The 144,179-nt window shown below is 40.1% G+C and overlaps 2 protein-coding genes across 5 annotated transcripts in view; both read right to left on the bottom strand.

The window, feature by feature from the left end:
* The window catches only part of SULT1C2 (sulfotransferase family 1C member 2), a 20,916-nt gene extending 13,400 nt beyond the window's left edge, over nucleotides 1-7,516 (bottom strand). Inside the window, exons 1-3 of one of the 2 annotated variants that reach the window (XM_073023339.1) lie at nucleotides 7,342-7,516; nucleotides 2,531-2,703; nucleotides 1,995-2,120 (exon numbers count right to left, since the gene is read on the bottom strand). In XM_073023339.1, coding sequence (XP_072879440.1) covers nucleotides 1,995-2,120; nucleotides 2,531-2,681 — 277 coding nt within the window. In that variant the 5' untranslated portion in view covers nucleotides 2,682-2,703; nucleotides 7,342-7,516. Of the gene's footprint in view, nucleotides 1-1,994; nucleotides 2,121-2,530; nucleotides 2,705-7,341 lie in introns of those variants that run through there. The other variant, XM_073023338.1, reaches the window with a different exon arrangement.
* Nucleotides 7,517-29,887: 22,371 nt separating this feature from the next.
* SULT1C3 (sulfotransferase family 1C member 3) lies at nucleotides 29,888-121,733 on the bottom strand. 3 transcript variants are annotated; one of them, XM_073023337.1, is made up of 8 exons: nucleotides 121,618-121,733; nucleotides 99,961-100,139; nucleotides 95,000-95,128; nucleotides 92,621-92,718; nucleotides 90,533-90,659; nucleotides 87,420-87,514; nucleotides 30,281-30,461; nucleotides 29,888-30,047 (listed from the first exon to the last, which is right to left on the bottom strand). In XM_073023337.1, the coding sequence occupies exons 2-8, from the start codon at nucleotides 100,130-100,132 to the stop codon at nucleotides 29,935-29,937; spliced, it is 915 nt and encodes a 304-aa protein (XP_072879438.1). In that variant the 5' UTR covers nucleotides 100,133-100,139; nucleotides 121,618-121,733; the 3' UTR covers nucleotides 29,888-29,934. The 3 variants fall into 3 exon arrangements, with proteins under 3 accessions (XP_072879438.1, XP_072879437.1, XP_008006499.2); XM_008008308.3 differs by lacking the exons at nucleotides 29,888-30,047; nucleotides 30,281-30,461 and adding exons at nucleotides 85,306-85,633; nucleotides 87,104-87,284; XM_073023336.1 differs by lacking the exons at nucleotides 87,420-87,514; nucleotides 90,533-90,659; nucleotides 92,621-92,718; ... (1 more) ...; nucleotides 99,961-100,139; nucleotides 121,618-121,733 and adding exons at nucleotides 31,636-31,730; nucleotides 32,676-32,802; nucleotides 36,513-36,610; nucleotides 44,883-45,011; nucleotides 47,407-47,578.
* Between the last annotated feature and the right edge of the window lie 22,446 nt (nucleotides 121,734-144,179).

Here is a 144,179-nt window from a genome sequence, read left to right as displayed (position 1 = left end):
GTTCATAAAGAGGCCAGGGTTCCTCTGTAGAACATGCCACGCTGGCTGTTTGATTACCGTTCTTTCTCCAAATTCTATAGTCCCATCCTGGTTTTTATGCTGATTTAGTGATTGAACACTCTGCTCTCTACTGCTAAGAATACTTCATTAGAAATCTTGCTTAGGCCTCTCCTCTTTCTTTAATCTCTCACATTATCAGAGGTAAGACACTGGGCAGCAGCAGGGGCAGGAGGTAGAACAAAGATCAAAAGCTGTTCTTGGGCTGGGTCTGGTGGCTCATGTTTGTGATCCCAGTGGCTTGGAAGGCCAAGGCAGGAGGATTACTTGAAGCCAGGTGTTTGAGACCAATCTAGGAAACATAACGAAACCCTATCTCTACAAACAATTAAAAATTTTGCCAGGTGTGGCAGTGCTCACCTGTAGTCCCAGCTACTCAAGAGTCTGAGGTGGGAAGATTGCCTAAGCCCAGGAGTTCCAGGTTGCAGTGACCTATGATGGCACCACTGCACTCCGGTCTGGGTGACAGAGCTAGCCTCCATCTTTAAATAAACAAAAAATGCTGGTCTTAGATAATTAGGGAACACATGGGGTCATGCGGGCCTAGAGAGATGGTTAGTAAAGATACCTAACACGTAGATAGTATCCTCTGAGTGTCAGGCAATGCTTCAGGCTTTTTACCTGTATTGGATTTGTTAATGCTCACAACAACTCTTTGAGATAGGCCTTGATTCTATCCACACTTTGCAGCTAAGGAAACTGTGACACAGAGAGGTTATGTAAACATTGTGAGGTGAGTGATGGAGTCAGGATTTAAACCCTGGTCGTCCTTAACTATTATACCATCCTGCTGCTCAAGGAGCAGAAGACCAGACACACACAAAACAGCAGGCCCTGATGGCACATGGAGTGAGACCATGGTTAAGCAGGCAGAGTCTGGCCTGTTTATGGGGTCAGAGCCCCACAGGTAGTTCAGAGCAGGGCGCTGGGTTACAAAGCCGGTGGTTACCTACCTAGTGACCATTCTCTCCTCTTTGAGAGCCAGAGGAGCCACAGGGGTGGATGGTGGGATCATAGGGGAGAGCAAAATCCTTTAAGGCTATTCTGACTTGGAGACGCCTCCTTGTACAGGTTACAAGTGTCTTGTATGCATCAGATCAGGGACTTTCTATCTCAGGACATTTTTAGGGATTTATCGGACCTCTGTCTACAGTTGCTCCAAGTCTAGACTTCATGCTAGAGCTGCATCGACTGTATTTTCATAGCTTCAGCTACTGTGCTTCTGGTTTTCTATCACATGGATCTCTGCAATGCTGCAACTTGGGGAAGTAGGCCTTCCTCCTATCCTTGTTTTGCAAAATAGTTCCAGCAGCTCTAGTTACCTGAAATATAGCCTTCTGGTTATATTTTTTAGCTTCCTTTATTTTTTGATGTGAAGAGAAACACTTCCAGGTTGAGCATTACCTGAAAAGTCTTCTCTATTGAATAGAAATAATTGGTTCCAAATGCAATTGTGTGTGTGTGTGTGTGTGTGTGTGTGTGTGTGTGTGAATTATTGATTCTTGGATACTCTCTTGGCTGCACTGGGTTTTATCAGGTTGGGGTACAGAGAGAAGAGGGAATAAATGGCTTACAGTTTCTCACATCTTCAGTATGTCCTACAGTTGCACATGATCAGAAGGAGGGCTTAAGAAGAAAACAAGGCAGAATCTGCCCCTAGCACACACCCTTTTCACTTGGTGATTCACTTTTGGCAAAAAATCTTAAATAATATGTAGACAGAGGATGAGAGGAAGATAAAAGGAAGAAACATATGACAGTGAAAATGAGAGAGAAAGAGAAAGAGAAGAGTAAGGAGAGAGGGAGGGAGAGAGAGAAGAGGAAGGATGGGGGGGAGAGAGAGAGAGAGGAGAGAAGACAAAAGTGAGAAAAGACAGGGGAAAACAGAAGAGAGAGTGAAAGAAAGTGGGAAGAAAGAAAGAGGGAGGTGCTCTCACCAGAAGGTTGGGGTGGCCGAGCCCACTCAATGAAAGGATGGCGGTGTTGGATGATGGTTCGCTGGCACTTCTCCACGTCCCCATTCTGTTCAATCATATCCACAATTTCCTGAATCCATGTTGTCCCTGAGGCTCAGAAAGGAAGGGTGAGAAGGAGAAACCTGTTAGACAATCTTCCCTGAAGAGTCCTGAGTAAACAAAGGGGATGTAGAGCTTGGTGTTCGCATCAGCCTCCCCTCGGGTCAGGATCCTGTTAGCCATGAGTGATGGAAGTCCATGAGGGATGGACTTTGATCTCTGTAGGGAGTGCAGCAGCACAGGCAAGGCTCCCCCAACCCAGGACCAGTGCATGGCAGAGCACAGCAGCTTTCCTGGAAAACCCCAGGGATATCAGGCATCCTGCATGAGTCCTGAGCTCTGAACCCCACTGTGGAACAATAAGAAGGAGCAGGTTCCTATCAAGGGGAATTCTAACTTAAGTGACAAGCCGGTGCTGGCTCAGCAGGTCTTTGCTGTCCCTCCTGCCCTGCAGTCACCTGCTTTAGGGTAGGTGCAGATGAGGAGATCATCTGGTTTGGCCTCGAAGCTCTGGATTTGGCTCCAGTTGTCCACAGTTGCAGACTGCAGGAGGGTCCCCTCCACCTCTTTCAGTTTTATCTGTTTCCCCAACTCTGAGGTCAGGGCCATAGTGTCTCAGCGTTGGGGGTCCCTATGGGAAAAGAATAGAGGAGATTTTTAAAGAAGTTGTGGTAAAATACACTTAATACAAAATTGATCATTTTAACTGTCTTTAGGCGTACAGTTCAGAGGCATTAAGTACATTCGCATTGTTGTGCAATCATTATAACCATCCTTTTCCGGAATTTTTTTCATCTTCCCAGACAGAAAGTCTGTATCCGTTAAACAATAACTTCCCATTCCCCCTCCCTCAGCTCCTGGCAACCACCATTTTACTCTATTGCTCTATGGACTCTATATACCTTATTTAGGTGGAATCACATAATATGTCCTTTTGTGAATGTCTTATTAATTAAGCTTAATCTTATGCTTAATTGAAAACTTGATCTAAAGCTTAATCTCTTCAAGTCTCATCTGTGTTGTAGCATGTGATAGGATTTCCTTCCTTAGTTCACTGTAGGTATATACCATTTTTATTTTTTGAGACAGAGTCTCACTCTGTTGCCCAGGCTGGAGTACAATGGCATGATCTTGGCTCACTGCAACGTCTGCCTCCAGCGTTCAAGCGATTCTCATGCCTCAGCCTCCTGAGTGGCTGGGATTACAGGTGCCCACCACCATGCCTGGCTAATTTTTGTAATTTTAGTAGAGACAGAGTTTTACCATGTTGGCCAGGCTGGTCTTGAACTCCTGGCTTCAGGTGATCCACCCACCTTGACTTCCCAAAGTGTTGAGATTACAGACGTGAGCCACCATGCCCAGCCTATATTTTGTTGATCCATTCATTCTGTTGATGGAAACTTTTGGCTGTCGTGAATTAGGTCTCTGTGAACATCGATGTACAAATATCTCTTTGAATTATTGCTTTCAATTCTTTTTGGTATATACTCAGAAGCAAGATTGCTAGATCATCTGGTAATTCTATGTTTAATATTTTGAGAAAATGTTACAGCATCTTCCACAGCAGCTGCACCATTTTAAATTTTTACAAGCAGTGCATAAGTGTTCCAGTTTTTCCAAATTGTCATTAACACTTGTTGTTTCCTGTGTTGTTTGTTTGCTTTTTTGTTTTTGATAATAGCCATCCTAATGGGTGTGGGGTGATAAATAGCTCATTGGGGTTTTGATTCACATTTCCCTAATGATTAATGATGTTGAGCATCTTTTCATGTGCTTATTGGCCATTTGTAGGAGAAATATCTCCTTTACCCAGTTTTGCATTGTGTGTGTGTGTGTGTGTGTGTGTGTGTGTGTGTGTTTTGTCATTGTTATATTGAGGGAAGAGTTTTAAATGCACCAAAAGGAGAAAGCAGAAGAAGTACGCCACTATTACTCAAGGATAACGGGCTACTGGCTACTGGGGTTCCAGAAGACATTTATTACTACTACTACTAATGAATTAGTAGTTAAAAGCTAACATTTATCAAACACTTCAATTTACCATCGCTGGGCTGAGTGCCTTGTATACATTAATTTATTTTAACTTTTGCTGAATATGAGTGATAGAACTTCAGAACTGAAAGGGTCCTTACAGAAAATGTAACAGTACATGCTTGCTAGAGGTTGAATAAAATAATCTAGCCCAGCTGCTTCATGGAATAGATGAGAAAACCAAGTGCCCAGATGAGCGAGGCCAGTTTTCATGGTGGCTTCTGCTTCCAGATTGAGCTGAGCCCTTTAAGATGAAGACAATTTTCGGAAAATGAAAGGCAAATTATTTCTGAAAAATTTCAAATATGAGAAGCAGTTGTATTTATAATACATCAAAGAAGGTGGAGTTTGGACAGTACTCTTGAGATTACGGTGTGATCAAATTCAGAAGAGGAGGGATAAGAATAAACATTTCTTGCAGGCCTTCTATATTAGGTCCTTCATGGACTTTTCTTTTTCTCTCTTAATTCATATGACAATTTTATTAGGAAGGAATAATTATCACCCTCATAAATGTGGGGAAGCTGAGTGTTACATGATCAATAACTTGCCCAGGATCACAGCCTCTTGTTTTTTTATTGTGAATTTAAAGGTATACATTGCAGAAAATTTGGAAAAAGTCCAAATGTACAAGGAAAACATCTATCACACAGAGTTGTATTTCTGTCTTTTTCAAATGTATATTGTTGTAGGCAGAATAACGGCCCTACAGATGTCCACGTCCTAATTCCTAATATATTACATTGTGTGGCAAAGGACTTTGCATGTGGAATTCAGGTTAAGAAGCTTAAGGCAGGCCGGGCGTGGTGGCTCACGCCTGTAGTCCCAGCTACTTGGGAGGCTGAGGCAGCAGAATGGCCTCCACCCGGGAGGTGGAGGTTGCACTCCAGCCTGGGTGACAAAGCGAGATACTGTCTTTAAAAAAAAAAAAAAAAAAAGAAGAACCTTAAGGCCATGAGCACGTCCTGTATTATCCAGGTGGGCCTAATGTGACCACAAGGGCACTTAAAAGTGGGCAAGGGTGCAGAGGAGCCAGTCAGAGAGTCATGTGGCAAAAGAAGTGACTGGAGAGTTTGGAAGCATGAGAAGGACTCAACTTGCCATTGATGGCTTAGAGACAAAGGGGAACACAAGACAAAGCATGGCCTCCAGAGGCTGAGAATGAACCTCAATCAACAGGCAAATGGGACCTCTGTCCTACAGCCACATGAATCTGAATTCTGCCAACAACCAGAATGAGCTTGGAAGGGATTCTTCTTCAGAGCCTCCAGAAGGGAACACAGCCCTGCCAACACCTTGATTTTACGCAGAGACACCTGTTTGGATAAACTTGTGTTGTTTTAAGCTGCTAAATTTTTGATAATTTGTTATGGCAGTCATAGTTATAGAAAACTATTTATACATAGTTACGAACAAAAAGTATATATATATATATAAATGTAAAATTACAAAATTTTATACTTTTTGGATACTGCTGTGGTTTGGATGTGGTTAGTCCCCACCAAAACTCTCTGTTGAGGTTTAACTGCCAGTATAGCAGTGCTGGGAGATGGGGTCTTGTGAGAGGTGTTTGGGCCATAAGGGTGGATTCCACATGAGCAGATTAATGCCATCTCCCAGAAGTGGGTGAGTTTGGTCCCTTTGCACATGCTCACTTGCCTTTCTATTTCTTCACCACGTCTTGATGCAGCATGGCTCTCACCGGAAGCTGAGCAGATGCCAGTACCATGCTCTTGGACTTTTCAGCCATCAGAATCATGATTCAAAATAAACCTCTTATATTTATAAATTACCCAGCCTCAGGTATTTGGTTATAGCAACACAAAATGGTCTAAGATGGATGTTATCATGGTTTGCATTGTGTCTCTCTAAGTTCGTATGTTGAAGTCTTAATCCATAGTATGTTAGCATGTGGCTGTATTTGGAGATAATGTCTTTGAGGAGGTGATTAAGTTAAAATGAGGCCACTAGGATGAGACCCATTCCAATTTGGTATCCTTGTAATGAGAGGAGATTAGGACACACAAGGCAACACCAGGGATGTGTGCACATAGAGGAAAGACCATGTAAGGACACAGTGAGAAGGTTCTCCATAAGGTGGGGGTGAGGGGAATGGTGAGTCCAATTCTGGGGTTGAGTCTGACGTATTTGTGGGTCTTCCTAATGTACACCTGTAGGCAGGTGTACATGTGAGCTTAGGGCTCTGGCCTGGAAATAATGTCTTGAGAATCATTCATGCAACACATTGACCAACACATCTGTGGTAGGTGTTGTGCTCTGGGCAGGTAGCTGATGACCGAGGGCATGGGCATGGCTGTGAGTGTGTGCAGAAGGGCACCTGCTGCTGAGGACCAGGGCAGTTAAGGGCTTGGCTGTCCAGTGTGCTATGGATCCCACTGTATTGCTCTTGTTGGAGGCCTGCACGGGGAGTGATAGAACCCGGCTAAAGCTAGGAGAAGGAGATGCGGCAAGAGATTGGGGCAGCTGGGTAGTGCAGTGGGAGCAGAGGGATCTGCCAGTTCCCACAGGAGAAGTCCCAAGTCCTTCTCACCCTCCCCAAGTCCCTCATTGCTGGGCCACATCAGCACATGGTTCCTGTCCTTGAAGAGTCAGTCATTTAGACACACACATTTTCCCTTGAGCAGCCAGCAGGAACCTTTTCATCCTATCAGGCCAGATCACTATGGCCTCCTTTGTGGAAGCATCCCTGACTCTGTAAACAGAAGTAATCGCTCCTTTCCATGGGATCTTACAGTATTTTGTGTGCAAAATTTTATAGCTCTTACTCCATGTCCTATAGTTACTTGCTTATAAGTCTGGACCCCTGGAGCACAGGATCTGGTTCAGTCCCCTTGCAGGCCCAGCATGTGTCTTAGTCAATGGCTGGCATAAGAGGAGGACTCTCATGGAAGAAGAAATAGTCTTGGCCAGAGAAGTTGAGCTGGCCGTGGAGGAGGATGGGCAGAGAGTGTATCTGGGAAAAGATCAGGGTGGAAGACAGAGATAGTATTATAGGGGAGAGAGCCTTTGGAGGTGATTGTCTGGGGTCCTGAATCTAGGTCTGAATGTTTAGGCTGGAAGCTGTTGGTTACAAAACTCTTTTATATTATTTTATCAGATTCTTAGGATCTTTCCTGGTTTGAGTAAATGCATCTATAAAGTCACACCTATGTGGCTAAAGGTTAAAAAGAATCAATTAAGAGTTAGGTATAGAATTTCTTTTAAGCCGTATTCTTACCTTCAAGTTCCAGCTGAAAGTCAGCAGCTCAAAGGCCCACTCAAGGGTCAGTGGGCATGGAAGGGACTTTCACAGGAAGCAGACGGCAATTGCAGAGGCTCAAATTACTACTGTGTCAGAGTTACAGGGGCGCTCAGCAGGTAGCCAGCACTTTGGGAGGCCTCCGCTTCACTGTGGAAAGTTGAAGCTTTTACTGGAAGAATCCGGATTGAACAGAAACAAACCCTGTGACCTGGCCCTGGGAGGGAGAACTTCTTGCTGTACCATGATCACTCATGTGACCCTGACTACTGTGCAAATATCACTCCCTCTAGTGCACATGAACTGAGGGCACACTCTGCCCCTCCCCTTGGTCTCCACCTAGAGTTTTTCACATCTCTCCTGGCCCTCAGCTACTCTGACCCCTCCCTCCTCCCACTGGTCTAGAAGCTTAAACAGGTGGAGGCTGGGGGGAAATGGAAAGCTGGCTCTAGGACCAGCTGCATCAGGCTTCAGATAGGCTCCTGCTTATTTGGTGAACTCCCTTTTCCTCCCGCCTTAGCCTGAGATTTACTTTCTGCATCTGTGAAGTGTGGGTAATACTGCCTGTCTTCAATCCATGCTTTAAGATTGAAAGCAACAATGTTAATGAACACACTTTGCATAGCACATAGTAAGGGCTTAAAACTGCTGGTTCTTCTTTCCTTTCTTCCCAAACTGTATTCATCCACACTGAAATGCAGAGAGGATAGAACAAAAGTCTAGAGCTTAGGTGTGTACTTATTTATACCTTGCTATATTGTACAAAAGGTGTACTTTTGAAGAGGCAGATTATATTCCATGGTGTCTTTGGTTACCTAGGAAATTAAATGGATCAGGTGTTAATGATCTCTGAGCTGCTACTCTTCTGCCAGCCCCAACCTTGTATCTACCCCAGTGCTTTCCTTTCTGGAATTGAAGCATAATTCTGCACCCCATCTGCCCTTCTTGCCAAAGCTTTCCTTGTCTTCCTTGACCCTGTACCTCATAATGCTTTTTGCGGACACTTCTTCTTCCTCCTTGTTTCCAATTTATTATTTTTTTAATAAATTGAACTTTATTTTTCTAGTTCTGCTGTCTTCCCGGTTCCACTTATCCCAATGCTGTCAATTTTCAGCCCCATAGGGCTGATTCACAGTCCTTAGTGCGACCTCACCTTTTCTCTGCAGTTAAAGTCCCTAAGTCTGCTAAGGTGTCTGCCAGTATCGGTGCCACGCTGCGCTGCGTGCTGCATCTCCCTGCCTTTGCCATCTGCATGGGCCACAGTCTTTACAATTTGCAGTTAGTAACCACTGCTAGTATCTGCTTCCTCCACATTTGTGGCAGATGAACTGGGATGTTGCACAATCTTCCAGCGGTCTCCTTATTTCTCGTCTCTTCCCTACTAGTCTCTCATACTTTCAGCATATAAATTAAGCTCAGCTCAGATCAGGCTATCCTTTGGTTGTTTATGGCTCAGATTCTGGATACTTCCACTTGGAATTCAAGACCTTCTAAATTCATTAATTATTATTTTTTATAAGACAGGGTCTCACTCTTTTGCCCAGGCTTCAGTGAAGAGGCATGATCATAGCTCACTGCAGCCTAGACCTCCTGAGCTCCAGTGATCCTCCCACCTCAAGCCTCCTGAATGCCTGGCTCAAGGCCTTCTTTAATACACCACCATCCTCACCATGGACCCCACACACCAGGTGAACTGAATTACTTACTGTCCCCTACATGCATCCTATAAATTCCTGCCTCCCTGCTTCACTCTTGCTGTTCTCCCTGCCAAAGGGCTGTTACTCTTAGCCTGGCACACTGCTGTGCACCTGTAGTCTCAGTTACTTGAGTCCAGCCTGGGCAACATAGTGAGATCCCATCTCTAAAAAAGTGTTCTTACTCTGATTCCACAGAGTCAAATTCTTTAGCTTCGAACCCATCTTTTCCTTGAAGCCTTTCCTTAGGTTATATAGCTGGAAGCAATCTCTGCTGTGAACTACCATATGCTTTTTTAAAAATAAGTTTTATTGAGATCAAATTCACATACCGTGCACTTCACCCAAGTGTACAGTTCAATGTTTTTAGTTGTGCAACCATCATCACAATCAATTTTGGAATATTTTCATCACCCCAAAATGAAACCCCATATTTATTAATAGTCATGCCTCATTCTTCCTACCCCCATGTCCAGCTTTAAGAAACCAAAATCTACTTTGTGTCTATAGACTTGTCTATTGTGGACATTTTATATAAATTGGATCATACAGTGTGTGGTCAATAGGATTAATTTGCCCTTCTCTTACAGCAAATTTTCTCTTTTTACTTTAATGAGGAAATCAACTACCCTCCCAGTGTGTCAACTGGGGCCTATCTGTAAGACCACCTGTACCATTTTTTAATGAACATATTTTAACCAGAATGGGCTATAGTATGAGCTCAATGAATAGTTTGTCACTATGTACTCATTCAACTAGATTAATGTACTTATTGAATGAATAAACAAATGAATGAAACAAAAACTTTGGTTTTCACCAGGACTGGGACTTGGATGAGGGAACTAAGGTGCAAAATGTAAGGAGACACTCACTCCAGGGCTGGGCAAGACAATGAGTGCCTCCTTCAATGCTGTGCCCTTACCTCCCCCTAGTCCCTGCCCTGGTTTATACATAATCCATCCACATGGATTTTCACTGAATTGTGATTCATGTACCTCTGGAACTTTCTGAGCTGTTTCTGAGAACCAGGTAAAGTGTGCCCTCTTTGGAATTAGGGAAATGTCTACAAGGCATCCTCTGTCCACTAGAAACACCAAAGCCACCATTGCCTCCTGGAAGAGTTTTGTGAGAGATCTGATCACGATTTACAACTGGGAAAAGTAGGGAAGCTGCTTTGTGCCACTGGCACAAAGTGGAAGGTGCCTGTTTTCCAGCAGGCTGGCTTTGAGGAGCAGTGGGAGCAAAGGTCTCCCCGCTGGACATTCCCATCCCTTCTGGGTGCACTACCTTCTACAGCTGCAACTGCTTGGGGCAAGCTTTGTAACACTTGCCTCAGTCACACAGATCCTTTGACCAAGTCTGCAAGAGAGCAGACGCGTTGCTTCCTGCAGGTCCTGTAGTACTAGGTGGGCAAACTCTGACTCCTTTGTAACTTCATGGATCTCGCTTATTATCCAGGAAACTGGCTCAGCATTCTCCTGGCCTGTGCTCCCTTGTTGTTTAAAATGTTTTCCTTCTGTTTTTGACCATCTAGGATTCACATAATTACATGTCTCTCAAGCCATTTTTCTCACTTTGCAATGCTCATTGGCTTTAATTCTCCCTTTCCCTTTTCTTGTCGAATTCTTGTCCGGTCACCCAGGGAAAGATGGAACAAATCTCTTTCTCCCTCACTTTCTACTATCTCCTTCCCTTCATATTCTGCTACTCATCCTTCCATTTGCTGACCTTGGCCCCACTCCAGCCATGGCTGATGGCTGTTGGCATGGGGATGTGGCTCATTTGTATTAAGGAAGAGAGAAATCCTGAGATGTGATTGACGCAAAGTTAGAAATAATGAAGAATCACACTGCATGAGTTCCCTAGGGCTTCTGTACAAATTGGGTGGCTTAAGGTACAGAAACTTCTTGTTTCACAGCTCTGATAAAAGTAAAAGTCCAAGATCAAGGTGCAGTATGGGCTCCTTCTGGAGCTGTGGGGGAGCTCTGTTTCATGCCTCTTTCCCAGCTTCTGGTGGTTTGCAGACGCCACCCCAATCTCTCTCTTCATCCTCACATGTTGTGTGTGTCTGTGTCCAAATTTCCCCCTTTTATAAGGATATCGGTCATATTGGATTAGGGTTCACCCTAATGATCTCCTCTGCAAATACCACATTTCCAAATAAAGTCACATTCACAAGCACTGGGAGTTAAGACTTCAGTATTTTTGAGGGGGACTCAATGCAACCCATACCACACTAATATCAGTGTGTGGAGCTTTGAACAAATAGAAGTTTCTTTCCAAATTCCCTAGTACTTTTCAAATTCAGTTACCATTTTCTCCACGTAAATTGGCAGTTTGTTTTAAGGCACAGACATTCAAGTAAATGCAATAATCTGTTTTATTTGATAGCTAGTTTTGTAGTAGTGTTATCTTTTTACTTATGTTTCATTTGGAGTGCCTGGTGTTTCAGCTACCTTGTGAGTTCATTGTAGATATTACTCTAATCCTGAGAACCTAGTACTCATTTCAGCATTGTTTCTTGGTTTCAAAAGAAAAGTTTTCTTTTGAAACTTTTCAAGTTTCAAAAGACTGAAAGTATCCTTTGAGCACAGTGAATTTTTAAGTGGGGGCTTCCTGTGCAAGTTTCTGGGCCTATCATGTGTGATAATTGAACCCTTCAAAAACATAGAAAAGCAGACCCATGACAGTCCCAACACACTTTTAGGCTTTCTCAGATTAATAAATAATGTTTTATACATATGTTAGGACACTGAATAACTGATCGTTTAGTGAGCGAAACAGCATATTACAAAATGATGTGTTCGGTGTGAGTCTGTCTTTGTAAAAAATGTTTTGTCCATCAACAACTGTATGGAAAAAGACACACCAAAGCCTCTACCCCTGTGTTAGCCATACTCATCTCTTGGGATGGGATGTGTGACTGGGGGTGGGAATGGGGGAAGGATGTGGGAACTGCTTGTTGAATGTGATTGCATTCATCCATTTTCATACTGCTAAGAAGAAATAACTGAGACTGTGTAATTTATAAAGAAAAAAATTTAATGGACTCACAGTTCCACATTGCTGGGGAGGCCTCACAATCATGGCAGAAGGTAAAGGAGGAGCAAAGGCACATCTTACATGGCAGCAGTCAAGAGAGCCTGTGAAGGGGAAAATGCCCTTTATAAAATCACCAGATCTCATGACACTTATTCACTATCACAAGAACAGCATGGGGAAAACCTGCCCCCATGATTCAACCACCTCCCACCAGGCAAGCTACAAGGTGGAAGAAGATAGTTGTAACATAGAAGTTCTTAAAAAATTTGTATCCAGATTATATAAAGAACTCCTATAAATCTATGAGAAAAAGACTGACAGCCAAATAGAAAACTGGGCAAGAGACCTGAACAGGTACTTCACAAATGATAATCTGATCAATAAATACATGAAGATGCTAACATCAGTAATTACCAGATAAATACATCAAATCAAGTAATTAAATCAGCTATTTTATTTGTGTATTTATTAATTTTTTAGACACAGTTTCACTCTGTTACCCAGGCTGGAGTACAGTGGTGCAATCTCGGCTCACTGCAACCTCCACCTCCTGGGTTCAAGTGATTCTCCTTCCTCAGCCTCCCGAGTAGCTGGGATTACAGGTGCGCACCACCACACCTGGCTAAGTTTTTGTATTAGAAGTGGAGATGGGGTTTCACCATGTTGGCCAGGCTGGTCTCGGACCCCTGGCCTCAAGTGATCCACTTGCCTTAGCCTCCCAAAGTGCTGGGATTACAGGCATGAGCCACTGCACCCAGCTCATGCTATTTTAAATAAATTCAATGGAAAATTATATCACAATTATTTCACTACTACCCAACCACCAGAATGTCTAAAATCAAAAGGTCAGGATATGTAACATTTTAGTGATGATGAGAAGCTAGGATCCAATTACAGTTGCTTTTTCTTTCTGTCTTTCTATGTTTTCCACATTTTCTACTCAATTTAGGTTCTTCTCCAATCAGAATATAATGATATTTTTCTTTAGAGCAGATTCCTCTTTTCTTAATGCTTTCCAGCTCAGCAACTAAAACCAAAAGATGGGCAGAACTGAAGGATATATCCAAATAAATCTGGTGGATTTTAGACTGGTTCTTTAGAGGGCATGGGGCAATTAACAGAACCAGGTTGTAGAGGGTAATTGAAGGGGCAGAATTTTTGACTTCTGAAAAGAACTTCAGCAGGCACAGACTCTGGGTTGCAACCTCTCAGCAGGTAGAGTGTAGATGACTGTGACATTGGGTAGCTCACTGTCCCACTGAACTGTAATAGTCTTATGGGGCCAATGACAGGGTCTTGGTGACTGAGCCTATTTCTTCTGCATCAGTTCTTCCAGGACTTCCTAATCTAATATACTTCTCTCCAGAAATTGTTATAATTCTTGACCATCCAAGTACACAGCGGGCTTATAAAGTCCAGTATTTTATCTGTAGGTCTATGTACCAGATATAGATATCAGCCAATCCAAGTGGGTTATTTTGACACTATAATTATTGTTCTTCAAGGTATCCATGTTTCAGTAAACAAACTTCCGCATTTTACTGTTTAGAAGCTTTTCTTTAAGTCAAAATATCTCTGTATGATATTAATGATGATATAATATGTCTTACTATATAACTGGCACAATTCTGGGAATTTCACATTTTTATTACGTCACGTAGACCTCTAGTAACCCTGTGGGATGGCTGCTATTATTATTTCCCTGTCATGATGACACTGAGGGGTAAATACCTTGCTCCAGATTATAGCTGCAGAGCGTGGATTTGGACCCCAGCAGGCTGCTTCTCTAATTGAGGCTTTTGAATACCACATCACTCTCCATTTTAAGGCTACCTGCTATAGCTTTGTTTCCTGGTGAATGTAGAGTAGTAGGATTGGCACCAACATGAGATGTATTCCTTGCTGAGTCATTTCGCTCAAGGCTAGGCCTCCAGGCTGCATTTCTGGAGGCAAAGGGCCTCAGCTACTTTCTCACGGCAGAGCTTAACCCTGAATCCCCTCCTCAAATACCTGAGGGTGCTCTGGCCACATGTTTAAAACAGTTATAACTCACTCTCTCCTCTGTGGAAGTTTTCTTATCTTTGGGGTCTCATATGTTAAGTGCAAAGGGTAATTTGATGGTTGAAGGTGTGGAGCAGTATCACTTTTTGAAGACATTTTTCTTACTAGCCAAGGTCAAGGTCATCTGAAATTTATTCTTGTCTTTTAAAGGGCTGAGAATTCCACACACTTATCAAATTAATAGCATATTTTATATTTAATGTTTTAATCCATTTCTTTTAAAGGACTAAAAGAAAAGCTCATAAGTGGGAGTTGAACAATGAGAACACATGGACACAGGGAGGGGAACATCACACACCAGGACCTGTTGGGGGGTGGGGGGCTAGGGAAGAGATAACATTAGGAGAAATACCTAATGTACATGACTCATTGATGGGTGCAGCAAACCACCATGGCACGTGTATACCTGTGTAACAAACCTGCACATTCTGCACATGTACCCTAGAACTTAAAAGTATATAAAAAAAATACTATTAGTAAGAGATAAAATGGTACAGTTTGTAGCACCTTTGGTAATCTGATTGAATGCATTAAAATGCATATATTTTTTTTTCCAACAAAACAAAAAATAAAAGTTACAAATACATTCTCTCTCCGTCTGTCTCTCTGATTACTTACACTCGGCATTTAAGGACAAGTAGTGTATCATCAGGTGAGGAAGTTAGGGTTCAGGTCCTAGTTTTGCTGAAAGGGCCATTAGTCAGGTCCTGCTTGTGGGCTATCTAAGAACCCTGACTCAGGGTTAACTGGCAGCATGAAGGCCCAATTGCCATTGGCCCCACCATTGAGGTGTGTGGCCACATCCTGGCAGAGCTGCAGCTCCTATGTTGCTACAGCTTTCTTCTCCAATAACTCATTTTCTGGGATCACCTTATCAGGATGTTGATTAATGAATTTACCTTTGATAGCATTGGCCACACCTAGGTACAAAATCAGAGTTGGATTTTTGTCCTCTGGGGATAAGCACACCAAGGGTGAATTCATTCTCCAGAGTGGGAGGAAATCACTGAGTGAACAGCTTCTGTGAAAATCAGGTCACAGAGAGAGGGCCATGTGCCTCTCCTCAGTTCCTGTGAGATTTAAGGGGTCTGCCCTTAAATCTCCATCTCATGGGGCTGGCTACTAGTTTAAATGTTGATGCTGTCATCATGATACTGTTACAGAAAGCCAGAAACTTGGAGGGAGCCTAGGAATTCTATAAAATCACGCAGAAGGACACAAAGAACTCTCCCCTCAGAAATAAAAGAGACGGCATACAGAGATACTGAGATTTCCATAGTAGACTAGCGAGGATCACCATTCATTCATTCATTCATTCATTCACCATTCATTGATCACCAGGCACTGCGTTAGGAAATGAGAAAACAAAGACATAAGAGCTTTATGAGAGCTTTATATGATTTATGGAATTTAGCACTTGTGGATTTTACTACTTCCCTCTTTATTTCCTTATAGTGATGAGACACAAAAATCTCCAAATGAAAGAGTCTGCAACCCCAGTCTTAGGGGCAGGGGGAAGTAGAATGCTGGGCCATGCTTCCCTTCGTGGAGTCCCCGGCAGACAGAAAGGCAGGAGGTTCCAGCAGGAGCTGATGGCTCTGGGGAAGAGAAAGAGACTGACGAAGTTTTGTGGGCCTGTGAGAAGAAAGAATATGGTACTGGAGCAAGTGTGCTCTCCTTGTTCTCCATCAAACCACCCTCCAAGTAGCCAGCAGAGATACCTTCCTAAACATCCCAGAGGCTTCACCCTGTGCGTGGCAGGGGTCAGCAAGCTTTCTTTGTAAGAGGCCAAGTGGTGACTGCTTTAGGCTTTGCCAATCACATGGTGTCGGTTGCAGCTACTCAAGTCGACCGCTGATTCGTGACAGCAGCCACAGACAACATTACACAGATGGTTGGGGCTGTGTTCCAATAAAACTTTATTTACAAAAACAGGCAGTGAGCTTTGGCTTGCCCACTCTGCTGTATAGAATAAAGAGGAAACTCTTGAACTTGATATAAAAGTCACTTTCAGTAAACTTTTTCCTACCTGCACCTCTGACTTCTTTGTGATCATTCTCCTCATGTGAGTTGCCAGTGTCATCCTGAAGGTCCCATATTGCTGATCTTTTTTTCTTTTTGTAAAAACTTTATTTAGATATAATTCACACACTATACAATTCACTCACTCACCTAAAATGTACAATTCAGTGTGTTTTTTTTTGTTTTGTTTTTTTTTTAAGCATATTCAGAGTTGTGCCACAATCAATTTTAGAACATTTTCATCACCCTCCCAAAATGCTGCACTCTTTAGATGCCATCTTCCAGCCTCCTGTTCCCAGCCCTCACAATCTCAATTCTACTTTATATCCCTGTAGATTTCCCTAGTCTGGACATCTCACATAAATGGAATCACACAATATGTGGCCTTTTATGACAGGCTTCTTTCATAATATTCTCAATCTTACATTTTAATTTCGTTATCTTTTCAAGGTTCACCCATGTTGTAGCCTGTCTCGCACTTCATTCTGTTTTATGGCTGAATAGTATCCTGTTCTAGGAATGTGCTACATTTTGTGTATCCTTCCATCAGTTGATGGACATTTGGATTGTTTCCTCCTTTTAGCTTTGGGAGTAATGCCACTATAGACATCCATGTATAATTTTTTGTGTGGACAGATCTTTTCATTTCTTTTGAGTGTATACCTAGAAGTGGAATTGCTGGGTCCAATGGTGACTCTGTTGAACTTTTTGGGGAACTGCCAGACTATTTTCCCAAGTAGTTGCATCATTTTACATTCCTACCCCCAGTGTATGAGGGATAAAATTTCTCTACATCCTCCACCAACTGTTATCATCTTCCTTTTATGTCATAGCCATCCCAAAGAGGAGGAGATGGCATCTCATGGTGGGTTTAATTTGTCTTCCTTAATGACTCATTAAGCTAAGTATCTTTTGGCCATTTTTGTATCTTCTTTGGAAAAAATGTCTATTCAAGTCCTTTGCCCATTACAAAAATCATTTTTAACAGTTATATAGTTATATGTATGTTTAAACCAGAGCATTTAATGTGGAAAATTTTTAACTCTTATGGGCTAGCAACATCACAGTATATAAGGAGGAAGGGGATACTACAAAACATTCAACTAAGAGCTAAGTATTTAAAACAAAATTATATTAAAAAATTCAAGATTCCTTTATGAGAGTTCAACACTACAAGTTAAATTTACTTTCGAATGATTCTGTCATCAAGGCAGTTTATTCTTTTAAAATATCATGAAATGGACAAATACTCATTAACAGATATAGCTGCCCTCAAGATTTCAATCTCGGTGGCTTTCTTCAAATTAAAATTCACGAAGTACACAATTAAAATGTGTCAAAAAACTGAATCTGCTGCTCTAACAGATGTCCATGCTTAACACTTAGTAGTTTATCTGACCAAATTGAATTTTATTAGGGAAAGAAAATGAACCACTGTAAAGCATTTAGTTTGAAATAGATGCTAATATTTTTCTTAGAAATAAAAATTTATGGAGGAAAACTTATTTATCATAAGGAAAATAAAGCCCTAGAATGAGCAAACATTTTCAAAGAACAAGCACCACAAAGGACACTTACATTGAAATTTTTTTGTTTGTTTGTTTGAGATGTAGTCTCGCTCTGTCGCCGAGGCTGAAGTGCAGTGGCCAGATCTCAGCTCACTGCAAGCTCCGCCTCCCGGGTTTACGCCATTCTCCTGCCTCAGCCTACCGAGTAGCTGGGACTACAGGAGCCCGCCACCTCGCCCAGCTAGTTTTTTGTATTTTTTAGTAGAGACGGGGTTTCACCGTGTTAGCCAGGATGGTCTCGATCTCCTGACCTCGTGATCCACCCGTCTCAGCCTCCCAAAGTGCTGGGATTACAGGCTTGAGCCACCGTGCCCGGCCACATTGAATTTTTAATATTTATCAATGCATATTTCTTTCTCCAACCAGTCTACTTCATCAAATTTGGAAACATTTTCTGAATCACTAGATTCCACAGCAGTATGGCAAGACAGGATGGTGGCAACATCATTTTCAATGTCTTCATGTTGAGCTTTCTTTTCACCCTGCTCTTCTACTTTGTGTAACTGAACACCTTTCCTTACTGCTTCCAGAAGTATACTCTTGGCAACCCAGACTATAGGTATGGCTGGGAGATGACACTTTGGCTCATGAAGTAACTTGTGTTGGAGGAGATGGGGTCATTCATGGAGCTTGGGGACTTGGGACAGCAGTAGGGGAAGTTGGATGTAGCCAGAGGGAGGATGAGCGGGACTGCAACTGTGACAGATGATGATGGCTGAATACCAAGTGGAGCCAGAGAAAGTAGGGTGGGGGTGGAGGTAGCCTTGGATGTCTTGTGGGATGGATGAACTGGGAGAGCACTAGCTCCTAACAGAGAGGACTGTGTAGAGGAGCAGCTGGAGGAGGAGCTGGGTGAAGAGGGCTGGGGAAAATGTGGAAAGGAGCTGAAGGAGTTGGCACTGCTGGAGTTCCCAAGGCAGTGGTTGGAGGTGGAGGCAGAGGTGGGAGAGGTCTTGGTGGAGAGCAGTTGAAGTCACTGAAGCTCCTAATGAAGACATTGACAGGGGAGATGGAAGAGTTGGTGGAGGAGATGTGGGGTGGAGCTCCCAGAGACATGTGTATTGCCTATAGCTGGTGACTGAGCATGATTTTCTATCAAACCTGCAGCAGCACTTACACAGGTGGGCATGGGTTTTGCCCCTCCTGTTCCTTGAATTAGTGGAGGTGGAGGTAGTTCATGTGGCCTGACTGAGACCTTTTACTCAGCTCTTATCTGAGTCTCAGTTGTCAGACTAAATGACAAGGCAGAAAGTGAAAAGATCCATCCACACAATCTACCTGCTTCGGGGACTTTGCTACAAAGACATTGGCATCATCTTCAGCTAGCTCCAGACTTGGGCCAGCTTCTGCCATCTTCTCTCTGGCTCATGAGGATGATCTAGATTTTTCTAGCTTCTGCTTCCTCCTTTCCTTCCTCTGATCTTCTATATGTTGCAATATGTGTTCTTTCATAAATCAAATAAATATGAAGGATTGATATAAGTTTGCCCATTTAAAAATTGGACGGTTTGTCCATTTTTATTTTGAGTTGTAAGAGTTCTTTATATAGTTTAGGCTGAAATTCCTTGTCAGATACAGGATTAACGAATATTTTCTTCTATTCTACAGGTTTTTTTTTTCTTTAAACTTTCTTGATAGTATCTTTTGAAGTCCAAAATCTGTAATTTTGATGAAGCTCCATTTACTTACTTTTAAATTTTGTTTGTGCTTTCTTTGAGGATGGGCCTCAGTACACCACCAACATTTATAATCTTTCTTCCAGCCTTCCTCAAAAGGACTTATGACCTTTGACCAGGGTGACATGCATTGAGGAAAAGAAAATAATCAGACCCTTGGGACACTACTAAACACATGGGCCCTGAACTGACACGAAGTTCCAGAGATCCAGAATTCCACTGTGGCCCACCACAGTCAGAGTAGGGGCTTATGGTGGTCAGATGACCAATGGAATTCAGCTCAGGTTCTTCTCACAGTGGGTCCAGTGTGTTCCTGAACCCATCCTGTGGGTATTTCCCCAGTTCTGAAATGTACAATTCAGCAGCTGGCAGAATTATCACATTATTCCCTTGACTTGTAGAGTGAGGGCTATTAAGGTGGAAAAAGCCAAGTGGCAGCCACTAGATCTGCCTTTACCTAGGAAAATGGTAAATCAAAAGCAAATCCACGTTTCTGGAGGGGCTGCAGAGATTAGTGCCACCATCAAGGATTTGAAAGATGCAGGGATGGTGACTCCCATCACATCCCCATGGAACTCTCCTGTTTGGCCCATGCAGAAGACAGATGGATCTTAAAGAATGATAGTAGATTATCATAAGTTTAACCAGATGATGACTCTAATTACAGCTGCTACATCAGATGTGGTTTCATTGCTTGAGCAAATTAACACATCCCTGAGAACTGACATGTAGCTATTCATCTGGTAAATTCATTTTTCTCCGTGCCTGTCCATAATGCTCACACGAAGCAGTTTGCTTTTACCTGCAAGGCCAGCACCACGCCTCACTATTGTTCCTTGGGGTTCTATCAATTCTCCAGCTCTGTGTTACAATTTAGTTCACAGAGATGTGATCACCTTTCTCTTCCATGAGATATTACACTGTTCTGTTTATTGATGACATTATGCTGATTGGACCTAGTGAGCGAGAAGTAGCAACCACTCTGGGCTTATTGGTTCAGCATTTGAGTGTCAGAGGGTAAGAAATAAATTTGACTAAAATTCAGGGACCTTCTGCCTCCATGAAATTTATAAGGGTCCAGTGGTATGGGGCATGTTGAAATATCGCTTCTCATGTGAAGGGTAAGTTCTTGCATCTTTTCCCTTCCACTACCAAAAATGAGGCACAATGCTCAGTAGGCCTCTTGGGATTTTGGAGGCATCATCTTCTTCTTTGTGTGTCTTACATCGGCCCATTTGCTGAGCAGTCTGAAAATTCATTATAAGAAGGACCCAGAAGAGCAGAAGTCTCTGCAATAGGTCCAGACTGCTGCACAAGCTGTTCTGCCATTGGTGCCAAATGACCAAGCAGATCCAATGGTGCTTCAGGTGTCAGTGGCAGACAGGGATGCTGTGTGGAATCTTTGGCAGGTGAATCACAGCACAGGTCTTTATGATTTTGGAGTGAGCCAATGCTGTCTTCCACAGATAACTACTTTCCTTTTGACAGACAGCTCTTGGACTGCTATTGGTTCGAGGTAGAGACTGAATGCTTAACCATGGACCCCCCAAGTTACCACGTGGCCTGAGATGCCCATCATGAACCATTATCTAATCCACAAAGTCATAAACTTGGGCGTGCAGAGCAGCAACTCACCATGAAATAGAAGTGATGTATATATGATTGGGCCTGAGCAGGCCCTAAAGGCACAAGTAAGTTACATAAAGAAGTGTCCCAAATGTCCATGGCCCCCATGCTCCACAATAGAAACAAGCAAGGGTATGTCTGGAATCCAGGAGATAACTTTGAGTGTCTGTATACCATGCCTTGTGATTAAGTTCAGTGGAAAACTACAGCTGAATTCGCGCAGAAATACTTATGGTCCAGACCCTTCAGGATGAAGGCTTGGGTAACCTTTCCAGGTAATGGTGCATGACTAGCTGAGGTGTTTGTTGAAAGCATGGGAATATGGAATGGGTAGTGGAAGAAGGTAGTTATAAATATCAGCTATGACCACATGACCATTTACAGAAATGAGGGCTGTAATTGTCATGAGTATTTTTTGTTATGAATGTGTATATATAAATGTATATTAAGCAAAGTCTTTGTTTTCTTCCTTCTCTCATCCCCATCAAGTAACAGAAGATGTATTGATTTTAAATTATAATGCTTAAGTATTATTACTTTTATGTCATAGTATTTAAGTTACTGGACATCAAGGGGAAAGATACCCAATAAAATACTGCTTTCATAAACAGCAACTGGAAATCAGAAATTACAAGGAACAAATGGCTAAGGAGGAGAAGAAGCAGCAGGAGGAGGGTCATTTTAAACATTTCCAACACGGAGGTACTGTGGACGGATATTACTTGTGGAGATGGGAAGATCTACTGGGCAGTTGAAAACATAATCATCCTGCAGAATATTTGGAACTAGAGAATTAGATGTGGGAGGAAATCACATAGAGGTGCCATTTGGAGCTTTTGAAGGGAGAAGATGATCTATTCACATTTGAATTTCAAGTTCATAGGCTCTAGGTTGGAAGGATCCTTAGAGTGTTTTCTTATTTCCATCTCCCACTCAGCTGGAAGCTTATAATGTTCCATCTCTCTCTCTCTCTCTTTTTGAGATGGAGTCTCACTCTGTCGCCCAGGCTGGAGCGCAATGGTGCTATTTCGGCTCACCGCAACCTCTGCCTCCCAGGTTCAAGCGATTCTCTTGCCTCAGCCTCCCAAGTAGCTGGGATTACTGTCCACCACCAAGGACAGCTAGTTTTTTGTATTTTTCTTTGAGTAGAGACAGGGTTTCACTATGTTGGCCATTGCTGGTCTTGAACTCCTAGCCTCAAGTGATCTGCTGGCCTCAGCCTCCCAAAGTGCTAGGATTACAGGCATGAGCCACTGCACCCAGCCTGAACCCCCATCTCTTAATCAGAAAAATATTTAAAGTGAAATACCCTTGGATGGGTTGACAGAGGTTTAAGTGTGCTTGAGAAGCCTGAGTCAGGTCCCTGTGCCTGAGAAATGAAAGACTTCCAGTTCTATAGATTGTCGACTAACATTTATGACAACATTCCAGAAACGAGGCTGAAATTCAAGGCTTTTAATCACAGACCTTCACAGGCACACTATGTAAAGCCTGGTGTTCAGATTGCTTTATTATTTCCAAGTAGTTTTTCAGCTTTAGATTGACTTTGGCATAATCGCACACCGGGTTGAATGTCCAAAGCCTTCTTGCCAAGGCAAACCCTTGGAAGACAGGAGCATCCTGCTGGGGCTGATTGCCAGGCAGACATCTCTGTGAAATCCCATGGCGTGCGGGCATCAAGGTGTACTCACATAGCTAAATACACTGAAAACCAGTTCTTCCTCTGTCTGTATATATCTATCTCTATCTCTATCTCTATCTCTATCTCTATCTCTATCGCTATCTCTATTCTCTATCTCTATCTCTATCATCTATCTATCATCGATATATCACAATCAGAGATTTCATTATAATATTCAACGTCACTGGAAAAGTATAGCAGTTTTATATTTTCAGCTTTCTTTCAGAAATTAAGTAAAGATCCATTTAATATACTCAAAAAACAAACCATTATTTTGTCCCTTTAGTTTAAGTGGAGCAAGTCTGTCTATGAGTTTTGTCATCATCATAGCCCAGCAGTCAGGCATTTTCCCAGGGATCCTTTCTGGTTGTTTACTTTCCCCGTTCCTCCTGTTCCTTTTGCATCCCCTGTGCCTTCAGTGTTGTGTTTGAGTCATGAGACATGCCTCGGGCCCTCCCCAGAGTGTCTTTTCCAGCTTCCTGGTCTCAGGTTCCATCTTTGTTTCTGTGACTTTCGACTCCGACTCCAGGTCTCTCAATTACAGGAGGGCCTGCTGCCCTGAGTGGGAAACACCCTGTCCTAGCACCTCCCTGGCTTGGACCTGTACCCCCTGCCCCGTGGAAAGGGGCTAGGATGTTGCATCTCACATTCTGGGTGTTTCCTACCTAAGTAGCCACACTCTGTATCAGGGCAGCAGGGTGTGGTGGGATAAGAAGGGGGACTTCCCCTTAAGGCTGAAGACCCCCAGCTTGGCTGGCAAAGACCAGGGCAGAGCTCACAGATCAATGCTGACCTGGCAGATCAGTCAATCCCACATGTGCCACCACTGTAGTTCATCGCCATCCTCAACCCCCATGTGTACCCTGTATTCAGCGACTACTCAGCTCCAGCTTCAGAAGGAAGCTTTTCAACCATACAGAGCTCAAGGTTCTCGGTGGTACTCACACAGTGCTGGATTTCTCATGTGGGATTCAGAAGTGGGTTCATCCTCACTGATGCTCCCTCGTAATGAAGCTGAGTTCCTAGTGCTCCGCCCAGATGCCCTCGGATCCCCACCACTAGTCCTCGCCTCACCCCCTACTCTTTCTTCTATGAGCCTACCTTGGGGACTGAGTGGCTTTGCCCAGAAGCTTAGAGAGCACAGGCTCAGAGAACACAGGTCTGGGAGCTGACATTGCTCTGGGGCATCTCAAAGGGAGTGACTGTGAGATGTCCCAGGAAAGCCCAGTTCCCTTACTCAAGTAAGGACAATCCTTACATTGCACCCCTGAGGATCATGCTGCACCTAGGACTGTGCTAAGTCCGTACCCTTGCTTGGCTACTTCCTCTCCAGCCTGCCTCACAACACCCTGATAATTCTCTCCTAGGAAGACTTTTTAAATAAATCACTTGCACAGAAACCCTCATACCAGGATCTGCTTCTGGCAACCCAAACCCAAATACAGGATGGCATAGGTTGCTTGCACACCACACTGTGGGATTTCATAATGATGTCTGCCTGGCACACCAGCCCCTAGCAGGATGCTCCTAAGGTTTTACCTGTGCAAACAGCCTTAGGACATTCAGCCTGGCGTGCAGTTATGCCAAACTGCTGTGACTGATTGCAGTTTCCTGCTTGATTACAACCAGGGTGTGACCTGACATTCCCTCAAATTCCAGCTCCCTGGGACCTCAAGGGGCATGACTGGAGATATTTAGTGCTAGTTTCTTAGGCTCATGTCCACATGAGCTGCTGGGGAGGGCATCTGAACTTTTATTTGGCTGTTGCAGCTGATTCTACACTGAGTCTTGTGTTGGAAGCCAGCCTGGTCTGTCTCTCCCTGTACCTGTATTGTTCCCTAATTTCCATAGTTGGTACTGGTGGTGGTCGGGGATGTTCTCCATCAGTTTGGAGCTTAGGGGGGCAGCCAGTGGCCTTCTGGTTAGGGACATGCTGGACTCTAGAGTTTTAAACCTAGAGGTGGACCAAACCCTAGTCAGTTAGTCCACCTTTTTCTGCTAAACTTTGCACCTAGGGCTGAACTCTGTGAGTGGGCATCACTAATGACTGCTCCTGGAGGCCTGATGACCCACAAGCCCACAGCAATCCAGCTGCACACTGGGGATGACCTAACATGTGGAGAGCTGTCCATCAGCCATGCATAGCCCTTCTTGATCCTCACCTTCCAGCTGGAGGCCATGTTCAGGTCACCATCTGAAAACTGCACCTGCACTTACTTTACGGTCCTTGCCATCATGGCCCACAAAACCACTGGTCCCATCTATACCCACCTGGTTATTCCTGGGACCACAACATGTACACCACTTCCAAGGAGGTGCTTCCAGATGGGAAGGTGGGTGGAGGAAAAACTCCTGCCTCGGGAGGATGAGAGCTGTGGTGGCCTGGGACCTCTCTTGGCTTGGAGAACTGGGCGTACTTCCCCTACAAGTTTCAAAGGGAGGCAGGCCCTTTACCATGCACAGGCTCCCACTGTTGGGAGTGCTCCTCAGAACTTTGGGGAGAAGACTGGGAGGGTCTGATGACGTCTGGATTTCTGGGACTCCCATGCGATCCTCACCCAGGACACCTATATTCACAAATACGGATCTTCAGGAGCCTTCTCATTCATCCACATAAGACCCAGTGCAAGCCAACCCACAAACTCAGCTTGAGCTGACTGAGGCCAGCTGCCTTTGTCAGCTGGGGTAGCTCGGACACATCTTCTGTTTGTCTGAACTCAAACCACGCTCTGCTCTGACTGGGCCTTCCTCACTTAACCCCAGTTAAGGTGCAGACGAGTCAATTCAGGGATGGTCAACCAAGGCAGAGATTTACAGAAAGTGCTAAAATCCCTGAGTTCTGCTTGGTAGAGTTTGGAGGAAGTTGGTGTGACACATTCTATGGGGTTTCTAAGAACCAGCTGTCAATGTAAGACAATTCCAGGACCTGGCCATGTGAGTGTGTCCCCGAGAGGATGTGGTGGCCCTGGGCACATGCAGAGAGGCTGCGTGGGGAGGGAGATTTCCCAGAGGACTGCCAAGAATCTCATGAAAGGCAAGGGCTCTCTTTCTTGCTTGGCTTATGGTGAAGATGGAACATGAATGGTTGATTGTTCTCATGAAGAGGCTTCAGAATGAGGAAAGTGGAAGCCACAGCGTGCTTGAGAGTCACTGAAATGCAGGGACTGATCATGGGCCAGGGCCGGCTGGGTGGAGGGCGAGAAGGAAGAGAACTGGCACCACTGAGGAGGGGCGACCACTTCACCTCTACTCTCCCAGTGTGCCCCCTGGGTGGAAGGTGGTGCCCAGAGACTGACAAGAGTGATGACCCTGAAGAACAACTCTGCTGGAAACAGTCCACATTGCCAACAAAGACGCAGCACTCCAGGGTGGCCTGCAGACAGCTGAGGACCCCTGATTGTCTTAGACCCATTGGAGGGTCCCTGATTCCTGCTGCCCTCAGCCCAATGCTTAGCCCTTGATGAAAAGGGGTCTCTGGGGAGCACTGCCTCTTCCTCCTGAGGAGAGATTCTGAAGCACCCAGTGAGAGGCAAGACATTACCATGTGCCGAGAGAGCCCAGATGTACATACTGGAGAAAGCACTGCTGACGGGGTAGGCTGTGAGGAAAGAGAGGACTCCAGGGCCTGGATGTTTGTGCCAGCCATGCATGGTGGTCTGGCGGCATGCTCTGTTCCAGCCACGGCTGGGCCTAGGGTGTTTGTTAATATTTATTCATTTGTAAAACCAAATTTGGCTTTACTCAATTTTTGTTCCCTTCTCTCCTCCTCCGCCCTCTCTCCATGGAGCAGGTGTGCAACAGTGGTGCCTGCATGACTGTGGTGCCTACAGCAGGGCCGGGGTGATGGTCATCCAGGGCCTCTGTCTACAGAACAGGCCTGCTGGGGGGTTCTCCTAAACTAGGGGTCAGAAAATAGTTTCTGTAAAGGATCAGATAGGAAATATTTTAGGCTTTGTGGGTCACATATTCTTCTTTGTCATTTCTGTTGTTTTTATAACAACTGTTTAAAAGTATAAAAACAGTTTATTCATAGCTCCCAGCCATACTAAATGGCGGGAATTTTTGGCCCACAGGACACCTCTGTGGCCTAGATCAACCTCTGTGAGCCTAGACGAACAATTCACGAATGTAGAGAGAGAAAAGGCACTGATAACAGAGAACGGCTGGGAGGGTCTTCCACTGATGAAAAACCTCTTTGGAGAAGACTGATCATTAGACTCCTCAAGTATGAACTCTAATTCTACCAAGCTGGAAAAAAATAGAATAGGAGCTGTTAAGAGGTAAACTCTGACCGGTTAACATTTTGAAGAGTTTATCTGAGCAGGCAATGATTTATGAATCTGGCACTCCAAGCCAGAATGATTCAGGCCTCCTTTGAAGGATCATGTGGGGGGACTTTTATAGAGTAAATGGGAAGCAGGGTAGGGGAAATGTTTAATTGGTCAAAGTGGAGCAATAATTGAAAAGTCCCTAGTCCGAGGCTGACTGGTGGTTTCTGACAGGTTGAGTCCTCAGTGTCACTGAGTTGGATCTTGCTTTGCTTCCGTAAGAACCTGGGACACTTGAGGCACTCAGGTCCCATGGCCTCCCAGGTGATCATTTTAACAACACCTAGAAAGGGTTAAGGATTTTCATTCCAGTCCCTAACCCTCCTCTCTGTCATTTGTTTCCTGGAATTCCCCATACTTGAGTTTATATGGACTAAAATTTGCCTCAGATGTTTTGAAGTTCCCTTAACAACAAAACCCACACTAGATTATTAAGGGTAAAATGAGGAAAAGGGCAGTGGAACATAGCCTTTGGGATTGCATAGGGAGCTCGGTCCACTCCACTGAGAGCAGGCCCTGTGGGAGATGTGGTGAGATTGGGCAGGATGCAGGGGGTGTCTGCCTGGTACCTACAAGCCAAAGAAATCCCAGAAGCCTCATGACGGGGGTGGAGGGCAGAACTGGGCTTTACTCAGCTTTGGGGAAGGACAGTTTCTGCTGGGGGCTCCCTCCTGCTCACAGACATCTCCAAGACGCTCTGATGCAGAGACCCTCTCTGGGAAGAGCTGCCTTTCTAAGTGGATTCCCATCAGGCTTTGTTGTTTTTCTAAGTAGGTCATTAGAAAAGTTTTGGAATTTCTTATGTAATCAGAAAGAATCCATAGAACACCCAAGCTGTTCCAAGTGCTAAGAGGAAGTGAGTGAGCGCAAGGTGAAGTCTGCAGAGAAGACTTTCGCAATCTGCGTGACTCCTGCAGTGTGTGGGGAGTTAGCCAGGGGCTGAGGGATCCCGATTTAAGCGTATCTGCATGACTTGTTTGTGGGGGCCATCCCTCTCTCCCTGGTTCTTAGTCTTCTCATCTGAAAAGTGAGATTGTTGAATGATGTGAACTTTCTGACTCTTGCAATTCTCATTCTAAAATTTTATGAATCTAACTTCCCATTGCTGCTTTTCAATTTCTTCTACGTGAAGGGTTCCAAAGTAAATTGAACATTTACAATTTGATCTTCTATGACTGTGGTATATTTAGGAGTCTCTCTCTCTCTCTCTCTCTAAGTATGTAATAAGTGATCAGAACACAAGATTATCTAGGATACATAGAGGGTCATCTTCATCGTGTTTATTTTATGCAGCTGGACCAAAGATATTTTAAGATTGAATGAAATCATTAATTCTTCTTCATAGTACTTTTAGCATTGTTTAAAAGGACATAGCAGAGTTTTGTAAAAGAGGAGTCTAGAAGTATTTTCTGTGGCTGAAATTTATAGAGAATATAAGAATGGGATATATTTTTACAATTAAAGTTAAAAAATTAGTTTATAAAGGAAGAAAAACAAGTTTTGTCTAGTCGTAAACTCTAGACCTATTGCCTATATTCTGATCAATACTGCCCATGTGTCCAGTTTCTATCATAGTCACAAAGGGAGTCATTATGTGATTTTGTGCTTGCTATCTAAATTGTTAGGCAGCTCTTAGAATGTGAACCCAAGACATTTGGTGTGGTTGTTCCTGATAAAAATTTATTTGCTATTGAATCACGCTGGTTCAGTTCACCATATCTTTCCTCAGTGCAGGCTGGAACTCTGCATAAATACTATACTGGGATATTTGTCATGTGGTTAATGATTTGCATGCTTACCCTAGAGAGGGAATGATGAAAAAATGCAAAGGGGTGTACTTTGTTACTGGGTGGAGTAGATAATTTTTTGTGTTTTATGGTTTAATGATAAGGAAATCACCTATCCCACAAAATGTACCTTCCTGACATTAAAAAAATAATAATACATGGATCTTTGTATAGCTCATATAAATGATGGCAGATACTTTCTTGGTACAGGTTTTAATAAAAAGAAGGAAAAGAACATAATCATTAGTACAGCTGAAGAACTTGGCAATGCTGACAGTTTCACTAAGAGCCCTTTTTAAAAAAAGTATAAAAAACGATTTTCCACAGGGATGTCAAATTTAAGGTTTTCTTAATGTGCATGAGTTATTGAATATTTTATTTTATTTTTCTCTTGAGCTCACTGAAGACTTCCTCTCTCTCTCAGAAGTCCATCTGAAAGACAAAATCTTTCTCTGCTTTCCAGCCTTGTGTTGACCACGGAAGTAGGCTGTTTCTTGTTCCTCTTGTGTTCCTCATCGCTCTCCTGTGGCCTTTGTCTTTTTTTGGGGGACCATTTCAGCTTGAAGCCATCTAAGTCAAACCCAGCTCACAGCATTCCATCCTTCATGCCACGCTCTGCACCTCCTAATCTAATATCTTCAAGAGTAAGACTATCCTCTGCCTCTCATTCCTGACCTTTAAAAATAAAAACCAGTTCCCCCTCACATTCTCCCTAGTGCCCACTTCTCATCCTTATTGTTCTCTTGCTCACTTTCTCTTACGTAGAAATTCTACTCTTATTTATCCTTTTATTTATTTCACTATTGTAAACTAGTGATGGAACTAAGTTGCCTTTATTTTGCCTTAGGACAGGTGAATACATTAGGTGTTTGGTGTCTAAATGAGAGATCATGTATCTTAATTAAAAACTCTACCCAGGATTTGGTTACATTTTGACGAAGTATTATCACAGTGGCATAGGATCTACAGCTAGTGTGTGACAGCTCCAGACTGGAGGAAGGGTGCCTTTGTTTTAAGTGTCCTTGATCATGAGGCTCAAATGGCAAAAATCTGGTAAGAAAGTCCAGGGCAGACTCCTTGACTGCTCTCAGATCTCTGTGCGGAAGGTTAGGGTGCTTCCTGCCATCTTGTTCTGGTAGTCCTTGTCAAATTCTTCATTTTGGGCGACAGTAAAATAGTTCTTCCAGTCTCCAGGCATCCCTGAAACAAGGCAAAATCTCAATGATTGCTGCAGGAGTACAGGGAGAGGTAAGCATGCACCCTTAGGACCCCACCAAGAATGGGGAGAAACAGGCAACTTGCCTCTCAAAGGTTGTACAGTGGTGCTGCTGGGAAGAATAAATAATGGAGCATGAAACATTACTGGAAAATCTAAGCAGACCATGGGGACCACAGAGTTCCATTTGACATCTTAGACTACAAAGCTTATCTACCTTTCCTCATAAAAGGGGAGATGGAGTGATCCATAATGCTGGTGGGCCAAGTGGTATAGTTGGCCATTGGGTTTTGCTTCATTACATCAAAGGAGGTGTGATAGACGATTTTATTCAGAATTTCCTCTGATATGTCTTTCTCCAGGAACTTCAGTATCTTCTCAATTTCCCGCTTTGGGTCCTGTATGTGGAACAGTCACACCAAACAAATCATGTTGGGTCTCCCTTGGGGATGATGTTCTATTTGGACAGGATTTGGAGAGAAATGAGTTAAAGAATCAATTCAAGCACATTTTAAAAATATTTCTCAAGTGACTCCTACTGCCAGGCACTGTACTGTCCCAGATACTGTAGCAACACAAGGATGAGGGCTGTCCCTGCCCTCAAGAGGCTTACCTTGAAGGAACGGAATTAAACACAAACACAAACAACTGCACGACTGGCTGAGAAAGTACATGCTGCCTGTGTACAGACAGAGTGCCAGGAGATTTGGTGGGAAGAAGCAACAATATCTCCTGGGGGAGAACAGGAAGGCTGTGCGAAGGAGGAACAATGTTGGTGGTGAAGCATAGTATGACTAACTCTAGTATTTGGACTACAACAGATGGCAAAAAGAACCTGTGAACTTAACAGAAGGTCACTAAGAGGAGGAATAAAAGGAATCTCAAGTCGACCCAGAAATATGAATCCTTATTTCTTGAATCTTTTTGATCAAAGATATACAGAAAGAGAGAAAACTATAGTTTTTGATTAAGTTTCTGAGGACATTTTAGACGCTAGTTTTGTAATTCTAGGATGCTGATGCACTGGGGTCATGAGAGTGAATTTGTGTAGCCACTCATACACAATGGTTTGAAATTCAGAAATCAGTCCTCTGTTCCAATACGTGGGACTAATCCTACCAGTGTTTATATGGATTAAACTTTGCTTTATGATGTGGGGTTGAGGTGTGCAAGAGGGAGAAGGAAGCTAAATTTCTTGAACACAACTATGTACACTTTACAAATATGATAGTGTAAATCTTTACAATGATCTCATGAGATAGACATTATACCATTTTGCAGATAAAGATATCTGGCTTATAAGTGTCAGGATCCAACAGATTGATTCAACTATAAAGCATGTGCTATTTCCTGAGGCAGAAGAATATTTTGAAAACTGTGAATTAAAGCAAAGCAAATTTAGAATGCCAAAAAAAGTAGTTAGAGCTTTTGAGGATAAAATTGAGTTGCAAACAGTGTCATGGACTTGCACTGAAGGCTCTTCTGCAGGAAAGCCCATGCACTAGGGTTCTAAACAGGGATTGATGTATCCTGGGATGTGGGAGGATCTGATGGAGATGGCACTGCCCTCACCTCCTTCATGTCCTCGTAGAAGAGGTAGAGAATGCGGTGCTGGTCTTTTACATCCCACCATCCCTTTACGTGGTCATACCAGGAACCCCAAAGCACTGAGGGGAAGGAGAGAGATGAGATGTCAATGCCAGCATGAAACTTATAAAACAGACATGAATATTTCAAATAAATGAGGACATTTAATAAATACAACCAGAAGACAAAGACCTTGGGCAGAATTCTTATTTGCAGAAGAGAGGGATTTTTTTTTTTAAAGTAGGGCGATGATAAAAAGTATTCTGGATCCCTTGGTTTATATTTCCAACCCTGAACTAATTACTCCATGAAAGATTGTCTTGTGGCCAGGGATTCAACACCTTTATTTTCCTTGCATCATCACATAGTGCATTGGTCAATATTACACAATAAATATTGTTTCTGAACAGGCTGATTTTAAAAAGAAGACTTTTACTGTGAAAAATTTATAAGTACTGGGTATTTGGGCACCTTCACTCTCTTTGATGGTAAATAGAGAGGCTCACTGTGTATTTTCTGTTGTCTCTGCCAACTCCACTTTCCATCGTCTTGTGCTCTGCTTGGTGCCCTGCAAAGCAACCTGCATGGACTTTGTCAATGACCTCCTTTGTCCTCAGGATTACAGATGGACTGTGTCAGCAAGAGGTGTAGGAAGGCGTTTAGAGGCAGAAGGAGAGGAGGACATTGTGTTTATTTCCCTGATGCCCTTCCTGTTGGCTCACTGCTTCCCCCACCAAAGGCTTTAGCTCCTGTCAAGGGGTCCTCTTTTGTCTCTGGAGAGATATGGCTCCCTGCTGGTACTCTCCTCAGAATACTGCACTAGCCATTGTCAGTTTCCTTAAACTCTGCTATAGCCTTGTAAATAGTCTCTTTGTTAGCGTCTTCCCAGATGACCCAGTTTGAGTGCCATCTACTTCCTCACAAGACCTTGATGGATACAGCCATTCAGTGAAAATTATCTTTCTTTCTGCTGTCAGCAGGTGAATGAATAAGGAAATATGAACTCACAGTTTTCTTCCACTCACCTTTTCCAGCTTTGAATGTCTCAACATATTCCTCCCATGTACCAGGGTCAGGCAACATTTTATTCATTCTTGAGAAATGATAGTAGGAGACCAGACAGTCCTTGGCATTTCTAGCCACATAGATAATCTGGAATCAGCCAGCAAGAGGAATGAGACGCAGAGAGAAAACTAGACAGAGAAATATCATTATTCAGTGCAGAGGACCATAATCTTAGAAAGCCTCTTTGTAGAATCTTGGACTATCCTATTTGAATAATTGCATGTTCATGCATTTTCTATGATCAAAGGTGACTATCCCTTCCAGTTTGTCTAGGTGCAGTTCCAATTTATAGCTGTGGTCTTAGCATGATCATTAAGAGCACCCCTTTTCTCTGATAGAAGTGTCCTGTTTGCATGGTGCATACTACATTCACCCTAACTGTGATATTTCTGGAGGTTAAGGAGGCTACCCATGTTGTCTTCATCCTTTCAGGGTTCTATAACAAAATACCACATGCTGGGTGGCTCATAAACAACAAAAACTTATTTCTCACAGTTCTATAGGCTGGAGAATCCAAGATAAAGGTGCTGGCAGATTTGGTATATGGTGATAATCTGCTGCCTTGAGACAGCCATGTGTTATAAACATGAATCCCATTCATGAGGGCTCTCCACTCATGGCCTAATCTCCTTTCAAAGGTCCCACCTCCTAATACTATCACTGTTGGAGTTAAAATTTCACATATGAATTTTGAAGGGACAAATGTAGACGATAGCATGTGGTATATTTTTCAGTGTGTGAAGGTTCCCCTTGGCTTTCACTAAGCAAGGAATCTAAAGTAGGTTCTAGGCTGGGAGGAGCTAAAGCAGCTAGCCATTTGGTTTAATTTCCATGATATGAATCCCAGCCTTAGTGATAAATTATCACTCCTACATTCATTTGCTGATTAGATTGAAGGACGCTTGAGGCAGTGCTAAGTCCATCTTTGGAACTGTGTGTGATGGTCTTCTCATAGGGCGGGCATGGTCTGGTGAGAAGGAGCTGACTTCTTGACTTCTTGTCCTGGTGACCCCTTCCTCCCCTCGTTACTCTGGCTCCCATCCCATCCTACCCTGCTGTATGCAATCTTAGCAGGGCTTGGGAGGAACCATTCTCAGTGGTTCCTCAATAACTTTTGTCCTGTGTCTCACTATGGAACTTCTGTGTCCAACACAACCAATCATCCAGCCCTATTTTACTCTAAATGAATTGCCCTAGGTTCTTGCTTTCCATCTTTGCTCACTCAGATGAACACAGTCCTGGCATGACTCTGTTTTTCTGCCCCCTTTCTTGCTGCTGGCTTTCTATCCAGCATTTATGAAAGCATTTGTGGTGTCAAGTAGGATGCAAGTACAAAGTCTTATCATTATGTACATATATTTTGTGTAATATTCCTTAATGCTTATGTTGCTTATTGCCTTCTAGGCCTAAATGGAAATGGGAAGTCCTAGGATAAACAGGGAACATATTCAAATGTACATTAGGTGTGGGATCCAATGTCAAATAAAATTTCTGAGAACCTCTTGATTCATCTGTATTAATTTCCAATTGCTGCTGTAACAAATTACCACAAATGACTTAAAACAATGTAGATTTATTCTCTCACTGTTCTGAAGGTCAGATTTCACTGGGCTAAAGTCAAGGTGTCAGCAAGGCTGGTTCCTTTAATGGCTCTGGGGAGAATTTATTTTCTTGTTTTTAGCATCTAGAGGCTACCTGTACTCCTTGGCTCTTGACCCCTTCCTTGAATCACTCCAAATTCTTGCTTCAGTTGTCACAGCTCCTATTTTCTCCTCTGATATGCTTGTCTCCATCTTTTAAATACCCTTGTGCTGATATTTAAGACCAAGACAATCCAAGATAATCTCCCCATCTCAAGATCCTTAACTTAGTCACTTCTGTATAGTCCATTTTGCAATATATGGTAATACTCCCAGGTCTGGTGATTAGGATGTAGCTATCTTGGAGTGACTATTATTCAGCCTACCATACCATCATAAAATGAAAAACTTGGACTAAGCTCCCTACAGTCTTTTACTACTCAAATAATTCACACCAAGTTTAAGTGGATAAATGGAAGTGCTGCCACTAAGATGTTTACATTATTTAGAAGACCCGATTTTACAAAAAGAAGATGTTAGTATGATGACTAACCAAGTGTTAGTGTGTCTTCTGACAATGAGTCTACAAGATCTGGAAATAACATTGGTTCTTGAGGAATAAAATTAACATACAATAAGTGAAGGTATTTATCTGTGGGAATAAACCAAGAAGCTTTCACAAATCCAGGTGATCTGGGTATGATCTCAGGGAAGCAAATCAGCAAATTGGGGGAGCAAAGCAAGCAGATACTTGGAAAACTATTCAATTGTATTGTACCTTATTTGGAGATAGGAGATGGACAAAATAAAGAGCTAGTGAGTCATGGAAGCTCAGAAAAAATAGGAAGTCAAAAGCAATCACTCGCATCATGTATCTGAGCACTACACCAAGGAGAAAGAGTCTTGGTTAGACTTGACCGTTATTGTTTCCTTGGTAAATTTAGTCTAGAAGGTTGAAAGACTGCAGCTGTCATAGCTGAAAAACACTTTTTAACATCAACTCACTTTCTCAGCAATCTTCAGACAACTGTGTTTACAAAGCAGCTTGCCCACAAGGAGATGATGTGCTGGTCTAGCTGAGATGATGTGCTGGTCTAGCTGATATAGCACTCAGCACTCTGCTGAGTGGCTATACTTTTCATTGCAAATGTATAAGTTAATATTTTGTTTATATTACACATTTCATTAACTTAAGACTAACTTATAAAGCAGAAATCAAAAGGAAACCCCGCTACACTCAATGTACACTACACTTATAGGATCTGAATTAGAAAGTGTCAAAATAAAAATATATTTTTTGAAAATGAAGGAAATAAAGGTCTAACAGTACCTAGGATCTTGCTTCATGAGATATGCTTTCTGAGAGTCTGTTGATCTCTCAGTTAGCATTAAGGGTGGGCCAGACCAAAATAAGACAAAATCATATTTCTCATCCTGAAAAGAAGAGGAGCAGATTTTGGATACCAACGTGTACATAATCTCATCAGGGCAGCCAAATGGTGGCCATGAACATGGGCTGTTCAGATCTCTGGATATGGAAAGTAAGTGATGGATGACCTCAGCTGCTATATTCTGAATCCACTACCATGTTCTTTATAAGACCGCATTTCTAAATGGCTGCTCTTGGCTAATGAGTAAGCACAGCAGGCATGCTAACGCAGGCCCAGTCTATGAGATATGGGACTCTCTGATCGTTGACTTTGGCTGGAGGACTCCCCATTAGCTTGGATGAATCATGACTCATGACTGTAGTCTGAGTCTTCAACTCTCCTTCCTTGCCTCTCCTTCATAGGGGTCAGACTTGCATCATGGTCTTATTGCTCTCCATACTTGTTTGTCTTACTCCTCTTTTCACAGGTTTTCCTCCAAATAGTTCTCTTTCAGGTCTGACTCTGCCAGCTCCTTAGAGGACACAATCTAAGAGATCACTCTTCCTCAGGAAATACCTGCTTTGCTTCATTGATCACCTTATTTGAATGTGGCTTAGATGGCAGATGGTCAGAATAATTTTGTCTGAAAATTTCCCAATGTATACCCAAAAATAATATTTTGAAGGAAGATGAATCCAGAATGGAGTGTGTGGGAATGTGGGTAATGCCACCATCTGCCCTATGGCTCCACTGGCTATCTTTCTTTTAGTATCTTTGACTGTTTCTACTTAGAGACATTATTCAGCCATGCCAATCAAACTCAGTTTGAAGAGTTGGCTCTTCTTACTTTTGAATTTTCTTTCCAGAAGGAAGGTGGTAGCATCTGAACAGGCAGATGAGTCTTCAGAGTTCTAGGAGAAGGCATCTTGTTAGCCAGATCCAGACCTGGGAAATAAGGCCACACCATTCAGCCAGAAATTTCTCATCAGCTGCATAGATTTGATATTACTACTGTGCCAATTATTTGAAATCAGATTGACCCAATAGTCAGTTCTCTGTCCATAATAATAATTTTTATGCCTATGATTCCTTTTTGATGACAACTTTACTGCTCATTCTGGTAGAGAAAAGCACTGATGAAATATTGAAAACTATGGAGGCACATTACTTCCCTTGCTTGTTGGGCATTGGTGTGTACTTGTGTGGGCAGATAAGGATGTTTGAGGTTGGTGAGAACAGCTCTATAATAGCCCCAGTAGCTCTAAAGCATGCTGGATTTTCTTTCAACTTTTACTTTCAAGGACAAGAACCACAACAGCCATCAGACATGTGCAAGCATTGTGCTGGGAAGCATTTTTAGTTGAAAAACTGCCTTATAGTGATCAAGTCATTTTTCCAAGTTAGTAAATGTGAAAGCCAGGATTAGAAATCAGTGAGACTATGAGTGTAGAGAGTCAAAGAAGAGAAGCTTTGTGAAAAACAGTAGAGAGGCAAGAAAGACTTACATAAAGTACAGACAAAATCATTCCTGGGAAATAGAAAATCCAATGCTAACTGTTAAAATGCTGAATATCGGCTGGATGTAGCCATGTGCAGCACCAACCTCAGGGGAGAGGCTTGCAAGTAAAGCATAAGTGTCAGTAATGGAGAAGGTAGCTTCTGATGGAGAATGAGATATGTAAGGAAAGGGAGGTTCTCCTTGGTGGCACAGCAGTAAAGGGAGAGAAGGAAGCAAGAGGGTGAAAATTAAGGTAAAAATTTTGCATAAAAGAGAGAAAGAAAAAGCATGCCAATTTCTTCTCCTCCCCACTAACCAGTACTAAATACTTATAAACAAAACTGCACAGGAGAAGGTAGAACTGACAGAAGAGGATGTTTTCAAGCTAGAAACTATGTTCATGAAGTATATAAAAATAGAAAAAACCCCCACAGATTTCATTGACACAAAACTGTTACAAAGATCAAGGAGTCAAATAAAAAAAATAAATCAAATCCCCACAAAATCAACTACAAAGCTGAAAATGAAAATGCAACATTTTAAACTAAATTAAATATCTTGAAACAAACATTTGAGAATACGAAAATAAAATCTGAAATCAGAAGTATAAAAAGTAAGGAAGAATGTGGACAAAAAAGGAAAGTGAAAAAGATTTGACTGAACTCAACAAAGAAGTAGAAGAAAAAGGCAAAATAACATTAAAAATTAAATTATCAAGTGGATAATGGGGAATAGATTTAAGTGAAAATATAAATGCTGTTGACGAAAAGCACTAAAACAAGACAATGACACAAGAAAAAGAAAGAAGTAAAAAGTAAGTTTCAGAGAGCAAGTGGCTGGCATTGAAGACAGGTAAAGAAGGTCTAACACTAGTAGAAGTTGGAGTCCCTGAGAATAAAATGGAAACAGTGGAATAAAACTAGTATTTAAACCTGTAATCTGAAACAGTTTTCTGGAGAAAAAGACTGGAATTTATATGTTAACCATGGGATATTGAGAAAGTTGATTCATAATGATCAACTCTGACTGAAATATATGGTAAAATTATTATATTTTGTGATTAAAAAAATTCATGCCTCATGCAAAAGAAGAGATAATCTTTAAGGTCAATAGAACCGAATTGACATCAGACTCCTGAAAACATCATCAAAAGCAAGGAAACTGTTGATCAGCATTTTAAAGAAATTAAGGACAGAAAATGTGAACAAAAGATGTTATCCCCAGGCAGGCTGTGCTTCAAGTATCAAGGATAGACAAAAAAAAGGTTTAAATGTGCAAGGACTAGGGAATACAGTACACATGTGCCTTTCCTGATGAATTAGCTAGAATAGGTTCCATTCAATCAATAAATGATTTGGAAATCTTTGCAAAAAGGATCGATGGTGAATATTTCACATTATATAATATTACAACTAAATTAATGAGGGTAGATCGAGAGTAGAAGAATAATGTGTAAACCTTATAGATTCCCACAAAGTAGTAATAATACAACTTAATATTTGAAATACTATTTGCTGTTGTATAATTAATAGGAAGAGTCACAGGATTCCTTTGAAACCAGCAGATCAGATAGTAAAATGTTAAGTAAGAGAAAGGAGGATTTGAGGTTTTGTAAAGGGTAATAATACACAAGTAACCACTATGATGAAAATACAAACTTTTCTAAATACCAAATACACCATCAAAACAAACAATCCCCCACTTTTTTTTAAACAAAAAGGAAAATAAAAAGGATACATTAAATAGGGAAAGAAACACGGTAAATATTACTTATTACTACAGTAATTTGAACAAATGATGATATGACATAATTGTGACCAAACATTTCAGTCATACAAATAAATGTGAGTGGCTTAAATAACCTATTAATATTTTTCAAATTGGCTTGTAAAGGAAAACCTAACTATATGCATTATACAAGTGAATACCTGGAAACACAATAATTAATATAAGGTAAAAATAAAAGAATGGATAAAGATACAAAACACAATGAAAACTATACGAAAGCAAGGATTGTGGAGAGCAAGATGATGAATAGAAGGCTCCACTGATCATGCCACCTCTCTGCCCCCTCTGCCATGCAAGGAATGCCACCTTAATAACTGTCTACACCAAAGAAACTCCTTCATAAGAACCACAAATCAGATGAGCACTCACAGTACTTGGTTTTAACTTTGTATCCCTGAAAGAGGAACTGAAGAGCTTAAAAAAAAACATGACTCTTGAATTGCCAACAACACCCCTCCTTCTCCCCCATGAAGTGGCAGCGTGGTGCTGAGAGCGTTTCTGTGCACTGGGGTAGGGAGAGCTCAGCAATTGTGAGGCATTGAACTCAGTGCTGTCTTTTTACAGCAGGAAGCAAAACTGGACCAAACTCAGCAGGCGCCTGCCCACGGAGGGAGCATTTAAACCAGCCCTAATAAGAGGGGAATCACTGATTGCAGTGGTTGGAATTTGAGTTCCTGCAAGCTTTGAGGTCCAAAGTGCTTTGGGGTTATAAATAAACTCAAAAGGCAGTCTAGGCGACAAGGACTGCCACTCCTAGGAGTCCTAGTACTGAACTGGGCTCAGAGACAATGGACTGGTCAGGGTACAAGACCTACTGAGACACCAGCGGGTGTGGCTAAGGGAGTCCTGGCATCATCCCTCCCCTATTTCCAGGCCGCACAACTCATAGGCCCAAAAGAGATCTGTTACTTCCATCTGAGGAGAGAAGTGGGAAGAGTGGGGTGGAGTTTGTCTTGCATCTTGGATACCAGCTCAGTCACAGCAGGATAAGGCACAGGTCAGAGTTTTGAGGCTTCCCTTCCAGGACCTAGTTCCCAGACATTTCTAGACACATTTTGGGCCAGAAGGGAATCCGCTGTCTTAAAGGGAAGGGTCTTTAAGAATGAGTCCTGGCCAGGCATGGTGGCTCACGCCTGTAATCCTAGCACTTTGGGAGACCGAGGCAAGCGGATCACAAGGTCAGGAGTTTGAGACCAGCCTGGCCATTATAGTGAAACACCATCTCTACTAAAAATACAAAAATTAACTGGGCGTGGTGGCATGCACATGTAATCTCAGCTACTTGGGAGGCTGAGGCAGGAGAATCGCTTGAACCTGGGAGGCAGAGGTTGCAGTGAAACAAGATTGCACCTTTGCACTCCAGACTGGTTGACAGAGTGAGAGTCTGTCTCAAAAAAAAAAAAAAAAAAAAAAAAAAGAGTCCTGGCAGCATTCATCACCTGCTAACTGAAAAGTCCTTGGGTCCTGAATAACCAACAGCAACATTCAGGTACTATGTTGAGGGCCTTGAGTGAGACCTTGAGATATGCTGGCTTCAGGTACCAGGTTGACCACAGTGGGGCACAGCACCAAGTATACTGTTGGAGACTCTGATTCCAGAACTTGGCTCTTGGATGACATTTCTGAACCTTCCCTGGGGCAGAGGGGAGACCACTTCCCTGATGGGTGTGTCCCAGGCCAGGCAACATTCAGCACAAGCTGAAGAGCCCTTGGGCCTTAAGGGAACATCAGTGGTAGTCTGGCAGCATTCCCTATGGGCCTGTGGTGGCGGTGGCCCTGGGATGAGGCTCCTCTGCCTTTGGAAAGCGGAAGGAAGAGTGGGCAGGACTACATCTTGTGGTTTGAATGCCGGTTTAGTCACAGTACAGTAGAATACCAGGTTGACTTCTAAGGTTTTTGACTGTAGTCTCTGGCTCCCAGATGGCACCTCTGGAGCAGGTGGGAACTCATGATGAAAATCCTCAAGAAACAGGCTATAGAAGAAACATACCTCAACATAATAAAAGCCATATATGACAGACCCACAGCTAGTATCATACTGAATGGGGAAAAACTGAAAGCCTTTGCTCTAAAATCTAGAACATGACAAGGATGCCACTGTCACCACGGTTATTCAATACAGTACTAGAAGTCTCAGCTAGAACAATCAGAGAAGAGAAGGAAATAAAAGACATCCAAATTGGAAAGGAAGAAGTTAAATTATCCTTGTTTGCAGATGATACAATTTTATATTTGGAAAATCCTAAAGACTCCACAGTAAAACTATTAGAGCTGATGAAAAAATTTGGTAACACAGCAGGATACAAAATCAACATACAAAAATAAGTAGTATTTCTATATGACAACAGTAAATGATCTGAAAAAGAAATTTTAAAAGTACTCCTGATTATAATAACTACAAATAAAATTAAATACCTAGGAATTAACTTTATCAAATAACTGAAAGATCTTTATAATAAAAACTATAAAACACCGATGAAAGAAGTTGAAGAGGACACCAAAAAATGCAAAGATATTCTGTGTCCCTGAACTGGAAGAATCAATATTGTTAAAATGATCATACTACCCAAAGCAATCTATATATATAATGTAATCTCTATCAAAATACTGATGACATTTGTTTTTTAAAAATACAACCGACAAAGTGAAGAGACAATCCACAGAATGGAAGAAGATACTTGCAAACTACCCATTTGACAAGGGATTAATAACCAGAATATATAAGGAGCTTAAACAACTGTTTGGGGAAAAAAATCCAATAATCCAATCAAAAAATGGGTAAAAGATTTGAATAGACATTTCTGAAAAGAAGACAAACAAATGGCAAACAGGCATATGAAAAGGTGCACAACATCGTTGATAATCAGAGAAATCCAAATAGAAACTACAGTGAAATATCATTTCATCCTAGTAAAAATGGCTTATATCCAAAAGGCAATAAACAATGCTGGTGAGGATGCAGAGAAAAGGGAACTTTTCCACACTGTTGTTGGCAATGTAAATTAGTACAACCACTATAAGGAACACTTTGGAGATTCCTCAAAAAGCTAAATATAGAGCTGCCATAGGATCCAGCAATCACACTGCTGGTTATATACCCAAAAGAAAGGAAATCAGTATATCAAAGAATTATTTGCAATCTCATGTTTGTTGTAGCACTGTTCACAATAGCCAAGATTTGGAAGCAAGCTAAGTCTCCATCAGATGAATGGATAGACACACTTTGGGCCAGAAGGGAATTTGCTGTATTAAAGGGAATATTATTCAGCCATAAAAAAAAGATCCTGTCATTTGCAACAACATGGATGGAACTGGAGATCATTGTATTAGGCGAAATAAGCCAGGCACAAAAAGACAAACATTGCATACTCTCACTAAAAATCTAAACAATTGAACTCATGGAGATGGTTACCAGAAGTTGGGAATGGTAGTGTGGGTGTGTGTGAGGGATGTGGGGATGGTTAACGGGTACAAAAATTAGTTAGAAAGAATTAATAAGACCTACTATTTGTTAGCACAACAGAGTGAGTGACTATAGTCAATGATAATTTAATTGTAAATTTTAAAATAACTAAAAGAGTATAGTTGGATTGTTTGTAACATGAAGCATAAATGCCTGTGGGGATGGATAGCCCATTCTCCAGGATGTAATTATTATGCACTGTATGCCTGTATTAAGACATCTTATGTATCCTGTAAATATATACATTTACTATGAACCTACAAATGTTAAAAATTAAAAAAAGAAAGCAAGGATTGTGATGCTGTAAGATAAATTAGAATTCAACCCCAAATATGTATGACACAAAGAAGAAACTTCATAATGTGAAAGATTCCATTATACTAATAAAATATAGTAATCATGGATATCTATGTACCACATAATCAAGTAACCACTTACACAAAACAGAAACCACAGCAGATGCAAACAGAACACATTAATAATAGGATATTTTAACTTTCAGTGCAAAATAAGTTAACTGGAAAAAAAGAGAAGAATACAAAGAATTTAAACAACATAATATATTAAATCTTTTGGGTAATAGAGAATATACTTTCTTCTCAAGCAAACATAGAAAATTCACAAAATAATTATATATTAAGGCACAAGTAAAACATCAGTAGATTTCATAGCATTGACATTTTACAAACAATAGCCTCTTATCCCAATGCAAGAAAACTAGAAATCAAACACAAAGACGAAAACCAAAGAAGCACTTTCATCTGGAAATTAAAAACTTCTAAACACCTCTGGTATAAAATTACAAAAATTCTGAAAAATGTAGTGAAATTAAATGTAACAAAACACTACTTACTAAAAACAAGTACATTTAACACGATGATCAGACAAAAATTGATAACCCTAAACAAAGAATAAGTTTAAATATATTAATTGAATTCCCAAGTCAAAAAATATTTGACTAAATGCAACCGTGGTTTATTCTTAAAAACTCTGAGAAAACAAGGAATAAAAAGAAACTTCTTCAGTCTGATAAATGGTATCTAAAAAAATCTGCATCTAACATTATATTTAATGATGAAAGAATGAATCCTTTTCCACTAAGATTAGAGCCCAAGGCAAGAATTTTGCTCTAATTATTTCTATTGAACACTGCACTGGAGACTCCAGATGATAGTGAAATAAGGCAAGAAAAAGAAATAATAGAAATCAAGACTAGAAAGCAAGAAGTAAAATTGTCTTCATTCAAAGAAGGCATCATTGTCTGTGTAGAAAATCCACTATCCAATTGAAAAGTACAAAAAATCTGGAACTAATAAGTCAAATTGCAAGATACAAGGGCAAACAAAAAATCAATATATTTTAACATATCAGCAACATATAAATTAAAATATACAATATTAAAATATATTTTAACAAAATAATAAAACAAAAATACTTATGATTAAATTTGACTAAAGATGTGACAGATATAATGAAAGCTGTAAATCACTACTAAGTGATATTTAAAACATTCTAAATAATTGGAGACATAAAGCACTTTCATAGGCCAGAAAAGCCAATTTTGTTAGGGTAATAATTCTTTCCAAACAGATGTATAGATTTAATGCAATGCCAACCAAAACATGAAGGGGTTTTTGGTTCTTTGTTGGTTTTAGTAGCAACTGACAACTTGATTATAGAACTTATATGAAAATGCAAAGATCCTAGAATAGCTAAAGAAAAAAAAAAGAGAGAGAGAGAAAGAAATGGGAGGTCTTATTTCTACTTAACTTCAAAACTTATTATAAGACTACAGGAATTATTATGAAACAGTGTAATATTGGCATAAAGACTGATACATCAAGGAGAGAAGCAGAATAGAAAATCCAGAAATATATCCATACATAAACAGTTAATTAATTTTGGCAAAACGGTCAAGACAATTCAATGGGAGGAAAGATTAAAAAATATTTTTCAATAAATGTTGCTGAAATAATTGTTCCAATCAATAATAGGGTTTCAATACATATTAGGTATTATTATTTTACAAATGAAGAAAAATTAAACTTTGAAATGCTTAACGACTTGCTCAAGGTACCCAGACAAAAAATCCATACCAGCATTTGAAGCTTGACTGTGTGATTTTAATGTCTATGCCTTCTCACCAAAGGCTTGTCTCCTACTGTGAAAACTACTATTTATTACAATTGGCTTTATAAAAACATGTCCTTTATTCCCAACTTGATTACAGACTCTTCAAGGGTGCCTTCTATATCTTGCATTTCTTAGTATATTTGGTGTAAAGTGTAATCATTTATGGTAGTACTTTTCTCCCCAGGTATTTTGACATGAACCCCCTTTGAACTCCTTAACAGTTCCTTATGGACATAGTTTCTAAAAGGCTAACTGCAGAAATGATTTTCCTCTTGGGTGAAAACTGATCCAGGACAGTGGTTCCAACCCCGTAGGTCTCACTCAGGCAAACTTACCTGAGTTGAGGGGTGGGGGCAGTGTCCACTCGATGAAAGGATGGCGGTCAAAGGTGTTGGCCCTCTGGCACTTCTGCACATCCCCATCATTTTGGATCATGTCCACAATCTCCTGTGTCCAGGTTGTGCCTAGAAGCATTGGTTATTCTCATCTTCACCCACTCGAGGCACAATTTAATTCTATTTTCATGGTTACTCATGTATTTAGTTAATCTCCCAATTGTTGAGTGTTGAGCAGGATCAGTTCACCTGCCCTCTCTTCCACATGACCCCCAAGGTGAGTGGGGCTTCCGCATACCACCCAGAGTGGGTGGGGCCTCTCCTCTGAGCACCAGCCCCCGTCTGCACTCTTTGATTATCATGGTCTGCTTACATATTGCTTCCTTGCCACTAAGAGCTCTTTGGAGGTAAGGACCCATTCTTTTTTTTTCCTTTGTTCCTAGTACATACCATGGGGCTTTGCACTTAATGAATATAGCTTCATGGTTGAATATTGAAGCAAATGAAAGTAGGGAGATACAAAGATGAATTAGCCATTGTATCTGCTCTAACAAACTTACAATATTTTGGGAGGAGATAAGATGTGACAGAGACTGCTTCTTGCCATAGCTACTATGCATTCTTCCCTTCCCTTTCAAATTAATAGATTCTCAATTTTTAGCTTGGCATATAGCTGTTGGGCTTAAAGGTTATATTTTCCACTACTTCTTGCAGATAAATATGGCCATGCCAGTAAATTCTGGGAACGTGTCGTAAAAGGAAAGGGCATGACCTTATTCATTCCTTTCTACCTCCTTGCTGGTATTTGGAATGTGCCTGTGGTGATTGGAGCCCCAGCAGTCATACTGGACCATAAACTCAAAAGCCACACCTCAGGATGGTGGAGCAGAAAGCTAGAAGGAACCAGGGTGGCTCATGACCAAGGCAGCCGCTGTTTCAGCCCCAGGCTACCAGCCTCCTGACTGCTTTTCTCTTTGTGTTATTTTGGGTTTTCTAACACTTGTAGTCAAATAGAATCTTAACTGATACAGAAGAGGCCTGTAAATGGACGTGTGGGTAGGCAGAAAGGTGGACTGAAGCAGAGAGAGCTAATTGTCCACCAAATATCCATTTTCTTCTTACTACTTTTGATGGCTCTGTGGCTCGCAGCCAAACCTGATGCTAACTGAAGCATGGGACACATGCAGATAAGCAAAAGAGAAACTGTTCCAGGAAGGGCTGTAAAGATGTGTAAAGTGCTCTAGGAGTTCACAGGAGGGCGGACTCACTGCAAAAGGCATCAGTAGGGCTCACTGGAGGAAGGGGATGGTAGCTCTGAAATGAAGGACTGAAGTGGGAATAGAATGTCCATGTTAACAAAGGAGGCACAGCATCCTAGGCAAGGAGCCTCAGGAGCTAAGACAAAGGCGTGCATATTCCACACTGGGAAGGAAGGAGGGCTCGCAGGAAGTTGAGAGGTGCTGGGAGAGATGGGGGAGTAAGACTGGGGAAGCACTGAGGCCTTGGGATGGAGGGCCTTGGGGCCAACTGCATAATTTCCCATGCAAACGGAAACAAAATTTCTGCCCTTAGGTAATACAGGTTTACCTTCACATCTGGACAGAGAAGTGTCCAATGCAAATCAAACAGAAAGGAGATTCTAGAGAAACTGAAACTTACTAATAGCAAGCCCCTACCTAAGTTTATTAAGAAAGCCCTGGCCAGCCAATGCTGAGTTAATAAGAAGGCAGTGAGGTTAAGGAGGGGAGTTTGGAGCCAGAGGACAGAAACACATTTCCATGAACTGTGGTGAAGGGACCCTTTTCTGAAATCTTTCTGGTTATGGATATCTAGCGTTCTTCATGTTGAGTCAAGTGGCCACTGACTTTCCCAAACTCATTAAAGTCCTTTACCTCACTTGGTCACACTGCCTGAAATTATATATTCATATAACATAGGGGATTATGAGTCATCATCACAGTCTTGCTGGTGGTGATGTTCCCATTCCTCCACCCTGCACAAGCCTAGGACACTCTTTGTCATTTCCGACTCTTGCTTTTCCCACAAAATCCTCTTCCTTTCATAAGATTCTGGTAAATGCCACCTTCCCTTTCTCACATCTTCCCCATCATGCTCACATACATTTTGGCCCCAACGCTATCAGTGCTTTTTATAGTGGGGTGAAAGCGTTCAGTTCCACATGTCTCCACTGGGAGGAGCTTCTTAAGGGCAAGAACTGTGGTTAATTCCAGGAGGGCTTAGCAGATGGGAGCAGGGACTGGCTGGCTGACAAGTTTACTGTAAGAACCCCTGTGCTCTGTAATTCTTTCAGTCCTTTGGGGATTTGGATTCTGGCAGTCTCTTCTACAGGGACCAAATAAAAGGAAGATCTTGGACTGTATAGGATTGGAGATCATGAGCAAGTCTGGTTTTCATTTTTTCCAGGGCCAGCACTGGTGACAACCTGCATTTTTAAGTTGGGAAACTCACCCCAGGTGTCAGTGCTCTGCTAAATCTGACTTTCCTGCCATTTCCTCACACCCACCTGCCTTTGCATAGGTTGCAATGAGGAGATCATCAGGTTTTGCTTGGAAATTCCAGATTTTGTCCCAATTATCACTAATCATTTTGGCCATGAGGATTCCATTCACTTCTCTAGTTTCTGGGTGTAGAAATTTTTCCTCCAGCTGAAGCTCTTTCATCTTCTCCAAGGACATCTTACTGGGAGGACTTGACAGCTGCTTAAAACAAAGATGTGCTATGTCATTTCTAATACTTAGAACAGTCAGTCCTTTTTTAAAAAAAGATTATTGTCTGAGACAGTCAGAAGAGACATCTGGTGGGAATTTATTACTGTGTTTCATGTTAATTTAAGTGAGAGAAGTAAAAACCATGGGAGCCTGAGCATTGCAAATAGCTTTGTTTCCGGGTAAAGAAAGATGGTAAAGAAATACGTGCACCTCTGCTGGGGATGGATGCTAGGGAGGACCACAAACCTGGGAGATTTTTCAGCCAAGAGCTGGTTTGTGTTAGCTCATCAGAGACGCCTGAGGCCTGAACCACAAGCAGGGGCCCTGGCATGGAGCCCAGGGACAGAGGCGCCACTCAGTTCACAGACTTTTGTCAAGTTTGAGCAAGGAAAGGAAGGCTCTCATGCAGTCAGTGCTTAGACTGGCTGGATGCAAACCAGTACTGAAGCAGGCGGGGGGTGGGCCCTCTAGATTGCATCTGACCCAGTCTGCTATAGAGCTGGGAGAAGGCACAGAACAGGCTTCATTAACTCATGTTGGGTCTCTATAAGACAGTGATCTTCAGAAGGTTTCAGTCTGGCGGTCTGGGTTACATAGAAATTTCGCTGCATGTTTACAACTGTAGATCTCACAGCCTGCCCACATCTCTGCGGAAGAGCAATATGGCAGCTATGGAGGAACTTCATTTTGCTGGGGGAGGAACTCTAACTAGCTTGGGATGTCATCATTGTTCCCAGAGTAGTTCACTTTAGTTCACCATAGTGAATCTTAGTATATACTTATTAATGTTTCATATAAAAATAATTTCCTTCTACCCAGAAGGTGCAAGTACAATTGATGCTTCAGGCCAGGTGCAGTGGCTCACGCCTGTAATCCCAGCACTTTGGGAGGCCGAGGTGGGTGGATCACGAGGTCAGGAGTTCGAGACCAGCCTGGCCAATATGGTGAAACCCCGTCTGTACTAAATATACAAAAATTAGCCAATCTTGGTGATACGCACCTGTAGTCCCAGCTACTTGGGAGGCTGAAACAGGAGAAGTGCTTGAACACGGGAGGCGGAGGTTGCAGTGAGCCAAGATTGCACCACTATACTCCAGTCTGGATGACAGAGTGAGACTCTGTCTCGAAAAAAAAAAAATTGACGTTTCAGAAATATGTAATGTGCTTCCAGCACACATATTTTCTGTGGCATTCATGATCTCATTTAAGAACAAAACTGATGGGTTTCCAGTACCTAGTAGGATAGCTTTAATAGGGCCATGGAGATGTAGGTCTTAACTTAAAGGAGCAATTGCAAAGGTGGAAAGTTTCTGCAGGCCAATGGAGTCAATCATGGCAGGTGTTAACACTGTACCCAGTAGTGCTACTGCTTCCTCCTAAATGGAAGACGTGTTCTAATGAGTTCTTTTAGAAGTTGTTTTAAGTTTGGGTAGAATTTTGAGATATTAAAAAGATGGCATGATTTTCCAAGTGTGCAGAAGTGTGATTTATGAACTGTTCCAAAGGAAGCCTCAAAGAAGAGAGAATCTGGTCCTTGATGGGCATTCCTTTTCATCTCCCGTCACTCCCTTGCCCCTATGACCTGTTTCCTTGTCATTGAACTGACTTCAATCTCCTGAACAACTGTAGACCTTTCATGACCCTGTTTTGTGTCTTTATGCCCATGCTCCTAGGTAATCAATCTTCAACTCGTTCTTTAAAACACTCTAAAATGTAACATTCTTTAAAACACTCTAAAATGTAACTCGACTAAACTTTGACCGTATGTCTTTTAATGCATGGTTATCATTTGGAAAAATCTCTATTTCCAGTTTAGACACTATGTTTTTGAAGATAAAGGATTAAGTCATTCATTTAGTTAAAAAAAAGTCAAATAGATGTTATCTGTTCCAGGGAGGTAGCCCAGAATATATAAAGAGCTTATCCTATGAATTGGAAAGTATACACCTATTACTTGTTCATCACTTTTGTACCAAACCATATTTCCTTGTGGTATTTTATGAATGGAACTAGGCAGAGCCCGTGTGACCAGAAATAGGACCTCTAGCACCCCTTCTTCAGCAGATCCCTGTAGCTCCTGTGACCTAGGCCGGATGCCACCAGTGCTATGTTGAGGGAATGTGGAGCTGCAGCTGAATCCTGTTGCTGGGGACTATCAAGACATCCGTGTGTGTTCAGAGGGACACACTTCACCTGCAGAGGCCTCTGAACAGGAAGGAGCCCTTTCACTAACTTCCTGTGCAATCACACAGCACTGGGAAGAATGAAGCAATAGGCACGATAATGTCTCCCAAAGATGTCTATGTCCTGATGCCTGGAAACTGTGAATATGTCACCTTTCATGGCAAAAGGGACTTTGCACATGTGGTTGAGTGAAAAAATCTTGAGATGGGCAGACTATCGTGGATTATCTGGGTGAGCCCAATGTGATCAGAAGTGTTCTTATAAGAAGAAGGCAGGAGGTTGTGTAATAGTGAAACAGCAAAAGAATTAATGTAACTAACTATTGTTGTTGAAGGGGCCTTTAACTCATTTTGTATGTAGGCTAAGATAATTTTGGAGTACTGAGATAATATATAAAAAACAATCACGACGTTTTAAAAACTAACTCTGGGACTTTGGGAGGCCGAGGCGGGCGGATCACAAGGTCAGGAGATCGAGACCATGGTGAAACCCCGTCTCTACTAAAAATACAAAAAATTAGCCGGGCGCAGTGGCGGGCGCCTGTAGTCCCAGCTACTCGGGAGGCTGAGGCAGGAGAATGGCGTGAACCCGGGAGGCGGAGCTTGCAGTGAGCTGAGATTGCGCCACTGCACTCCAGCCTGGGCGACAGAGCGAGACTCCGTCTCAAAAAAAAAAAAAAAAAAAAAAAAAAAAAAAAAGCTATGTTAACAACTATGTTTTTTGAAACATTTGTAAAACATTGTGACCTGGCCAAAGACCAAAACGTTCTTAACCTCCTCAGACCCTTGCTGGCTCTCAGATTGTCAGTCACTTCTTTATTGCCACCCTCTCTTCTTTCCCCTGCCCTTAACATAAAAAGAGCCTAAAATTTGTGGTGGCTTGAGATGGTACTTTAGGATGCTAGTATGCCATCTTCTTGGTTTGTTTGCTCTCTTAAAAAATCTGCTTTTCCTTCCACCAGCTCTTGTCTGTCATGTTTCTCTTTCGAGTGGCGGGCAGCTGAATCTAGGTTTGGTTAAAACTATGGAGTCCAGCATGGGACTGTGTGCCTCAGATGGTCTATCCTTCCTGGTTTCCAATGGATGGAGCAACTGGCTGTAGCAGCACAGCCGGGCTGCTACCTGGCAGAGCTACATTACCAGGCAGAGCAACAACCACTCGTTGAGTGCCATCTGCTTGTGGCTAGCTGATCTCATGACTAGGATTCCAGGGATGTCCCAGCAACTGTTGAGAATACTTTTGTCTTGGGGATCCTCCCTTCTCTCCTGGTTGTAACATCAGCTACCTACAATGCTTCACAGGTTCAAGGAGAAGCAGTGTCTGGGGGAGTCAGTGGACTCCAGGACTGGGTAAGTTGCTCCAGTTTGTGTAACCAGGAACTCCCTTCCCCTTCATTTGGGCTTTTCCTCTGAAGAAGCCACTTTGTTTTTGTCTTTGATTGGCATACCCTGTTGGATAGGGAAATAGTTGCTGGACTGTTACCCAATTTGAGAACTGGTTTGTTTTCATTTGTCTGCCAGTTATCTTCATGCACTCTTGCTTAAATGTTTAAAAACATGAGAAAGTTCAAAGGCAAACCAGGTTGTCTGAGACTCCAGCTGGTTACATATTATGGCCCATTTTAATACACATTTTGAACTGATGGACAAATTACAGCAAGAAAACTTCAGAGCTCAAATGGTTAACCTACAACTATAGAGTTAAACAGAGTCTTCTAAAATTCTCTATTTCTTTCTTTATTGTTTTTCCTTCCTGCTTTGAATCTACTGCTATTAAACTCCTGGTGTTGAGATAAAACTCCCTTTTTCTAGTACCACCAATTCAAGGTTGTTTGGAGATTTTGTTTTTCTTATACAGTTCAACCAGTTCTGTAGACAATAAACACTCATTTAAAACAAAAGGTAGATAATAAACACTCATTTTAAACAAAAATAGAAGGGTAAAAACTTTTTTTTTTCAAATCAAATTGCCATAAAAACTACTTTAGCCAAAATTTTTGTTCACAGTCTTCACTGAATTGCCTATTGACAGATCCCAATTTTATCAAAAATAATTTGCATCTAGCTATCTTTTGTAGGCCAGTGATTTTTGTGATGCTGTCTCATGGCAAGAGTTCCAAGGTAAAAGCTGGTAAATCTTTGGGTGTACATACATGTTTAAATATGTTTAAACATCAGCTCCTGTAAGTCTTCCCTCTCGTTCTAACTTGTGGCCTGATGCTAAAATGTTTTATCTTAAAGGTCTAAAACACCAATATTTTCCTCCAGGAGAACATGATTCTGTACTCTTGGCTTTTCTTAATATGTCTACATTTTTCAATATAATCAAATAACTTCTTAGGCAATTTCTAAGAGTAATGTATCGCCCTCCTATATTCACAACCTTAAACACATTATTCCTGAGTCTGATTAAACTCAAGTACTTTTTATCATCAGGTTTGACTTCCCAGTTATCTAAATCAACTTCCCATAAGATAGAACAGTCACACTTCAAAAGGTTTTTCTTTGTCTCTTTGATAACTGGCTTGAAAAGCAAAATTTTGTGTTTTATCAAGATAATTTTTATATTATCTTTATTAGGTTTTTGACTACTTAAAAACCTGAGATTTAAAATAATTAAGGTTTTCACATTTGTTTAACCTTCTCTATGCGTTTGTGGTCTTTTAATTATCACTCTGTTAAATAAATGACTGTCATTTTATAATAACCTGTAATTCTGTTTCAACCAAATGGTTTGAGCCTTTTAACATCTTTAATAAATGTCCTCAAAATCAAAATTCTAAACTAAGTCTCTGACCTAGACTTATTACTGGGGACTTTCAAAGCTATAAAAATTAGTCACTGCAAGCTTGTAAAATCTTTTTACAACTTCCAGTCAGATCATAGACTCTGGTATCATCACCTCCAGCCACTTAGATGTGTCCTTATTAGGTGCTATTAACTAATCCTTCTGCTGTTAAGTTACGGGGTTTTGACTCCTGAGTTTACATATTTCATCAAAAAAGTCACCAACTGGCTGGGCATGATGGCTCACACATGTAATCCCAGCATTTTGGGAGGCCGAGGCAGGAGGATAACTTAAGGTCAGGAGTTTGAGACCAGCCATGGCCAACATGGTAAAATCCTGTCTCTACTAAAAATACAAAAATTAGCTGGGCATGGTGGCATGCGCCTGTAATTCCAGCTAGTCGGGAGGCTTATGCAGGAGAATTGCTTGAACCCAGGAGGCAGAGATTACAGTGAGCTGAGATCTTGCCACTGCGCTCCAACTTGGGTGGCAGAGCGAGACTTCATCTCAAAAAAAAAAAAAAAAAAAAAAAAAAAAAGTCACCAATTGCTGCCAAATCTTAAATGTTGACACCGGTATCTGATACCAACTCAAGTTAACCAAAGCCTTGTCTTTGGAACTCCAGCGGAACTCCAGGGGAATAAAAACCTTTAAAACCTAGTTCCCCAGCCATGATGGGATGGGAAGTCAGACACACCTTGCTATGCCCCCTTCCTTTTATGGTTTAGACACAACAACTTACCAATATTAATATTAAATACAAATCATAAGACTGACAAAACAGACTCCTTCTAACAATAAAATTCCAAATTATAAACAAGACCTCAGGCCATGCCAGGCAAGAGTTAAGTCACACAATCCTACACTTACAAAGTAAACTATGTTCCACCTGCCACAGGTTTTCTTTTTCTCTAACAGCCAAACACTGGCCTCAAAATAAACAGTATTAAAGCAATTTAACTAAAGCTTTACCAGATACTGACTAACTGACCCCCAGCCCCTGTTATAACAGCCGTAACTATGGATTTAATGAGACAATAGACTGATTTCAGTAACTTTCTCCTAATAAAAAGACCATGGACCATAGACTAGTTCTGGTTGGTTCGTAAAAATCATACATTTGCATGACTTTGGATCCTAAAATAACGTTTTACATATAGGACCTAATTGTAATATATTTAAATATTAGGTCTCCACCCTAATGTAAGTGTAAGTATTATGTTATCTACGTGTTTTTCAAAACACCTTCATAAATATTCATAACTCCTCCTATAATTCGTTAAATGTATATGGCTTAGCCAACCTGTCATCATAGCTCCGTAACAGCCCCATGTACAATTGACAGTGGGAAACACATTTATTAACTTCCTTTTTTTTTTTTTTTAAATTTATTTATTATTATTATACTTTAAGTTGTAGGGTACATGTGCATAACGTGCAGGTTTGTTACATATGTATACTTGTGCCATGTTGGTGTGCTGCACCCATCAACTCGTCATTTACATCAGGTATAACTCCAAATGCAATCCCTCCCCCCTCCCCCCTCCCCATGATAGGCCCTGGTATGTGATGTTCCCCTTCCCGAGTCCAAGTGATCTCATTGTTCAGTTCCCACCTATGAGCGAGAACATGCGGTGTTTGGTTTTCTGTTCTTGTGATAGTTTGCTAAGAATGATGGTTTCCAGCTGCATCCATGTCCCTACAAAGGACACAAACTCATCCTTTTTTATGGCTGCATAGTATTCCATGGTGTATATGTGCCACATTTTCTTAATCCAGTCTGTCACTGATGGACATTTGGGTTGATTCCAAGTCTTTGCTATTGTGAATAGTGCTGCAATAAACATACGTCTGCATGTGTCTTTATAGCAGCATAATTTATAATCCTTTGGGTATATACCCAGTAATGGGATGGCTGGGTCATATGGTACATCTAGTTCTAGATCCTTGAGGAATCGCCATACTGTTTTCCATAATGGTTGAACTAGTTTACAATCCCACCAACAGTGTAAAAGTGTTCCTATTTCTCCACATCCTCTCCAGCACCTGTTGTTTCCTGACTTTTTAATGATCGCCATTCTAACTGGTGTGAGATGGTATCTCATTGTGGTTTTGATTTGCCAGTGATGATTTGCATTTCTCTGATGGCCAGTGATGATGGAGTTTTGCTTTTATTGCTCAGGCTGGAGTGCAGTGGCACAATCTTAGTCCACTGCAACCTTTGCCTCCCGGGTTCAAGCGATTCTCCTGCCTCAGCCTCCGGAGTACCTGGGACTACAGGTGTGCACCACAACGCCCAGCTAATTTTTTGTATTTTTAGTAGAGACGGGGTTTCACCGCATTGGCCAGGCTGGTCTTGAACTCCTGACCTCCGGTGATCCGCCCTCCTTGGCTTCCCAAAGTGCTGAGATTACAGGTGTGAGCCACCGTGGTCAGCCAACTTTCTTTCTTTCTTTTTTTTTTTTTTTTTGAGATGGAGTCTCGCTCTGTCGTCCAGGTCCAGGTTAGAGGGCAATGGCCTGATCTCGGCTCACTGCCAGCTCCACCTCCTGGGTTCATGCCATTCTCCTGCCTCAGCTTCCCGAGTAGCTGGGACTACTGGCGCCCGCCACCACGCCCGGCTAATTTTTTGTATTTTTAGTAGAGACAGGGTTTCACCGTGTTAGCCAGGATGGTCTCGATCTCTTGACCTCGTGATCCGCCCGCCTTGGTCTCCCAAAGTGCTGGGATTACAGGCGTGAGCCACTGCACCCGGCCCCAACTTTTTTATAAATATGGGAGACATATAGTCTATAATTAATACCTGTTTATTCCCTAATTCAGAAAAGATTATGATAATTACAAAGATGTCAGGAGAAACTATGACTCACACCTTCCTACAGCCTTTAGATTGTCATCTTAATAACCACAATTGACAAAAAAACTTTAAAAATTGCCAAAATGTTTTTAAAAAACTACTTTGACTTGAGGTAAGACATTGCTGATTCCCTGTTATATATTAAAATGAGTCCCCAAAGTAGAATCAAATTGAGCCCTTTTAAAATATTATATATGAACCATTCTAGGTTTCTGCCCTGATTAAAAAAAATCAATTGATACTTTAAAAAATTAAACAATTGGCCAGGCACGGTGGCTCACACCTGTAATCCCAGCACTTTGGGAGGCCAAGGTGGGTGGATCACGAGGTCAGGAGATCGAGGCCATCCTGGCTAACACGGTGAAACCCCATCTCTACTAAAAACACAAAAATATTAGCTGGGCGTGGTGGCGGGTGCCTGCAGTCCCAGCTACTCAGGAGGCTGAGGCAGGAGAATGGCGTGAACCCAGGAGGCAGAGATTGCAGTGAGCCAAGATCGCTTCACTGCACTGCAGCCTGAGCAATAATGGAGCAAGACTCCGTCAAAAAAATAAAATAAAATAAAATAAAATAAAATAAAATAAAATAAAATAAAATAAATAAACAATTACCAGATTGCATAACATGTGGTACACTTGTCCTGTCACCTTTCTTACATCCATACACTCTAGTCCTGGAAATTTCTGGACCCAGGGCTTTCCGGCAAGTGACTGTGGACTGCAGTAAAGACTGCATGAGAAACATCTTGGTAAAAGTTAAGATTGTAGAGATAATATCCCTGAAGCACCTGTAAGACTTCCCAGTATAGAATGGATGGTCCCTGTGGACAAGAGCGTGAGAAGGAGCTGGTGGGACAAGACCCAGACCAGACTTGCAATACAGTCAGACCTTGTGTGCAGAGGACGTGGTGACACTCCTCCTCGTGGTTTGGGGCTAGAAATAGGTAGTCCTTGTTACATAAAGTGGATTCAGCTGTTCTCAAGTGCTTGGTGGATTTGATTGATCATTGCAGTAATATTCTCTTTAGATGTGCATCTTGAGCCAGCTGGCCTCCTACCTACTTTAGATTCTGGTGGCCAGGGCAGCCAAAAGTAGACCAGTTGCTTTCCTCCTCCTTAAATAATTTGGTCCAAACAAGGCTGAAGTGTCTGACAATGGAGAGGAAAATTACTTCACTTCCCATCTAACTTCCGTTGAGAAAAGGAAATTCAGGAAGGGCATTAATCATATGTTAACATGAATATTGGAAATCTGTGGTAATGGCTGCCATCCAGCAGAGACACCATGGAAGGTTATACTGGATTTGACTCGCATGTCTGTTTCCACACATCTCCCCCCGTCCCCACTGCACAAACGAATGAAATTATTAAGGGTTTATGTTTTATATTTTCAATTATTAATTATGAAATAAGGCACATATACCAAAAGAACAGTGAGAAATCTAACAGACACTTGTGTATATACCAGTAAAGTTCAGAAGCTGTTAACATTTTGCCTTATTTGGTTAAATAGACACAACACTACAGATAGCTAAAACCCTTTTGCCAATTGCTAGCCCTTTTTCTTTCCCTAGAGTAAAAATTGTAATCATATAATAAATTGTAATCACAATTTAATACAAATTGATTGTGTCATCCTCATATTTTTATAATTTTAATTTTATTTATAATAAACAATTTCTATGAGTTAAAATTTGGACATGAAAATATTGTACACATCTTTTTGATTTTTTCACTTATATTTTTAAAGATTTATTAATTTAATTAATATCTGGTTAATATATTCGACCGTTTTGCTAAAATTACTTAATCTGAATCTAAACAGAAGAAACAATCATTTAAATCCAGAATGTGGAACATTCTACAAGGCAATTGGCCTGAATTCCTCAAAAAGGTTAATACCATGAAAAACCAAAAAAGGCTGGAGACTATTCTAGATGAAAAGAGACTAAAGAGAAATACTTTGATCGGATCCTTTTTTATTTTAAAGCTATATGAGATACTGTTGAGACAGTTGGGGGAGTGTGACTATTGACGATGTTTAGTGGGATTATGTTTACATGAGAGAGTCCTTCATGGATTTAGTTCATTTATCCTAATCACTGTGTTGTGATTCGTTATATGATAAACTCAGTTCCTTTCCTCATTCCTTGGCTGATGTTTGTTGCTTGCATTGTTAAAATTCTCAACAGATTTGCCGTATTGTCTGATAGGTTATTTAGTGGAGAAAGACATAGAACAGCCAAAATAATTATAAAATTGATCAATTTCTTCTTGTAATCTTCTCAATTTTTGCTCACTATAACTTTGAGTCTGTTAATGCATGCATACCAGTTCAGAAAAGTTTCCCCTGCTGGGTGAATTTTCCCTTTTAACATTATGAAATGCTATCTTTATTTCTAATATCGCTTTTGTGGTTAAAGTTTAATTGGTCTGATACCAAGAGAATGTCCTCATTCTTAGGAGGTAGTGGCTGAACTATGTTGTGGTAAAGTGTCACAGTGACCTTAACTTACATTTAAATAGCTCAGTGAAATACAGTACACCTATGTGTGTGTACATGCACATATGTATATACAGAACACACACATGCACATATGCATATTCAATGCATATACATGTGACTATGCATATACAGGTCCTATGCAGGCATTTGTGCATTTACAGGGCCTGTACACATGCCTATGCATGTACAATACATATACACCCACATATGCTTACATTTGGGGGAGGGTACATGCAGCAAAATTGAGTTGAAAATGCAGCAAAATTAAGTTGGCAATTCTAGAAGAGGATTCGAATGTATTTTTTGCACACTTTTTCAACTTTTCTATAGGTTTAAAATTCTCTTAAGAGAAAAATGTCTCATTCATTTGTGAGACTGCTTATGTAATGCGATGTGGGTGGCCAATGCACCTGACATCCAGCTTCTGATTTCATAATCACAGTGAGAATTGTTCTCCTTCCTCCTATACCTATGCCAAGCAGGGGAACTGTCTTCTGTACTTCTTCTCAGGGTGTGCTTTCTCTGGATTTGGTCTTGTCTCAGAACCCCCTCCTGTGGTCTTGGAATTTGTGTGCTGGCCCCCAGCCCCTCTGGCTGCTGGAAAGAGAGCCCTCCCGTACCTCAGAGGAGCTTTCATTTCTCTTTCATTTATCTGGATTTCCCTTACAGTTTTGCCAGTTCAGCAACACAGTTAAGAAGATATACTTTAGACCATATTTTATCCAGCTTTCGAGAAAGACGTTCTGCAGCTATAGGGTTGCAGAGGATATTTCCTCTTCCGTACTAATGATTCCCTTTTCTGTTATGTCTAATCTATAGTTTGAAATATTAATGGCTATGTATTCATACTCTGTTACCTGAAGTTGTGGGAGGTTTTAATATGCTGCTAAGGCTTTCTGCTCATTCCTTCTGAGTGGGGTTTCCATTTTGGATGATGAGTGTACTTTCTGGAAGGATGTTCATCACAAACCTCTGCAGCCTGGTTGAGGGCTTCTCTCTCCAGAGAAGTTCTGAACCTGCCCCTGCCAGGTGGTCCAGAATATTACTAACTTGTGATTTATTTTTATGTTCATTTATGTCTTGGCGGTGGGCAAGTGAGTTGCATACTTTGCTCTGTTGCACAGGCCCACACTTGCAAATCCCAAGGGAAGCTTCCCATTCACCCACAGCCCAGGATGGCCCTGTCGAGCTTCTCCACTGTCTCCCTGATTATGAACAGTCCCCTCCAGAGCCCTTTGAAAAATCCAAGCTAGGATTAGGGCTGTGCAATTCTACCTCCCTTCCTCAGACTCTCCTCTCCTGACCTTCCAGGAGTGAAAATGCAGCAATGGGCACTCACCATTCCCTGCAGCCCTGATTGCCATGCTGAAACTGCCTTTGCAAAGTTAAAAACTGAAGAAATTATGACAGCGAAAGACATCAGAACTGACTCCATGTTGCTTCTAACCTTTAAGCTGTCCTTGTTTATTCCTGGGCATAGGCCGAACTAACTTTGGGAAGGAATTTAGTGGTTTGACTGAAAAAAATTGCTAACAGCCGTCTCCTGCAAAGATTGCCTTCTTGCCTGGGGACCAGTCTGCTTTTGCAGGACCAACAAATTAGCTACAAGATTAGAAATTAGTTTAGCAGTCATGCAGCCTCTGGCTCCAAGAGTCTGAACCTCCCCAAATTGTTCCAGGGGATATCATCACTATCGTAAAACCTAAGATCAGCGCTCGAGATATTTTGCAGACCCTGCACTTGATGGATCAGCTGACACCACCCAGACCCTGGTAATCTGGCTCAGCTGGTTCTGTCATTCCACCCAGGAACAAAAGACAGCAAGAGAAACTGACTTTGACTCCCTATGATTCCATCTCCAGTCTGACCAATCAGCACTCTCCACTTCCCAAGCCCCTACCCTACCAATTTATCTTTAAAAACTCTGATCCCCGAATGCTGGGGAGACTAATTTGAGTATAAAAAATCTCCAGTCTCCCACACAGCCAGCTCTGCATGAATTACTCTTTCTCCATTGCAATTCCCATGTCTTGATAAATCAGTTCTCTCTAGGCAGCGGGCAAGGTGAACCCACTGGGCGGTTACTATCCTGGGCCTTGGGCTGTAGTCCCTTCTTTCAGGGCACCATGGAATGTCCTTTACTCCCTCCATGCTCAGCTCCACATTTAAAAAGAAAAGGAGAGGTTGTATTTATCTAGAAATCCTTGTGTTCATATTGGGAGGGTTTTCAAGAAACCTGATGTGTTTTGTTACCAGTACTGGCAGTTTTTTAATCTATTATTTTTGGCTTAAGTAAAAAAGGTACTTATTCTGTAAACTGGCAGAAAGAATCTCCCTGGATACATGTTTTAAACTTTTTAAAGTTCTTACACCTAGACTGGAAATAAAAACATTTACCTAAAGAGCAAATATTTTCTTCATTAAAAAGCTAAGCTAAACAGATTAAGTTTAGTGAAAACAATTTCAATGACATAGGAAAACAGTGATACTTAAGCAGACTTTGCTCTAAAAACCTACAAATAAATGAGGTTCAGCTTTCTGATGGCAGGAACCACATCTAGTCACCTTCATGCCTCCATGCCTGGTGATAAGTGATAGAGTGGGTGCTGTATTTCTGTTGTTGTTGAGTGACTTTGAACTTGCTTATCCACCTGTGAGATAGGAAGACATGCTTTTCTTCTTGAGTTAGAGCTTGCTTTCTTCCTAGTGCTAACCAATGGCACACGGTCATTACTGTTACATACAGACTCAGCCCCAGCCTGTGCAAAATGAATTGGCTCATGGCCAGCTCTCCCATGCTTGGGGAAGGAGAGGGTTTCATGCTGGGCTCCCAAGGGAGATCCAGGCCCTCTGCACCCAGCCTCTACCACAGCCAAGCCTGTTGGGGAAGTGTGAGATGGGACTTGCCCAGAAAACCAGCCTGTGAGTGTTCCCCGCAGATACCTGGTCCAGTCGCCTGCCCTAGTGGATGGGATTGTACCCTGTCAGGCTAGGGATGTATCTTCTATCCCAAGCTACACATTTTATGTGTCCTCATGCACTTTTGCTGGGCTCCAAAACAAGGTGAAGGGTCCAGAAGCCAACACTGCTGCAGAGGCCCTTGTAGAGTGGTCTCAAGGAGATCACTGGGGGCCTGGCCCCTCCATGCTCATTACCAGTGTCCACCTGAGAAGGCGGCTAAGTTCCGAGGTTCTTATTCAGGTGGAGCCTCAATGGTGCAGAGGGGTCAGAGAAGAGGTCAGAGTAGAGTCCACTGCCTGGCTGGTGCCAGGCACACAGGTGCTGTCTCCACTGCTCAAGTTCATGTCTAAGGGTCTCTAGCACATGGGGAGCCTTCAGTAAAACATCCACCTGTTACTGGGGTGAAGGGCAAAGCTTTCATGGAACCTCTGGGTCTGGTTAATCTGAGGTCCAGGTACTTGCAGAAGATCCTCCTTCTTCCTCTCCTATGTTCTTGGAATGTCATGACTATCTGGGCTGCAGCTCCAGGGTGACTGGAACTCACCTCTTGTGCATTGTCCTCCTGCCGCCTGGGTATAGGGCTTTTTGAGGCCTGTGTGTGAATACAGACTGTGAGATCTGAGTGTCTAGTTGTGTAGCCTGAGTCCTTTGTGAGGATGATAAGTTAAGAGGAGAAAATCCTGTGTGCAGCCAAAGGAAAGGCACAGAAGCCTCTGCTCAGGCCTTGCTCCACATCCCTGCCCTGGAGCTGTAGCCTGCTTGCCAGGACCCCTCAGCTTGCTGCCAGTTCGCTCCTCCGTTCTTTTCAAAACAATTTCCTGTGAACAGACAGTGAAAGATGGCTCTGTAGTTGACACCCTTGGCCACAGAACCCAGGACTGTGCATGTCCTTGGTCTGTGTGGGCGCCATTGAGAAGATCCTGGCCCTGTTTTAGTACAGACAGATTGAAATTGGGAGCATACACCTTGGAGGTGGGTCAAGATGTCTCCCACCTTCAGGGAGGAGAAGGAACTGGTAGTAGCTTGCTCAGAGTGAATTTAAGTTAATTCTCTAGGAAAGGGTTTCTCTTTAATCTAATAAGGCCACCATAGAACCAAAGGACAGAGGCCTTGGGAAATTTGGGAGTAAGGGCAGGAAAATACATTTTTTTCCTCCTTCATATCTTTGAAAAAAATTTTTTTCTCTTCTGTGCTGGAGAAAGTGGCCAATTCTTTCCCTTTTTCCCCTAAGTTTGCTATCTGTTCACCTTGAAGGAATCTAACCTGGGAATTCAGTGGGAGGATTTTTAGCCAGTACTCACAAGATTGCAAGAGGAAGTAGTTTTTCAGGACCTTGATCTTTGCTTTCTGTTTGTGGAGTCTTGAAGACTTTAGTCTCTTTCTCCAGGATGGTTCATGAGTTCTGAAGCCCTGACATACAGAGGAGGGCCTGCGGAGAGGTTCTTGCATTAATCATGTCCCTTTCTTCCCTTGATATAGGACCTGCTTAAGGCAGATTAGGGATTGGGTTGCATCTAAGTGCTTAACAACTGAAAGAGGAGATCAAGATAGTAACTAATGAAAGCCCTGGTGATGAACTCCAGCCAATCAGCCCAGCAGCACAGCCTGACCCTTGCTTCCAAACTGTTTTGTCCCATGGCCACTTATTTCTTGGCAGTGGCAATCTACTTTGAAAGTACAAGTTTGAAATTACAAGGGGCAGTATTAGGAGTCAAATGCAGCATCACATTCCCTCTTGTACCTGTAGTGTACATCAGGAGATGAGCTGGGAACTGTTTCCCAGCGAAACCATATGTGTGCTCAGAATTCTCCTTAACATAGTTTTCCAGAGAGTCACTTTTAACTGAGAAGAATTGGCTAAAAGATAAGACCTGTTAGTTTATCCCTAGTTTATAGTGTACCCAATGTTCTGGTGGAATTAAAGTCAAAGGTTTAAAATGCCATAGAAGTCTTTTCTTTTTGTTGTTTAGTATTCCATTTTTTTTCATTTTTTTTTTCATTTTTTTTTTTCATTTATTGATAATTGCAAACTCAGCATTTTTTTTTGGTTTTACTTGTTTGGTTTAGTTACCCTGATACTTCAAACAGTTCTCTTATAAAATGTCCTTGTGGATATACTGACTGCATGTTTATCTTGCACATTTGCTAAAATCACTATCTGTTTGTATTTCATAAAGTTATAGCTACTTTTATCCTAATGTTAGTTTGCATGTTTTTGTTCTATTTGCATTTTAAATGGGATTTAAATATATTTTATTATATTAATGAGGCTTAAAATGAAGCCTCATGAATATTAATTAATGGTTTAACATTAATGATAATAATTGTTAATTTTTATTCACTTATGGTAGTTACCATGCAAAGAACCTGTGGGACCCCAAATGAAATAAACCAAACAATAAACAGCAAACCGTCATTAAAGGCTAATATATATTGAGCCCAATTTCTAAGTGCTTTACTTGTCTTTTGTGATATGAAAATCCTTACTACAGTTCTGCCAAATAGATATATCATTTTTTGCCCCCATTTTACAGGTGAGAAATGTAAGGCCTAGAGAGCTTCAATAATCCACCCAGAGTTACACAGCTAATTTGGGAACCCAGGCAGTTGAGGTCAACATGATTGTTCCTATGGTGGAGAGATCTTAATGTAAAGGAAGTTAATGTGGTCCAGTGCCAGGAGGTTCATTTTAAATATACGGAATATTTAGTCTGTTGGGCTCTCCAGATTTTGAAGCAATGACTTTGAAAGAAGTAAAATTAGCAAATATATAATTATCAAAATAAACTGAACTTCAAAATTTTATCTGTTAATCTGTAATCTTAGAAGTTCACCAAGTCATATATATGTATATTAACACATTTAAAAATGTTGTTAAATCAAGTGTCTCCTAACGATACTTGCTCTAAGCTATAAAACTTTACATTTTTAAATACTATGCATTTGATGTCAATTTGCTCCACATTTCTATTCTATGAGAAAAAGGTGAAGTTGGAGAAATAGTATATTTTCTTTTTTTTTGGTGGTTTCTAGAAATTTTATGTTCCAGACTTTCAGTGACACTATGAATATTCATCAACTTTTGAGGCCCACATTTGGAATTTCAATGATGGTTATCTAAAAGATGTGTCTTTAATTGTGAATCAGAAATAAAACTTAAAAAATTGTATTGATTATGCTGTCCATGTACAAATGCCTTGGTACCCGTAACTGGACCCAGCCAGTGGTAGGGATGGAATCCTAAAGGGGAAATGACCAAACGATATGAATGGCAATCTGTGTCCTTTGGTCGTTAGAAAACCACAACAACATCTGAAAATCATAAGTGAGTCTATGGTTACTGTGGAATGAAATACAGACTACAGGCACTTACTTGGATAATTCCAGACAAGATAACTATGGAGTTTCTTTTTTTGGTCTGAACTCTATAGGTAGGTAGGTGGTTCTCATTTGTCTATCCAACTTCCCAACCATCCAACCATCCATCCATCCATCCATCCATCCATCCATCCATCCATCCTCCCATCCATTCATCCATCCATCCATCCATCCACTATCTATCCGCTCAACAAATAGTTACTGGACACTGTCTACATGCTAGGCATTGCTTAACTGTTGGGAGTGGTTTTTTCCAATCAGGTATGAGGAGACATATAATAAAATAATAAACAAGATTGCAGCTGATGCTATGCTGTGACAAAAGAGATAGTTCGGTATGAAAATAGATGGGGTGGTGGCCAAGAAATTGGGAACATGCTCTCTGAAGTAGGTGAATTTAGACCTGAGGGAGCCAGGCTAGAGAAGACCCTTGGAAAGGGAATACCAGGCAGAGGGAGTTCCAGTTCTAAGGCCTGCGGCTTGACCTGCTCATGGAGGCAACAGGGGACTTGAGCCCGTGTGGTCATCAGGGGTGAGTGGCTCAAATGAGATCAGAAATGAAGGTACAGATCAAGGAGGCTTTGGGACTGTGAGAGAATTTGGGTTTTATTCTAACTCAAAGGGGGTCCTTTGAAGGGTTTAGATCTCTTTCTTAAAATCAAGATTCTGATTTCCACTGGGCAGAGTATTACGGGAACTGGCCAGCAGACTGCAATGCAACGGGGCTCTTTCTTTGTTCCCAGGCGGATCGGCAGGTTGAGAAATAATAGACACACACAAGATAGTGAGAGCTGAGCCCAGGGGGTCACCGCCTTCTGGTCCTGCAATGCCGCCAATGCACTGGATATACCAGCATTTACTATTAAGTTTAGTGAGGGCAGGGATAGGTTAGTGAGGGATTTAGGGTCATTTGATTATGAGGTGAGATGGTCACATGGGGATGAAGTAATTCTTTAACATAACATCTGTATGCAGAAGTACAGTATACAGAGATAAGAATTTACAATGTAATGTGTGCATCAGTAATTTCTAAAAGAGCCTTAGAACACAAACACAGTCTTTCCATAACGTATGATTAGCAAGATATTAATCAGCAGTAACAGTTGCAGCAAAAGCTGGTTACAAAGAATCCATAGAAACAGGATGTGAAGCTAGACAACCGGTTATACCAGAAATTCTCAGAAGGGAGTATGTTTTAACCCTAAAGAGGCCTAGAAGAGCTGTGGCAAGATGAGGGCGTTTGTAGCCCTATCTTCTCCATATGAACAGGCGCCCCTCATGTGTCCATTTATAGGTTCTCCACAAGGGTTGCATTCCATTCCCAGAGCTATGAACATCTGCTTTTCTGGGATAGGAGTCTTGGTGATGTGAAACCTCCCTGACTGCATGTTCATTCATAGGCTCTCTGAAGCGGGGAGCATATCACACGCTGTTGGCTCATTCTTGCAGTCCAACCTGGCGTTGTCTTTACACAACCCTGCATGCAATTTTGTATTTACAATAATCAGGAACATTTCATCTTTTATTCTGTAGCGATAGTTTCGGGGGTCTCCCTACATCTCCCCCTTTTGTATGATTTAAATGAAGCATAGCAATGGTTAAATGAACCATTGCTATGGTGTGGCGCTGATCACGATTGGATTGAAGAATATTTTTTCCAATTTTACACATGAACAATAAGCCAATAGCACAAATGATACACAGAATAAAAATAATGATAGTGGATCCTCCCAAAGATTTTACCCATTGAATGGGGTTGAGATTAGATAACCCCTCAGATATACCGTCTAAAACTTCAGCACCGGGTAAAGCAGTTAAGTGTGCTTGAGAGGCCTCAAAAATCTCTTATTTTGGCTTGCTTATGTCTAAACTTAAATTATCTTCACTTCCTTGTAAATGGCATTTTACTGATTCCCAATTGTGAGCAGACTCATTATATTGAAATGAAGTTATATAAATATCAGAAGTATTCCAATCACATTGCATTTGCAATCTATGTTCTAAACTCATAATTCTATTTCCCATCCACATAGCAGTTTGTCTTAGATCATTAATTTGGTTGGTCAATTTTTGATCAATACCTGAGAATTCCACATCTGGGTAGAATTTTTTTTTTTTTTTTTGGCCATTTATCCACAAAATGAGCAGTTTGAATAGACTGATGTAATGCAACACCAACTCCAGCAGTAACAGCAGTCCCCATAACAGCAATCAAGCCCATTATTACTGCAATTAATATAAAAACAAATCATTTACTCCTTTTAAGAATTTTCTGTAGAATGTTATTAATAACATGGATAGAAGGGGAAGATTCCCAAAGCCTATGTAAGGCTGTGGGGAGCCAAATACCTTCTCTGGCTCTGACTATTAAAATACTATGATATTGATTAAACGATGAGTCAATACAAGTATACAAGTAACGATTAACACAGGTAATTATGTTGGTTTTTGAATTAATATGCATCTTTCCTACTAATAACATATATGGTAGTTTAACACAACTTTTAAGTGGTATAGTTTTGTTGGACTCCATATAGAAACTTTACTCTTTTTTGTGAATGTGGGGTGGGGGCAATAGGTTGTATGAGAGGTGCTGGGGGGACATTAGTAATGGGGGGGTATAAGTCCTCATAATCTTTACTGTCCCATCTTTGAATTGACCTTTTGATGATTGCCATAGTGATATTTTTGGCTGTGTGGAAATAGTAGTGTAAATCAATCTGTTGTCTTGGTTTTTGAGATGACAAGGTAAATTTACTCATAATGCTTTCTCCACCCCAGCCTCTCGTACCATCATAGCTAGAGTTAATCTCCATAATTCTGAATGTTCAGGTCCTAAATCGGGAACAACGAGCCTTGGCTTTGGAGGGGCAACCCCTGCCCCTTTCCACTTACAAGGAGAAAAGGAGTTAAATCTATAATATAATAGGGAGGGTTGTCACTACTTTTTTGATAAGTAATATCATAGAGAAAATGTTGACAATCTCTATGACCTTGAGTGCAATCATTAGTAATATCACATTTGGGAGCCCAATCAACAATGGTGTAGTGAGAAGAATTAAATAACACAGTTCCTTCTGGACTAACACAATCCTTCCATATTAATTTGTCAGCATTTGAAGACAAGTTGAGAGGACACGCAGGTCCTAACGGCTTATATTGGGATGTGTGGATATAATCAGTGATTCCTATTTTGATCTGCCTTAGAGGTTTTAATGAGAGCCCTGATACCAAGTGTCCCAAAAGAGGGACAGAGTGAAGAGATGGTAGTGAGACCACCCAAGTTTGAATATCTGATAAGAGACATCCGTTAGTGGGTCCCAGGCACAAAGGTGGATACCTAAAACCTACAGTGATATTGACAGGGGTTCCTTCTTCTGAAGGTTGGGAAGGACAATGATCATCTACAGAACCAGGCATCCAAATACTATCATTAACATAGACCTCGACAGGAATGTCCATCCACGTCATGGCTCGAATAAGAGGAAGAAAAGGAATATAGGCCCAATATGTATAAGTTTTTAACAGTCTGTGGAGTGACAGAGGGTAGAAGGATCAGTGTCATCAGGAGGAGGCAGAGATTGAGCTGGATCTGGATCGCTGGAGACAAGACAGATGGCTGACTGGATTGTCTGTTGTAAAGGAGTTAGGGTGGTTTTTTTCTTTTTTTTTGATAGTTGGATGTGTTAGTTGTTTTTTGCAGTGGACTTTTTTCAGCAAATTTCTCTATCTCGTTGTTGCATGCATCTTCAGGACACAATTTCAGGTGTCTAGTAGGAATCCAAACAGGAGATTGATGTTCACATGGGGAAACACAAGCATAGCCTCTTCCCCATGTTAAAATAGAAACTTTTGACCATACATTAGATTGAACATCTTTCCACCATACTTCCCTTCCTTGGTTTACTATGGGACCGTTACCAGAGAAATGTTTTTTGGCAGTAGTAACAGAATTAGATTTAGGAATATTAAGAAAATTTAATGTGAGCAATGCCAAGTTTAGTTGTATGTGGAGGGTAGACAACTCTTTATCTCCCTCTTTTTGTTTAAGTAATTGTGATTTTAAAGTTCTGTTACTTCTTTGTACAATAGCTTGACCTTGTAGGTTATAAGGAATGCCAGTAATATGTTTAATACATCACTGATTAAGAAAAATTTTAAAAGCTTTACTGCAGTATGCTGGGCCATTGTCTGTTTTGAGCTCACTGGGAATTCCCATAACCAAAAAACATGAAAACACATGTTTTTAAACATGAGAAGTGGCTTCTCTGGTTGACAGGAAGCCCAGATGAAATTGAAAAATGTGTCAACTGTGACAGGCACATAAACTAATTTTCCAAAAGAAGGAACATGAGTAACATCCATTTGCCAGATAACATTAGGAGAAAGGCCTCAGGGATTAACTCCGGGAGATTGTGTGGCTAAGACAAGAACCTGACATTGAGAACAGTGTTGTATAACTTGTTTAGCTTGTTTCCAACTGAGAGAATATTTATGTTTAAGACCTGAGGCATTAGTCCAGGCAAATTAGTATGAGATCGAATGTGAGTGAGGAAAAAAGGGTGGTTTTGGTTTCTGACAGTTTTTTGTAATAAAGAGAACAAGGAAACCAGATTAGCGTGAGTAATTTTTTGAGGGTAGTTGTTTCTATTGCCTTAGTGGCATGTACTACAAAAGCTGAGTCAGAGACAATATTAAGAGGCTGATCAAAATCTTGTAATGCATAGAGAACAGCAAACAACTCAGCTTTTTGAGCAGAAGTGTATGGAGTAGAAATGACTTTATCTTTTGGTCCTACATACCCTGCCTTTCCATGACTGGATCCGTCGGTAAAAATGGTAATGGCTGCCTCTAGTGGTGATGAACGAGTAAGTTTTGGTAGAATCTAGGAAGTGTTTCATATAAATTGAAAGAATTTTGACTTAGGCAAATGATTATCAATAATGCCAATGAAGTCAGCCAGATTAGTCTGCCAGCACAAGGGTGTCGAAAAGGCATTTTTAACTTCATTTTTTGACAAAGGGACCACAATAATGTTTGGATCAAAGCTGGAAATTTTACTGATGTGTTGATGTCCTAACCCAATTAACACAGAACACTTACTGGTTGTTGTTGGAGAATCGTTTGTAGAGGACAAGAATTCCAATGATGAGACCGGCTCAGAGACTCTTCTACAGACAAATAATTGCTCACTGGCATTTATTCGGCCTTGAGCATGTTATGGATTAAATGTTTTGGTAGTGGTGATGGGAACATGTGCTCTGGTTAATATTACAGACCCAAGTTGTCCACAGAGAAAGAACTAGTTAAGGGTCCCAGCTGCCTTACCTGCTGGCCCAGTTACAGAGGGAACACCTGCTGGAGTGTATTGACTTACCACTTGGACACCTGCAGGGATCATTTATCACTCTCCATAATAGAAGTGTTTTCAGGGGAAGCCAGACTCCCCACACTCAGTTACCTGGAGGACTTACAGGATTTCATCATTGGTGGAAATAAGCTCAATCGTGTGTGACTACAAAGGGATTAAAGAATTGTTTACCTTCTGAGGAGGCAGAGCACGTTGATGCTTGTGAATAGATGTGTGGGCTGTGGGCAGTGGGTCTGACGGGGCCTCCCACTGACTTCCTCCTTCCTCCTAAAGAGGGAAAATGCTGTGGAGGAAAATTCACCTCTCAGAAAGTGACAGGGCTATAATTTTAGGTAAATCTGTGTTTGGAAAAAAGCAAATAAACAACAAAAAGAATTAAAAATAACAACCCCCGTGAGAAAAGTACACTTTCCTGAGAGATGGCGTCCCACCCCTAGGAAAGTTGCTGCCCCACCATTGATTTCCTGAATAGACTTTTTTGTAATGACTGAGGTTCCTGAGGTCTGGGGTGAGGCTTATCTGCATGTCCTCAGTGTCTGTTTTTTGTACTAGTTTGGAGAAGGCAGTCCTAGGCAGTGTGTGAGGAAGAGTTGGTGGGACTCTTCTTTTTCCCTCATCTATTCTTACATGTTTATTAATAAAGTATTGCTTTGTCATATTTTTAAAAAATAAGAAAAGGAATCCTTTGCCCCAGAAAAAAGAAAGAAAAGAAAAAGTAACAGCAAAAAAGAAATCATAATACCATTTCAATTAAATTGGCTAATTTAAGTGGAATTGAATGACAGATTTCAATATTAAGTCTTTTCTACCAAAAACCATGATATTATTAAAAATATTTAAATCTTTTTTAATGTTCAGAGTTTTTAATACAAGAGATGTAGCAAACATGAATATTTGCATAGTAAAGTGCATTGGATTAAATCATTCAAAGTAAAAATGGATAGTTTAATAAATCTTTTGTTTCATGGTAGAGTTTATTACATATTTCTCTGAATTTGGGAAATCACATAATTAAAAATAAGCAAGGGTGTACAGCAGGGAATAAACTAAAATATTTTAAGCACAAACTGGTAAAATTACTGTGGGAGGGGGTAGGTATGGTAGGACCTGTGGTGAACTGCATAGACTGTACACGACCTCAAGGCAGTCAAAGTAAAGGAGTTTTCAAAGATAAAATAAACACTAGGAACAGTGTAAATACTAGATTTTCACTAGCATAAATAGTGTAATTACTATATATTGTCTCAAAAATTAGGAATATATCAAGATATATACGCAGAAGTGGTAATCACTGGAAATCTCACCATGCAAAGAAAATCACCAATAATATATTGGTGTCCTTCATTTGTACATCTCCACATCCATACATATAATCAAATATAAATATTTTACATCTATCCTTATAAATATGTTATATCTACAAATATTTATATTTACATATTGTGATGGTTACCTTTACGTATCAATCTGGCTGGATTGAGGGATGCCTAGATGGCTGGTGAAGCATTGTTTCCGGGGGCTTCTGTGAGGGTATTTCCAAAGGTAATTGACATGTGAGTGAGGTGTATATATACATGTTTATGATTTATTTTGCAAAAAGAAGATCACATTTTATACACTACTCAGCATTTCATCCCTGTGTAAATTCTGCTAGGATGGCTGATAAATAGTTCATACTCATTCATTTTTTAAAATCCTCACCCTAGCCGTAACCCTTCCAACTCATTGACTAAGTTTGAATTGGCTGAATAATATTCTATTGGAATAATATTTTGTTGGTTGAATAATATTCTATTCTACAACATTCTGTTGGCTGAATAATATTCTATAAGGTGAACAGATGGGGAAATAAAACTTCCCCAGATGGATCAGTGCTTGTGGAAGAAACTCCAGCTTCCAGAGACTGTCTACATTAATGAGATTGAATCTGCAGCCATTTGTTTAGTTCATTGCTCTGATTCAAGAAGATAATAAAACTTCTCCTTAGCTCTTTCCAGAGGGCCAAAATGTATGGTTTATGATAGGTCCCCAGGTTAAGCCTCAGGATGCCTGGGAGTCTGATGTAGCTATCTTCCCAGGTGATTGCATTTCAAAGGGGAATGAGCCCCAGACCTTGGTGACATCTCTAGGTCAGAGGTGCTCCTGCTCCTAGAGAAATTTTATTTATATAAAAAAGGGTTGGATTAAGGAGGAGACCCTTTCAGGAGAAGAGGGAGACAGGTGCCTCTTTCCCATTTGTAACCAGGGCATTTATTTCCTCATCCCTGGCCTATGCGATATCTGGCTGCTGTGTGGAAAGGTTTTCCATCTGACTTTCATAGTGTCAGTGCAGGTATAGGTCTGAGCTTGGGTGTTAGGGGGTTTGAGGGAGGATGACATTCCTATATGGTAGTAAGTTAATTAATAAGAAATCCATTCCTTATCTCGAACATCTCTCATGAGCAATGAAGACAAATATGAAAAACCAAACAGGATGTCTGACAATTTATTACCTCCTTCCTTTTTAATAGGCACTCGCATAGTTTACAGATTATAGCCACTATACTACAAACCATATTGCAATACATATCCTATATGTATATCTGTATATACTGTGTTTTTCCTGGAAAAGTTCCCATAGTAATAGGACGGTTTATGGCTCAAATGGATTGTTTTATTTATTTTTTATTTATTTATTTTTTATTATTATACTTTAAATTCTAGGGTACATGTGCACAATGTGCAGGTTTGTTACGTATGTATACATGTGCCATGTTGGTGTGCTGCACCCATTAACTCGTCATTTACTTTAGGTATATCTCCTAATGCTAACCCTCCTCCCTTCCCCCTCCCCACAACAAGCCCCAGTGTGTGATGTTCCCCTTCCTGTGTCCAGGTGATCTCATTGTTCAATTCCCACCTATGAGTGAGAACATGCAGTGTTTGGTTTTCTGTTCTTGTGATAGTTTGCTGAGAATGATGGTTTCCAGCTGCATCCATGTCCCTACAAAGGACATGAACTCATCCTTTTTTATGGCTGCATAGTATTCCATGGTGTATATGTGCCACATCTTCTTAATCCAGTCTGTCACTGATGGACATTTGGGTTGATTCCAAGTCTTTGCTCTTGTGAATAGTGCTGCAATAAACACACGTGTGCATGTGTCTTTATAGCAGCATAATTTATAATCCTTTGGGTATATACCCAGTAATGGGATGGCTGGGTCAAATGGTATTTCTAGTTCTAGATCCTTGAGGAATCACCACACTGTTTTCCACAATGATTGAACTAGTTTACAGTCCCACCAACAGTGTAAAAGTGTTCCTATTTCCCCACATCCTCTCCAGCACCTGTTGTTTCCTGACGTTTATAATGATTGCCATTCTAACTGGTGTGAGATGGTATCTCATTGTGGTTTTGATTTGCATTTCTCTGATGGCCAGAGATGATGAGCATTTTTTCATGTGTCTGTTGGCTGTATGAATGTCTTCTTTTGAGGAGTGTCTGTTCATATCCTTTGCCCATTTTTTGATGGGGTTGTTTGTTTTTTTCTTGTAAATTTGTTTGAGTTCTTTATAGGTTCTGGATTTTAGCCCTTTGTCAGATGAGTAGATTGAAAAAATTTTCTCCCATTCTGTAGGTTGTCTGTTCACTCTGATGGTAGTTTCTTTTGCTGTGCAGAAGCTCGTTAATTAGATTCCATTTGTCAATTTTGGCTTTTGTTGCCATTGCTTTTGGTGTTTTAGACTGAAGTCCTTGCCCATGCCTATGTCCTGAATGGTATTACCTAGGATTTCTTGTAGGGTTTTTATGGTATTAGGTCTAACATTTAAGTCTCTAATCCATCTTGAATTAATTTTCGTATAAGGAGTAAGGAAAGGATCCAGTTTCAGCTTTCTACTTATGGCTAGTCATTTTCCCAGCACTATTTATTAAATAGGGAATCCTTTCCCCATTTGTTGTTTTTGTCAGCTTTGTCAAAGATCAGATGGCTGTAGATGTGTGGTATTATTTCTGAGGACTCTATTCTGTTCCATTGGTCTATATCTCTGTTTTGGTACCAGTACCATGCTGTTTTGGTTACTGTAGCCTTGTAGTATAGTTTGAAGTCAGGTAGCGTGATGCCTCCAGCTTTGTTCTTTTGACTTAGGATTGTCTTGGCAATGCGGGCTCTTTTTTGGTTCCATATGAACTTTAAAGCAGTTTTTTCCAATTCTGTGAAGAAACTCACTGGTAGCTTGATGGGGATGGCATTGAATCTATATTACCTTGGGCAGTATTGCCATTTTCACAATATTGATTCTTCCTATCCATGAGCATGGTATGTTCTTCCATTTGTTTGTGTCCTGTTTTATTTCACCAAGCAGTGGTTTGTAGTTCTCCTTGAAGAGGTCCTTTACATCCCTTGTAAGTTGGATTCCTAGGTATTTTATTCTCTTTGAAGCAATTGTGAATGGAAGTTCATTCATGATTTGGCTCTCTGTTTGTCTGTTACTGGTGTATAAGAATGCTTGTGATTTTTGCACATTAATTTTGTATCCTGAGACTTTGCTGAAGTTTCTTATCAGCTTAAGGAGATTTGGGGCTGAGACAATGGGGTTTTCTAAATATACAATCATATCATCTGCAAAGAGTGACAATTTGACTTCTTCTTTTCCTAACTGAATACCCTTGATTTCTTTCTCTTGCCTGATTGCCCTAGCCAAAACTTCCAACACTATGGTGAATAAGAGTGTTGAGAGAGGGCATCCCTGTCTTGTGCCAGTTTTCAAAGGGAATTTTTCCAGTTTTTGCCCATTCAGTATGATATTGGCTGTGGGTTTGTCATAAATACCTCTTATTATTTTGAGATACGTTCCATCAATACCGAATTTATTGAGCATTTTTAGCATGAAGGGCTGTTGAATTTTGTCAAAGGCCTTTTCTGCATGTATTGAGATAATCATGTGGTTTTTGTCTTTGGTTCTGTTTATATACTGAATTACGTTTATTGATTTGCGTATGTTGAACCAGCCTTGCATCCCAGGGATGAAGCCCATTTGATCATGGTGGATAAGCTTTTTGATGTGCTGCTGGATCCAGTTTGCCAGTATCTTATTGAGGATTTTTGCATCGATGTTCATCAGGGATATTGGTCTAAAATTCTCTTTGTTTGTTTTATCTCTGCCAGACTTTGGTATCAGGATGATGTTGGCCTCATAAAATTAGTTAGGGAGGATTCCCTCTTTTTCTATTGATTGGAATAGTTTCTGAAGGAATGGTACCAGCTCCTTCTTGTACCTCTGGTAGAATTCAGCTGTGAATCCATCTGGTCCTGGACTTTTTTTGGTTGGTAGGCTATTAATTATTGCCTCAATTTCAGAGCCTGCTATTGGTCTATTCAGGGATTCAACTTCTTCCTGGTTTAGTCTTGGGAGAGTGTAAGTGTCCAGGAAATTATCCATTTCTTCTAGTTTTTCTAGTTTATTTGCGTAGAGGTGTTTATAGTATTCTCTGATGGTAGTTTGTATTTCTGTGGGGTCGGTGGTGATATCCCCTTTATCACTTTTTATTGCTTCTATTTGATTCTTCTCTGTTTTCTTCTTTATTAGTCTTGCTAGCGGTCTATCAATTTTGTTGATCTTTTCAAAAAACCAACTCTTGGATTCATTGATTTTTTGGAGGGTTTTTTGTGTCTCTATCTCCTTCAGTTCTGCTCTGATCTTAGTTATTTCTTGCCTTCTGCTAACTTTTGAATGTGTTTGCTCTTACTTCTCTAGTTCTTTTAATTGTTATGTTAGAGTGTCATTTTAGATCTTTCCTGCTTTCTCTTGTGGGCATTTAGTGCTATAACTTTCCCTCTACACACTGCTTTAAATGTGTCCCAGAGATGCTGGTATGTTGTATCTTTGTTCTCATTGGTTTCAAAGAACATCTTTATTTCTGCCTTCATTTCGTTATGTACCCAGTAGTCATTCAGAAGCAGGTTATTCAGTTTCCATGTAGTTGAGCGGTTTTGATTGAGTTTCTTAGTGCTGAGTTCTAGTTTGATTGCACTGTGGTCTGAGAGACAGTTTGTTATAATTTGTGTTCTTGTACATTTGCTGAGGAGTGCTTTACTTCCAGTTATGTGGTCAAGTTTGGAATAAGTGTGATGTGGTGCTGAGAAGAATGTATATTCTGTTGATTCGGGGTGGAGAGTTCTGTAGATATCTATTAGGTCTGCTTGCTGCAGAGATGAGTTCAATTCCTGGATATCCTTGTTAACTTTCTGTCTCGTTGATCTGTCTAATGTTGACAGTGGGGTGTTGAAGTCTCCCATTATTATTGTATGGGAGTCTAAGTCTCTTTGTAAGTCTCTAAGGACTTGCTTTATGAATCTGGGTGCTCCTGTATTGGGTGCATATGTATTTAGGATAGTTAGCTCTTCCTGTTGAATTGATCCCTTTACCATTATGTAATGGCCTTTTTTGTCTCTTTTGATCTTTGATGGTTTAAAGTCTGTTTTATCAGAGACTAGTATTGCAACCCTTGCTTTTATTTGTTCTCCATTTGCTTGGTAGATCTTCCTCCATCCCTTTATTTTGAGCCTATGTATGTCTCTGCATGTGAGATGGGTCTCCTGAATACAGCAGACTGATGGGTCTTGACTCTATCCAGTTTGCCAGTCTGTGTCTTTTAATTGGAACATTTAGTCCATTTACATTTAAGGTTAAGATTGTTATGTGTGAGCTTGATCCTGCCATTATGATATTAACTGGTTATTTTGCTCGTTAGTTGATGCAATTTCTTCCTAGCCTTGATGGTCTTTACATTTTGGCATGTTTTTGCAATGGCTGGTACCAGTTGTTCCTTTCCGTGTTTAGTGCTTCCTTCAGGGTCTCTTGTAAGGCAGGCCTAGTGGTGACAAAACCTCTAAGCAGTTGCTTATCTGTAAAGGATTTTATTTCTCCTTCACTTATGAAACTTAGTTTGGCTGGATATGAAATTCTGGTTTTAAAATTCTTTTCTTTAAGAATATTGAATATTGGCCCCCACTCTCTTCTGGCTTGAAGAGTTTCTGCCGAGAGATCTGCTGTTAGTCTGATGGGCTTCCCTTTGTGGGTAACCCGACCTTTCTCTCTGGCTGCCCTTAAGATTTTTTCCTTCATTTCAACTTTGGTGAATCTGGCAATTATGTGTGTTGGAGTTGCTCTTCTCGAGGAGTATCTTTGTGGCATTCTCTGTATTTCCTGAATTTGAATGTTGGCCTGCCCTACTAGGTTGGGGAAGTTCTCCTGGATGATATCCTGAAGAGTGTTTTCCAAGTTGGTTCCATTTTCCCCCTCACTTTCAGGCACCCCAATCAGACGTAGATTTGATCTTTTTACATAATCCCATACTTCTTGCAGGCTTTGTTCATTTCTTTTTCTTCTTTTTTCTTTAGATTTCTCTTCTTGCTTTATTTCATTCATTTGATCCTCAATCGCTGATACTCTTTCTTCCAGTTGATCGAGTCGGTTACTGAAGCTTGTGCATTTGTCACGTATTTCTCGTGTCATGGTTTTCATCTCTGTCCGTTCGTTTATGGCCTTCTCTGCATTAATTATTCTAGTTACCAATTCTTCCACTCTTTTTTCAAGATTTTTAGTTTCTTTGTGCTGGGTACGTAATTCCTCCTTTAGCTCTGAGAAGTTTGATGGACTGAAGCCTTCTTCTCTCATCTCGTCAAAGTCATTCTCCGTCCAGCTTTGATCCGTTGCTGGTGATGAGCTGCGTTCCTTTGCAGGGGGAGATGCACTCTTTATTTTTTGAATTTCCAGCTTTTCTGCCCTGCTTTTTCCCCATCTTTGTGGTTTTATCTGTCTCTGGTCTTTGATGATGGTGACGTACTGATGGGGTTTTGGTCTGGGTGTCCTTCCTGTTTGTTAGTTTTCCTTCTAACAGTCAGGACCCTCAGCTGTAGGTCTGTTGGAGATTGCTTGACGTCCACTCCAGACCCTGTTTGCCTGGGTATCAGCAGCAGAGGCTGCAGAAGATAGAATATTGCTGAATAGCGAGTATACCTGTCTGATTCTTGCTTTGGAAGCTTCCTCTCAGGGGTGTACCCCACCGTGTGAGGTGTGGGGTGTCGGTCTGCCCCTAGTGGGGGATGTCTCCCAGTTAGTCTACTCAGGGGTCAGGGACCCACTTGAGCAGGCAGTCTGTCCGTTCTCAGATCTCAACTTCCATGTTGGGAGATCCACTGCTCTCTTCAAAGCTGTCAGACAGAGTCGTTTGAGTCTGCAGAGGTTTCAGCTGTTGTTGTTGTTGTTGTTGTTTAGCTGTGCCCTGTCCCCAGAGGTGGAGTCTACAGAGACAGGCAGGACTCCTTGAGCTGCTGTGAGCTCCACCCAGTTCGAGCTTCCCAGTGGCTTTGTTTACCTACTTAAGCCTCAGCAATGGCAGGCGCCCCTCCCCTAGCCTCCCTGCTGCCTTGCCGGGAGATCACAGACTGCTGTGCTAGCAATGAGGGAGGCTCCGTGGGTGTGGGACCCTCCCGGCCAGGTGTGGGATATACTCTCCTGGTGTGCCCGTTTGCTAAGATCCTTGGTAAAGCGCAGTATTGGGGTGGGAGTTACCTGATTTTCCAGGTGTTGTGTGTCTGCACTTATTTATGTATCTGTTTCCTCCTTTTAATGCAGTGTAAACTTGAAAATGGGAAGTATTGGGTCCATTCCTGCTGAGAGGCCTCTTGGAAGGAAAAATAATGTTTTCAGGAGCTCAGTGGTTAAAAGTCACTTCAATTAAAAGCTAACATCCAAGATGTGTACATGTATGTGTTCAGTTTGTATTTATAGGCTTTCATGTATTTATTTTCATTTGTCTCCTAGGACCTTGTCTTTTTGAGCAAAGGTTTTTTTCATCTCAGTTGACTGAATTCTGTTTTCTTTATTAATAGCAATTGCAACAGAAGATACTCTAGGGTATTTAAGAAAAAAGTGTAATTTAGACACTTAGGAATGTCTTTGTTTTGAAAATACCTTTTTTTTTTTTTTTTTTTTTTTAAGTGCACTGTGAAAGCATCACATGGACTAGCCTCATAATCACTCTCCATTTCTGAAAACCCAGGATTTGGTGTGGGTTCTGCCCAGAGCTAAAAAATCCAATTAAAACAATAGGAAAAAGGAGGTCTTATGATTCTATAAAATGCACTTCTATTGGCTTTCCTGATATGGCTGTATATTTATATCTTGTTTACACCACATTTCACTACTGAAAAATATAAAAGGGTTCTAATTAATTGGGTCAAAGAAAAATAAAGGCACTTAAATACTTTAACAGAGAAAAATAAAAGACTAGTCAAATGTTTTTTCAAGTTTATGTAACTTAAGTAAAATCTTTAATAAATAAGCTAGTTTTAAAATTAATTGGTAAATGCCAGGTGCGGTGGATCACGCCTGTAATTCCAGCACTTTGGGAGGCCGTGCTGGGTGGATCACGAGGTCAGGAGATTGAGACCATCCTGGCTAACACGGTGAAACCCGTCTTTACTACAAATACAAAAAATTGGCCTGGCGTGGTGGCGGATGCCTGTAGTCCCAGCTACTCAGGAAGCTGAGGCAGGAGAATGGCGTGAACCTGGGAGGTGGAGCTTGCAGTGAAACAAGATCCTGCCACTGCACTCCAGCCTGTAGGATAGAGCAAGACTTCACCTCAAAAAACAAAAACAAAAACAAAAAAAAAAAAAGAGAAGATATTGGTAATGTAATATTAGAAATGTCCTAAGAGTTGTCAGGATGCATTTTTGTTTGCTTTCATTGATCAAGCAATTTCATACTTATCTCTGCCAAATATTATAATGTGTTGAAATGTGACATAGAGGCTACAAAACTATAACTTAGCCCAAAACAGAATAATCTTTGCTCATGTAATTTTTAATAAATGAAACATTAATATTGACTTAATGAAGATAACTATATCTTGAAATACCTTAACTTCTAATTTTGTGGCCTTAGGCAGTGTAGTCCACAGACATAAAGTTTGTTCTGGGAAAAGACGGTTATCATCTTTGTTTCTAAGCAAAACCACAAACTGATTAATAAACAAGAATAGCTTGGAAAGTTAGAAGCAAGATGGAGTCAGTTAGGTCAGATCATTTTCACTGTCTTGGTTAAAATTTTGCAATGGCGATTTCACAACTTTAAATGATGACTATCTCAGTTTTCATAAATAATCTAGAGAAATGGTTAAAATAAATAAAAAAATGTAATGAGATAAATGCTCATAAAGAAATTTGTCATAATTTAGAATCTAAAGTTATATTAAACAACAGATATTTCATTATTTGTGTATTTTCCAGTAAAAATACATTGTAGGAAGACATTATTCTAAAAATTGTGTCCTTTTATAAGAGTAACTAATTTTTGTCTACTTCAAAGCTTATTTCAAGGTTCTATATAAAACAAGGTAAAAGAAACCAGGACATGAAAGAGATACAAAGAAAGTTATAAAAATGAAGAGGGTTTTAAAGATTATGGGTAAAATAAAACTATCTTCAAAAATGTAAACATTTGGTCTAAATTATGCAGGTCAAATATTAGGTTTCCTAAATGCTTTAGTTCATAAACTGCTTCTTTGACTTAAAAACTATTCAATTTATTTTGCAGTGTTAAATTCTAGATAAAACCTGGGGAGATGTTAAATTAGACATGCCCCTTAGCTATGCAAAATGGTATTAAAAAAAGAGAATATATAGAAGAAAGGATATACATTGTATGGTAAATTCTTGTTCTAAAGTAAAATAACTGGTTCCTTAAAGAGAGGGATATTTAGGGCAAGTCAGGAAGTCAAGGCATGTAAAAGATTTTGTAAGTCATAAAAGGGCATATGAAAGGGAATTTATACAAGAAATGTTGCACAGTTTAAAGGTGATTAGGCCTCCTAAATGCTTTACAAAATGCTACTATGATTCTTAGCTGTACAACTTGCCTGCTTTCAGCTAGGTAAGGCCTGAGCCACATGGAGTTGGATGCTGTGATAAGCCAGACCTTATCTCCACTTCTGTCCGGGTCCCAGGCTCCACACCTAGTACATAATTAAAATCCCATAAGTACCAAGGTTCACCAAATGCAAAGGTTCCTAAGAGTTAACTGTGTAGTGTATATTTATGACTATTAAAGAAAAAGTTTACATGTAAGGTGTATAAGGAAAGTAAAATTTAGTTCTAGTAAAAACATCATAAAGAGGCATGAGAATGTGGATTTTTGCCTAGATTAAAAAGTAAAAGGGTTAAGTTGGATAAAATAAAAATAAAGGTTTCCGCAAGTTTAGTATGGTTAAAATGAAATATATAAAATGAAGTTTGACTTTCCTTGGGCTACATTTGTATAAATATGTTATTCGTATGTGTTCCAAAGTTATGGGAAACTCCTATAATTCTGATATATCTTAGTGTACATTATTAGTAATAATCATAATTGTTATGTTAAAACTATTGTGTGCCACAGGGATAACAGGTTTCCTTCTCAAGTGTGTCTTTAATGCAATGTGGCTACCCTAAAGCTTTTTGTCACCCATAAACAATTGTTGTCTTGCTTCAGTCCTCTTTAGAAGGTGGTTTCAGAACCAGCTATAAAGCTCTAAGAAGTGTAATGCAGTTTTCTGATAACTTTGGAGATAGTGACATCAGAATAGAGGAAAAACATTCAGGACGTGAAGAGCTGAAATATTCGTTAGTGTCAAGCAGGACAGGAATTAACTGTCTGAACTGAAGTAGTAGGAGACTTGAGTGATCTTTTTGACATTTTACTTTAAAGTATTGCTAATCCTTTGTTTTGTTTTTCAAAGTAAAAGAAACTTTTCTGTTGAGCTATTAACAAGTTTGAACAATTTAGTAGACTCCCATGAACAAAATTTGGAGCATACTTGTTTCTCTCTCTCTGATTTTCTCCATAATTGGGAAACTATCTGTGAGTATTCTTAAGTTATGGCAATACAGTTATTTGCACAAGTGCAATAAATGTGTTTTCTTTTGTAACAGAACGCAATAGAAGATACTGGTTATTTTTTTTACCACAGTTTGATAGGAATGGCTTGCTCTCCTTCAAGGAATCAAATTTGACGCATGGAAGCAATAAAGCCCTTGGAAAACTGGCCACATATTTTGTGTACACAGTCCCTGTACCGGGTTTCTGACCTGTGGTGAGTAAAGAATGCCACTTTCTCACAGACCAGGATCCCCAAGTTAACTTGGAACCTCCAGAGGACAGGAATTCACCAAACCCATAGGTATTTAATGGTACAAATCTATAGCTGGGCTTAGCTTTAAAAAGTTCTTATCTGAGATTCCTTCTATGAGACAGTTTCATCAAAGCTGATTTGAAGGGCCTATGTGAAAAGTAATTCTTCTTAATGGACTTTATACTAATAATCTGGCCAAGTATAATAAAGTAAACCAGTCCTACCATAATTTGTCTTTTTATAAAAATGGAAAACTGGAGAGAAAAAAATTATGTTTCAAAATTATAGTACACCTCAGTTGTTAAACTCCAGTCTTGCCTAATGTTTTTCCATTTTTATTATTTTCTACAGTTTGGATTAAATTCTAATTTTCTGGCTAGAAGTCTCCAAGGCAGTGTTTTCAATTATTTTCTTTTTCTTTTCCTTTTTCCCCATTTTTCCTAACTGGAAATCACTGAAACCTAAGCTGTGGTTTCTTAAAGCCCTGTGAACTAAAGACAATGTTTCAGCAGGTGCTGCCTCTAAGCCCCTGAAACAAAGAGTGCTACTGGGAACAAATAGACCTCCCACTCCGGTTCTGCATTCAGTGCCTCATAGCAATGACCATCTCTCAGTAGGAAGTAGCCGGAAATATTACAATGCCCCATGTCCGTGCAGTTCTCATGACAAATAAATATACAAGTATGATAGGAATTCCACACAAATTGACAGTGGGGATTGTGGCAGGCAGGTTTCATTAATGCAGGCCTCCATCACAGCTGTTTCACTATTCAATGAGTGATTAAGTTGACTATTAAAAGCTAAAAGAGCCAGTGCCCTTATACAAAGCCTGGAATGTAACAAAAGTCCATCAAGAGTTTTGCCTAGGCCTTTCCTGGGCCTTAAAGCATGACGAAATAATGAAGTTCTTAACAGTACCCCTTTAGGGTTATATAAGTTTTATTGGGGCTCTGAAGAAACTCCCCAGACCTCCACAAACAAGTTTATTGGAGGTCTGAAGGAACTCCCCAATCCTCAGTGGTTTAACAGGAGACAAGATAAGAGTGACCACCCCAGCCCCTAGAGACCCATTTAAATTCAGCAAACTTCATGAGGCTCCAGAGGAAGGTCTTCGGGACTCAAATCTTAGTTACATATTTGAAGAAGTGAATTACTTAAGTCTTTAAGATGAATGCACACTTACATACAGACACATAGCTTAGAAGGTATGCAAATTCAGGCCGGGCGCAGTGGCTCAAGCCTGTAATCCCAGCACTTTGGGAGGCCAAGGCGGGTGGATCATGAGGTCAGGAGATCGAGACCATCCTGGTTAACGTGGTGAAACCCCGTCTCTACTAAAAATACAAAAAAAGAAACTAGCCGGGCGTGGTGGCGGCGTCTGTAGTCTCAGCTACTTGGAGGCTGAGGCAGGAGAATGGCGTGAACCCGGGAGGCAGAGCTTGCAGTGAGGCGAGATCGCGCCACTGCACTCCAGCCTGGGTGACACAGTGAGACTCCATCTCAAAAAAAAAAAAAAAAAAAAAAAGAAGGTATGTAAGTTCTGAAGAACTTTGTAATTTTGAGTTGGTCTGGTGATAATTTCCAGGCCTTCTGCCTGTAACTGGTTACAGAAATAAAAAGTCTCTTCCTCCCCAGTTAATCTGCATCTGGTTATTGGGCCACGAGAAATAGCAGCCCCACCCTCAGTTTGGTCCAGGAACAGTCACAATGCGGACATTTCCAGGAGAGGCCATGGGGCACATTATATATGTGAACTTTCTGAATCCCAGCAGCCTGTTTCCAAATTATGGCTCTAGAGGATCAAGACTAGTTCACATCTTCCTTGCAGAAATGCAGAGCAACTCTGTAGCTTTTAGAATTATTAACATTATATAGCCAAAATGCTTTGCCCAAAACACATGAGCCCATCATCTACACCTAGACTGTCAGCCTCATACCCCTTAATACCTGAAAAGACAGGCAGGTATCATCCATTGCATGAAGGAAATAATCTTTGTGTAGCTGGTCATCAATACTCTGAGTCCAAGGGCAGTACAGGAAATGTTTTTATTGACAACATTCAATAATTTTTCAAATAGTGGAAAATCATTTCTGAGTAGGAAAATAATGTTTGCTTTTCCTTTATTCTGCCTCCTCTTTGAGGCCTGCTTTGCACTCTGACAGTACCTGGCGCCCAGCGCTCTTTACTCTTTATGGATTCTGATGTCTCCAATTGAAAAGCACAGTGGCCCTGTGAACCAGTTTTTCAGTGCATTGACAAGGCAAGGGTGATCAATGAATCTCTTTTTTTTCTTGCTATAACTTTAAGGAATACTAGAGAAGATCTCTTCTCTGGATCACCAACTGAATATGAGGATGGTATTTCAGGTGGTCAGGTTTCGTGGCTGGATGGAGGCAGTGGGGTGAGGGCTGATGGGGAACTTTCATCCGAGGGTCCCCTCTGGGCTAGTTTAGATGCCCCAATTTTCATCCTCTCTGTTTCCTTACAGCAGGCCTTAGGGACTAGCTGCTGTCTTTTCTTAAAATCTCATCATCTATTCTTTACCTTTCAGTTTGTCTTCCATTCCATTGGCTAGAGAATAGGATGTCATTTCCCCTTTGCCTGGGGTGACAATAGCACTGCTTTGTTCCTATGATAACCTCCACAGGGAGGATACTTTGCTCTGTGCCTTGGGAGCTCTGTATATTGTTCCTGATTCCCTTTCAAGATGTTAATTGAAATATCTTTTTACATATCTTTAATTTTATCACTGAATTTAAGTCTTTCCAAATTTACCCCCGTTCTGACATGTTTCATGAGTTCCTCTCTGAGGCCATCGCCGGTTGGCATCCACCCACTCACTAAGCCTCTCAGGACCTTGTCTTCTAATAAGACAATTGTACTTGGTCATATAAAGAGTCAGGTCTTCACTGGCACATGGTTGAAGCCCTAAATTTATATTAAATCTGAGGTCATACCTATTGTTAGAGTGATGCCACATTATTAACAGAATGGCAATGCATAATCATGGTGCATTTGTCTCAGATCTCAATGTATAGATGAGATACATTATGCATTTTATTTATTTCATGGGAAGATTTTTTTCAGGAATAGTCACTGCCTGATTTCTCCGACTCGAACTCTTTTGATTAAGAAAATTAGTTACAAGACAAATTTAGAAGCCTAATCATTTTCCAATTGATATTTTGCAGTAATAAATTTATTTTTATATCATTCTATTACATAAATGGTGACTCTGAAACCTACTTATGAGTTCTTTAATCTTGGAAGTTATTATTTATACATAAAAGTATAGAATGTTCACTCCAAGGTGTTGCATTTTCTCTTAATAACGTGGCTTCTGATACCTATGCATGATTTTCTTGTGACGTCTACTTGGGATCACACATGGGAATGCATGATGCAATTGTTTGTTTTTGCTGTATCTGTCATGCGCAATAAAATATACCTGTACTTAAGAAAATAAAAAACTCATGTAGGCAGACTCTGCTCTCTAATTTTATATATATATATATATTTTTTTTTACTGGAATAGCTGGTTCGTTGCTATTTTAAATCATGTTTTAATAGTATAGCAGACTAGCCACCCTATAGGAGACGGACTGAGGCTTATATGCTCCATATTCAGTCACAGTTTCTTGCCCAGCAGAATAAAAGGCAAAATAGTTGGCATAGTCTCTGTCTCTTATTTTGTTGTTGTTCCTCTCAGATATCAGGGCAGAAGTTCAATGTGGATCCTGCCATTTTCTTCTCATAATGCTTATCAAAGTTCTCATTCATAGCCACAGTAAAATGGTTCTTCCAGTCTCCAGGCATCCCTGTAGGACATCAAAGAAGTTCATGACAGACTCTGCACCCATTCAACCTGACCTTTCTATAGCGAATGGTTCCTAAGCCTAACCACATGATTTTCCTATGAGTGAGGGTCCCTCAGTCCCACTCCACCTGGTCTTTCCACTATGAATGGTCCCTCATATCCACTCCACTTGGCTTTCTTACCACAAGGCACACAGCATCCTTATATTCCTTCCTCAAATGCTGCAGGCCCCACTGAGGTGCTGCACTGTGCTGAATCTTCTGCTCCAGGGTACACTCCTGGCTCTAGTGCACCCAACCCAAAGTCTACAGCTCGTTACCATCATGGACTTCCTTGGGGACATCCTATCTTCCTTTCCCAGGGACAGTGAAAGATGTTATAAGATGTCAGTAACCTCACTGGAGAAGATATTTCTTGTGGAGTAAAATTAAAGAGTAAAGGCACCAGAAGTGACATTTAGATACCGGTGATCTTCTGCAAATTGTTGTACCTTGTCAGCCCAACAAAAGCTGTACTAAATTATTCTAGTTCTTTATTTCTACTGGTTTATTTAAATTATTTCTCTAAATTATTTGTTTGTTTCTCTAAATTATTCTAGTGCTTTATTTCTACTGGTTTACTACCCTTTGAAAAGGTTAATCTGGAATGCTTGACCATAATATCAAATTCTAGATTCCAACTTCAACAAGTTAACTGGAATCTTCAGGAATGGGGTCACTGTTTTTAAAGGTAATTTTGATACCATCGGGAGAACTGGTATTGGGGAATTCCTAGTATAGCCTCCATTTTACTTTCTTGTTTGTAATTTTTTTGTAGTTATTTCTTCATGTATCTAGAATGTTAGCTTGTTGAGGACAGAAACTGTTCATTCATCAGTACACTCACACAACAGACCTTTATTGAGTTATTTTGAGGTGTGAGTCTCTGTACTAGGTTCTAGTGGAAAAAAACTGAACACAGCTCTCTCTTCGAGGCAGCTTGTTATCTTATCTTGGAGACAGACATGAATGCCAATAGTTACAAATCTGAGTACTAAGTGCTTAGCTGGGGTTTTGAACAACAGGGAGAGACAAAAGATAAGAGTTCAAAGCTGCTCAGAGGATGCACGAGCCTTCAAGGGGGAGTTCATGGTTGAGCTGGGTATTCTAATCAAAGTGAACAGCACCATCAGCATCACCTGAGTACTTGAGAGAAAGGCAAATTTGAGGGCAACTCCTGGACCCACAGAATAAGTATCTCGGAGTGGGGATCAGCAATGAGAGCTTTAGCAAGGCTTTCAGAGGTTCTAATGTGACTACAGTTTCAGAACCACTGACAATGGCTTTCAGCAAACAGGCAGTGTGAAGGGAGCAGAGATTCAAAATTTAACTGAAATGAGGCACTTCTTCCTGAAAATTAGGTTTAAAATTATCTTAGCTTACAAGGCAGAACATTTTTTAGAATTGAGCTAAGGAAAAGAAATGCCACCAACCTTTCCTCATGAAGTTTGAGATGGAGTGATTGAATATGTGAGATGGTATCCCAGTGTGGTTGGCCATGGGATTATCCTTCATTACATCAAATGAGGTATGGTGGACGATCTGGTTTATAATGTCCTCTGACAAAGTTTTCTCGAAGAATTCCAACACCTTGTGGATCTCATGTTTTGGATTCTGACCATGGAAGAAAAAGGCATTGTGAAGAGAGGGGAAAGAAGAAGAGCTTGGCCAATTAAAGCAACAGCTCGTTTAACAGAATAACGTTGTCATTCATATAGGGTCTGACCTATAAGTCTCAGTGCCACTTACTTTTTTTATATCCTCATAGAAGAGGTAGAGGATCTGGTGCGTGTCTTTTGCAGCCCACCATCCTTTCACATGGTCAAACCAGGACCCGTATAAAACTGGAAGAAGACAAAGCACTGTTAGTTCCAATTACCGGGAGAAAACCCAAGGCTATAAAATAAATTAGCGCTGCTTTGAAATAATCTTCTGTAACTTTCATTCTGGTTAATTAATGAAGTGGAAGTAATTGTCTACTATACACTTTGTCTATATGGTGTGAAGCAAAGATTTATAGTACACATTTATTTTACGTGACTTTGCACACACCGACTATGTCTTGTGACATGCCTTAAAACATTAGGCAATAAAGTACTTCCCCTGTTCCTGGTAAACAGTGTTTAGTTTCGGACTCAACTAATTCAGGCCATCAGATATAGGGGTAGGATCCTCCTGCTGCTTTCCCTGTATCGCTGCGCTATGAAGTTTGTAAGTTCCTGTTCCGAAAGAGACACAGCAGCAGCAGAAAGAGAGGTGCCCTCGAGGACAACATCTATTTCCGGCTGAGGCTGCGTCTACGTGGTAAACATGGGATGCATTTTCTTTCCACCAGTTGGCAAGAGAATGCATGCACACCTGAGTTAGCCAGCAGCATATTTTATCCCAGGATATTTTAGTTCCCTGATAGGTTGTAACTTTTGGCAGCTTCCTGGTTTGGTTCTGGGTAGTCATTATAAACACAGGAATTATCTTTATTCAGTGTGAGCTATGTTGCAAGCATTGTGCTAAGTGGACGTGAAGGTTTGTCTGAAGGATGATGGAAAACATTCTCCAGAGGAAAATGACCACAGACCTAGTGAGCAAGTGTGTGAAATGCTCTCTTTTGAATCAGGACGAACAGCGATGTACATTTTCAGTGACTCGAACCTTGGCATGTCTCATGGTGACTGGTATCTGTGTCAGCCAGGTTCTCCAGAGAAACAGAGCAGTAGGCAAATCGAGAGGAGAATACATTATTCCTCCTGTATGCACAGGGGATATATCCCATAATCCCCAGCGCATGCCTGAAACCACAGGTACCACCAAGTTATAATAGTGTGTGTATTTTTTCCTCTACACACGTTTGTATGTTACTTTAATTTATGTATTAGGCACTGTGAGTGAATTACAACAAAACTAATAATAAAACAGAGCTATTAGAACAATATTCTGAAATATATTCACATCTATGTGAATGTACTCTCCCTCTCTCTATCCTTTTTTCTCTTGAAATTCTGTAATATTTTTGGATTGGGGTTGACTGTGGGTGACTGAAACTGTAGAAAGGGAAACTAAGTAAAAAGGAGACTCATCCATGTATATGTATGTATGTGTGTGTTTTATCTATGTGCATTATATATATGTGTACCCATATAATTTATTTTAAGCAATGGTTTTATCCTATGTATATATAGTTAAATGTACATATATAATGTTAATTATGTATATGTGGTTTATTTAAAGGAATTGGCTCCTGCAATTGTGGGGCTTAGTGTGTTTGAAATCTGTAGGGGACGCTGGAAAGTCAGGCAAGATTTGATATAACAACCTTGAGGCAGAATCCTTTCTTTTGGAAACCTGAGTTTTTTTTCTCTTAAGACCTTCAACTGATTTCATAAGGAACACCCATATTATTAATATTTAACATTATCTCCTTTTCTTAAAGTCAACTGATTATAGATGTAAATCACAATTACAAAATTGATAGTTTCACAGGAACACCAGGATTGCTGTCTGTTGAAATAAGTAGGTGCCACAGTCCAGCCAAATTGACACAAAGAACAGTAAGACAACCCAGGCCTTGGGAAAAATCATATAAGAAAAGAAGCTTGGATCTCCTCTTCCTCTGCTTCCTTCTACTTTTCCGGCTCTCAAAACTTCTCTGCATAAACATTGGAAATCTATTCACCTGGGGTGCAATCTAGATTTGTTTTTTTTCTTATTGGCATCTGTCAGTCAATTTTATTTACGTTTCTAGAGAAAATGTTCTAATGAGGTTATTTCTCTTGATTGTCACTGGACAGACATGCTTGGTGAAAATTATTATTTATTGACTTTTCCACAGATACCTGTTTTTATTCAGGTCATGTTTTGGAAGTCACTTCATTTTGATTCTTCTTTTCCCTCAAAAGAATATGAATGTTGTGGTCAGGACTGGTTATAATGAAGCTCAGGTTCCTCAAGGATAGTTAAGTTGCTCCAGAACTGGGAGCTCTCAGCGTTACAACTCAGCCATTTCACTTATGGAAGTTCTAATTATTTGAGAGACATTAATGAAATGGAGGAGACACCATGTAATTTTCATACATTTGTCTAGGTTCTGCTCACTGCAGTTACAATGCAATACTATAATCATGTTTCTGCATTAATGCTCATACAAATATGTAAAGATGGTCCTTACATCCTAAATCACCTTATGTAGTCATCTTGTCTTTCTTCTGTCTAGAGATTGCTGTTTCCATGAGACATTCTTCTTCTGTGAAGGGTTTGAGATCCTTGGCAGTCTGATTGGACACCTGGTCTAATCCAGTCAATTGCTGTTTTGAAAAGTGTGGCCCTCATGTGTTCACTGGTTCTCTGGACGGTGTGATCTTGCTAGTAAGCGGATGAGGGGTTATGGCTGCTAATTCTAATGTGAAGTTTCTGCAGGTGAACAGTTCTAAGATTGTTCACTATGATCTATGGGAAAGGCTCTCTGTGGCTGTGTGGTGTGTGACTTTCATAACTATACGTGGTGGCCTGGCAGTCCAATAACACTGCTAGATTAAACCACAGGATATCATCTCATGCCTTCCCACTGCCAGGTCTTTCCACAGGAAATGTTGCCTCTTCTTATTTTGAAGTCGATTGTTTGAATCTCAAGTCAAGGATTTTGGGCTTTTTACCTTTATCTCAAATCTTATGACCCTAGTTGACCTCAATGTACATTTGTATTCAATTTTGGAAAAATACCTCTTCTACCTGGCTTTTCCAGTCCCAGATTATCAAGATAGGACCTCGTCAATCAGGATGTCTTTTGTACCTTTCTCCTCCAGTTTACAGAGGTGCTTATTGTTAGAGTCTCCTGAAAGAGGGAAACCAAAAAACCAGTTTGCACTCACCTTTTCCTAATACGAATTTCTCATAAAATTCCTCTAAGTTCTGAGGATCAGGCAAATAGGAAGCCATCCTGTGAAAGTGGTAGTAAGACACCAGGCAATCCTTGGGATTTCTGGCCACATAGACAATCTGAAATCAAGGGGAGGGAAGGAAGCCAGGGAGAGAAAAACAGACTGAGGAGAAATAGTCTAAGCGAGTGTTTCAGTACCATGGTAACTTTCTCCTGTAAGTTCATAGCATTAGATACATTAGTTATAAATTAAAATATTACATAAAGGGAACCTTTTTGACTCTGCAACCCTGATAGCCATGGAGAACACGAAGACAAAGGAGAGTGTCCCACTTCAGAGTGGTTTTGACGAACCAAACAAGCAAAGCGTTCTCGGGCATTCAGGGAACAGGCCATGAAATGGTGAGTTTCAACTGTGTCTCAATTAATTGAAAGAAATTTTCCAGACTCCTACAACGGGGGAAAGACTAGAGAGTGAGAAAACATTTTTGTGCATACCATCTCATTTGGCTCCTATTAGGGTTAGTGTTAGGTAAAGAGAGAACAGGTGTTATCTTTCAATAGAAGAAGTAAATGACCTTCAGAGAACTGGAGGGACTCCCACTGATTCCTGCTTAGTACATGAATGGGTCAGGCCTGGTCACAATAATTGGGACACTGAGTCCAGAGCTAATTCCTTGATATTTGTATGAGACTCACAGGGAGGAATGTTGCAGACAGTGGTTCTCAAAGATTAGAGTGTCTTTGCTGATATGTGTGTGTGTGTATGATATATTATATGTTACATATGTTATACATATAACTATATATGTGTGTACACACAGACACATACACATATAACATTGTTAGGACAGAGGAGCATAGTAATGTGATGACTGGAAATTCAGTATTGTTCAGTCAGCAAATGCAGAACAGAGATGTTAACCCTTCCTATGTGCCAGACAATATTTAACCTGACAGTTATTGGGTACAATCAAGTCCCCACCTGTCAGGAACTCACAGTCTGATCACTGACGTAAGAAGAGAGAAAATTATAATGTAACGTGTTGAACCAAATGATGAGGTAAACCCTTGCACAGATACAAAAATATAGATACTTGGAACTCACCCAGCCATGGAGACAGAGAAGCATCCTATAGGAGGTCTCTATGAAAAGACCAGGAGAGCAAGAAGGAATTATTCAAGTAAAGATGAGGAGATGCCTGAGTCTAATGGGAGCATGTGGAAGGTGTGGGGATGATCCGTGTGTGAAAGGACATGTAGGATTTCAGGAGGACTGTAGTGACAATCAGGGAATGGGAAGACACTGGGGAGGAGATGAAGCAAGGTGCAGACTGTCACGGGCATGGAAGTCATATAGGGGATATGGAGGCATCTTCATCCACCTGTGGAAGTGTTTATAGCAGGGAAATGCCTTAGTCAGATTTGTGTTTTCAGAAGAATAGCGGTTATGGGGAGGAGGGTTGGAGGGGCAGGTCTAGAGGCAGGCTGACAAAGTGGGAGGAGAAGAGAGCAGTGAGCTGACTTGGGGACAGGTGGTAGTGATGCAGGGCAGTGCACAGATTACAGGATGGGAAGAATGAACTGGACTTTGTGACAGATCAGATATAGAGGTGAGGGGGATAAAAATGAAGACAGGTTTGAGCTTAGTCCACGGAGTAGATTATGGAGGCGTGGAAGCCTTGACAAGGAGCAGATTCTATACTTCTGCTTCTGAGGCCAGGAGAGTATCTTCTAGTCCTTTGGCAGAGCAAAGCAACAGGGTTTTATTTTTAAATGTGTTTCCCTCCATTCTCGCTCCCGATCCACTCTCTGATTTGTAGCAACAGAGACTCAATTTTGGAAAATTTGACCAAGAATTTTTCATGAAATAGATTTAGAGGGAAAAGAATTTTAGAAAACATGGACATTTGCAGATTTCAAATTTACGTAATCCTTGATACCAAGAACTTTGTCTAAGAAAAATAGCAAATTATATTTTGGAAAATGTATTTGGAAGCATATTATTTTGAAAAATACCTTCAGTTTTATAATTTATATCCCCAAGTTAGGGGAAGTTTGAAAAACCCACTCTTTTTACCTTGCAGTTTTCTTTCCAGATAGATGGTGGAATCAGATGTGAAGGGAGATGTGTTTTTATCAGTCGTGGTGAGGACATTTCAAGAGCAATCACCCAATCTAGCAAGAAACAGTTTATATTCTTTATTTATTCTTGCCAATCTGCCAAAATACTTGACTTCCATTTGTATCTTAGTCTAAAGAGTGATTACATTTTGTTTTATATTCATTGGAAAGAGTAATTGTTTTCCACAAGGACATACAAACCATTCAGTCCTGTCTAACCTTCTTGGAGACTTTTTCTTATTTCCTTATTCTCTCAGGTTTTAGACTTTCCTTCAGGAAAGCTCTTTCTTGCCCTCAAATTATTCTGGCAGTGTTCATTGTATATCTGGTTGTTCTTTTCCTTTCTCTTCTTTTCTCTCTCTTTTGTTTCTTAAAAATCACACCCATGCTTTTACAATAGGCTGCCATTCTTGGAATATCTTTGAAATTAAATCTATTTCTTTTTTTTTTCTTTTTCTATTTTTTTTTTTTTATTATACTTTAAGTTCTACGATACATGTGCACAACGTGCAGGTTTGTTACATATGTATACATGTGCCATGTTGGTGTGCTGCACCCATTAACTCATCATTTACATTAGGTATATCTCCTAATGCTATCCCTCCCCCCCCCCCCCCCACTCCCCTTCCCACAACAGGATCTGGTGTGTGATGTTCCCTTTCCTGTGTCCAAGTGATCTCATTGTTCAATTCCCACCTATGAGTGAGAACATGCGGTATTTGGTTTTCTGTTCTTGTGATAGTTTGCTGAGAATGATAGCTTCCAGCTGCATCCATGTCCCTACAAAGGACATGAACTCATCCTTTTTCATGGCTGCATAGTATTCCATGGTGTATATATCTCACATTTTCTTAATTCAGTCTGTCACTGATGGACATTTGGGTTGGTTCCAAGTCTTTGCTATTGTGTATAGTGCCACAACAAACATACATGTGCATGTGTCTTTCTAGCAGCATGACTTATAATCCTTTGGGTATATCCCCACTAATGGGATGGCGGGGTCAAATGGTATTTCTAGTTCTAGATCCTTGAAGAATCGCCACACTGTTTTACACAATGGTTGAACCAGTTTACAGTCCCACCAACAGTGTAAAAGTGTTCCTATTTCTCCACATCCTCTCCAGCACCTGTTGTTTCCTGACTTTTTAATGATTGCCATTCTAACTGGTGTGAGATGGTATCTCATTATGGTTTTGATTTGCATTTCTCTGATGGCGAGTGATGATGAGCTTTTTTTCATGTGTCTGTTGGCTGTATGAATGTCTTCTTTTGAGAAGTGTCTGTTCATATCCTTTGCCCTCTTTTTGATGGGGTTGTTTGTTTTTTTCTTGTAAATTTGTTTGAGTTCTTTGTAGGTTCTGGATATTAGCCCTTTGTCAGATGAGTAGATTGCAAAAACTTTCTCCCATTCTGTAGGTTGCCTGTTCACTCTGATGGTAGTTTCTTTTGCTGTGCAGAAGCTCTTTAGTTTAATTAGATCCCATATGTCAATTCTGGCTTTTGTTGCTGTTGCTTTTGGTGTTTTAGACTGAAGTCCTTGCCCATGCCTATGTCCTGAATGGTATTACCATCAGAGTGAACAGGCAACCTACAGAATGGGAGAAAATTTTTGCAATCTACTCCTCTGACAAAGGGCTAATATCCAGAACCTATAAAGAACTCAATAAAATTTACAAGAAAAAAAGAAACCCACCAAAAAGTGGGCAAAAGATATGAATAGACACTTCTCAAAAGAAATTAAATTTATTTCTTAAACTAAAATTGGTTTAGTTTCTTTTCACTTTCTTTTTTCATGGGAAATATTAGCTCTCTATCCACAAACACATGTAAAGCATTTTTCTTTCTGAAAGCCTTCTAGGAGGTCTTTCTTTGTTTCATGTTACTCATCAGGTTTTACACTCTGAGGAAACCTTTTCAGCTCTCACAGTGAATTCTGGGAATGTCTATGGTATATCCCCCCTACTTCTCCTCCTTTTTCTTCAGAAATCACATCTGTCCTTTTACAATAGCAGATTGCTGATTTCTGGCCTTTCCACTGACTCAAACATATGAAGGTGAATACAAAGGAGAAGGAGTGTTCTTTATTGTAAAATTGGGAAGAAGAAGTATGAGAAATATAATGAAAATCTTATTGGGAAGCCAAAGGCCACCAGCTTAGAACAGGAGGGAGTCCTGAAGACCCAATCTAGAGTTTGACTCGTTGGCCTGTGAACAATTTCACCTTGTGAAAGATACAGGCTACTTCTGGCTACCACGGAAGCTCTGTCGAAGACAGTACACATTGCTCTGGAATCTTGAAGTGAAAGTCCTTTCTGTCTTGGTGCTTATTACTCACCTGGTTTTTCTTTATGGGGAAATTTCAGTTCAAGGAAAGGATGTCTGTGTAGAGAATGGTCTGTTTTGCATTTCTCCACATCACCATCATTTTGAATCATGTCTAAAATTTCTTGCATCCAATGTGTCCCTGAAAATATTTGAAATAGTTCTTTAATTTTAGTCAACTGATCTTTCATTCTAAGTTATTGAATATTTTGAAGAAACAGAGCAACATGAGAGCACTTGAAAATTAGATCCATGTTGCCAAGGCAAAAATGAAGCTGTTGTATTGCACCTTTATCTATCTATCTATCTATCTATCTATCTATCTATCTATCTATCTATCATTCTATCTATCATCTATCTATCATCTGTCTCTCTGTGTATCTAAGTATCTATCTATGCATCTATGTATGTATGTATATATGTATGTATCTGTCTGTCTATCACCTTTTTACTATGTAGTCTCTCAACCATCACGTTTGAGTGAACCATTTCTGCATTTCCTATATTATGACACTTCATGCCTAAAAATGCTGTATCTCCCGATATGACATTCTCTTATCATGGTTACTAAATGTTTCTCATCACATCTAGTTTATTATAAATCCTTAATAACATGAGGTACTCAACCTATGTTAAATTTTTTTCCTCCATTTATGAGGTAGGTCTTCATATAAGGAACTTTCCCTCATAAATTAGGGAAGAACTACAATTCCTCTAAATTCTTTTGCTTAATTACTTTTTTTTAGCCTAAGATATGAATAATAGTCATCTTCAATCATAATACATAAGTTTTTCTTTCTTTTGTTTTTTCATGATTATGGAATCATGTTTTTTGAAATAAATGTCAGTGTGGTAAAAATTACATAGAATAGAATGAACCTAATAGAAATGTATAGTTTAATGAAATTTGACAACTGTATGTAGCCATTACAAAAGTCGAGAGTAGAACCTGCTGTCTATTTCAATCAGTCATTCCTTTCCTCACTTTTGACTCCACGAAACTGCTGATTTATATTTTGTCAATATAAATTAATTTTGTAAATTTTTGAATATCATATAAATAAAACCATACAGCATGTCCTCATGTGTCTGAATTTTTTCACACACCTTCATTATTTTGGGATTCCTTTATGTTCTTGTATATATCTGTTTTTCATTTCTTTTTATTACTGAGATCCATTCAACTTTATGGATAAGCAATAATTTGTTTATTCATTTGTAAGATAATAAAAATTTAGGTTTTCTTCAGTGCTGTGCTAGTTTTGAGAAAGTCTGCTATAATATTTGTGTACAAGTTTTTGGGTGAACATAGATTTTTATTTTGGTGGTGGGGGTGAATCTCTAGGACTGAAATTGCTGGGTTGTTTGTTAGGTGCATGTTTAGTTTTATAATGAACAGTAGAACATTAATACCATGTTACATCCTCCCCAACAGTGCATGGGAATTTCGGTTGCTCCATGTCCTTATCGACACTTGTTATTTTCAGGTTTTTAGCTATTTGAAGTGGTGTGTAGTGGTATTTCATTGTAGTATTAATTCACATTTTTTCAACATAAGTGATGTTAAGTATTTTGTTTTGTGTTTATTGGTTAATAGTGAACCTTTTTTGGTGATACATTTTTACATCTTTGCCCACTTTAATACATTTTGTTTTTTATTTTCAGTTCTAATAGTTCTTTATACCATCTGGCCAGATATATGTATTGTAAATATCTTCTCTCCATGTGTCACGTATTTTTATTTATGTATTTATTTATGTATTTATTGTTATATTATACTTTAAGTTCTAGGGTACATGTGCGCAACGTGCAGGTTTGTTACATATGTATACATGTGCCATGTTGGTGTGCTGCACCCATTAACTCATCATTTACATTAGATATATCTCCTAATGCTATTCCTCCCCCTTCCCCACTCCCCACAACAGGCCCCGGTATGTGATGTTCCCCTTCCTGTGTCCAAGTGATCTCGTCGTTCACTTCCCACCTATGAGTGAGAATGTGTGGTGTTTGGTTTTCTGTTCTTGTCATAGTTTGCTGAGAATGGTGGTTTCCAGCTGCATCGATGTCCCTACAAAGGACACATACTCATCGTTTTGTATGCCTGCATAGTATTCTATGGTGTATATGTGCAACATTTTCTTAATCCATTCTGTCACTGATGGACATTTGGGTTGATTCCAAGTCTTTGCTCTTGTGAATAGTGCTGCAATAAACATACGTGTGCTTGTGTCTTTATAGCAGCATGATTTTATTCCTTTGGGTATATAGCCAGTAATGGGATGGCTGGGTCAAATGGTATTTCTAGTTCTAGATCCTTGAGGAATCGCCACACTGTTTTCCACAATGGTTGAACTAGTTTACAGTCCCACCAACAGTGTAAGAGTGTTCCTATTTCTCCACATCCTCTCTAGCACCTGTTGTTTTCTGACTTTTTAATGATTGCCATTCTAACTGGTGTGAGATGGTATAACTGGGTCTTTAGAAGAACAGAAGTTTTCATTTTGAAGAAGTCTAATTTATATTAAACTTACATTAAATGCAAACCATAACGGTTAGTGCTTTCCATTTTTTCCCCAAATTATTGATGCCTAACCTAAAGTTTGAAGCTATTCTCCTATCTGTACTTCCATGGTTTTATAGATTTAATTTTAATATTTTGAGGTCTGATGCATTGCACTTTGACTTTTTTGCATGTGGCACCAAGTAAGGGTCAATTCTTTATGTCTATCCTTACAAAAATATCACAGTCTTTTGAATGCTGAAGCTGAGTTAAATGTCAGGAAATCAGCTCATATAAACCCTACCACTGTGTTCTTCGTATCAAAAAATTGGCTTTTAATGACAATTACATTTTCATATATATATAAAATCTTGGAATCAATTCATCAGTTTCTGATTGAGATTGAATTTATAGATTAATTTAGAAACATTTGATATCTTAAAAATATTAATTCTTTTGATCCATAGATATGGTATGCTTCCTTATTTATTTAAGACTTATACACCTTCTCCCTGTAAGTGTTTTCACTTTCAAATCATGCACAGTTTTGTTAAATTTACTTCTGAATATTTCATGTTTTCAGGTGCGATTTATTTTATCAATGGTATTTTAAAAATGTCATGTTCAATTGTGTGTTGCTGGAATGTTGAAAGATAATAGAGTTTTGTATATTGACTATGTATCTTATTGTGACCTCACTAAATTTGCTTAGTAGGTTAAGTGATTTTTTTATTAAGCTCCTTAGTATTTTAGAAATCTATGATGTTTCCATTGCACTACTAAATAATGCGGATTTTTTAATAGATGTCCCTTATCAGGTAGAGAAAGTTCCCAATTTGAGCTTAATTTCCTCTACTTTTTAATCTTGTTATGTTGGAACTTTAAATTACTTATTGTAGATCTTTCATATACCTACATACACTTCCACTATAAGTGTAAGTTATACTTACCTACATATATAACATGTATAAAATTCATTTAAAAAATCTCTCGTCAAATGCTACTTTAACTGCTTCTCACAAATTGTAATAGGTTCTTTTTATTATCATTCCATTTATAGTATTTTCTACTATCCTTTATAGTGATATGTTATTTAGAATTATATTGCTTTATTTCTAAATATTTGTGTCTCTCACCCTTGTATAACCTCTAGGGATTATATGACTAAGAGATTTCTAGTAGCTCCTTGACTGATCTCATGGAGCTGGGCTCTATGCAAGTGCCATCTACCATTCAACAATAGACTCAAAGAGTCCTCTCTAAAGATATCTAAAGGTGTTTATTTGTGTATTTCATTCTCTCTGGTACTCATACCTGCCAATAGCAGCCACTTCAATCTCTCAGAACTCCTATATCTGGTTCTTGAACTCAGTGAGTTTGTTATGACTTTTTCTTTTGCTCCCTAAAACTAAACCCTGTTCAGAAAGCATCTTCAGTCTGAAGATGGAGACAACTGAAATCCAATGAGAAAAACCAGTGGTTTCATATATTTTATCCAGGTTTGTTTTTTATTATGGTTAGAGTACACATCTAATCTTGTCCCTTCAGCATGGCTGACCAGGAGGATTTTATTTAATGTTCTCCCAGTCAGTTAGAGATCATTCTTTTTGGTGCTCAAACTGTCCCAGATGTGGTCATTGTGAGCCCTTTCACATTGGTTCTTTTATGCTTCTCCATGTCCCCATTAATTTTTTTCTGGTTGTTATGTGTGCTTTATTTTCACAGATACTTAATAAAAACAAACAGTTCTGGGAATGTATACTGTTCTTTTACTCCTTCAAAAATAAGATGGAGAACATTCACCTTTCATATTCTGTTCCCAAGAGTGGGATCATCAATTCTTCTAATATCTGCGATTCCTTTTAATGGAGAACGGCCTATCAGAAGTGAGTTCTGGGCATTAGGTGTACCTATTGTTCCTAGGATGTATTCCAGTCTAGGAATTTTTAGAGAAGAATTAGGAATTCTAAGGCATTTAAATCAAAGTTAATCATTGAGGTTTTCTGAATGCCACTTATTTGGTACAGAGCAGAAAATTCATGACTGACATCCTCCAAGAACTTTAGAGGATTAGAAAATCAATTTGTGTTTAATATCTGGGATAATAGATTAATACTTAAGAGTATGACATGTTTTTAGAAGGCAGCCTTTAGGTTTAGAAAAGTCATATGTCTTTCTATTTATTGACCTTATATTTGATGTATGTTATGGTTATGGGTTCTGGAATGGGAGCATTATCTGACCTACTCCCCAGGCATTTAGAAATCTTTTCTGTTCTCTTCAGAGAGTGCTATTGGAAATTGTTGCCCTAGGGATCAGGAATGCTAAATGTCCTGCAACACTAAAGAACAGATATCCATAATGAGGAATTTTTTTCTCTCCATATCCCAATCATGCTTCATTGGTCAATACAGATTATGCAAACATTTTACGTGAAAATATTGAACATTTGTATGTTTTGATACCCTTACCTGACTTTGGGTAAGTTGCCAGAATAAGATCATCAGGCTTGGCTTGGAAATTATAGATTTGATCCCACAATTCTTTGGTTAATTCCGGCAAAGGGACTTCATCTACTTCCCAGATGTTAAGTAGTTCTGGCTCTTTTTCCATAGTGGGAGCATTTTTCTCAATCTTCGCCATTGGGAATCTGTGATGAGTATGATCAATACTATTTAAAATTTTTAAAAATTTTGTTTTATGGCTTATAGTATGGGCTATTGTCTTACTGCCGTTGATTAGAATACTATAAAATAAATGAAAGCTAACATATAACATGCTAACAAGTGACTGTATGTACCTTAATTATTCAATCTTCATAGCAACCACATAAAATAGGTAATATTTCCTCCATTTTCTTGATGTGGAAACTTGAGTAATTATAAATTTAATTAATTTGACAAAAGTAAAATAATCAATACCTCTTGGGGCTGAGATTTATACCCATATAGTCTTTTTTCTACTGCATGACCTAACAACCTTATTACCTGTTAATAGGGAATATAATGGGTTATGTGTCACATATTGTTTCATCATCTTCAAGATATTGTTTTGTACAGTTAGAAGTGAGACCATTACCTTGAAGAAAATTCAAAACAATGCTTTTAAGGTACATTCTATACTCAATGTGCTTGAATAGTTTTCACAGGGAAAATCTTCATAAAACAGTTTTATATAAATTTTTTTTCAATCACTGAATCATTTTTGAAATTTTAGGCTTCTGTTACAGCATAAAAAACTCTCATGCCCAAAAACTCTCATGTCTATTAACTCTGGAAACTTGGAATTATGTTTGGGTATGATATGGTTTGTCTGTGTCCCCAATCAAATCTCATCTTGAATTCCCATGTGTTGTGGGAGGGACCCAGTGGGAGATAACTGGATTGTGGTGTCTGGTCTTTCCCATGGAGTTCTCACGCTGGTGGACACGTCTTATGAGATCTGATGGCTCTATAAGGGGGAGTTTCCCTGCACAACCTCTTTTTTTCTTTGCCTGCTGCCATTCATATAAGACGAGACTTTCTCTTCCTTGCCTTCTGCCATGAATGTGAGGCTTCCCCCGCCACATGGAACTTTAAGTCTGTTAAACCTCTTTACTTTTTAAGTTGCCCAGTCTCGGGTATGTCTTTATCAGTCATGTGAAAAGGGACTAATACAATAAATTTGTAGTAGTAGAGTGGGGTGTTACTGTAGATACCTGAAAATGTAAAATTGATTTTGGAACTGAGTAACAGGCAAAGGTTGGAATACTTTGGAGGGTCAGAAGAAGATGGGAAAATGTGGGAAAGCTTGGAACTCCATAAATACTTGTTGAATGACCCTTACAAAAATGCCAATAATGATATGGACAATGAAATTCAGGCTGATGTGGTCTCAGATGGAGATGATAATCTTCTTGGGAACTGAAGTAAAGGTCACTCTTGCTATGTTTTAGCAAAGATAATGGTGACATTTTACCCCTGCCCTAAAAATCTGTGGGACTTTGAACATAGAGAGATGATTTAGGGTATGTGGGGGGATAAATTTCTAAGCATCAAAGAATTCCAGAGGTGACTCGGGTGCTATAAAAGGCATTCAGTTTTTTAAGGGAAGCAGATCGTAAAAGTTTGGAAAATTTGCAGCCTGATAATACAATAGAAAATAAAATCTCATTTTGTGGGGAGAAATTCAAGCCAGCTGCAGATATTTGCATAAGTAATAAGGAGCTGAATTAATCACCAAGACAATGAGAAAAATGTCTCCAGGGCACATCAGAGGTCTTCATGGCCGCATCTGTCATCACAAGCCTGGAGGCCTGGGAGGAAAAAATGGTTTTGTGGACTGGTCCCAGGGTTCACATGTTGTTTGCAACCTAGGGTCTTGGTGCCCTGCTTCACAGCCACTCCAGCCATGGCTGAAAAGACCCAACACAGTGCTTGGGTCATGGCTTCCTGGGGTGCTTTGGAAGTTTCCACACGGTGTTGATCCTTTGGGTGCATAGGAGTCAACAACTGTGGTATGGGAACCTCTGCCTGGATTTCCGAAGACGTATGGAAGCACTTGGATACCCAGGCAGAAATTTGCTGCAGGTGTGGGGTCCTCATGGAGAACCAGTGCTAGAGCAGTGCAGAAGGGAAATGTGTGATCAGAGCCATCACACAGACTACTGGGGCACTACGTAGTGGAGCTGTGAGAAGAGGGCCACTAGTATTCTCCAGATCCAGGAATGGTAGATCCTTTGACACCTTGCACTGTGCACCTGGAAAAGCTGTAGACACTCAAGGCAGCCCATGAAAGCAGTCAGGAGGGAGGCTGTACCCTGCAAAGTCACAAGGTTGGAGCTGCCCAAGACAATGGGAACCCACCTCTTGCATCAGTGTGACCTGGATGTGAGACATAGAGTCAAAGGAGATCATTTTGGAGCTCTAAGATATGACTGCCCCACTGGGTTTAGGACTTGCATGGGGCCTGCAGCCCCTTTGTTTTGGCCAATTTCTCCCATTTGGAATGGGTGTATTTAATCAATGCCTATACCTACATTGTATCTAGGAAGTAATTAACCTGCTTTTCATTTTACAGGATCACAGGTGAAAGGGACTTGCTTTCTTTCAGATGACAGTTTAGATTGTGGACTTTTGAGTTAATACTGAAATGACTTAAGACTTTGGGGTAGTATTGGGAAGGCATGATTGGTTTTGAAATGTGAGGACATGAGATTGGGTGGAATGATATGGTTTGGCTGTGTCCCTACACAAATTCCATTTTGAATTTCCACGTGTTGTGGGAGAGACCTGATGTAAGGTAACTGCATCATGTGGGCAGGTCTTTCGCTTGGAATTCTTGGTGGTGGTGGGTGGGTGTAACTAGATCTGATGGATTATAAGAGGGAGTTCTCGTACACAACTTCTTTTTCTCTTTGCTTGCTGCCATCCATGTAAGACAAGGCTTGCTCCTTCTTGCCTTCTGCCATGATCTTGAGGCTTACCCAGTCACCTGGGACTGTAAGTTGATGTTAAACCTCTTTCTTTTGTAATTTGCTCAGTCTCGGGTGTGTCTTTATCAGAAGCATGAAAGTGGAGTAATACAGTAAATACGTGGAACATTTAATCTTGCTGTACACGTTGAGGTTCTTTGTCCGATTTGGAAGGAAATGAAATCCTTTCAGGATCAGATGTATATTAGTTTGGAGAAGAGAAGTTATGCATTGAGATTAAAGAAGTATTTAGAGTGAGAGTGACATAATAAATGCAAAAATTCATAAACTGTCATTGTACTATACCTGTAATGTAGTTGACTTTGAACAAATGATAATCCCCCATTCTTCATTGTGAGAGAAAATAAAAAAAACATATGTCAAAATATCCGGAGGAATGTATTTCCATAGTTTGTTAATCAGTGTTCTGAAAGAAGTAGATTCCATCGGGACATGAACTTGAGAGCTTTCTGAGAAATAGTGAAACAGGCTTCCTTCCTGCAGAATGTCTTGGATCATTAAATTCATCAGTGGTGATTTTGAATCCTTAGAAAAAGAATGTAGTTGGTAGCATTTTCAAGTGCTGTAAGTCTTTTATTTTTAAAAAGTAGAGTTTTCATAGTATTTGAATTATTGAAAATATACTGTGGGTAATTCTGACCATGTGAATATGTAAAAGCAATGGATGGCTGCCGTCCTGAGGTGGCCTCCTGGCCTCATACTCAGTCAACCTTTCGTCTTGTATCCAATCCAAGGAAATTTGCATAATTTCACTTATTTTGTGCACCAGAACCAGGTGGAATGACCTGTTATAGGTTTCTATTCAAGGTGCAAAGTGTCTTTTTCCATGAATGTGGTGTTTGTGACGCTTAATCATTTTTGGAAGCAGAACCAAGTGTCCGTTTTGCTTAATTTCCCAAGTTGGGATGCAAAATAAAAAAAAAAATGTTCTTCCACCATTACACTAGGAACCCTCTTTCATCAAGCATAAGGCTCAATCCACCAGGGAATATACATTAAACAGAATAAAGATAATGTATGCAGCCTACTTGTGCTCGGAGTCCTGGAAGTTTGGGTTCCTGCCTGTGTCGCATATTTGCAGTCCTGCCCAGGTGGTCTCATTCGCAGGCAGGACATGCTGTGGAAGCATCTTTGACCAGATGCTTAAGATTACCCATCAATGCTCCTTTAATATCACGGACAATGTGTACGTACCTGCTCACATGGGCAATCTTGTGAAGCAATTTGTTACTTGAATAATGGCTATCGTTTAGGATAATATAATAGTAAAACACATGAAGGTCTTCTACTTAGACATTTATTTTATAGGATTTCCGGAGAGCCAGGGAATCTTTGTTCAAAAAGGTTTTGGAAGATGTGGACTTTCCCAAATCCTAGTTCTCCTATCAACGTAGATCATCATTCCTTAATTATTGTTGGTTAGCAGGTTTGGGCTCCATCAATTAATTTAAACATTTGAACTAATTCAATTTATGTGAGAAGTTTAGATTTCAAAGGTTAATTGAAGTTTGTGACAGCATAGCCAGTTTGGAAATTTTTGGAGTTAATTTTTTTTAAAGTAAACATCACAAGGCAAATTAAGTAACCACTGAATTCCTCTTCAGGCTAAGAATGAAGTTTGCTTGGTTATAATGTTACTGAAATGAACAATAAGATTAATACTTTGGGCCATGGGTAAAATAATATATCAAAGGAGGTTAGATCACCAGCTCAAATTTGGTAACTAGTTTTTTGTCAAGAGAAAAGTCTTTTGAGGAGTCTAATAGAAGATATCAGTCACTGAAAATGTAAGTGTAAAAGAAAGAAGAGAATAATTAGATGAGTGTCTGGAATTTAGTTAACAGCAGTATTAAAGCTAAACAAATTGGGCATTAGAGTTGCCTGAAAGAGTAAATTTCATATATCATTAGGATATATGAACCCTTTTGAGGACACCAAATATATACACACACAAACACACACGCACACACACACACACACATATATATACATATTATTATTTACAAGCATGTGGTTATTTTCTAAGAGATCCAATATGTTAGTAAAATAATTTATCCTCATTTCATAAAATGAAAATGAATTAGACCCAACAGTGCTGTTTACTTTTGAAGTAACTTTTGACTTTTCCTGTTGATATCAGATAATTAATTATAATATTTTAAAGTCAATGGCATAAAGAATGTTGGTAATTTAAACTGACATTTTTCATGATAGAGAAACCATCAACAGCCTTAGTAATTACTAGGGATTCAGGATGTTCCTGATAGTTATACAAGTTCACTTTTCTATTCAACAGATATTTTTAAGCAGCTACACCATGCAAACACAGATGTATGTTAGGACTAAAAAAGACATTGGGGATGACCTGTGAGCAAAAGGCACCTGGCCCCCACCTTCACCAAATCTATAGTCTGGTAATGAAGACAGACAATGAATAAATAATTGCCTAAAGACAGAGAAATACCCTGGAAATAGAAGTACCATGGAAAGCATGAAGCAAGGACACAAAGCAATGATGGGTGTTGTAGGAGTCAGGATAGTCATAGTAAAGGAAAGTTGGAGAAGTTTGTTGAAGGACTTTTGTAAATTTTCAGAAGATCAATGGCATACCTGTGAGTTTATAAAGGCTTTGCTCCAAGCCATCCCTTTAGTATTCCAAAGGGTGGTTGACTGGGATAAAATACAATGATGTCAACAAAAGCCAGGTGAGTCAGTAATGCCATACTTTGATATATTTGAAAATTATTCTAACAATATTGAAGATTCTCTGAAAAGAGCTATGCCCATCATCAAAATGATACTCTCCTCCATTCCAATTTCTTAAACAGGTTATATACAGAACTGGCATTAATAATAAGATGATAACGATGTAATTGGGCTAAGTCCCAAAATTATGATTTGGATACTCTTATTGATAAATTATCTCATGCCTTAACTAAAGGAGTGAGTTAGAAAAGGTAAACAACCAAACAAATATGAACTTGCAACTAAAACAACTATCCACCCAGTCTGAATCTTTAAAATACTCCAATAAATCTCTGCGTGGACTTCAAATTTGGCTGTATAATTACTGCAAAAAACCTGGACAGATTAAGAAAGATTGCCAGAAACTATAGTGGAGGGAACAACAACAGGGAAAGGAAGAGGAGATAGAATGTGGTTTCTCTAATCAAATGAAAGACTTTCTTTTTCTCCTTACTAGCACTATGAGAGAAATAGAAATTGTTCAAAATGGAGATCAATCACAAGCTATTGTTGACCCTGAAGCTATGTTAGCTGTAGTAAATCCCACCTTATTACAAGGCCTCATTCCTTGGATCAGACAGACACTTCAAATGGTGGATGTCTCTAATACCGTTATACTGGCATATACATTTTCCCCTGTAGCTTTTCAGTTAGAACCTTTACAAGGAACTCAGGTTTTTGTATTAGTTTCCTCAGCCCCATTCATTTGATAGAAAGAGACTTCTTACAGCTACATAATGCCCATCCTTTTTTGTTTTTTTTCCCAAAAAATAGGAAATGTGATTAGAATTAGAACACAAAATTGAATTACCAGATATAATGAATGTTTTGGAATATGATCCTCTTAAACTCACAAATTGCAACTCCTATTGCCATAGAGGACACCAATTTATTGAATAATGAAGACTCACAAAAGCTCTTAAAGGTAGTACCTGATTAATCTGTTTCTTTAAACTAGTCATTGGTGCTTGACACTAGTATGACTAAGAATAATGTACATAACCAGCCTATTAATAACACTTTATAGAATAAAGGGCATCGGAAGAGCTTCTTGGACAAAGAAACTAGTTCATTAGCTTTAACACAGTCACTGCCCCGACTGAGAGATGGAATGACAATGCCTGAATTGAAAGATAAGATGATTCAATTTCAGAATGGTTTAACACAAATTGGGGGTAGTCTCATCTAGCTTACCCACTGTTTTGGTCAGCTCAATCAGCTTGCTCCTTTACATTAGGAATAGAGAAATCATACCAAAGATACTTGGACCAGTAGCAGTAGAGATATGGGACAGATACTCAAACAATGATATATCCACACCATTATATTACAACATACTGATTGGCATGCTGTAACAACTGAGTTATTTATTTGTTTGTTCCAGATGAAAACCTTTGGCTATGTGGCACTAGTTAAAGGCCATATTTACCCTCATGATGGTTAGGACAGTATTCCTTGGGTTGGGTTATATGTGGGCACAAACTTGATTAGTTTGTATACTATCAAAACCTGCAACTTTTTCTGATTGACAATCGCATTGGGTTAATTCCGTGTTCTCTGATATGATCATTTAGCTTCCATCTTTGTACCTTAACTATAGGTATTGAGGCTGTCACTTGACATGTAGAGACTCTAACCAATTATACACAAAAGGCCCAAAATGATAGCCACATGGGTATTTCAGTATTAAATAATGAAGTTGCTCTTTTAAGGTAGGCTGTATAATGGAACCATATTGTTTTAGACATCCTCACTGCAGCCCAAGTGTAAACCTGCTCTACCATAAAAACTGAAGCTTCTGTCTATATCTCAGATGAATGAGATAACGTCACTAAATTAGGGACAGATACAAAAACCCAAATAACTAAACATTCAGATCCAACACCTTCCCAAAACAATTGGTTGGGTAGTTGTTTTGGGCCTTGAGAAAGTTGGCAGCAAAAGCTATTACTATTCTAAGAAGTACACAGTCATTCGCTGTGTTTTGTCCTGTTTCTGTCAACACTGTTTTTATGATAGTTGTTTGCAATTGAGTCAAAGCACAACTGAAAAGGCTAGAATAATGGTGGCTCAACTAATTGTTTTGATTGAGGAGGTAGTCATGTAGCTTGAATCAGGTTCAGTGATCACTGCTCCCTTATTTGCTTTAAAATTTGGCCTGCTCACTTTCCATTTTTTTCCCCCCTGTATGGGACATACATTCCTAGGAATGAGCCTCCCGCATGATGTGGGATTTTTACCTAAATATACAAGCCAGATGCATGATTCTTCTCCAATGCTTTCTCCACAATATTTTGAAAGAAAGAGGGAAATGTAAAAGAAAATAAAATTTCTGGACACTCTATTATGCCAAGAGGTGAGGTTAATCTCTGGATGTTGAGTCACATAGCATGTTTGGTATTCAGCTTCTCAACTTGCAGTTTAGTAATCTTCCTTGTTATTCTTGTCCTATGTATTTCTAGGAAGAAGTAGAGACCAGACCTCCACACTTCCAGTTACTAATCTTTGTTATAACTGTCTTTTTCATTGTCCTGTACCAGATGGTGCCCAAGACTTCATGACTGCTGCATCTTTATTATAGAATATTCAATATACCTTTCTCAGAAGAAATAGACTACTTTGACTAATCAAATCATTGTAACTATGCATTCAGCCTTACATACAAAGATGTGGGAATTCTGTTAAACTTCCCTAAACTTTGTCTATATAAACGATCCCTAACATCTACGCTTCACAACACTGACTTCCATTCTTTGGAATCTGTGCTTACTGGGCCACTTGTTCTGAAACTTTCCGCTTGAATAAACTCTTTTTAAACTCGATTCTGACACTTTTCACTACTTTAGATGGACAAGTTTAATACAGATGGACGTGGAATCTTGATTTCCATGCCCTGCTTTCCCTATTCCTTTTGTGTATTTTCCATCTTGGTCAATGCCAACTTTGTACTCTCAGTTGCTCAGGCCAAAAACCTTGGGATCATCCCTGGCTCCTCCCTTTTGCTCACACCTTACATCCAATCCATCATCAAACTCTGCCAAACCTACCTACAAAATTGTACAACAAAGAGGGTTTCAAGTTTAGATTGTGTCAAACTCACAAGACACAATAGATTTTCCAAGCATCAGTCTTTCTTAGCATTGAGAAATAACACAGGACATAGAACAGGGCTTGTAGAGCAACAGCATCATAGGTCTGGCGACATCCAAGGGGGAACTTCTGATCTTACCAATTGTTATGCCTGGGTATACGCCTGCCACAAGAAGTGAGATTAGGTAAGGAAGTGCCCACCATTTTAGCTCAGGGAAGCCACTAGGTAGTGAGCCGTTACTTTTAGCACTTTGCTAGTGATCTATCCCCAGTCTTCAGTGTAGCTACATCTCGTGCATTACCAGTTACACAGTAAACTATCCTGAATCCAGGAAGAGTGTGGCCTGATAGTGACACTGGGCACACAGTGACATCAGCACAGCCCTCATCTGTCTGTGACCTGGTAGACTATATATCTTCTTCAGCTTAGTATTACAAGGAGTTCAACCTGTGGTCAAATCCTTAGGTGTCTCTGAAGCTGAAGGGATATTAATTCCACGTGTAACACTTTTGTCTCAAAAAAAAAAAAAAATTCCCTTATGATCACCTTGTTACCTCCCATGAAGCCTCTATCATTGTCATCTCTCCATGTATTGTTGAAGTAGCTTCAAGAATTCCCGCCCCGACCTACTCAGCCTTTCTATAGTTACTCTTCATAGGACAATCAGAATAATCATGAAAATATATGTTATGTTATATCTCTCCATTGATGTAACCTTCCAGTGACTTCTGTTCTCATTCTAAGTAAAAGCCAAGGTCCTCACAGCACCCCTTTAATATGCCATTTAAATATAATATTCATCCATTAACCTGATTTTGTCATGTGAAGGGCGTGAGGGCAGGGTCTTTGTTGCCTTGTCCTTTCTTGTCCTTTGTCCTGTGCCCAGCACAGTGCTTAGCTCCCTGCAGGTGCTCACTAAAGGTTTGTCAAGTAAGGGAATGTATCTACTTATAGCTCTCCTTCAGTCTCTTTATACACTTAGAGACATAGCTGGAGTGATGCTCAACAAATCTTGATGACACTTATATATAGGTCTCAGAACTGTGGGTGAATGTGAAATTTGTTAACTACAGTTTTGTATGTTACAACAGTTTGCCAGTTGAAAAATATGTTACATAACTGTAAAAACAAACAAACAAAAACACTAATAATCTTCCTATATAAAAGGATCAACAGGCAGTCATACACAAATTTTGTTCCTGCTTTTTCCAGGTGGGCCTGGTCCCCATGGCCATCTGTATCCCCGACTCCTCCCAGAGCAGGGAGAGCACTCTGGAGGGCACTATTATGCTGTTGAAAAAAACTAGTAGGGTTTGGGCCAGCAGGATGTCCATAGCTCATCTTTGCCCCCTTGGTGATTCCATGAGCACAGACTGAATCAATGTTGGCTTAACACATTCTTAGGACAAGGAAAGCAGTTTGAGAACATGGACATTCTTTAAATTAGCTCTTTTGGTACTCAAAACTATATTTTTAAAATGGAAAATGGAACAGAGCCCAGTTACACAGAGTTGGTCAAATAAGTTTTTTTTTTTTTTTTTAATACTTTAAGTTCTAGGGTACATGTGCACAACATGCAGGTTTGTTACATATGTATACATGTGCCATGTTGGTGTGCTGCACCCATTAACTCATCATTTACATTAGGTATATCTCCTGATGCTATCCCTCCCCCTCCCCCTACCCCAAAATAGGCCCCAGTGTGTGATGTACATATGTATACATGTGCCATGTTGGTGTGCTGCACCCATTAACTCATCATTTACATTAGGTATATCTCCTGATGCTATCCCTCCCCCTCCCCCTACCCCAAAATAGGCCCCAGTGTGTGATGTTCCCCTTCCTGTGTCCAAGTGATCTCATTGTTCAGTTCCCACCTATGAGTGAGAACATGCGGTGTTTGGTTTTCTGTTCTTGCGATAGTTTGCTGTGAATGATGATTACCTTTTTGAGCTATGCAGCAGCCGCTTTAGAGCTAATAGTGCTTGTGGTGAAGACATACTTACTTGAGGCCCTAGCACTTCTTTATTTCACATTGCCTATTTCCTGTTGGAATAATTTGGTTTCCTCTGTACTTTTCCCAGATTGAAAAGAAGGTGTGGAAGTCTCTCAGGCTCCCTGTCAGGTCACAGGACCTGGTGCTGACCCACCAGGGTACTGTTCCTCCTGCTGAGGCAGAGGCTGTCCCGGTGCCTTTGTCTTAAGCTGGGTGCTCAGTGACAGCAGCTTTGAAGTTAGGAGACCCAAGGGGCTGGACCTGGGGTCACTGGACTTGAGATCTAGAGGGTATTTTGCCTGCCAATGAGCTGCACCATTCACTTTACACAGTGGGGAAGAAAAATCCTTTAATGTTGCCACTATTGAGGACGAATTTGCTTATTAGGATTTGAATTTAAAAAAATTGGAAAATGACAAATTCCAAGCTGATGCTGACAGTGAACCTAGCAATATGGGCTCACTCTGTGTCTCCTGCTCTCAGTTGTGTCCATGTGCAGCACCCTTTCAGTTAAACTTTGAGAGGAGGCTGGAATCTGGCATTTCATGAGTATAGTTTTGCTTACAGTAAGTCAGCTCTGGGTGCAAATATCAGGTTGATTTCTTTTACCTTTTCATCTTTGACTTTTAGTTCTACCATTTCAGGTTGACTACCTCTTAGAATTTGCATCTCTGTGTGCCATTGTCCATCTCTATTTGCCTGTTGTTCACCATTTCCATTACAAGTTTTAACATTTATTTATACTTATTTTAATTTCTAGTCTTGATTCCAATATCTCTATGCTATCTGAGTCTGGTTCAGATTCTTGCTTATCTCTTCAGACTGTGTTTTACATTGTAGTATGCCTTGTAATTTTTTGTTGAGCTCTGCATGGTGTATTGTGTATAAGAAGCTGAAATCAATAGGCCTTCATTGTGATGTTTTTGTTTATCTGGCTAGGAATTAGACTGTGATTCTTATTTGCTGTGGCTGTAATGCCAGAGGACAAAATTTCCTCTGGTGTCCCTATTTTTATTTTTCTTGTTGTCTTTGTGTTTCCCTAGTGACTACATCTTATTCTGGTGTGAGGTTTGAAGTTCTTTTAGCTGTCATCCCCTGTTATTATAAAGGAGTCCACTAATGTGGTCAGGTGCAGAAGAAGGAGAAACATCCAATAGGTCTATGATCAGGTCTCAGGCTTTCAGAGGGCCTGGCTGCTGTGCTTTGACCTTCACACATGCCTCCAGCTTTTCTCTTCCTCATTTAGATGAGACAGGAGGACGAGAGGAGATGGAGTTGAATTTATATGAGCATAATTCTTCCCCATGTTGGTTTGGCTCTCATAAAACAGTTTCTCTTGAGTGCAGCCCTTTGTTAGTGAAAATCGAATGATCTGGGCATATTTCAAAAAATGGTTCTAGTTCCCTCATTTCTACCAGAAACATGACAGGATTTTCTCCAGTCTTAGCAGTGAGCACCTGGTGTGGCTCTAGGAGGTGAAATTCATGAATGTATTCTCTATGCACCCCCAAATTTGAGCACCACTAACATTGTTAACTCTCAAGCTAGTGCCTCCTGAGCTTCTAACAATTCATTCATTACAATTTAAGTTGTACAATTTAAGTCCCTACACCTCCTGCAGCTGTGGGCTGCTGCTTCTGTCCAGCTGAGATTCTCTGTATTCACATGTCTGTCTAGTTTTTGGCACAGCTGTTTGCCCCATAAACTTGATTATCTGAAGAACTTATGGGGATATTCAGTTCAATTTTTTTCTTGTTCTAGAGACAGGAGTGTCTTTCAAGCTTCTTTTATCTTGGACTGGAAATTAGAAGTTAACCATATTTAATATTTCTAAGGATAATTTTACTCATCTATAAGTGAGGGTAATATTTATTGTGTCTCACAGGATTTAAAATGATTGCATGAAAAAATAATGAAAAGAAGTTAGCACAATGCTGGATGAACCAAATATTAACCGAATGTCATCGTTTACTAAATAAGCGCTATGAATGTTGCTACTGCTGTTATTGTTCATGATGGTAACTTTAACTAGACAGGAGGAGGCAGATGCGTCAATCTGTAAAACACATCTTCAGGCTGAGCGTGGTGGTTCACGATTGTAATCCTAGCAATTTGGGAGGCTGAGGCAGGTGAATTACCTGAGGTTAGGAGTTTGAGACCAGCCTGGCCAACATGATGAAACTCTGTCTCTATTAATAATAGAAAAAATAGTCGGGTGTGGTTGCCGGCACCTGTAATCCCAGCTACTCAGGAGGCTGAGGTAGGAGAATCACTTGAACTAAAATTCCTACATTTTGCTGGAACTCTCAAATTGGCACCTTCACTGAAAGTGTGGGCTGCAAAACAAGTGTTGACAGAGCAAGGAGATGGCAGTTTCTGTACAATAATTGTTGTGGCTCTGACTTCTGTGGTTTCTTGATTTTCTGAACTTAAAAGGTTACTTCATTCCTCCCTCATTAATTTGAATTTCTATAAGTTTCCCTATGAATTTCATTCCTCAGATATAAAGCTTATGAATGGGAGGTGGAGGTTGCAGTGAGCCGAGATCGCGGCATTGCACTCCAGCCTGGGTAACAGAATGAAACTCTGTCTCAGAAAAAAAAAAAATTAAAAACTTAATTAGCATCCAACGTGGAACAAGAAGAGAAGCAAATAGAGAAATTCATAAGCTTTATATCACAACGAAATCCCGTCTCTACTAAAAATACAAAAATTAGCCGGGCATCGTGGTGCACACCTGTAGTTGGGAGGCTGAGGCAGGAGAATCGCTTGAACCTGGGAGCTGGAGGTTGCAGTGACCCGAGATTGTGCCATTTAATTGCACCTAGCCTGCACGAAAAGAGTGAAACTTTGAAAAAAAAATGGAGAAATTGTGAAATGGAAAGAAAGCCTCAGAATCTCAAAGTCACTGAGCCAAAGGGAAAAATCAGGCAAAGGGAAATGGGTCAGACAAACCTCCCGCCCCTTTTGTTCCTGAGCAGATAGTTACATACTTCCCTCACATTTTCCTCAGAAGAAAATTCCCTGTGGTCTCCAAGATCTTTACCCTATGGCAGGTCTGTTGAAATTCACCCTGAAAATGTCAATGAAGCGTTACCTTCACAGGCAAAGGACATAACTGAAGGTCATCCCTCCACTCACCTGAAACAAATGTGTATCTGGCTGCTCCCTACACTCTATAATTATTTTATTCACTCATCATTTTATTCACTCATTTAACTTATGTAAAAAGGCAGATTCATGAAATGACTGCATGATTGACTATTCTGCTACCTGCTCCTTTCACTTGAACAATGTGGATTCTGAGAAACTTATCAAAAGACTCAATGGAATGCAACTCTTGCTTGTTTTATCTACTCTCCTTTTTTTCTCTTTCCTATTTGCCCTACTGCCTGCTGTTTTCTCTTTAGATACTGAAGCCCCAAAACCCTCTCTGGAAAAAGCATGGACCACACCTCAACAGGTGTTACCTGTGGTGATGTGTCCCTTTTTCCTGGATGCATCCTTAATCTTAGCAAAAGAAACTTCTCAGAAATAATTGGGTGGCAGGGGGTTCCTCTTTCAAAATTGGAGCCTCCCTCCCTCCCTCTCTGTACAGGGGAGCTTCTTCCTTCTGTCTTCTCCCTTCTTTCTTGCCTATTTAAACTCTCTGATCCTTAAATCCACCCCACGTGTGTACGTGTCACTTTATCTAATTCATGTGAGACAATAGCCCTGGTGTTCCTCCACTCATTGGAGCTGTATCATTTTGGTGCATTGGCTGGGAAAGGGAATTTATCCATCAGGCTGGCAAGCATGCAGTGAAATCTCAACTTCAAATCTGTCCTTTAATTTCAAGGCTCTCTTCCAGCTATCCTGTCGCCAAAGTTTCTTTCTCTTATTATCCGCGGTCTCTTACCCCCTCTCTGTGTGTCTAATGTTCAAGAATATTTACAGTTCAGGGAAACAGGTATGTTGGAAAAGATCATGAATCACAACAGGCAGGAACTCAGTAAACGTCTCTCTCTATGATTTCTCTGGTGAACACATGATATTTCTAAGGCACCTGGTGAAAAAAAAAATCCTCTACATGAGGCACACTGTTCCTCTTTTTTCACAGTGAGACTGCAGCCTCCTTTCACACTGTTAGAAATCCGGCTCTAGGCGTCTTCTGGGAACGGGAATTTTCTGCCTTCAGCAGTTAGCAGTAAAATGTCTTCTGTAGCCAAATGTTAGTCTTGATATTGCCCCATTGGCAGGAAAATGGACATTCAGTTCCTGCATTCCTTTAAGGCACCTATTCTGTGTCCTATTCAAACAGTGCTTAATTAGTGGGGATTCTAAGTCCAGAAGTGAACCAGAACCCCTTTTCTATGGGTAAATGCTTTAGCATAGCCATCATAACAGGATATAGAGTTCAATCTCGCATGCTCCCTCACTTAAAGGGGCCTTGCCCAATTATGTGATTTTTCTTGAAACTCTTTTTTTTTTTTTTTTTTTGGAGGGCACACAGGCCACGCAAGTGTAGGAGGTCAAAGGGAAGTAAAAGGCTAAAGCCTAAAAGTTTAGTTCCTCTAGGGCCATGACTTGGAGGGTCACGTCTACTGTCATGGTTGGTACATTTAAGAGGGTGCCAGGATTCAGGAGCCAAAGAGAGAAAATAGTTGGGGAAAACCCTCTACTGTTTTCTTCTCCATCCTGGATCACATACTGAGAGGAAGGAGACTGAAAGGACGCCTTTATTCCCACTTCTCTTTCTAGACGGGTAACAGATCATCTTCAACATGCACCCCGCTGGGGTATATTTTGAAGCCCTGGGACTCCTTCAACCTTGAAACTTTGAAGAAAAAATGGCTTATTTCCTATTGCACAAGAGTATGGCCTTTTTACTAGACCTTTGCAAGTGTTGCAAAATCAACCCAGCTCTTTTAGCAATCATATCAGGCAGGCCCAAAGAGAAGAATTCCCCAAAAGTAGAAAAGCAAGTTCCAGGGGAACCATCTGAGGATTCTCTTGTTTGAGGCCCCTTCAGGTTCCCTTCTCATTGCAGGACTTTAGACAAGTAAAGGCAGACTTAGGTCAATTTTCTGACCACTTCATAGCTATATACCAGTTTGGCAAAATTTAATTCAGGTATTTGCCCTCTCATGGAGGAAAGTTATGCTGCTCCTAAGGCAAACCCTAACTGCAGCTAAAATAGGCAGCCCTGCAAGCAAAAGAGATTTCTGGAAGTAATATGTCTCCTATAGTATGCCAAAATGGAAAAGAAAAAAATAGGGAAGGCAAAAAAAAAAAATAGAGGAAACACTGTGCCCAATAGCAAGAGAGGAAATACCTCATAACAACCCTAATTGGAACTACTTTCTATAGTATTTTTTCTTCTTTTGTGGTTTATAATGGCTTTTATCTCTTTTATAATGTTCTCCTAACCTGAGAAAAGCTAATTTTCCAAACATTAAAATGCTTGCCTTAGAGTTGAGCTGGGGAAAGGGAAACCTGAAGCCTGATAAGCTTGCAAAAGGGTGAAAATTTCTCATCAGTGGGGCTTTTGGCTTCTCTCTTCCTGTGCAAGCCAGTAAAGGGGATAATAAGGATCAAGGTTTATATTCTCCGTGAATTTATAATGAATGAAAAAGGATTCTTGAGGTTGGTCTTAAGCTGTAGACAATTTGGTGTGCTTTGCCTGCCTTTCTGTATGGTTCTGTCAAAGAAAGGGTACCTTGGGTTAGGATGCAGGCCCAGGACCCCACAAGCCTGCTGTTCAAGCCAGCCCAACATAACAGTCAGTAACAAACTTGGCTACAGGCCTCCATCTTGTTTCATGTCCTTGTAAACATGACCTGTAACTACATGGCAACAGTACATTATACTCTCCGCCATTTTACAATGGTTGCTGTCTTCTTGTGCTAAGTCAGTTCCTGACTCAGGGCCAAAAAATCCTGTAAGCCAGTTTGTCAATCTGAGTGGTGCCAGCTGATTCATCAAGGGCCGATTTTACAAAATATCTTAGCACTGATCTTGAAAGCAGTTTAGGGAGGGTCAAAATCTCATCGTCTCTAGGTGCATGACTCCTAAGTCATGGTTTCAAATCTTCTGGCTCGTTTCTTGGTCTGGTCCCCAGGCTCGTTTCTTGGTCTGGTCCCCAGGCAAGGTCCCCTTCTTACATCTTAAGAAGGAGCTGTTACCATCTTTGTTTTAAACTATAAACTGTAAACCAGGCTTCTTCCAAAGTTGGTGAAGCCTATGCCCAGGGATGGAGAAGGACAGCCTGGGCACTGGAAATAAAAATGGAGTTGTTTGGGTCAGATGTCTTTCACTGTCTCAGTTACAGTTTTGTAATGATAGCTTCAAAAGCTGCTTATCCCCCCTTTGAAAATATCTTGCACACAGGATTAAATCAAAACCTAATTAAGGCTCAGTGGTTTCACCTGTAAGTGAAATTGTAACATTGAAAAGTCAAAAAATCTTAACTGCTTGGCATGGCTAAAGTCAAGTAAAAAGGGATTTGAAAGGATTTTCTTAAAGAGTGCTCAGCTTAATTAAACATGGATATTCAAGTTATAGGTATATTTAAAACTTTTCCTGGAAAAATCCTATTTTCCTTTCAGTCAACTGAATCATTTTTCTCCAATTTTTGTCTTACCACTCCTAACGCATGCATGAGAGGCCCAAAGATAACTTCCAGTAGCATGGGACTCCTTAGGAAAAACAGGAGGCACCACAGATCCTGTTTTGGGGAAAAAAAAAGCCCTCTGTTTTTCCCATGAATCCCCTCCTCAAAATCAAAGTCTCTGTTCTGTTACGTAGTGTGTTATATACTGCTTATGTTTTGGGGGTTTCACATTACTTCACATTGTGAGAGAGATTTGCTGTTTAATAACCTGGTAGAAAATACTCTGTAAGGAAGGCTAATAGTAGTAATAAATCAGAGAAGCATGCTCTTGGCCACCTGAAACATATGAAAACATCCCCACCCTCCCCTAAAAAATAAGACTCCGATGGACGATGGGCAATTGCCTTCAGCTGTGTCTGCTTGTTAGGCCCTAAAAATTGCATGGTACCTGACCCTGCTCCTCCAAGGGTTCCACCCTAAAGCCGGTAATCCCATTAAAAAACTGGCAAATGAAAAATCTTAACAAGTGCCGAATCTTCTGTCTGTGCTGCTATATATGTATTGTGTGTAATGTCTGTAAAAACAGCTCTAATTGATTGGCTTAATGAAAAATAATCGCTTAAATCAAATAGGTTTTTAGTTCACATGGCTGTAAGAAATAAAAATCCTCTTAAGAATTATTGGTAGAATGCAAGTGTCGTCAAAATGCAAATAGGTGGTCAGAATTGTATAACTTACCAGGGTTACTAAATGTTCCCAGGTTGTATACTGCCTGCTTTACAAGTGGGTAAGGCCTGGGACACGTGGAGCCAGATCCTGAAAAGTCAAACTTTGTCTGCATTTCTGTCTGGGTCCTAGAATCCACACCTGGTGTATAATTAAAATTGCTTACTAACTAGGTTTTCCAGTGATTTTTTTTTTTTTTTTTTTTTTTTTTTTTTTTTTTTTTTTTTTTTTTTTTTTGAGACAGAGGCTTGCTTTGTCACCCAAACTGGAGTGCAGTGGTACCATCTCTGCTTACTGCAAACTCCACCTCCTGGGTTCACATCATGCTCCTGACTCAGCCTCCTGAGTAGCTGGGACCACAGGCACCCACCACCACACCCAGCTTATTTTTTGTAATTTTAGTAGAGACAGGTTTTCACCGTGTTAGCTAGGATAGTTTTGATCTCCTGACCTCATGATTCACCCACCTCGGTCTCCCGAAGTGCTGGGATTACAGGCATGAGCCACCACTCCTGGTCTCAGTCATGTTTTTAACTGTAACTATTCGGAAATATCGTTATTTGCATATAGTTGTCTTGCTTTCTTGCTCAAATATCAAGCAAGACAAGAGTTAAATAAGTGGACCTCACTCAGAAAGTTAAAGCAAGCTTTTTAACTTTTGCTTGGAATATTGCTGATCTTTGTTTTGTTTTGTAGCATCAAGGAAACTTATTTTTAACTATTTTGGCCTTTAATAATTGAGTAACGTACACTACTATGAACCAAATTTGGAGCAAGTTTATTTTTCTCTGCCTGCTTCCCCTAGAATTTGGAGACTATCTGTGAGTACTCTTAACTTATGGTAATACAGTTGCTTGCATCAGTGCAATAATAATCCATTTTTCTTTGTCAACATGACACAATTGGAAAAACTGGTTATTTTACACATGCTTTGACTGAAAGGGTGTGTTTCCCTTTAAGGAATCAAGCTTGACATGCAGAACCAATAAAGCCCCTTAGGGAGAACTGGCCTCATACCTTGTCTACACAGTCTGGCACAGGTTTCCTAACCTGTGGTCAGTCAAGAATGTCACTTTCTAACAGGTCTGGGAACCCCTTGTTTATCTTGGGACCTCAAGAGAGTGACTCACACAACTCACAGGTATTGGAGGATACAAACCCATGGCTGAGCTCAGCTTTAAAGTTCTTATCTGAAATTCCTTGTGGAACAGAGTTTCATCAAAGTCAATCCAAAAGGCCTATGTGGAAATAGCCATTCTTGCTGCACATTATACAAACAATCAGGCCAAGTATAAGACGAAAATTTATTCTACCCACAGCACACGTGGTCTCATCATAATTTGTTTTTACCAAAAATGAGGACTGGAGAGAGGAATTGTGCCCCAAATGTCCTCATACATTTGTCATTAAATCCCAGTCTCTTTCATTGTTTTTAAGTTTTTTGCCAAATTTTAGACTAACTCTGCTTATTCCTGTGAATCAAGCTGTATCTCCTGCAGCTTGGAAGAAACCAAAAGGGATGGCTAATGCAAAAATATGGATCAATATTCCAGTTCTGGGCAATGATCCTGCAAATTCTGCCAGGTAATAAAATTAAGTAGGGTGCCCTTAACCTGGAGGTTTCTTTGTTTGGGATAACAAAACCAAGAAGGTTCATAGACCCCCCCAAGGGAAATTCTATATCTTGGGAAGTAAAATTTTAGATGGAAATTATCTACTCCACCACACTTATGGGAATTGCTATACTCACTCTACTATTTGCAATAGGGTTACAGCTATTTAAAGATCAAATCAAAATTATTGAGAAGCTCAGGGAAAATGCAGGTTTCAGCCCCAGGTGGCTACAATCCCTCTTTTAATGAATTCCAGTCTTCTTTGTGGAATTGGTTAACTCCTTTATTTAGCCGTCTCTCACTTATATGACTTGTATTAATATTTTGACCCTATATACTCAACCCTGTAACTTGAATTGTGTTTTCTCAACTACAAGCAATCAAGCTCCAAATGGTGCCACAAACTGAAACACACATAGACACGCTGTTCTTCCGAGAATCCTAAGATCAACCACAGGAGGAGCCTTCCCTGCTCTTCCCCATTCGATGCCCCTTGTCAGCAGGGAGTAGTCAGAGTCATCGTCCAAAACCTCCTAACAGCAATTAGGGTGAGATCTCCACGGGAGGCAGTGTTATAGTAGTTGTTAAGAAATAATTTTAGACAGATAGAGAGGAAAAGGGGTCCTAGGAGAGCTTTTGTCTCCTTTAGAGCAGCTCCAGAAATGTTTCTTTTCTAGCAGGAAAGCGGTGGCTCTTAGAACCAGGCTGAGAACCTTTGCTATGCAAACGCCAGCCATTAGATACTGGGTCCACCAACATGGCGATTCCCACCATCGTCCTCTTGGCCTTGACTCACATGTGCCTGGCAGGATGATCGCCCCCACATATCACCACGTGTGTAGAACATCATGGCACCCTGAATTTGCATGTTGAAAGGCTAGGGTGGGAGGACCAGTTCTTTTGTGGGCTATGTGAATGACATGCCTGGTCAAACTAATCCCTTGAGCCCTATGGAAATCAGACACCTCTTCCTCCAGCTTCCTCATGTAACTGACTGATATCTGCTGCATGTGGGGTCTCTTCTATCAACATTGGAGCTCCCCGCACCCTGAACTGCCTGTGTGCAGGGGAGTTTCTTCCTTATTTCTTCTCCCTTCTTTCTTGCCTGTTAAACTCTCCAGTCCTTAAAACCACACACACACAAAAGAAATGATTGGGACATGACTCAGTAATTTTCTTTGATTTACATATGTTAATTAGTTCAGTTTAGCCATACCAGAATGCATGCATATTCGAAAACATTGCATTGCACATAAGAAATATATATAATTTTTAGTTGTCAATTAAGAAAATATATAATTTTTAAAATCATGCTATTTTGCTTATTGATATTAACAATACAATAGGTATATTTTATAAAAGATTAATCTGTAATGAATAGTTTGCAGAAATTCTTATTTTAATTTTCATAACTTTGAGTAGGTAATTATGTTGGAAATAGTGAATCTGAGGTTTAGAGGGCTAAAGTCATTCACCGAATAATAAATAAATCTGAGACTTGTCTCCTGGCCTGTCACCCTCTGAAGGTAAAGGCCTCAACAGCTATGCAGTGTCCACTTCCCATGGGTTGCAGCTCTAGTCTGCTGCAGCAGCATAACACAGTTGTACACACAGACATGCGTTTAGTATGCCCTTCTTTCTCTCATCCCATCAGGGAAAGATATCAATAGAGTTCGATTTCTGCTTCAGTGTTACCTCAGGACCCAACACCTGCTGAAGATGCAGGAGGCATTCAGTTTACAACTTACCTGAATTTTATTTGCAGCCACCAAGTCTGAAGACCCGAAAGCTATTTTTTATATGATTAATAAGGGTTGAATATCCCTACCCTTTTCTAGGGTCTGGTGGTTGTCAGACACTAGGATGAGACTGTCTAAGTTGGCAAGGCTTACCTGGTATCTCAGGGACCAGAGGAAGCAGCTTGCTGCCTTTAGTCAAACTGGTTCCTGGAAACCCAGAGCCAGGTTTAGCTCTTGGACACTGCGCAAGCAAGAGCACAGCAGGCGAGGATGGTGCTGACTGTCCGGAGCTTATAAATCTGGGAGGATGGGTGGGGTCACTGCGTCAGGCTGGGGTAAGGCTTACAGTAGGTGGATACCAGGGCAGGACTTTGCACCTGCTGCCGTGTCCTGCCTCCACTGGATCCTGATGTACTTGCCAAGGTACAAATCTAGTCCTGGCTTTGCTCTCTGCGGATACCACAAAGTTGAGGGTCTCTGCTTTCCTTTTGATACCAGCTACTCAGAATGTAAATGAACAGGTTGAACATGAGTAAATACCAACCAATAATTCATTATTAATTATCCCAGTGAGTCTGTATTTATATTGAAGTGCTTCCCAGACCAGCTTTCAGGACGGGAACTTGCACAATTATTTCATCCTGTTCCCTTTGACACAGTAGAAAACATATTCTTCTACCTCTTCACTGAATTCATAGTTAAAATTGGTGTAGAAGAAAGTTCATTTTAGGAAACTACAAGGCCTATAATAAAACCATGAAGCCTCCATGTCTCCCCTCCCCCGTGTGTGTGTGTATGTGTGTGTGTGTGTGTGTGTATTTCAGGGAAAGAATGTCGGGGTTAGTGGATGCAGTGGGAAACACTGTGGTTGTCAGTGAGTGTGGGCAGGGGAGAACAGTCTCCAGAGCTTCTGACGTTGCACCACTCACCTGGTTCTTAACAACATTTCCATCTGTTGAGCTGATCTAACTGTTGATTTTACTCTTCTCATCATACATAATAACACTCAGTATGCTAGAGTGAAGTAAATATTGTACAGAGTTCATTGTTAAAATTCCATATGTTTGCATGGTCTGTCCTCGTTTTCAAGACTCCCAGACACCATTCTCAAACTACAATTTCAGTTATACTTTTCAGACAAATTCATTGCTTTTAAATCTCTTTCTAAACTTTTGTTCCTGATATTGGAGAGGTAGAACACAAACCTTTAGAGCATGACTTTTAAGCCATATGGCTGGGTTCTCTATTGTCTGGCAAGCTGGTTGTAAGGATCATGTGATGTAAATTATGTAAAGCATCAGAACAGTGCCCAGGACAAAGGATACAGGGCATGTGGTGGTTCATCTCATGATTACACTTGACTGCTGAGCTGATATCTTGTGGAAAACCTAAATGAAGTATCTTTGTGAAAACTCCTGGTGGAGGAGGAGGATTAAAATGCTCCCTTTATAGTTGCCAGTGAATATGCATGATTTAGACTGTTCTCACTGTGAAACATGACCACTCCTGCTACAGGCCTTCTTGAAGGGGTGAACATATCAAAACAGGAAAAATGTGAGTGTGAAAAGAGGTTCTGCTGATTACATTGACAGTTAAGGTAAGAAGTGGGACTTTTCCAGCTAAAAGGACAGTCCCCATCCAATTGGATCATTTGGTCACCCTGTCAAGACAGACTTGAGCCAATAACAATTTTGATCATTGGCCCAGGGGCTGCTGTAGGCAGAACTGGGTTGTTTTCTTGGATAGAGTCCGCTTGACTTGAACAGATGCTTTAATTGTCACAAAACCATCTCTGCATGCCCCATTGTTTTGTGCTGTCTCTGGTCTTCTTTTGGAGGCAGGAACTGCATGTGTTCAGACCCAAGGGCCGAGCAACCTTGGTTCAATTATTTTAGTTGGAAAAATTGACATACTTCTATAACTGCCAGGTGTTGGTGAACATCTTGTTGTGGGAATGAATGAGGACCAGAAAGATGACATGGTGAAAGAGGAGGATTTCATTGAGAGCACTGAGAACCAGTGGATTAAAATCCAAAAACCGGGGCCAGAACAAAGACAGCCCTTGACTTTTATACACACTTCAAAAAGGGTGTGGGCTAGCTAGAAACAAGCTTACAATGGTGCAAAGCATAGTGGCGCAAAAGCAAGAATATGGAGGTAGAACATAGGCTCTTAATCAAATTGTGATAGATTCATAAGCCAGGATTACATGAAACTCTTTCTATGCAGTCCAGATGGCTGTTATCTAGGCTTGCTCTAGTGCCTTGCATGGGCTTATCTCATAATGTTCGCTATGGGGCCTAGATGGCTGTAGCACAGGCCTGTTCGGGCATGTCTTATAACCTTCAATGTGCTGCTTAGATAAAATAGAATACTTGAAGTTACTAGTTACAGAACACAGGAATCTATAAACTCATAACTTTAACCGTATCATAGGGGAAAAGAAAATTTGTTTTCTTTTTCCTATATTGAAGGAGTGCTGGGAGAGTCTCTAGAGTGCATTCCTTTGAGCCCTGGCTTCTTTGATGATGTTAACAAGACTTTGCCTGGGTCCCGGCTTTGCCTGCTATTGCCTTTGGGATGAGTCAGCCTAATATAGAAGACTTGCTTTTCTTTTCTGTTTTTTTTTTTTTTTTTTTTTTTTTAAATTTTATTTTTCTTTACTCCTTTAATTTCCTGCCTCAATTTGGGCAAGTGGAAACTTGTGTAACTTATGCCTCTATGGAATCAATCAAATTATTTGGGATGTTTCATACAATATGTAACCTTTTATGTTATAGCACTTTAATTCTTTTATGACTGAAAAACATTTCTTTGTATGCATGTGCCATATTTTGTTTATTCATTCATCCATTGGCAGGAATGTGGGCTGTTTACAGCTCGTGGTCATTGTGAGCAGTGCTGCTGTGAACAGTTCATTTGTGCTTAAGTATTTCATAACTCTTTTTCAATTCATTTGGGTATATACCTAGGAAAAGCATTGTTGAGTCTTATGTTAATCTCTTGGTTACACAAAGGCATGAAGAAATGTGCCATCTTTACCATTTTTAAGTGTACAATGTAATTCCCATTTTCTTTCTCTTTCCAGTTCCTAGGAACCACAATTTTAACTTCTCATTCTATGAATTTGTCTACTTTAGATAACTTATAGAAATTGAATGATAGTATATTTGTGGTTTTAGGACTGACCTATTTCTCTTAGAGTAACATCCTCATGGCTCATCCGCATAAGTATGTGATAGGATTATTTTTTTAAAAAAACTGAAAACTACTCTATTTTATGTGTATAACATATGTTGCTTCTCCGTTCATTCCTTGATAGACATTGGGTTGTTTCCACCATTTGGTTATTGTGAATAATCCTGCTTTGAAAATGGTTGGAAAATATCTCTTTAAGAACATGTTTTTGATTATTTTGAGATGCTGCTTTCCAATTCTAATCAGAACTGGGATTGCTGAATCATATACTAGTTTTATTTGCAATTTTTTGAGGAGTCATTTTTCTGTTTTAGGTTTTGTTTTTATGGTTTCCATCCCTACTGAGTGTGAGGTGATATCTCATTGTTTTGCTTGAAATTGAGTATATTTTATTATGCTTGTTGGCTATTGGTATTCATTTTGGAGAAATGTCTATTCAAGTCCCTTGTCTGTTTTGTAATTGGGTATTTTATTTGTAGATCTCCTTTACGTATTTTTGATAGTAACTCCATATGACATATATAATTTACAAGTATTTTCTCCCATGCTTTTTCACTCAGTTGAATATAACTTTTGATAGACAAATGATTTTAAGCTTGATGTAGTTTCATTTGCTTATTTTTTTTTCATTGACTGTGCTTGTAGTGTCATATCCATGAAATCCTTGCCAAATTCAGTATCATGAGTTTTCCCCCTTATGTTTGTTTCTAGATTTTTTACAGTTTTAGGTCTTTCATGTAGATCTTTATTACTTTAGTTTTTCTGAAGTATAATTGACAAATTCAAATTGCATATATTTTAGATGTATAAAAGTTGATGTCTTGATAGAATATATACTGAAATAATCAACACTATCAAGATAATGAATATATCCATTACATCAGACAGTTACCATTTTCTTGTTTCTCTCTTTGTTGTGTGGTGAGAATGACCTTTCACAAATTTTGAGTATATGACACAGTATTATTAACTAAAATTATACACTATTCATTGGATTTCCAGAAGTTATTCATGTTGCATAACTGAAACTTTGTAACCTTTGTCCAAGATCTTCCCATTTTCCTTTACTTCCACCCCTGGCAAACATCATTCTGTTCTCTGCTTCTATGATTTTCACTATTTTAGACTCTACATATAAAGAGTTCATACAGTGTATTAGTCTGTTCTTGCATTGCTAATAAAGACATACCTGAGGCTGCATAATTTATAAAGAAAAGATGGTTAATGGCTTCACAGTTTCATACAACTGGGAGGCCTCACAATCATGGTGGAAGGCAAACAAGAAGCAAAGGCACATCTTACATGGCCGCAGGCAAGAGAGCTTTTGCAGGGCAACTCCCATTTAAAAAATCGTCAGATCTCCTGAGACTTCTTCATTCCCAGGAGAAGAGTATGGGGGAAACTGTCCACATGATTTAATTATCTCCACCTGGCCCTGCCCTTGACATGTGAGGATTGTTACAATTCGAAGTAATATTTGGTGGAGAGACAGCCAAACCATATTATTCTGCCCTGGCCCCTCCCAAATCTCATGTCCTCACATATCAAGATCAACCTTGCCTTCCCAACTGTCTTCCAGTTGTAACTCACTTCAACATTAATTCAAAAGTCAACAGTCCAAAGTCTTATCTGAGACAAGCCAAGTCCCTTCCACCTATGAGCCTGTAAAATCAAAAGCAAGTTAATTACTTCTTAGGTTCCATCGGGATACAGGGATTGGGTAAATACACTTATTCCAACTGGGAGAAATGGACCAAAACGAAGGGGCTACAGGTCCTATGCAAGTTCAAAATTCAGCAGGATAGTCAAGCCTTACAGCTCCAAAATGAACCCGTTTGACTCCATGTCTCATTTCCAGGTCACATTGATATAAGGTGTGAATTTCCTTGACTTTGAGCAGAGCAGCTCTGAAATTTTACAAAATTTTCTGTTCTGCTTCTCTTCTAAAAATAAGGAATTCCAAACCATATCTTTGTGATACATTAAACTCTGTTACTATATTTGTCAATGTGTTTATTGTTACCACAGAACCTTGTATTTTTATACAGCTTCATGTTGCTTTCTGGCATCCAATTTTTCAATTTGAAGGATTCCTTCTATTATTTATTTCAGAGCAGGTCTAGTGGTAACAAACTCAGCTTTTTTAATTTTCAAAAAGCTTTGATTTCTCCTTCATGTTTGAAGGTCGTTTTTGCTAGGCACAGTATTGTTGGTGACAATTTGTCTCTTTCAGGACTTGGAACATATGACCTCACCTCACTCTGGCCTGGAATGTTTCTGCTGAGAAATTAGATGATAATCTTAAGGAAGTCCTTCATATGCAGCAAATTGTTTTGTCTTGCTACTTCCGAGATTATAGTTTTTTCAGTTAGCTAGGAAGAGTAAGTTCAAGAGATCTATTGTACAATATGGATCATCGCTAATAACAATAGATTGTATTTTTAAAAACACTGACAGTAAATTTTAGGGGTTCTCACCACACACATACAAAATAATAAATATATGCACACATGGTAATGCACATATTAAAAAACTCAATTTAGCAATTCCACGATGTATGCATTTTTAAAACATAATGTTGTACATAATATATACCTTTTGTCATTAAAAATAAATTAATTTTTAAAATAAAATAAAAACAAAAGTTACAATTTAAAAAGATTCTCCCATTGTGAATGATGTTAGAAAATTCAATTATACTGTGTCATGGTGTGGTTCTCTTTGGATTTATGTTTGCTGAATATTCTATTCCTAGTTTGTTCAGTGTTTCTATCATGAAGAGATATTGAATTTCTCAAATGTATCTTGTAAATTAGTCAATATGATTATGTAGTTGTTCTCATCCTTTATTCTATTGATGTGGAATATTACAATGATTGATTTTCATTTATTTATTTTTTTATTTTTTTGAGACGGAGTCTTGCTCTGTTGCCTGGGCTGGAGTGCCGTGGCTGGACCTCAGCTCACTGCAAGCTCTGCCTTCTGGGTTCACGCCATTTTCCTGCCTCAGCCTCCCAAGTAGCTGGACCTACAGGCACGCACCACCTCGCCCTGCTAGTTTTTTGTGTTTTTTAGTAGAGATGAAGTTTCACTGTGTTAGCCAGGATGGTCTCGATCTCCTGACCTCGTGATCCACCCATCTCGGCCTCCCAAAGTGCTGGGATTACAGGCTTGAGCAACCGCGCCTGGCCGATTTTCATTTATTGAACCTTTGTCAAATCCTGTAATAAATCTCAGTTGGTCATGGTATATAATTCTTTTTATGATTCTGCTAGATTTTTTTCTAGTATTTGTAGAGGATTTTTCAACCTATATTCAAAATGGATGTTAGTCTGTAGTTTTGTTTTCTCGTAATGTCTATGTGTCTTCATCTCTGGAAAACAATGATTGAAGAAATATTTGTGTTGCTAGCAGAAAGGAATTTGAAACCTTGAAGTATTCTGTGGTATCCTGTGTGTACACAGTTCTTCTTCAAAGAGAACTTAGAGACATTTACTTGGGTGACTTGATATGAAGAGGAAGAGATTGCCTAGAGCAGGGGACAGCACACTATGGACTGAGAACCAAATCAAGCCAGGCACCTGTTTTTGCAAATAAAATTTTATTGGAACACAGCAATCTCCATTCATTTACATATTGTCTATGGCTGATTTCATGCTACAATTGCAGACTCCTAATTGTTATGGTTTGCAAAACCTAAATGATTCACCAACTAACATTTTATAAAATATGTTTGCTGACCCTTGACCTTTTGAGGACAGTTGGACATGGATCTAAGGTGACATTGATACCCAAAGAGCCAAAGCATCATCTTTGACCCTTGTTAAAGTAGGAGCTTATAGGGTTATGTAATAATTATTGTCCTGGGTGAATTCCAGTTAAATTCTGCAGACCAACCCAGCAGTTCTCTTCCAAGTCCCTGACTGGATAATTTGATTAATATACTTGACCATTGGGATAGCTCCTGCATTGGGCCCTTGGCCTGTCAAATAAGAAGGACATGTGGAACCAGCTGAACCTGCCAACCAAGTCACTTACATAGCACATTGATAACAATATTGCAAGCTCATAGGGGGCTGGAGTTGTGTTGAAGAGATGAGTGTCATTGTGGCGGGACACGGAGTGGTGGAGTTTTTAATCATATTTCCTCTTAACTCTTCAGTACAGCCTCTTTAGTAGCAAGCTGGATCCTGAAGGAGAACTGGAGTTCACCTCAAGCAACTAAGTTACTGCTCTGATGGCAGCTTCAGCTCCAGAGTTGTTGTTAGAATCGATTCCAACAGCCAACTGGGCTCATGGTGCACAGCTCTGAATTGTTAAATATTCTCTTTTCTTCTGATCAGAACAGAAATCTTGTAGGAATTCATGTGGCAAGGACAATAGTTACTACTAGTCTTGCCCTACAATTATGGTTACTCCACTTCACTCTGCTATATAAGAGAACAAAGCCATCTGGTACATCCGTAGAACACTATGCTGATCCAAGTTGTCGAGATGTCATGCTGATCAGGCTGGATAAGCAAGAAGCCATGGAGGTCTTGGGAAGACACATGCACTCCAGAGAGTGGATGCAGGGGCTAAACTCTGAGAAGATTCAGGAATTTGTCACTTCAATAAAGTTTTGGTGTCCAGAAATCAGGGGATTTGTAGAATGTTTCTTACAGAGTTCAAGCAAATTGTTGTTGCATCTTGCATCTCCTGCCACAAAGAAGGAAGTTGATCACTTGGATAGGTCCATTGGGATATGGAGATGACACCTTCTACACCAGATGACTTAGACCATGGGCAGGTAGGTCCTTGGGACAGGAAAGGGCTCTGCAGTAGGTTGATTCTGCAGTGGATACTTCCCTACCAGGTGGTCTATGAAACCTACACTCCCCATGGGGGTGTCAGTAGTGAGTGTGCATGCATTGGGAGAAACACAGCACTAGTTCTGGGGATAGAGGTAGTCCAAGCCACGTGCTGCTGAAAATTCCCCCCCCCCCCCCACCCCTTTGGACATTCTTCTGGGCATACTTCTAGGCCCAGGTAAGATTGGAATTTCTGGCCATAGGGTTCATATGTCCATGCATTTGAAATTGAGCACTATGGGTCTGTCACATTTACCGAGTTACAGTGAATAGGCCACCTAGCATTCCTTTGGAGGTTGGAAATGGTACATTCAAGATCAGGGCTCTGAGTAACCAGCAGTCACTATCCAATTAAAACAAATCTGGGCTTAGAGCTTCTATTCAAACAGATTGTACAAGAGAGGGGAGGAGGACTATTGCAACAGGGAGGACCCTGGACATGAGATTGGCAAGTGTCTCTGAGGTCAGCCAGAAAGGAGCTGTCATGTTATATGGAGGAGTAAGGAGGCTAGGAAAAGCAAACAAAGAAACAAACAAACAAGCGAAAAAAAAAGACTGCTTCAGGTGCTCAGACACTGCGTGTTTGAGACCAGCTGATACTTAGGAGGGTTAAGGAGGCACTATTCTCCATTCAAATGCTGAGTTAGGCTGATGGTGGGCTGAGGAGATGAGGAGAAAAGGAAAGTCCTGTAGGAGGTGACCTAAAGGAATAAAAGGCTCTCCCACAAGTGTGACTCGTTGCAGTCACAGCTCCCAGGAGTCTGCCTTCCTGGATCACTTCTATTTTCAAAATGATTTTCCTGCCCCTTTCGTCAAATGATAAATGCTCTTTCTCCAACTCCTTGAGATTGGGCTGGCCTGTGGCTTGCTTTATCTGATAGGATGTGCTGGAGAGGTGTGTGAGCTGGAGGCCTCGAAGGCCTTGCAGCTTCTGCTTAGAACCTCTTACAATGCCGACATCAGTTCCCCATCAGCTTCCTGGGAAGAAGCCTAGTAACACCCACGGGAGCCTGGGAGGCCTGAGGAGAGGAATTGAGATGCCATCGCCAACAGCTGGCACCAGATCCAAAGTCTGAATCAGGCCACCTTGGATCCCAGTCAACTGCATGAGTGACCCCAGGTGAGGCCAACAGAACTGCCCGTATTGCCAACGCTCCGAATCATGACAAAATATGGTAAATCATTGTAAGCCACTACATTCTGGGAATAGTGTGTATAGTTCATTGAAAGCTCACCCACTGGGGAATGTGAAGGTGCCAGTTATTAACCTATCATTTCTTAGCTTCCAACCCACCCATCTGCTGTGCTTTGTGAGGTCAGAGCTAGGACTCTGCACTTTACATTATGCTTGCCAGCTGGCTCCAATCAGGCACTACCAACACAGGCAGAGAGGGCTACTGGGAGGCTGCAGCACGGAGGACAGACTTTCTTCCAAACCTGTGAGTGATACTCAAAAATCTTGGTCACTGCATCTGAAGTAGGGTTTTCCTGTAGCAGCAGTTAGACTCAGTGAGTGGGTTTTTCAATACGTGCACACTTTCCTCGTGGCTCTGCTCGCAGATATCAACAACTGACCAACCCTGGGTTACTTTCCCAGGGGACTTTTCCTCTAAGCTTTTAAATTTTATGAATTCAACTCCCTCGTCTTGTTCCAACAGCCCTAGGAGTAGCAGCTGCTTCTTGCAGTTGTTACTATTAGAATACCCCAGTGTTTTATTTTATTTTGCTTTCTGGTCCTTCAACATCTAGTTAGTCATCTTTTACATTAGAAACCCTCGGTTAAAATACTGCTTCTGTGGTTTCTGTTTCCTGGCTGCTCTGACTGATACAGTGATTATGGTTAATTCCTTATCATTTGTGAGGGAGACTCATCACTTCATTAGGAAACTCAGTGAGACCGGCTGCTCAAAAGCTTAATGATGGGGCTCATACCAATTACAGAAACACTATAGGTAATATGGCCCAGGGAATGACAACCAACCTCCCTCCCTCCCTCCCTCCCTCCCTCCCTCCCTTCCTTCCTTCCTTCCTTCCTTCCTTCCTTCCTTCCTTCCTTCCTTCCTTCCTATTGAGAAAAGATGGGCTATCAAGTCAGAGATATCAATTAAAATTCTAAATCAATTACTTATTAGCATTGTAGCCTTGGGAACATCATTTACCATGTTCACACTCTGTTACTCCTTCCCCTACTAACTGCCCACCCTATTCCAGTACACCCTTAGCAGCTTAGGAAGAGAACTATTAGTTGTATTTACTGTCAAGGAAACACAGACACATCTTGGGGTTTTCTTAATAAAGGAGATACTTTATTAAGGGCAGTTCGTGCAACAGAGAGATGCTCAGGCTCTATGCCAGAAAATCTCTTGGAATAGGTGGTCAAGCAGAGCTTTTATATGCAAAGACATGAGACAGATGACTGTGGGAAGAGAAAAACTAAACAACACTGAGTTGTCTTGATACTTAAGGAATTGTGTCAAATGTTGCAACAACAGGAAGGCAGGGAATGTACATTTTCATTTAAGTATATGGGCAGAGGTTTGGACCTGAGATAGAGCAAAAAAAGTTATAATGAGGGAAATCCATATAAAGCTGTGGGCCAGCCATCATAGTATATCCAACCTCGAATCATGTCAAATGTAGTTTCATTAGCCTTGTCAGTCTCTCCTCTGTTTCAATACAGGCTCAGAAAAACTGTCCCTGAACAACTCAGGGATAAGGGAAATTTGAAGTTGGAGATGGCTGAGTGCAATAGTCTTCAGGGCGAGAGATTCCTGAGTGTTGTCCCTGGATAACCAGTGGAAAAGTCTGTGGAGCATGCTTGCAATGGTGAGCTGTTTTCAGTCCCAAAGATGAGGCATTTTAAAAGTGGAATGCCTAAAGTGAAAAACATAAATATAACATAAAATGTTGTATTAAATAAACAGCCAGGAGTTGAACCCCAAGGGTATCCAGTCTAGCAGATTCCAGGAGGGCTTTGGATGGGAATCTTTGGATTATACATATTGCTTGTTGAGTTTCTTGAAGTGAAGAGTCGATGCTCTGGGTGACGTTGTCCACAGTATGGTTTCCTTTTTGAAAAACAGCCAGTGTTTCACCAGACAGCCTTGGTAGCTTACACAGTGGATTGTATGTCGGAGAATCCAGCACAGTCTTAAGTGGTTTTCAGTTTTTCCAGGTTCAGTAAATTGTCAGGTTTCAACTCTCGGAACTTCTTCAGATCTTGAGGAAAAGGCCAGCTCAGGGTAACTTAGACTCTTGATAGGGATCTGTGTGGTCAAGCTGTGGTTCTCAGTAATGCTGAGTTAGGAGGGAGAGAGAAAAATTCAAAATATTGATCTGGAGGGTTGGAAACAGAAATTGAAGGATACTGGAAGACCTGAAAACGTGGTAAAGCTTGACAGTGTGTACAAGGTGATGGGTAGGAAATAAAACTGTCTTCTGTTTTCACAGTGGAAGAAATCAAGACAGTTTGCTTATCCATCATGTATTTACATTTCTTAAAGATATTCAAAGTAGCTTAAAGATAATGAATATGATCAGAATCTGATATCCCTGAGGGATGCTGTAGGTTGAATTGTGTGCCCCAAAAGATATGTTCAAATCCTAACCTCTGGTGCCTGTAAACATTATCCCATTTAGAAGTAGTGTCTGTATTAGTCTGCACCAAAATACAATACTCTAGGGGGTGTAAACAACGGAAATGTAATTCTTACAGTTCTTGAGGAAGAGAAGTGGAAGTCACATTGAAGGTACTGTGTCTACCTGCTAAGGAGTTCAGAAACTTCAAAAGCCAGTACGGATAAGGAGATAATAAATGGGAAGAGGGCAGTTCAAAGATCATATATATCCCCAAGCTGATAGCATCATGAAATACCTACTTTGTGACAGTGTTTTATTGATTCTGCAAACTTATCTCACAGACTTAAAAAAAAACCTGAGCAATATTTATTCAGCAATTAGGAGGTCTATGCCCCACTCAGTCAGAGAAAACAGCAAGCTTGATAGGTTTGCTATGGTCAGAAGATGATCTTACATCAGTTATTGGAACTGACTAGCTAGCAGGTTCCCTTTTGCCTGAAGGAACATTCATAAGAACTCTATTCTAAGCTGATATTCATCGATGTTTGAAAGGAAGGAAAAGTTGGATCCATGTCCAAGTTAGGAAGTCCAAAATCATCAGTGTTTTGTTGATCCCCGTGAGGGCTTTTCTCCTGGCTTATTGATGTTCACCTTCCTGCTGTGTCCTCACATGACCTTTCCTTGTGTGATTGTGAAGAGAAAGAACAGGCTCTCTGGTGTCTTTTCTTAGACTGGCACTAACCCCATTAGATCAAGGGCCCACCCTTATGGCTACTTTTACCCTTAATCACTTTCTTCCTCCAAATATAGCTCCACTGGTATTTAGAGCTTCAAAGTATGAAATTGGTGGGGAGACATGATTTAGCTTACAATTTGGCCTTTGTGGGATGTAATCAAGTTAAATGGGACCATATCAATTAGAATGGTCCATAATTCAATGATTAGTGTCCTTAAAGTAAGAGGATATTTGGACACAAATGCACAGAAGGTCAAACAGGGGAAACACACAGACACACACAGCAGAAGGCCCTGTGAGGATGGGCAGAGATGAGAGTGATGCATCTCACAAGCCACGCTAGCCAAGGGTTACTGGCCACCATGTGAAGCTAGAAGAGGCACTGAAGCATTCTTCCTAAGTCTCAGGGGGAGCACAGACCTACTGACACAATTCCAGATTTCTAGCCCTCAGAGCTGTTAGGGAATAAATTTAAGCCATTCCCTTTGTAGTACTTGTTACAGCATCCTTAGGAAATGAATGCAAATTTGCTAGAGTCTTCTATTAAAAGACAACATTTATCCCTACAGTCACCCCCATTCCTCATTTTGATCAAAGGCAATCTCAAAGAAAGAACGTTCTGGACCACAAGCTAATAACACGTGGCTGGTCTCATTAGATTTGGCCTCATTATTTCACAGATACAGGAAAAAGGACAATCTGCCATATAGGCATTTTAAAGTTTTTTGGGTTTTTTTTTTTTTTTTGGTAGGAAGTTTCCATAAGGAATCTCAGATTAGACTTGTAAACCTTCTTGGAAAGCAAGTCATTACACTTCAGCAGCAGCACTTCTAGTTTTGGGTGAATTCTTCTCTTCTCAAGGACCTAAAATATGTTAAATTTATTAAAACTACCAGGAAATGATCTCGGTTTTTTACCTATACATTTGGGAACATAGAAGTCATGTATGGCTTTTCCAAGATGGCTTTGAAAGCACTGACTCTAACAAGTCAACATTAATTCCTTAAAAATGTCTGGTCATACCTAAGTTAGTGACTCTCATTTTAAAATATAATGTCTCAGGCAGGACCTTGAACCAATGCTTTAAATTATATCCTGTTAACCAGAACAGATTCCTACTAAATGTATGTAAATAACTATATTGCCATGAAAATAAGAATTGCTGGGTTCCGGAAGGGTTAGGCAGGGAAAAAAGGATAAATGATTCATTTTTGTTAGCACAATCAAAGTCCATTAAATTGCTAAGTTATAGATGTCCTACGAGAACAAATAAAAGCTTCCTTGTATTTAGAAAAAGTGTACCATTAAAGCATCAGCAATACTCCAAGCAAAGTCCACGATCATTCTTCATCAGTTCATTCAGTCCTATGTAATTAATTACTGTTCTGCTCATGTTGGGTTAGCAGTCTCATAAATTCATCTGCTTCTTGACTAGTGTTCTGGAAATCTTGACCCAGTCCACTGTATAGTTTCAAATTTTTCCTGATGATGCCATCAAAAGCCTGTGCCTATGAGTACCTGGTATAGTTATTAACCATGGACCCCTGAGAAAACTCTTTTTTGCTGAAGATGAAGACTCTGGCTTGTTGGTGATTTGCAAGTGTTTTCAAGGAAGCCTCAGGGTAAAAACAAAACAAAACAAAAAGCCCATCTATAATGACAAAGACTTAAAACAACTGTGATTACCTTACTGCTGACAATTTTCAAAGTTGAAATATCTGAGGAGAGTTCATTACAATATAATGCAACTGAGAAGGAAGTGTGTTTTTTTCCTGTGGCATGCAAAATAAAATAAAATTCATCTAATTTTTTGGGATAAAATATCTAAACATAATCCTTACAAAGAAATATTTTATTATAATCCTGAGACATACTATACCGTGCATATTTAAATAGCGTACCAAAAATATACCAAGATCATCAAGTAAAGAGTATCAGCAAGTCTGGAGAAAGTCCTAAATATGTCTATATTAATAATCCTCAGTGAGTAAATGTGAATTCCAAGTTGGGAAGATTTGTACTTTTATTATTTGTCTCTATCATTTGGACTAATGTTCTTCTCCACTTAGTAGATAATTTTTTTATATTTTAAATACCATCACCTGGTTTCCTATTCTGGGCAATGAGAATTTACTTTTATTAACCTTACAGTAAATAGAATGCAATGTACTTCTGTTAATGGTACAGTTTATTAGTGTATAAACACATACACCACTTCCCTTCCCATATCCTACAAAAATAATTGAATCATATTTTAAGAAATCATGACTATGTACAGATTCTTCCTACCTAAACCACAAAGAAAAATATGATCACTTTTCATTGTAGTTTTATACTTTCATTTTTCCTAGAGTTAGTTATTGCTTCACTTTCTTTTTATCTATTTACATTTCTATGTATCTCTCACTAATTCATTGCCAAACTCTCTGCCAGAACTCTAAGACTTTTATAAAAATTAAGCATACTTCACACTTTATCAGTTCTACTTCTTAATTTTAATATATCCTTCATTTTTCTGTGTGGGCAGCTCTCTAAGCTTGCTGCACAGATATCCTCCTGGAAATTTCCCAAGCTTTTCTTTTAGCCTGCCTTTGCCTTACTGATGATTGGGAGTGTAGCCACTAGAATTCTTGGTCAGAAGTCATCATCATCTCACTATCTTATAACTTTCTGCATTACTGTTAAAACATCCTGTGTTAGACTTGATGCCTAAATATATTCTTCATATATATGTTTTTAAGATCAACCCTTATTTCTGGAGTTCTGAAGTTGATTATTTGCTTTAGGATGCCAGTCATTCTATGTCTTCCAGTCAGTACAATCTTATCCTTCAGTGTTTTCTTGCATATTCTCTTTGATTGTTTCCCTTTCCTTTATTCTTTGGCTTCTTAACTGTTTTGCTGAACATGATGAATTGATAATATCCTTTTCTAACTTTTCTTGTCTAATTTCCATTTATTTGACTTGTTGTCTATTTTGGGGAGAATTTCTTATTTCTATTCCTTTTAAAAAATTTTTCTTATAGCCTAGTTTTTTAATTTTTCATTTCTGCTCTCCAAGGTTTTATTTCAAAGCATATTTTCTTATTCTCTAAGTGTTTCCTTTTAAATATTCTTCCATTTTTAGATGCCTAGGATTATAGGGAAGTTTCTGGCTAGGATTAATTCATTCACTTTTGGAGGAGTTGAAGTAGTATCATATAATAGACATAAATTGATGATTCTCTAAACACAGCTTTCACCCTTCAAGATTTTGATTGGAGAAGATGATAACTTCAGGTGTGGTTTTCAGCATGCCTGCCTGCATATATTTGATCGTTATTTACTGATTAAGTAGGACAGCAATCATTTGCTCAAGGGCTACTCTCTAGTGCCGGGAAAATATAGATCTAACCTTCAAATAGATAATGCTGTGCTCTTAGTCCAAGTAAGGGCTTTGTAAGCATAAAAATATTAAATACAGGAGACACTGGATGGCCTGACTGGAGTAAAGAAATACAATGAAGGGGATACTGCAGGGCTGTGGGTAATAAGCACTTTAAGGATCCCAGGGGATTAGAGTCATGGATTATAAAGGAAATGTCTGTCTCTCAAGACCTTAGGTAAAGAGGATCCAATTTTACAGCTCAAACAAGGCCATTTTGCCTAACTAAATTTTGTCTGAAATTACAGCATAGAAACATAAATGGATGACAATCGTGCTCTTCCATCTTTTGCCGTAAAGTCTTTATTTTAGTATGCTACACTCAGTCTCAAATTATTCATTTCTCAATGAATTTCAGAACTGGTACTGTTTTTCAGGAAGTTTTACATTAGCATTCCTCTGAATTATCCTTTTTGTTTTACAACAAGTCATTTCAAAACTTCTGAGAAATAAAAAAAATCTTTTTGTTAAAAAAACCTGGAAATTCTGAATCAAGTGTTATGTGTAGGTGACCATGCCATAAATAAATATAGAAATCTAGGAGAGGTAGACTCTCTATTTTTTCTCATTACCTCACATTTTCTCCTTAAGGATCAGGAGATACCGAGTGGTGCACAGGAACTTTCTGCTGTAGGACTGTGTCAGTGTCAGCATTTAGAAATTAAGTAATGATTCATAAAGTAAGCAAGCTGTAACGAACTGCTGCACTTGCTCAGGTGAGGAAAATTGTAAATGTAGACCATTATTTAGATAACTTGAAGAATGGGTATGACCCAAGTTGCCTGTCATTCTGTGGCCCTTAGAACACTGGTCCCAGCTAAATGCTTAAAAACCTATAAAATCATAGGCAGGAACTCGTAGATCCCCTTTACTGATTCCTTTGTGTAACCAGAAATATGTACTACTAATTTATTTCTACAAAAAAGAGCATCATAATATTGGACCTCATTTCTATCAGACCAAGCAAAAACTTAGTGTTGAATAGTGCAACATTCCCCCTGGGATGGAGAATTGGGATTTATGCCATGATGATCTCTCATCCTTTGGACACAGGACATGTTTCCAGGCTGTGGTCCAAAGCTATGTCCTGGTGATAGATGGTGAAATACATCAAACAGGGCAGGTATGCATGGTGATAGTCCAGTATTAAATTAAGAAAAAAATTAAGAAGCACGGCACCTGTGTCACGATATTCACTTCCAGACCAATTTATTGCTAAATCCTATAGCTTCTTTAACATGTTCACGTAAATGAAAATATAAAATATATGGAGTTGAGTTTTTTCATATAGTACAAACATTGTCCTAAATGCTCAGACCCAAGAAGGTCGTTTGCTCTTCCCACTTCCATTACCATTGCCCACTTCCATTACCTTGTTGCTTTTTGATCCTGGAGACAGGTTTTCTATCAGTGTTTGCATCCTCTGCGTACAAAGAACACAATGGCCGTGCTTCCTTTTCTGCACCACACTCAGTGCATCATGGGAAGTGAGAGTAGGTGCTACTGGGAAGAAACACCTGGCAAGGTGGGCCTACCTCTACTCTGGATCCTATGAATGCAGTAACAGCTGCGTTCATACTCCACTACAGTGCTGAGAACGGGTACTGGCAACAGAAAGAATCTTTATAAACACACATTTGGGAAAGGCTTTCCTTTTCAAAGTTTTATTTCTTATGTGTAGTTTTTGTTAGTAAAAGAGCATTCTTTTTTCCTGAAACAGTTGATTTTTCCTCTACAAAATTGCCCTGACAGGCTGTGGGAATGATAAAGAAATACTCAAATTGAAATCCTCTTTTTCACCAAAAGATGTGAATGCTGAAGAGGGAAGATAAACTGCTTGGCTTGTTCAGGGATGGAGAAGAAACTCCTTGGCAAATCAGTGTAATATTATATATTGTTAATGCTTATATTCATATGTGTCAATGTTATAAAAATCCAGTAAGAACATAAACATACCAGTTTTGGTGCCTTGTTTGTTCTACTTGCTTAGATTTCCTTAACTGTAGGGAAGTACAAGGTGAAGAAACCAAGATGTGGCAGCTAGGCCTTCAATTTTCTTGAAATATCTAATTTCCTTCTTATAAAAAATTAATGCAGCTATGGAAAAATGCTAATAATGCTTGCATCTGAGTAGTGGTATGTATAAATTTGTGTTTTCTCTACTTGTCAATATGCTTGAATTATTTTATAAAATTTTTATTTTTAAAATGAATAACTTGAACACAGGCTGATATTGAGATGTTTTAAATATTAGCAAGGAAGGAAATTGTTTTCCTCTGAGGTGCTGCACTCTATTAAATATCTACCGTTGCTCCCTCGGTTAAGAGCCAGGAATTGCAATCTCACCACCCTCAACCACAGAATGTGGCAGCAAAAAGAGGACAAATTGCTGGTGCAGGGAAAAGGGAAAATGGAAGAGTGAGGGCTGGGGAACAGTTACTCAATTGAAAAAGACTCAAGAATTGATGGTAATAATGAAGAAGTGGCTGTGAGCACCCCTTCTGAACTCCCCACTTTGCAATCAGCCAGTGGCCAGAGTGCTTTCCTTCATAAAAGAGTTACCTAAGTGGTTTTCCAGAACTTGTGGGGCAGAGTGCTGGGATCTCTTTTATGTCACAGTTACTGGTATGCTGGGGCAGAGCATCATGCTGCAAGGACCAATCTGAAGATGACACCAGCCCAGAGGACAGGAAATCTAAGAGACATGGGGGGTGCAATCCAGAGGACATGTGAGGCCAGGCACAGTGGCTCATGCCTGTAATCCCAGCACTATGCCAGGCCAAAATAGCTGGATAAATTGAGGTGAGGAGTTCAAGACCAGCCTGTCCAACATGGAGAAACCCTGTCTATACTAAAAATACAAAAATTAGCCTGTCATGGTTGTATGTGCCTGTAATCCCAGGCACTTGGGAGTCTGAGGCAGGAGAACTGCTTGAACCTGGGAGGCAAAGTTTGCAGATTGCACCACTGTACTCCAGCCTGGGTGACAGAGCCAGACTCTGTCTTAAAGAAAAAACACAATGGAGGTGTCTTTCACAATGGTTGAACTAATTTACATTCCCACCAATCGTAAAAGCATTCCAATTTCCACATCCTGTCCAGCATCTGTTGTTACCTGACTTTTTAATAATCGCCATTCTCACTGGCATGGTATCTCACTGTGGTTTGATTTGCCTTTCTCTAATGACCAGTGATGATGAGCTTTTTTTCATATATTTGTTGGCCACATAAATGTCTTCTTTTGAGAAGTGCTTGTTCATCTCCTTTGCCTACTTTTTGATGGGGTTGTTTGTTTTTCTCTTGTGCAATTGTTTAAGTTCCTTGTAGACACTGGATATTAGTGCTTTGTCAGATGGATAGATTGCAAAAATTTTCTCCCATTCTGTAGTTGTCTGTTCACTCTGATGATAGTTTCTTTTGCTGTGCTGAAGTTCTTTAGTTTAATTAGATCCTATTTGTCAATTTTGGCTTTTGTTGCAATTGGTTTTCGTGTTTTAGCCATGAGCCTTTGCCCATGCCTATGTCCTGAGTGGTATTGCCTAGGTTTTCTTCTAGATTTTTTGTGGTTTTAGGTCTTACATTTAAGTCTTTAATCCACTTTGAGTTAATTTTTGTATAAGGTGTAAGGAACGGGTCCAGTTTCAGTTTTGTGCAAATGGCTAGCCAGTTTTCCCGGCACTATTTATTACGTAGGGACTCCTTGCTCCATTGCTTGTTTTTGTCAGGTTTGTCAAAGATCAGATGGTTGTAGATGTGTGGTGTTATTTCTGAGGCCTCTGTTCTGTTCCATTGGTCTACATATCTGTTTTGGTACCAGTATCATGCTGTTTCGGTTACTGTAGCCTTGTAGTATAGTTTGAAGTCAGGTAATGTTTCATCAAGTGATTTTTAGGTCAATTCTTAGGGCACACACTAACTCATTTCTCTCACACACAGCATTTTTCAGAGCCCAGGAGACAGCTCATTGGCCTGTATTGTTTAGTTTTCTACTTAGAAGCATTTCGAAGTTTGAGGATTCTCTGTCTTCTAGGCTACGATGAAGGTAAAAGGTCTTCTGTTGTATCTCAAACTTAATTTTCACTGACAAATACAAATATTGTGTATATGCATATCATGTATTGCATGATGTTTTACAATATGCATGCATTTAGGAATGGCTTAATTCAGCTCATTTACATATGCATTACCTCACAACTCTATTTTTTTAATGATGAGAACACTTTACCCTCTTAGAGATTTTCAGTAGAATACCTTATTAACTGTAGTCACCATGTTGTACAACAAATCTCTTGAACTTATTCCTCCTGTCTAACTGAAATTTTGTATTTTTATCAACATCTCCTCAGTCACCAAGATTCTGGGAACCATTGTTCTGCTCTTGGTCTTGTATGGTTGTATTTGTTACTATTTGTGTGTGTGTGTGTCCGTCTTTCCAATTGTGTATTATTTCTGGGATGGATTGGGAGATTAGGGCTTATTCAGTTGCCCATACTTCAGCTTGCATCCTTATTTTTAGGTTGGATCTGTGTGTGTCTGTGAGTGGGTGTGAATGTGGGGTGTAAAAATTCCAGATTTTATCTTTTTGTCACCTACATTTGATTTTATTCACTTTGGGTTCCCTTTCCAGTGTCTTAAAATGTTCCAAAAATTTTGATATAACTATTTCTTACTTCCCATTGTCTTGTTTTTTCTCACCAGTTGGTCAGTCCCATGTAGCTGCCCTTTTTGTGTCCTTGGTTCTCTCATCTTTATTATTGCTTCTTACAGGCCCAGTGCTTCTACAGGCTGGGCTCAGTATTCTAGGAAAAGGGATTCTATAGTGATGTACTCCATGGATGGTAGTACGATCACAGAGTAAACTGATGAAGATAATACAGATGCTGAAATATTACATGTAGTTCATAAATATATACAGCAAAATTGATAAAAGTTGAAGGAGAAACTGAGATCATATAACAAAATTTCATTAGCTGCCTCTGATTGAAAACAAAGTGAGCCCACTTGTTTTGCCAAATACCAAGAAATCACATCTTAACATAAAAAATAAATATAAAATTATTGGCCAGGCACAGTGACTCACACCTCTAATCCCAGCACTTTGGGAAGTTGAGGTGGGTGGATCACAAGATCAGGATTTCGAGACCAGACTGGCCAAGATGCTGAAACCCCATCTCTACTAAAAATAGAAAAATTAGCTGGGAGTGGTGGCAAGCACCTGTAGTCCCAGCTCCTTGGGAAACTGAGTCAGAAGACTCACTTGAACCCAGAAGGTGGAGGTTACAGCGAGCCAAGATTGTGCCACTGCACTCCAGCCTGGGTGACAGAGTGAGACTCTGTCTAAAAACAAAACAAAACAAAACAAAATTATAATTAAGATATATGGTATTGGCCCAGTGATAGGTGAGTAGATTAATGGAGTAGAAACATGACCATAGATACACACCTGAGTTATAAAAGAGCTCATACCACAGACAAACAGGGAAAAGAGAAACCGTTTGACATATGCACTGAGAGGTTTGGCTACCTACCTAAAAGTTACATGGAATTTCTACTTTAGATCATACACAAAAAGAAATTCCCCATAAATCAACACTTGTACAAAATTAACATTTTTTGGGAGAAAATAGAGGAGAATTTGACCTTGAAGAAAGCCAGGCTCTCCTAAACCAATGTGAAACCATAAATAAAGATTGACAAATTCAGCGTCAATAAAACTGAGAGCTTTTGTTTATCCAAAAACTGATAAAAAAGTGAGTAAGCATGCTAGAGCCTGGAGGAAGATACGTATCATACCCATAGTTGTTGAGAAATTCAATTGTGAGGACACACAAACAAGCACTGTCCCACGTGGAAAATGAGCCAATGATGTGGACACATAATTCTCAGGAGAGAAAACTTGAGTGAACTGTGATGTTTAAAAGATTCTCAATTTCACTAGAAAACAGGGACATGCAAATCAAAACCCCAATGGAGGACTATTTTACAGTTTCTGGATTGGCAATAATGAAACAATTCTATGTATTGGTAAGGATGGGAATCAATAGAAACACCCACTGATGATGGGACTGAAAAATCAGAAAAAATCACTTTAGAAACAGTCCAGATTTCTCATGTAAAATTGAGGAGATATGTCCCCTGTGATGCAAGAATGCCAAATCTCTGTACATTACTTAGAAAGCTCTTTCAAAAGTCACCAGGGGACATGCATAAGAGTATTTAGAGAAACATTTTTACAATATAAGATATTAGAGCTTCCCCATCAACAGAATAAGTACATACAATGCAACATATTCTTACGATACATGAAAAAGAAGCCAACAATGACTGTTAACTTCAACACGAGTGCACCTCAGAGACAGAGTGTGGAAAAAGCTGGTCCTGAACAAACACTAAATGTACAACTACATAGTTTATAAAAACAAATGTAAAATAAAACTAAGATGAAAAGCAAGAACATGATAAACTGATGTCAGAGAGAGGGATAGGAAGGAGCTCCTCAGGATTAACTGACAGAGCAAGAGTATTGCCATCTGGGACAAGCATTGCCATTTTAAAGTTCCCCTTGATCACAAACCACCTAAATCCAAAGGGCATCAGCCTAACGACTAAGGTCAGCATGACCATAAAAAGCAAATGACATCTCCAACCAGAAACAGTCCAATCCCCTCCCCAACCAGAGACATGCCAGACCCCAGATAACCTCCCCTCCAACCAGAGGCATTCGAACCGCTCCATAAACTTCTCCTGCACAGAGAAACTTTCCAAGTCTGGGTTGCAAGATAATCTCTCTCACCCTAAAACCCATAAATACTCTTAGTCTGTAAAAGACAGAGAACTTCTGAATGAAATCAGCCAGAAGCCCTTCTCAGGTTTACTCTCCAAAATAAACCAGGTTGACTGTTGAACCACTTTTCATATTTCTTTCCTGT

Source organism: Chlorocebus sabaeus, chromosome 14, assembly GCF_047675955.1.
Source record: "Chlorocebus sabaeus isolate Y175 chromosome 14, mChlSab1.0.hap1, whole genome shotgun sequence".
NCBI classification, from domain to species: Eukaryota; Metazoa; Chordata; class Mammalia; order Primates; family Cercopithecidae; genus Chlorocebus; species Chlorocebus sabaeus.
The sequence above is the reverse complement of the archived record's forward strand: the minus strand, read 5'-3'. Positions and strand labels throughout refer to the sequence as shown.

Coding starts and splice junctions, on each gene's coding strand:
- SULT1C3 (XM_073023337.1), bottom strand. CDS start 100,132: ATGGCGAAGATTGAGAAAAATGCTCCCACTATGGAAAAAGAGCCAGAA. Junction 95,129..99,960: donor GGCAACTTACCCAAAGTCAG/GTAAGGGTATCA, acceptor AAATATTTTCAG/GGACACATTGGATGCAAGAA. Junction 87,515..90,532: donor GAAATTCGTATTAGGAAAAG/GTGAGTGCAAAC, acceptor GTCTTCTTCCAG/TTTTATACGGGTCCTGGTTT.